This window comes from Dipodomys merriami, unplaced genomic scaffold (genome assembly GCF_024711535.1).
Source record: "Dipodomys merriami isolate MVZ:Mamm:240054 unplaced genomic scaffold, mDipMer1.0.p SCAF_15, whole genome shotgun sequence".
Classification (NCBI taxonomy): Eukaryota; Metazoa; Chordata; class Mammalia; order Rodentia; family Heteromyidae; genus Dipodomys; species Dipodomys merriami.
This window is the reverse complement of record NW_027202826.1, coordinates 3,704,315-3,848,493: the sequence shown is the minus strand read 5'-3', so window position 1 is coordinate 3,848,493 and position 144,179 is coordinate 3,704,315. Positions and strand designations below refer to the sequence as shown.

Sequence of the window (144,179 nt, the reverse complement as noted above, 5' to 3'; positions counted from 1 at the left end):
CTTACATAAAAAAAAATCCAGCTCTCTTCTGTAACTCAGGCTTTCCTTCTGTTCGAGACTCTAACACTTCTCCTTGGTGATGCTTCAAGTTATTGCAAAAGACAATGTGAAAAAGTATTTTAAGAAGTATTTCTAAAGAATAAAACTCATGATCAACTAATCTTATAGAAACATGTATTCAAAACGATTTACTCATCATGCTAATCAGTGTTGACTTGTCGTCAACACCCGTATTGTTAGCTCTGGCTGTTACTGATTGTTGACCTCCCTGATGGAGCCCTGTGCCCCTGGAACTTTGTTAGTGCAGGGAGAAAGAGACCTGGCAGACAAAGGAGACTTAGGGCTTCTTCCTCTCTGTGGCCACATGCATTTTTGAACATTCCATTGGCCCAGGCAAGATGCATAACAGGGCAGAGTTATCGGAATACCTTCCAAGGAGATATTACAGGAAGGGAAATAATAATATTTCATTTTTAGGTAAACAACCCATTATGTATCATCTCCTTCAACATACAGCATCAATAACCTTTATCACTACTGTCTCCCTCCCTTCCCTCCCTCCCTCCCTCCCTCCCTCCCTCCCTTCCTCCCTCCCTCCCTCCCTTCCTTCCTCCCTCCCTTCCTTCCTTCCTTCCTTCCTTCCTTCCTTCCTTCCTTCCTTCCTTCCTTCCTTCCTTCCTTCCTTCCTTCCTTCCTTCCTTCCTTCCTTTGCTTGCTCTCTCTTTCTTTATTTCTCCATACCCTTTTCACATCTTATACTATGATTTGGGTCTCTGAGAGGAGTTCCCATTCTGTTTTCTCTCACAATCTCCCAACCCTTTACTCAAGCTGGCACAGTGTTCATGCATGAGTTCATTGCTCCTTCCTGGAGTAATGAACTGACTGGCAAGCAGTTCACTAGTGTGTGAACTATCAGTAAAAAATGAGAAGAAATTTCCTACTCAACTAATCATTTCCAAAACTTTTAGTCTTTTTTTAATTTTAATTTTTATTTTTTGTGAACATACTGTACAGAGGGGTTACAATTACATGGGCAAGATAATGTGTACATTTCTTATCAAGCATTGCAGCCTCCTCCTTTGTTTAACCTTCACATCCCTTCCCAGCCTCCCCCCCACCCCCAAAAACTTTTAGTCTTAAACATAGAATAGATTATTTCTAAAACAGAATTGGTGATTTATGTGAGTTCACATGTCTTTTATGATACTTGAGTTTTATTTCTCCTATTCTCATACTTTCCTAGATTTTATGTACATTTATTTTTACAGTGATGCTATCACTAGTATTCCAATCATAAAACTACAATGGCATTATTTTCAAAACAATATAATTATAATGACAAGTAAGAGATTAACTAGGCAAGAGTAGCTTTGGGAAAGTTAGGGATAATTCCAAGTCATTTGTGTCTCTGTAGTGATATTTTTATTTTCTCCTAGCCTTCAAATTGAAAGGTATAATCATAGCTTTATGGTGGTCTTCACTTGGGTGATCGACAAATATTGAAAATCAGGTCTTTGTGCAGTGTGCGGTGAGAATGAACAGAGAATGCAGCACAGTAGAAAAGACATTGCAGATGTTTATGAGACTGAGCTTCAGAGGTGAACTCTGTGAGTGACTCTGAGCCGAGAGACGGACAGATGCTGTGGATGAGGCCGTGTGCCCACTGAAGCACAAATACAGCCAAAGATTTTTATTTGGAGCACAACTGCCAATAAACACAGAAACAGGATATTATTTCTCCAGGCTTTGGTTTCCTGGCTTGAACATTTTCTCAAGGTGGTGGAGGAGGGAGGAAGGGAGAGAGAGCCTGAACAGGAAGACATTCACGGTGTGCTCATATGCCTTCTCTAGCCAAGGGGTGGAGGTCTCCTAGAAACTTAGCCTTCATTTTAGCAGCCTTTCTCTTCACTGGAGACAAGAGATTTGCTCTGAGCCAATACTGGATCCAGTTGCTGAAGCTCTTCACTCTGCTTTGAAGAGAAGATCTGGGTATTAGGATGGATGGTTTAACATTTCAAATGGATTGGAGCTGGGTTGGAGTTTTTCTTTCTTACAGAGGGACACTACTTTCTCTGTTCATCATGAGATAATCATTTCTTTAAAGACCTCAGCTAGGCCTTCACCCTGAGTATCAGATTTATGAACAATGTCCAATGTGCGCATTTTGCAATAGAAATAAGTTCCAACATATAACAGACTTTTTCAAAATGTATACATATGCATAATCAAATTATTACTAGTAACACGAACTTTAAATGTGTAATCCTCTGTCACCTTAACATCTTTACTATAATTTGTATTATTTTATATGTGGTTTTTTAGGGGCATTCTAGCTTAATGGATTAATCCATATATATCCTTATGGCTTTTCTGGCTATTACACTGATATTTATTTCTTATTAAAAGTTAGAGGTAGAGTCAAATTATAAAAAGTAAAACAATTCTAAAGTCAAACTTGACCCTGAAAGAAGAGAGTAAAATTCAGTATAAGAAGAAAAGTTAAAGCAATCTCTAAGAGTTTGAAACCAAAAAAATAAAAGCATTGAAGTATAAGAAAAGAATTCCTTAGTGCCTTAATCCATTATTAAAGGTGACCATTCATCCTTGATAATCAGATCACTTTGTGCTGAAAATTTCATTCTATATGTGTGAATTGGAAGTGATCTTATTAGTGTTTTACTGCATCAGGTTTGATAAAATCCCCAATCTATTTCAGTTAAGTTTCTATTGATCCACTTAAGCGATCAATTTGGACTTGCTTGATTCTTTTGTCAAGGGATCTCATCTGGTTTGAGTTTGACATTATAATGTGGATGTGTGAGGAGGGAGTGGAAGAGTCCACAGACCTGAACTCAGGTCTTCATATCGGAGCAGTCACCATCTAGAAAGGGAATGGAGCACAAAAGGGGGGAGATGTCAAGGCGTGCCTTTTGAAATAGTGAGTGGTCGTGTATTCTGTCTTCTACCAGTGGCCATGTTCCTGTGCTATCTATTTGAAATCTACTGAGCTAACAAATGTTTTATTTTTATTCTTAAATATGTTGTATATATGCATGTATCCTCTATGATCTATCTATCTATCTATCTATCTATCTATCTATCTATCTATCTATCTATCTATCTATCTATCTTCATTAGCAAAGTACTTCCTTCACACCAGTTTTCTCTTTCCTTCTGCATTTCGTGCAAATTTTTTGAAATTCAAGATGTGGGCAGATGTCAAGAGCAGTTACTGAAGCTTTATGTGTTAACCATTCCTTCTTCTTCATCAGGGAAAGTCTGAGAAGTGAGAAATATGTCTCCTCCTTGCTTAATACTGTTTTTTTTGTTTGTAGAATAAAGAAATCCTTGTAGGAAGAGGCAATCTTAATGACTCTGTGTTCTTCCTGGTAAAGAATAGACACATAGGATTGCAGCAATTCTGCATTTACTCAGTGAGAAGCCAATGGAGGAGAGGCTGAGGCACTAAAGGCGGAGATTAAGCCACATGCAAAACAATAAGTTAGGCAGTAATTGATGGTTTGTATGTTACTTCATGTCATTATATCCACACGTTTTCAGAAAAAAGAATAGAACCAATATAAATTCTCTGGGGATGAGGGACTTAGAACAATTTGTGAAAGAAATTACACCATGGATAAATGTAGCATCTTCCTAAGGAAGTCCATTTCTGGAAAGGAGAGCTGGAAAGATCAGAGGGATAAATCATTGCTAAGAAATCATGAAACTACTGGTACAAACAAAAAATTGGGTTTAGAGGAAAAAACCCAAGAGGTCAAGCTTGCCTGAGAGCCGGGTTTGGGATGCATTCATGCATGTACACACAAGTACACACAGTCATTTTTTTATAAACCAAAAAAGAAATGGAAGAGGAAGATATGGCTTTCGTCAAAGGGTCAAATAAGTTGTCCCGTTTCACCATGACTTTATTTCTATTTCCATTATTATTGTTATTTATTCATCATTAGAGGTTATTTGTTGTAGATTACTTATTACTTATCATAGGTTAATTATTAGAGATTGATTATTTAACATTCTTACGGTATTTCTCATGTTTATTGACTAGAAATATCCAAATAATAAAAGGCTGTTTAGAAGACTTTGGTTCAACTTGTTCCATTTTACCTGTTGGTAAATGGACACGTAGTGAACTACTTAGTACTCATCCAAGGCAGGCCGGGGACTGTCTACACAGTGGAATGGAAGATAGAATTCTACCAGCTAACTCTTTTCAGTGGTCTTTCTGCTGTGTTTTTTATATCCTGAGAAATCTTCTGACTTAAAGCGTCTAGGCAGCTGTCACATTTTAAAATGCTTTGCTTCTGCCTCTGGCCTTTTATTGATATTTATCTTAGCAAAGCTACTTTTCACTCCTTTGTCTCAAGAGGGTAGATAGCATTTTGCTTCCCTAGAGACCATGCTGTAAGTGGGAGAAGACAAAATGTAATCTCTTGTAGGTCAGTCTACTCGCTTCATCTTGTGAAAGAGATGACTTCTCTGGTCTCTACTTTTTGGGGTGTGTGCTGGTCCTAGAGCTCAAATTCAGGCCTGGGGCCATGCCTTTGCTATTTTGCTCAAAGCAGGCACTCTACTCCTTAACCCACAGCTTCACTTCAGGGCTTTGCTGGTTAACTGGATGCCATAAACTTGTAAAGAAATGCATTCGGTGGTATGCAAGCGAGTTCAAATGGATGAACTGAAATAAGGTAGATTCAAGTCTGAAAGTCAAAGACAGCTTAACAAAATAAAGACCAGGAGGTAATTACTTGAGAGAGGTAGAGTGGGCTCAAGTTGGAAAGGGGCAGACAAAGGAAGAGGAGAAGAGGGGCAGAGTGCAGTCAAAAAGTCCAATATATGTCCTACAGAATTAAGAAGACTGAGGGAAGGGTGGGCAGGGAGGATGGGTGAGAATGTTGAAGGAGGTGACATTGGTCACTATGATCGACGTTTTTCATAAACTGCTTTGTTAAATGACAACCCCTGTTTTTTATAACTACTTAAAGATTTTTTTAAAGAAAAAGAAGGGTGTCATGGAATTTCCTGCCTGTGGGGACTTCAAACTGTGAACCTCAGATCACAGCCTCCTGAGTAGCTAGCATCACAGATGTGAGCTACAGTTCCCAGCTACCTTTCTGTTTTAGACGGGCATTGCTTTTAGGTTTTTTTCCTCATTCGGTGTTGTCCTATCACATTGGCTGTCTCCACATCTGCTGGGTGTGAAAATGCCTGCTGAAGTAGGGGAGCAGGAATCCACCCAAGTTTATTCCAGCAGGAAAAAAAGGGAAAGGGTATAAAACAGGTGAAATGAAGGGCTATTTTTTTCCCTCACAGATACATAAAGATAGGGGGAAAGTTATAGGGTTGCTGTTTATGTTTTCTCATTAAAAAAATCTTTTAAGTCTTTTAAAACTGGAACACATGATAAGCCAAAGTCTATTGTAAAATTTTACAACTTCAAATCAAAGTCTGCTGGTGTAGTCATGAAAAAAATGACAATGTATAGATTTCTGTACTATCGGATATCTGTTTTGCTTTCCATTTTCGTGGAATTTCCAAGACTGCCTGCACAAATGACCACCAAATTTAGTGTGGCCATTGACTTTCAGCTCACTTTGTTTACAACAGGGAGAGTAGGAAGTTGCTAATATCATTGATTAACGGTCAGAGCGGCACTTGGGAATGAAATTAATCTTCCAAAGTACTTAGTGTTTGTCTACTGCCAATGCTGCAATAAAGATTTTTCTTTTCATCTACTTAAAATCGTGGGGAAATTGCCTTGCTTTCTCCCGGATGGCCGGAGGCTGTTCCTGCTCTGACGTTTCAGAAGAGCTGGGTAGGGATGAAGCATCGCCAGTCTTCTACTCTACCCTCCACAATAGGGCGGGGATCCAAAATGCATCTGAGCAAATGAAAACATAATGAATGCAGGTGACAGAGCATCTGCTCCTGGGTACAGGTGCAGAGGCACAGGTAGCTGGGGTGACGGACAGAGACGGAGCGTCCAGCGATGTGTCTAATTCCAGATGTCACATCTGAGCTCTGCTTGATTTCTTCTGCTTCCTCATGCTGAAATGTTCACATCAGAGCTCTTTTGTCCACTCTGAAACTATGAATCCTTGTCTCCTCATGGCAACTAGATCTGCCTCGTGTTCTACCTGAAAGAAGAACATGAGCGGTGCATGGAAGAAACTCGAATCCAAGATGCTGCCGAGTGTCTGACTGCCTCCTAGGCATGGGATGCACAGTAGACTGTGCTCCAGAAAAACACCTTTTTCTTGATAGCAGAGATCCCTAAAGCTGAAAGAAACAGGGCGTTCAGTCTCTGTAAGTTTGGAGGCACGTGTGAGATCTACTTGTTTGGTTACTTGGCAGATAGATTTTCTTTCTTTCTTTTGTTAGTCCTGGGGCTTTGACTCTGGGCCTGGGCACTGTCCCTGGACTCCTTTTGCTCAAGAGTAGCACTCTATCACTTGAGCCACAATGCCATCTCCAGCTTTTTCTGTGATTATTTGGAGTTAAGAGTCTCATGGATTTTCCTGCCCAGTCTACCTTTGAGCCATATCTTCGGATCTCAGGCTCCTGAGTAGCTAGGATTACAGATGTGAATCACTAGCTCCCACCTAATAGATTTCCTTAATGCTCATTTCTACCCAATGCCATGGAGGAAAAATGGAAACCAATTCGATTTGCCCCAGGTGTGATCCCTTCCCCTGTTATGAGCATCCATTCTACTGAACTCAGAGAATTTAAAGATGGTACTGGAGAGACTAAAGGCAATAAAAGAATAAGGAGAAATGCAGTCAGTAGTCATAAGGAAATTAAAGACGAGCAGGAGTGATCGATGCCTGGTGATGGAGATTGTAACTACAGGGTTCATCATGAAGAGCACGAACCAGCTGAAAACACATAAGGTGGAATGTGAGCCCTGATATTATGATGATGCCCTCTGTGGGTGAGGCAAAGATTGGATCTCAGGTGTCAAAACCTGTAGCTTTACAATTACAGAGTTTTAAAAATATTTTCAGTCGACAGTAATAGCTACACATTTTTATGGGCTATAATATAATGTTTGTTTTTTGAATACATTACAGAAAGATTAAATAAGAGTTGCTTGCCTAGCATGTATAAGGACCTGGGTTCAATCCCAAGTACCATCAAGTAAAAGAAACATATCAGGGGGGCTGGGAAGGTGGCTCAGTGGTAGAGCTTTGCATGTATGAGGCCCTGGGTTCAATTCCCCAGCACCACATAAGCAAAAAGAAAAAAGCCAGAAGTGGTGCTGTGGCTCAAGTGGTAGAGTGCTAGCCTTGAGCTAAAGAGTTGAGGGACAGCGCCCAGGCCCAGAGTTCAGGCTCCATGACCGGACCTCCCCACCCCCCCAAAAAATTTCAGCAATATATTGATCATCTAGACAACTACCACTTATTTTTTTTGTAGTGTAGTATATATTAAAAATATCTATGCCTTTCGAAAACTTTAAATATACATTATTATTAACTGTGGTTAAAACATACTACATTTACTTATTTAAATTTATTCTACCACTGTAACAGAAACTGTGTGTCCTTTGATCAAATCTTTCCTGCACACATTCTTATCCGAAGTCTGGGCCCTGACAACCTCATACTCTATTTCTATGAGACGGACAGATCAGACACTGTAAGACCTGTTTCTCTCTGCCTGTCTTCTTCCCTTTGCATAATGTTCTACCTATGTTAATACAAGCAGCTCAATTTCTTTCTTTTTGAAGCATGAATCAAATACATAGAATTCCTTTGAGGACCTATGGCAGATTTCTATATCCACCCATCCATCCATTCAAGTCATTTAGGTCCTTTTCATTTCTTGACTATTGTGATTATTAAACATGAAAGTATCATTTTAGTATATCCACATCAATCCCTCCGGACATATGCTCAGAAGTTGGGGGCAGTCACAAATTTTAATGTCTATCTCCAATGCCATCTCTTTCATTAATTCTTTTCTGATTTTTCTTTTTCTGCTAGTGGGCCCTTCAGACCATGACTTCTTAGAAACACATATCTTTTATAACCCATCACTGGTTTTAATTCAATATACCAACAGCTACAAATCTCTACAGTATGTTAGAGTACTAAACACTATGGGAGATAGCACAGTGGTGAGTATTCATCTGCCTTGACGTATCTGAGCTTAGAAAAGGGTATCGCACAAGTGCAGTGTAAGAGGTGACAAGCGGCACTTGGCATAATAGAACCTTGGGGATAGGAGTGGCTGTGTGATTCGGTGAGTGATTTCTGTGTGAGTGGGAAGGTATGGGACCGCAGTGCACTGACACACACCCGACACACACTAGGAAGAGGCTACTCAGAACTTAGAAATGTTTTTCATCCCTAATCAAACAAACTTAGATTATTATCATTGTCCATAGCATTTACAGATGTTTTTAAATCTTTTGTCAAGAGCACAGTTTGGAATACACATTATGCAGTTGCACAGGATTCTTTATGTCCTCTGTTTATAAGCTTTAGTTCTGTTTCTTTTCTCACTGTGTGTGTTGGTAGTGGGGTTTGAAATCAGATGGCCTCGCCTGCTCACTTAGGATTTTGCTTACAGCTGGCAGTGTACCACTTGAGCCATGATTCAGCTTCCTGCTTTTTGCTTAGTTAGTTGGAGAGAAAGTCACTGGGATTTTTCTACCCAGGCTGGCTTTGAATCGAGATCTTCAGATCTCACTCTCTTGAGCGGCTAGGATTATACCTGTGAGCCATTTGTGCTCAGCATCTACTTAGAAAATGGTGGTCATTTTTAACGTATGACTACAAAGAAGACACAAACTCACGAGCTTAGTGGCTCACGGGGCTGGAATCATTGTGGACTCCAGGGTCACACCCTGTCCCAGGAGAAGGCCTGGGGATAGCGACACAAGGAGTTGCTCTATTCAGCGCCAACCGATGTTCCTTCTGGATCATCTCCTGCACTGTGTGAACAGTACAGTGTCCTACTGCATAACACAGAATCACAGACATTTAGTATCATTATCAAGTATTATGAGCTGTGCGTGGTGTGGCTGTCAGTGGGCTGGTTTGCTGATATCAGCATCATCACACAGGAGAATAACATGGACTGAGGTGATGCTTTGCGGGCTAGGTGTCCATGAGGAGACAGGTGCTGGTGGCGCTCTTAGAATCCTACAGGACGTGTATCGTTGGTCGCAGTGCTGTGCAGGACAATGAAAATGAGCTCAAATCATAACAGAGGGTGGGGGGGAGGGGCACTGGCAGGGTCCACTGCTCTTCACCACGTGACTTGTTATACCCAGGCAATGAATGAGCTAATAGCCTCGGCAGGAAGATCAGGCCCCAGCTCTGCAGTTAGAGGAACACAGTACCCCAAGGCTGTCTCTCTTTGTGGAAATTGTCCTGAAGGACCAGAAGAGTCTGTTCAATATTCATTTTCTTTGCAGGGCCAGTCATAATGAATCAATCTAAAGTTCAATTTCTAATCTAAATATTCAGAAGTTGCTCTTCCATCTTACTGTAGACATGTGATGCTGTTAAGTTTAGCAGAAGGTGACTCAAATGCAAAGCTGGACACTCGAAGCTTGTTTTCAATGCTACCTCCTCGTGTCTTCCTCATTTTCTCTTAATGGTAAGCAGAAGAAGGTTGTGTTGAAGGATTCTGGGGGAACTCAGGCCTTTGATGAATACCCGAGGAAGGAAATAGTTTATGATGTTGGAATGAAGAGCTGAAATCTTGGGTCTAGGTGACTAACCCACTTGTATACAAGCTGAGTTCAAGGCATTCAGCACTAGGACAGGAAGCTGGACTTTGAACTATTTCTTCAAGTTTAATCACAGATTCATTGCCGTCACTGGTTTCTTAAGGAAGATTTTATTCTGCGTCTTACTGTTTCCTGCCTGTATGATGGACTAAGGCCCCTTCATACCATGGATAAATGGGCTCTGTATGTTCTAAATGAGCAGAGTATTGACCTCTCCTCTTTCCAGCAGGGTGATACGGCAGATTGGTGCGGATGACTTATGGGGCAAGTCTGCCACATTAATTTAGGTGACAAACTCCTCCCTTCACCGGTGCTTCAGCATTCTCTGCCCACACCACAGTGCCTTCCTCTGGATCAGCAGTAGCTTGCTCGCCTTCACACATGTAAATGACTGGCTTTTAAAATCCCTCACAGGGAGGCCTGCACATATTAGAAATGAGGACACACTGCATGTGTGTGAAACTTCATATGTAGTAGGAGCCTCTCAGTACCTTTTCTCTAAAAAAATGATTTGGGTAAACTCTAACTTAAAACAAAAATATGCAAATTAAAGCGAAAGAAAACACACATACACGCTGGTGTTGTATAATAGTAGAACAAAACATTTGGACACAATTTCATCGCCTTCAGAAGTTCTGCTGCTAATTAGTTTCAAACATTCTGAGTCCTCACTTTATTTTGGTAACGAAGCTGTATGTTTTTGAAATGTAATTCTCCAGGACATTCTTCTGAGCACTGGATGGTTTAAATTGATCATGTTTACAGTTCGTATTCTTGATGCAGCCAGGTGGGTCACTGGAGGACTATCAGAAAGAGTATGTGTGCTCTGTAAATATTAACGAGGTGTTTTGAATGCCGAGCTTTCTCACCTTTATACTTTACCATAGAATTATGGAAGTAAAGCAGATGGCTGGATGAGTTTTATTTATCTTACCTTCTAGAAGAGAAAGCAAGAGACGAAGGTGAACGGCTGGCTTGTCTTCCTTTGTGTTGGATACAAATCAAAGCACTGATGGATTTTTCTTGAATCTCCCACATAGGTTTTAAATCATTTTATTTTCAAGGAAATATGCCAAAAGCGATCATTTCTTTATTACTGACAAATATTACAGTCTTATACAATATATTTGGTTTTATAATATTGAAATAGAGATAAAGGTAGATCGCTTTAGCTGTATATGCATCTTATTTATATTTAGCATTGACAAAAATAATTAAAGGAGACTATTAGATGCCATTCTTTTTTAAGTAAGAAATTAGAAAAATGAGAAATTAACTATGGAAAATAAGACAGACTCATGGGAAATAGTGAATCACAATACATGCATTCCCTACATTTGGCTAAAAATCTCAATGGTTCTAGTTGCTAACACTGAGACATTCAAGAAGTGTTTTTACCCCTAACCTTTAGCATTTTTCCTGTGCAGTCTTGTTCGAGTTAACATGATGTATCTGTTTCCAGTATATACTTCCAGAATGATATACTTAACCAAAGGATAAAACAACGAGAAAGGATTATGAAATCTACATGGAAAGAAACTAAATTTTGATGACAATGTAGGCTAACCTAGTTTTTATATCCAAATTCTTAGGTGGGATGAGATGAGACAGTCCCTTAAATTTGTTCAGAGAACAACTGAAAAGACGTTTGAGTTCAAATTTGTGCATTTCTGTAGTAGTTACTCAATAACTCCATAGGCCTGATAATGTGGGTGGGAAATTTTATTATAACAAATAGTTAGAATTTACTGACAGAGTCCATAAGGAATTGTAAGTATTAAATATAAGCCAAACAAATACGGTTATCTCTGCAGAGCATGCTGGAAGAAGCCAACAGTCCTGGCCAACTGGGAGAGGGTCCAGAGTTATATTTGGACCGCGATACCTCTTTTCCATGTCATAGAGCCTGGAAATATTTGCTCTCCCTCCAGGTGTTAGTTAACAGAATATTAGCAGAAGTTATATGTCACCATCTGCAGGAGCGGCAGTGATGTGTAGAAAGAGCAAACCCATCACACAACACGTGCGTGCTGTACATGCATTTACTGTGCACACAGTCACAGAGCGAGGCTGTGCTGCCGCACTGTGTGGAAAGCAAGGCCAGCAGCCATGTCTGGTGGTGGTGGGAAGAATACGTAGCCTTTTGCTGATGGGGAAGGAAAGCTTCACAGAGGAAGTTACATTTGGGTAAGGATCTATTTGATCTGGAAGAACAGATGCGATTTGAACTAGAAGAGGAAGGCATTCCTTGCAGAATGACATGGAGGTGACATTCACTTCTGTTCATCTCCTTGTCTCTGTGCTCACCTATCAGAAAAGCAATCATTATAGGAAGAGACATTTCTCCTCTTCCCCCCTTTATTCAGCTTCAGATTGTGAAGACTTACCCCCTGCCCTATGCAATGTGTCACCTTAATGTCTTCGTTTCATGAAAGGATTCTTATTTTTGCCTCACTTATTCAAATGGGTGTTTGGCTTGTCAGTGACTCTGAGAGAGGCTCCTTCAGCCCGTACGCCTTCCATGCATGCAGTGATCAGAAACACCTGTCCTCATCCATGTCCCGAGTCCCTGCCTCCCTTCCCCACCCAACCCGGGGCCTGGCCCTTAACACCAGACCAGTAGATTCTAGGACCCTGAGTCTCCCCTTACCCAGGAGCATAATCCAAAAGTAGGAAAGTACCGGAGACAGCACAGGGGAACTGCGCCAACTTTTATTGGGAATATGAGCTACACATAGGAGATTGGTAAAATAAAGATTAATTACAAAGGTGACCTAGGCTCATATCATAGAAGGTTCTGATAGACTGAGGAAATCATTTGATTTGGTAAGAAGTTTGGTGTTAGCTATAAAAATTCGAGCTGGGTGGACTGTTTGCATTCACTTCTCTGTCGCTATGCATGTTTCTGTAAGTTTGTGTTTTCTGAGATACATTGATATAGCAAGAAGCTTGAAGTTGGGTGGATATTCTCCACACAGGGCCATTCACAACTCTGGGCGTCTGAGAAAGGTTTGTGGAGATGAGAACAGTGATGGTGGTTGGGAAAATTTTTCTCCATCTAGTGCTTTATGCAATTCCGTGTTCAGAGAGTGTAAGCATCTCTTATCAAAAAGCAAGCCGACGATGGTCTTGAGGCTGGAGACGCAGCTTCACCCTCCTGGAAGTCGTTTAGCTCCCTGGCAGAGGCTCTCAGTGGGCACCAAAACAAATCTCAGGGCTTCACGGTCTGCTGACAACAGAGAGGAGCGTCCGTTAGTGTCTAGCTGAGTGTTTAAGGGATGTTGAGATTCCTCCAGTTTACAGTACATTTGGCAGCTCTCTGCTGGATAATCTGTTTTTATGTGTATTCGGTGTGGAAGTGAATTCTACATCCGTTATTGTAAGTAGTACTTTAAAAAAATCTGTTGCAATGTTAATTATAGCAGGGACAATGGCAACGCGATCGCGGCCGATGGGAACTTTTGTTCAATGAAGCAAGGAAAAGTCCACCAGAGCTGTATAGACATTTCACTCGGCCGAAAATAATCAAATATGAATGGGTTTCAGTAGCCAATGGCGCTCACAGCTCATGAAGCTGAACACCAGATTTTTTCCCCCTTTCCTACTGCAGTTTTATGTGAGTCATTGAAGAAAGAAACCTCTGGCACAATAATATTTTCTCATGGAATGTAACTAATTTCACAGTGGAATAATTTTGATAAGTATTCTTAGTTTTCTTCCATATGTTTGATTTCATTTTCTTGAGGAATAGCCTTTGCCCTGGCACATTTGACTGCTATTGAGCACTGTAGGAAAAATGTTCACTTTTTGTGGAATCAACAGTAACAGCAAAATAAATAAATAAAAAGAGGTGTGTTTCAGTGAATGGCTCCCTCTTGTGCTATTGCTGACTGGCAGAGAGACTTCAACACCCAAAACAAAGCAAGAGGCCATCTTGGCTTCTTAGCAAGCTCTGAACCAAACAGAACCCTGAAAATTACAAAGGGATGTGTCATGCGGGATTGCACAGTGAACCTGCCAACCTGCTGAGCAGGTACGCATAGCAATCTTCCCTTTAGAGACCAGCTGGGCATTCTCCTGTGCTGTCTTCCAAAAATGGAAACACTTGAGAAGAAATAGCATGGGAGTAAGTGGCTAATATTCCAGAAAACGAACCTTTCAGTTATTTCCTACGAAAAGATATTGGAAAATGTAGATGTACAGCACGTAAAAAGGAAGATAAAGAACACTTGGAAGCTACACTGACTGCCTTGTTAAGTTTGTTGAAGGGAAAGTCTCTTATTTCTTTGAATTGGCCATTGAGTTACGTTAAAGCTATTATCGCTAAATAGCTTTCAGGTATTAGAAATCTTGGCAAAAAGAAATCTTCAGGAAGTTTTAGGAGGCTTTCTCTTGTGCTTGTTTTGTAGATTAAAATGAAACTTTGACCCTTCGATATTTGTGAGAGATTACTCTTCCACTCTCTCCTGTACCTACAGAGGCACAAATGCACACATAGACATTCACACAGCATGAATAGACACACAAGCACACACATAGATATATGCACACATACATACATGTGCATGCATTCATACATGGACACATACATTACATAGACACACATGCCCACATACATACTTTTTCTTGCAAACATTTAAAAAATTATACTCCAAATACAACCCAATCTGTTAAATAATGTCTGCTTGTTATCATAGAGAAGAAAAATAAGATTTTTCTATGGTTTTGGAGTCCTAATCCAGAATGCTGTACAGTAAAAGATGAATCAGAGAAAAAACACGTTAATAAACACATTTTCCTCGTGTATCGTGGGGATGTATCGCCACAGAAATGAGCGTGTCTCATGGAGGAGGTCCGTCTTCAGCACGCACACCACACTTCATTGAAACAGAGAAAGGATGGAGAGCCTGGAGAGGACCGCCGATGGGAGGTGAGCGAGGGGAATCGTGCGTGGTAGAGAAGGGTTATTCTGAATATTCTGGTCACCATCTTGCTTACGATATGGAGTCCTCCTCCTTTGTCCAGGAGCTCTCCCTGAGAAGAATGGCCCCATTTTCAGAACTTCACACCCTTTACTATTTCCCCAAAGAACCGAGCTCACAGGCGTGCGCTTCACAGCACCGCATTCTGGTCTCCACCAGTCATGTTTAGAGGTGGATACTCTGGAGTCCTGTACCCCTCGGTGAGACAATGGTAGATCAGCAAGCAGGTGCTATGGAGCGCTTTTCCTCTATGTGATACTTTGAGTGTGGTAGACAAAAAATAAATGTACATTAACACAATTTAAAAGAAACAGATGACTTCAAAAGTCTCAAGACAAACATTAAAATGAAAGAAAAATTAGGAGAAGCCATCAGGTGGATCGATGATAGGAATGGCACACTACCTCACTGTGTGGATGGTCCGGGAGTCTGGCACCATGAGAGCTGGTGGTTGGGGTTTACACAGTGACAAGAGTTGCAAAGAGTACTGGCGTTGGGGATCTGTGGGTGGTGACAATGAGGCAAACGAGAGTGCGAACAAGGGAGATTCAGAGGCAAACACTGTCTTCAGGAGGAGCTTCATTCAAAGCACACGGACTCTGTTTTGGCTTTGAGCCTTATACCCACTAATATTTGGTGAAAAGACAAAAGAGCAGATCTCTTCCTCTGCTCCTGCTCATTTGCCCAGGGAATCAGTGTGATTTAGAAATGGAGAAAAGGATTCCTTAAAGAAAGACACTCATCCTGGGAAAGAGGACGGGGGAAATGGCTCCTCTGGGCACAAAAGGTGTTTGTAAAGGAAGATACCTGTCTTCGAGATGGAGGAAGCACCATCCTTTGTTCAAGGATGCTGACTCACAGCAACTCAGTTCACACAGTTCTCTGGGCCCAGCTGATTAAACCACATCACATGACCGATGGTGAAACACGCCAGGTGTCAGAGCAAAGAGAGCCAGAGCCACATCTTCGACGTACTTTTGTACCCTAAGTACCCGCCATGCAGAGGACGCACTGCATCTGGGGTCAAACGTGCTGGCTTCCGCGTCTGCTCATCTCCCTTTCCTTTGCTTTGATCCACTCATGAGCGTCCTCAGCGCCTACGTGTTCTTCCATCTCTTGGGAACGTGACCTCGGTGCCCAAGGGCCAGACTGAGGCCTCTTTCCTTTGCAGGTCCCTTCCCGGGAGCACCACCTGCCCTGCCACACTGCTCCCAGGACAGCAGAGGGTGAGGGAGGAGTCCCATGGCTTTTACTCAGAGAAGGGAAACTTAAAGACATCTCACCCTGCCTTTTGGAGGGGAGAGGGGCGGGAGAGGCAGGAGGGTGGGAGCAGGTCCTCTTCTCCTGCAGCTCAGAGCACTCCACGCCCCAACCCCACACTTCAGGGCATTATTCTCTGAGCCAACAACACAGCCCTTGGAGCATAACAAAAGAAAGGCTGTGAGAGGTGGCTAACACCCACTTCATCATTCCCATGCAGCACAGCAGAAAAAAATGAAATATACAAACACCAGTGATTCGTCCAGGGGATAGTTTATCATCCACGTTTAGGTACCTGGCATTGTGCTAATGTACGCGAGGTATGGAAAGCTGAGTCATACACAGGTGGGCCTGTGAGCCTCCACGTGTAATAGCAACTTTGGAAATTATGGTGACAGAATACGGCAAGTTCAATTAAAAAAGTGAGCAGGTTCCAGGCAGTGCTGGGAATCACCACACCTCACCCACGGACATGCCAGCCTGGCATTTGTCTCTGCGGCAGCGTGGATATCTTGAAGTGGTTATTGTGCACATCCACTCTGAACAGTTACCATGTGTACAGAAAGTGGCACCTATTAGAAACGCTCACTGCCAGACTTCCGCAGGGAGGGGCATGCGCACAGATCTTATCTCGAACTTGCCTCGCACATCTCACCCTACGCCAGCCTCGCCTTCTGTCTCCTCCTCATCACCAGGCCTTTCTCTCCATCTTTCTTTCTTTGCCTCAGAAAGCAGTTGAATCCTGAATTCTAAATACTTTGAGATCTAATCTAGGGACTAGACCCATATCCTCTATGTCTCTCATGTATAGACGGAACAATGTGTGTGTGTGTGTGTGTGTGTGTGTGTGTGTGTGTGTGTGTGTGTGTGTGTGTGTGTGTGTGTGTGTGTGTGTGTGTGAATTTACTTCAGCTTGCTTTTCTCCTGGTCATCTGTTATGGGGAGTCCCCATTTAGAACAATAAAGGAAGGACAGAGAAGCACAGCTATAGTTGCAGAATGATTTAGAGCAAAACCATACACAATGGAGAAAAAAGCGAGAAGCTTTTCTCTTGTTTTTGGTTAATTCATAGGTCCAAGTAAGAAGCCAGTGATTTCCAGGAAAAGCAGGTTAAGAACCCATTGCAGAGGTTGATTGCCAGAAGAGAATAAGAAAGATAGCAGCTGGGTGATGAGGGTCCTGTTGAGAACGCAGCCTTCCCCCCGCCCCCAGCGTCCCTCCTCTTCCTTCTCTATAAAACTTCCTACACCCCGTTCCTCAGCATGCTCTGCCTGGCTGCAGGGGTGGGGTGGGGGCGAGGGTAAAGCACTGGAGCCCAATCCCATCCTTGTGCATGTGCGGGACGTTGAGTACATCTGTTTTCTAGGCTACCAACTCTCCTCTCCTGAGAACTGGCTTTGGAGCAATGGAGAGAAAGGCTTGTGTTGGTAGAGAGACTGGACCTACCAAGGACAACTGAAAACGTATCAGACTTCCAACACAGGTGTAGGATTATTAAGTCCACAGTTACATGATCGTGTAAGGCTGAAGCTACTTAAGTTGTACCAATAGAAGTGTGATTGAATTCAGCATAAGATAACCCCGCAGTAAAAGAAATTACATAGCTTTAAGAGAACGATACCATACTCTGTATACTTAGATGAAAACACCTCTTTCCAACACATGTAATTAAGTAAGAAGCAGCGTCAGACCGCATGGTACCCTATCATTTGTGTAAAAGCAGAAGAAAATATGCTTGCCTTTGCTTGTTTGTGCATAAAGGTCTTTAGAAACACAATAATCACTTGATGATAAGAAAAATGGGGAACATTAAAAAATAGTGTGAAAGAGACATTTTACCGCATGCCTAATTACATCTTTGGATTTTTAAACTGTGCTTGTGTGGTATCTAATATATATATATATATATATATATGATATATATGTGTATATATATATATATATATATACATATACATATATATAGATAGATTAGATGGAAACAACTAAGTCCAACCTGGAAGATCAGGGAGATTTTAGAAAGGAAGTGGTATTTATTTGAGCTAAATCCCAGAAGATAAGTTCAAATGGAGAGGAGAATGGCAAAAGCACAGAAATATGTGGAGCTAAGCAAAAGCATCAGCTAGTGTGTAGAAGGAAGGTTCAAAATGCTCAGAAGAGTGGTGATATATAAAACAAAGGAACAAGAAGTTGCGGGAAGAAGGCGGGAGATGCATGATCATTAGTGTCCCGCGCTGCGGGAGGCTGAGCAAGGCCACCGTCTCCTGCAGTGGGGCTGCTGCTTTCTGCTCTTAACTCTTTGCCGTGGGGTCCTGCGGTTAAGGGGGTTCATTTTATTTCTGGCTCCACTAACCTTTGATTTTTTGTTTGCCATAAATGCGTCCCTTGTTAGATATAAGGCAGAATGGATGGAAAAGGAGCCTGGGAAATGAAATAATTTCTAAATTATGGGTTTCAAAAATAGATTCCGATTAAGACAGAACCAAGAGCTAAAGCTGAAAATGACCGAGAGCAGCAAAGCGTTCCACCTGTCCTCTTCCTTCCTTGTGGTGTTACGTGGTGGTCCACGAATGGGAAGCATTCAAAGCAGAATAAAAGGAGAATAAAAGGCCTGCCTGATGAGGGGCTTCTCGGACAATGCAGAGGTTCCTTGAATGTTCTCCCCACGGTCTCCAGGCATGCAGATATCGGGAGACCTACCCTAGACCCTGATCAGGTAGCAGCAAATATGGGAACTTAGCAAAATGCTTGGGCAGGGGGCGTGGCTAGGGAAGCGATCACACGTCCAGGTAGGAGCTAAAGCTGGGGGTCCCAGCTCGGTGTGTGCACAGGATGGTGACCGACCCCTCACTTTCCCCCTAGTACCAGGCAAGAGCGTCTCCTCTTCTCCCTTTCTGATTCTCCCTACTTTGTCCTGCTGTACCAACTAAATCTAGGAGCCATTCCTTCTGTCATGGGCCTGGGGAGAGAGAGAGAGAGGGCAGTGTGGTCCGCACGTGGTTTGACAGGGAGCCCACCAGTGACGTGAGGCCACTCATAAGACCCCACCTCTGCAGGGCCCTGGCACCTCTCACTCCTGCCACCCGGAAGGTCATGCCTTCCTGCCCGCACCGTCGTTTTCCAAACCATGAATTTGTTCTGGCCGTTGTGCAGTTTGAACTTAGTGCTATAGACAGGACAGCCACCACTTGGGCCACACTTGAAGCTCTTCTCGCCTTCATAGTTTTGGAACAGAATCTCATGTTCTGCCGGGGCTGACCTGACTGCAAGCCTCCTATTTAAGCTTCTCACAGGGCTGGGCTGGCTGACACATGCCTGACTTTTCTTGGTTGAGATGGGAATCTTAAGAATTATTTTTGGCCAGACCGGCCTTCCAGTGTGATCCTCCCAACTTCTATCCTCCAAGTAGGCAGGATTACAAGTGGGAACCCCATGCCTGGCCCTTTCATGATTTTTCATTTGAAGATGGCAAGTAAGCCAGGTTCTTGCTTTCCAAAAAATGTACTGATGGTTGCCTAACTGAAAATGTCCAATTTTCTCAGACAGCACTGTGCCCCAGTGGCCTGGTTATGGGAGCTCTGCCCGTGCCCAGCCCTTCCCCCGTTCAGTCACCTTGTCAGGAAGGAGTTGGGGAGGAGTGAGGGCCTGAGTGGCTGTGGCTGCCTGGGATTGTCTGGGCAGATGTGTGTCAGCGGCTCTTCTTGTGCAGGGGAATGAAGAAAGCACCTCCGTGTGCCAGGGCTGGCTCCCGTTGCTGGCCTGAACACTGGCATGTGGTGCATTTCTTTCTGTTCCCAGCGAGTGCTGGGCTTGATTGGCAGGTTCTTTAGGAAGCAGCCAGGCTGGCCAGGAGACAGAGGGATAGCGAGAATGGTATCAATAGCCTTCCATAGCAGGGGATTTATTTTAAAGCCTGCCATCTTGTCAACATGGTTTCAATACGACAGCTCTGGCTTTTGCCAAGTATTGAGCATCTGACCCTGCCTGGCTGCCACTTTAAGCCGGGTCTTATTCTAAATGGAAGGGCTGACCCTCTGAGAAGCCATTGTGTGAAGCCGAGTTTGGTGCATCACCAAGTTCAAGATGATTATCTGAGGTTTGTTTGGACCTCCAGGGAGAGCAAAATTGGACTGAGGAATCTCACCCGAGCAAATTTCTCCAGTGAGTTTTGGCCTTTCAGCTTTTGCTTAGAAATGACATAAAAGCAGTTTTTTGGTCTTCTGGCTATGTGGGGCTGGACAGCAGATTCTAGACGCATCTATATCATTCTGGTGCTAATCTAGCAAAGAAGGACATGTATCGAATCATTTCTGAAATGAAAAAATAGGATACAGAACCAACTCTCAAGTTTAAGCATTGTTTCAGTGGCTTCTTTATTGAAACACAATTAAGCATTGTCTCCATATACGACAGGGTATATATTTCAATACCTAGAAACTAAAATTTTTATTACTAAAACTTCTATAGTGAGGATAAAATTTAAACCTTCAGAAATATTCAATAGGAATGTAAACTTTGGGGTTAGACTTGGATTTTTCCCATTACTTAGAGAAAATCATTAATCCCTGTAGATTTGCCTCTGTATCTTAGAAGTAAGTATTGCAATGTCTCCTTCACAGCTGTAAAATGATTATGTAACTGGCTAAGAACAATGTCTAGATGACATTGTCTATAAATGGTAACAATCTCATGCTATTAATAAACTACAAGGTAATCACAAATTATTTTCAGTTAGCCTGCAAATGAAATTGGCTATAGTCCCCCCAAGCCACAGGTGTAAAACCAGTCATTGTAGCCATGCAATGATACCTTTGGGAGGGAGGGGTCTATTATTTTAGACCTTGGCATTTTCCTTCAGAAGTGTTTATAAGATGGCTGTGTGTCCTTAATCTTCACTGAATATTGTAAGCACTGCTATTTTTTTCCTTTAAAAAAACTTACCATGTCATTTCATCAACTAGGATGTTAATGTTTTAGAAAACATTTTTATTAGCATCAATTATTAGTACAAGGGGGTTTTATTTTGACATGTCCAAATACACATACAACACATCTTCCTTCTGACTCCCTTCCTTCTCCTTTTGCAAAGTGATGTTCAACAAGATTCTGTGCTTTATTTCACACCTGTACATGAAGTGTGCTGACCATATCCGCCTTCTTTCCTCTTCTCCATTCCCCTTCCTCTTCTATTAGTGTCCATACCCAGACAGAACCCATTTTCCATTCCTGTCATTCATTGTAGTTCATATGTCATTGTTCATAGGGGTTCACGCCTGCACATGTAGAATTTTGAGCAGGTTGGCTCCTTTTTTTGTCCTTTCTACTGCTCCCTCCTAACTTCCCGTTCAGCAGGCTTTAGGGAGTTTCATTCATTTTGTCATCCTGGTAAGAAATAAGAGTAAACTTTAGCTTGGGAGATTATCCAAGCTGTGGAGTCCCGGGGCCTCAGATTCTTGCCTTCTAAATGAGGGGATGCTTCTCTTCTCTGTGCCAACGTGAGTCCTGTCAGGGGTGGAGGCTAGCAAGAGGGGACTGTGCAGTGGAAGTCTGAATCCAGTTGGGCTGTAGACTTTATATGGGCAGTGGGCTAGAGGAATATGGAAATTGAGGACAAAAATATCTTCCCTCGCGATGCCATTTCAGTTGGACTGGGTAGGCAGCTTCTCTCCCCAAACATTTATCCTCCGATGTCCCAGGGCCTCGTGCCACCAAATCAGTACCACATAGACACTGATGTGCGGGAAGGCTTGTGATCCCCTGTACAGTCTATTTACCATGTCAACGATGGAGAGTCTTCCTGCCTCTGTATTTTACTCTCTGGTTGTAATCATGGCTCTCTTTTTATTTCTCAGTTCTTCCATTTAATTATATGGTTCTGTCAGAGAAATGAGGGCAGCAGCGAATATCTTTAGGAAAGAAAATTAATCTAACTACCATGAGGGAAGCAGTAAGAACTGAACCATTTAATGGGATACGGCAACACTCATGTTCCTGGGCTTCCTGAATGACTGGAAATGTGTATAAAGTTGCATGTTCAAAATACCAGGATTTCAATGTTATCATTAGAATGAGAGATTTCTGGAGAAACTAAACTGAAAGAAGCCCTGCCTTCATGAGAGGTGGCGCTTACTGTGGGGCCCAATTCATTCATCATTTCTACCATATTGCTTTTATTTAAGAATTTGGGCTTCTGAAATCTAGCCCTGTGATGCCCACTTAACCATCACTTCTTTAGAGAACTGTAAATTCTAGAATGGGCATTTTTACTTCTTTTTAAAATTTAATTTACTCTTTAATTTTATTTTCAGGTTATGTATAGAGGGATTGCAGCTGCAGACGTAAGGTAGTCAGTACATTTCTTGTTGAACATTGTTACCCGCCTCCCTCGTAGTTCTCCCACTTTCCTTCCCCCCAATTTTCCTCCCAAGTTGTAAAGTTCATTTCCAACATCTTGTCTTGTGAGTATCGCTGTTGCATTGGTTCACCCTTTGTCCTGTGTTCACCATTTTGTTGTTTACTTCCCTCCCCCAACTCAGATAACTGTATATATAAGACATAGGGTATCAAAATCAAATATGGTGGTAACAGAGAATAAACCAAAAGAAAAAAAAAGAAATAAGTTCACACAGTACATTAAAAACCACAACAAAGGAAAGCCTCTATATCTTGGAGCTCATTTCAATTAACATCATCTTATGTGGTCATATGTACATAGCTATTGGACTATTGTGATCCTCTGTTAGGACTGTCCTAGACATGTACTAATTTTTCCAAATGAGGGAAACCCTAGTGCCTATGTTTCTTAGAGTTTGGCTTAATTCATGTAATATAATTTTTACCAAGTCTTTCCATTTCCTTATAAATGGGACAATATCATTCATTCTGAGGGAAGCATAGAATTCCATTGTGTGTGTGTGTGTGTGTGTGTGTGTGTGTGTGTGTGTGTGTATCACATTTTCTTGATCCATTCATCTACTGAGGAACATCGAGGTTGGTTCCATATCTTAGCTATGGGGAATAATGCTGCAAAGAACATGGTTGTGCTGGTAGCTTTAGTGTAGCTTTGTTTGTGGTCATTTGGGTAAATGCCTGGGAGTGGTGGGATTGCTGGGTCATAGGGGAGCTCTATGTTTAGCCTTTTGAGGAACCTCCATTCTGCTTTCCAGAGGGGTTGAACAAGTTTACATTCCCACCAACAGTGTAATAGACTTCCCTTTTGGCCACATTCCTGTCAGCATTTCTTGTTATTAGATTTCTTATAATTCTAACTGGGGTAAGGTTGAATCTTAATGTTTTGATTTGCATTTCTTTTATGGCCAAAAAAGTTGAGCATTTCTTTGTGTGTCTATTGGTCTTTAAGTCTTTAGCCCACTTATTAATGGGGGTGGTTGTTTCTTTGAGGATTTGTTGTTGGGGGATTTGATTTTTTGTGTTTTATGTATATTTTAGATCCAAGGCCCTTGTATGTTGTATTGTTAGTGAAGATCTTGCTAGCTATGTCCTTTGCCATGCAGAAGCTCTGCAGTTTCATGTAATCCCATTTGTCCAACCTTTCTTTGATTTCTTGTGTTTCTGAGTCTTCATTAAGAAAGTTAGAATGTCTTTAGAAACTTCTAAATTCTCTGTCAAAACAAAAATACTTGTAACTAGTAGCTAGAGATTGTATCTTCCCCACCACCCACTGACATCAGTCAACTTTCATAGCAGAGTGACATGTGTCCCTAGCAATTCCAAACACACAGAGCCATCATCTCCTGCTGATGTCTGTTATATGTATGGCAGGCAGTACTCTTAGTTCTATGAATTCTACTGTCTTTCTCCCTTCTCTCCTTCCCTCCCTCCCTCTCCTCTTTCCTCTTTACATCAATCTTTAGTCTATTGTCTTCTCCATCCTCTATCCATATGTCTATCTCCTAGATGACCTGATAAGAATAAATGGTTTTGTCAAATGTCTAATAATTTCAGTTCACTGAAGTTTCTTTAAGTTTATTAAAGTTCTCCAAAGATGGATGTCTGTGGTCAATACAAAAAAATGAGACTGTTGGCTGTAGTTAGCACAGAGAGGCCAGTACTGGTCTTACTAGTTTCAACAATGACATTGTTTTGTTGGTGATTATTTATTTTAATCTTGCTGAAAAGCATTGGAAGCCATGTGCTGCTTTGCAGCTTGTCTCTCTATCACCATGCTCTCTACCTTACCATTTCTCTATTCAAAGCAGTGCTGTTTTCAAGTTTTTAATACCATCTCAATATATGTGGCCTGGCCAGATCCATGGAAGGTTTAAAAGAATAAAAGAGACATATATAAAATAATGAAAACCTCTCTGGACATTGAATGCTTTGGTACTATTTACTAATATATGTGTTTTTATATTGAAGGGTTCTTGTCATTTCCCACTGAGAGATGGAGTAATGTTGTAATTCAAATTCTGCTAAAGCTAATCTTCAAAAATCAACATGCTAAATATTGTGCAATTATTTTGGATCTCAAAATGGCCACCACACTTTCTACTTTATTTTCATAGTGTTGGGAACATGATTAAAAAAATAGATTCTTTTATGAATCATTACAAAATGCAGCAAATGGCCACTGAGCACACATTACTCACAGACCGACATTTTTATAAAACCACTGCTTGTAGGGATCCTGTTCTTTGTAGGAAGAGGCTTCAGGCCTATTATTCTTTCTGCATGTTCTAGAAATTCTTTCATTTCACTCTCATTAATGGAGCCTAAGGAGTATCTCCCTCTGAAGGTACTGTATTATTTCTTCTAACTGGAAATCTTGGTATTCCTGTCTTCCCTTTTATCCTCCTTCTCCACAGGACTTCTGCAGCTCACTGGTCTCCCACACAGATGAAGCAATGGCTGCCTCCTTGTGCTCTTAAGAGTTTCCTAATGCTTCTCACATCTCTCAAAGGCCTTTAGAACCCATCCTTCATTCCCTGTGTGTGTTTCAAGCTCATAGATGTTGCTTGGAACGGTAAAAATCCCTAGTTAAAAAAAAATCTTCCAAAGTAGCCACTTAACCATAAGTGTCACAATCACTTTTTCCTGGGAAATATAACATTACTCCGGAGAATAATTAACTCATCCAGGAAACAGAGTCAAATTTAGCCAAAGACTTTTGAGTCCGGGAAACAGAAGAAATATGGCAAACTGAAGTCAAAGAATGTTTCCCACTTTAGGAAAAGAGGTTTGTAATCTCAGCCTATGGAAATTCCACTTAAAGCTGGATGGAGGTCATAAAATGTTCAATTATTTCTCTGCTCTAAGAACAATTTATGATTGGAACAACAGAGTAATTCTGAGGGGGGGTAAGCCATAAATTCTTCTAGTTATGTGCATGCTTTGTTCTCATAGCAATTTTCCTCAGCCACAGCCAAAGGGCTGTTACTCTGGACTTTAAAATGTTCAAGTGCCCTAAATGCTATCTCTTGTGAACAACTAAAACTCTCCCATATACTACACACAAAATGAAATTTCAACCACAGAACCATCTCTGGCCCTTCTTCTGCAGGGATGATAATCAACAGCATTAATGAGAGGATTCAATTTTGTGCGGCAATTTTCATCCAAGTAGAGCCCCGCACTCCACTCCACGCACGGCATTGTGATCCGGCTCCGCTCGCAGGCAGTGCAGGCCCTTAATTTATCGAAACTAATTTTGAAGTCATGGTACCATACAGGCGGTCTACTGTAGAAATTATTTATAAACATTAATTGCAGGAAAGAGAGGAGCCATTTGCTTCAAAGAGCCCATCAGCAAGCTGTCCTTCCTGTTTTATCAGTAAGCAAAGCTGAGAGCAAATAACAGATGGAACTGTCCCTTGGTGGCAGCAGGGAGCGCTTGTGAAATATAGCACAATCTTCCCCCAGCGCGTTATGTTTTTAACAGAGGAAGATCAGAAGCAGGCGTGCGTGAGTGAGGATGGATGGCTGTGTCTGATGAGGCCTTCCTTTCTTCTGGGGAGATTCCTGGAGCAGATTGAGCTCCGGCAATTGATCTCAGTGTCTTGATGGAGTGCCATTATGAAAGTGCATCTGGAAGATTCTGTGTATGAGGGCCAAACCTCAGAAGACCAAGGTGAATCTATGGCCCGATCTGGACGCTTAACAGGCACTTAAGTTCTAGGTCCTCAAGTTAGCATCAAAGCCACAGATAAAGCCACTGCGCAAGACCTGGTGCTCACTGGCCATCTGTCAGAATCACTTCATCCTCTCACACTCTTTCAGTCTTATTGTAATGACAAAAGGTATTTGGGCATCGTGTGTGTGTGTGTGTGTGTGTGTGTGTGTGTGTGTGTGTGTATGACTGGCAAATTCTCCTTCATCTGTTGTTTTTATAATCACACAGAAGAGATTGTTACCCACCCTGTAGAAGCTAGATGCAGCATATATGTCTTTCCTAATGGAAACATCGATCAGCCCGGCTTCAGTGGTGGTTACTAGGCAGCCATTTTAGACAGTCAGATAGGAAGTAGTCCTTGGTTCCATGGCAAATCTTTTATTCATGCCTGGTTCATGGTTAGCACTTTCCCCAGTATCTGTTCTAAACACTGCCCACTCCTCCCAGGTTCCCTTCTTTGAAACTCTGCTCCGTTCCTTCCACATGAGGCCTCCTGCTCTGTTGAAGGGAGAGGTCACAGCTGCCTGATCTTAGTGAACAGTGATCACCGTCCCCTAGCTGACCATGAGCTTGTCTTCAGGAGTTCGCTCCCTCCTCCATGTGGTACCATCCTCCTTTAAAGTATATCCAAATACATGTGCACTCACAATCTCATATCTGCTCATTCAGTTACATGCTTCATTATTGAAATACTAACTCCTTTCTTCTAAGTGAAATGGCCAGCATTTCTCTCCTACAATGGAAAACAAATGAAGCATCCTTTCCAAATCTGTCTTGTCCTTTGGGCTACTATCTCTTCTATATCTACCATCCCTGAAAGATGAGTCCTACCATCGATCAGAGATAAGAGGCCATGTCCTTCTCTCTTTATGACAGTCTTGCTTCCTTCTCTCTACTCCTTGGAACAAAAGCTGGTGGCTCTCCTCTGTTGACTCCATTTGTGATCACATGAAACCATTGGCATCTGCACACTGCACACTAAGTCTCCAGGCCCTGGAGGGATGGATTTGATCCTCTGCCTCTCTAACGTGGGCAGTGAGGTCACGCAGGCCTCTCAGGTCATCTCTGAGACACTATTCAGAGAAATACGACTGCTGCCTGCAGCAGGTGCTAGGATGAAGCCAGGATGTTCAGACATGATTTGTGCTGCCGGAGGCTGGACTTTTCTATGCCGTGTTCCCTTGGCTCCTATTCCTGGCTGTATAACTCCCATGTGATTGTGTTAGTGAACTCTCATGTTTGCCAGAAATTACTTTCTTCCCTTCATTAAAGCATATTTCCTTTTTTTCCTTTATCTTAAAAAAATATCTCACTTATAGGTATAGAAAATCCCAGATACCTGGGAATACAGGGGCTTGTTAAAGAATTAATGTAATGTCTTTGGGAGAAGGTGGGGCCGGAAGTGGGTGTCCTCAGAGTTTCCCTTTGCCCTCAGGGAGTGGATGTGTCACATGTTGGTCACATACCAGCCACATGTGCTGTGACGGGCTGTTAAACATGGACTCTGATCTCTGGAATCATCATCTTATATACAACGAAATCCTTTCATGGGAAGGCTTTGGGAAAACCAAATGCCACTGTCATTAAAAGAAGAGATGATGGGGATGTGGAGGAATTCTGAGTGTGCCGAGCAGCTGAAACCGTGCAAAAAGTTTATCTCCTGAAATTCCTCAGATTTCAGAAATGCTATCGATGGGCACTAAAAGAGGCTCAATTCTCTCATGCCTCTCTAAATGTTTACATAGTTAAAAATCATGGTAGTCACAGTATAATTTCAGTTAATTCAGCAGTATGGCTGCTCCTTTGATTTAACAGAGAGAGTAATGTGAGATCATAAGCCTCAAGTTTAGACCATGTGAATAATTCTTTTTTTAAAAATCTTTATTGTAAAGGTGATGAACATGGTGGGGGGGCGGGTTACAGTTACATAAGTAAGGTAATGAGTACATTTCTTTTAAAACACTACTGCTCCCTCCCTTGTTTTCTCCCATTTACCCCTCCCTATCCCCTCCAATTGTATAGTTAATTTCCAACATAGTGTCTAGTGTGTATCATTGTTGCATTAGTTCATCCTGTGTCCTGCTATTACTGTGATTCCCTTTCCTTTCCATCAATCAGATAAACTTATATACAAGACAAAAGGTATAGAAAACCTAAACAGAATCAAAATAGAAATGACTGCATACAGGACATAATAAAACCTCGTTTCCAACTCTTGGAGTTCATTTTGGTTTGCTTCATTATATATGGTCCTATGCATTTAGTGATTGGTCTATTGTGATCCCCTGCTAAGAATATAATAGACATATTCTAGTTATTACAAATGAGGAAAAATTGTTTAGTCACTCTGGAAAGCAGAATGGACATTCCTCAAAAGACTAAACATAGAGCTCCCCTATGACTGAACAATCCCACTCCTGGGCATTTACCCAAATGACCACAAACAAGGCCATACTAAAGCTACCAGCACAATGAACATTCATTGCAGCATTGTTTATCATAGCTAAGATACAGAACCAAATCAAATGACCCTCAATAAATGAGTGGATCAAGAAGATGTGGTATATATATGTATATGTATATATATGTACATATATGTATATGTATATACATACACACACACACATATATATATATATATGGATACACACAATGGAATTCTATGCTTCTATCAGAAAGAATAATGATATAGCCCCATTCATAAGGAAGTGGAAGGACTTGGAATAAATTATATTAAGTGAAGCAAGCCAGACCCAAAGGAAAGTATGTTGTATGAACAATTAATTCTTAAGGCTTTGAATAACCCAGTCCACACAGCCTTCCTCCCCTGGGCAAACATGATTTTGGGGCTTGCTGTCCCTCTCTTGATGGGCTAGGTGACCATCAAGCTTTTGCCAGATCATTACTGCTTGGTGGGATGTCTTAGGTCTTCCTTCCTTCTTGGTCAAAATTTCTTTCTTGGAACCTGTTTTCCTCAAGGGCGAATCACCGCATCCCATGGAATGCCAACCCTACTGCACCTTCTCCCTCATCTCCTGACCAAGAGGCCTGCTCTGTGAGAGCCATTGAAGACCCAGGAGCAAAGGTTTTTCTTTTATAACTACATATAGGAATGTTAATGACTTCTAGAAAGAGTGATTGACCTGGCACAGATAAAGCAACGTCATCCAAACATGTGGAGCATAGGCTAAGCTTTTTGTATTGGAAATATAACCCAGAGTGTCTGGGTTGAGTCGGGTCCTTGGATTATTTAGTGACAATAATCCAGATTTAGTGGAGACTTGAGATCATCCAGTTGACATCCTAAAAGTCCTGAACAGATTGAAGGGAAGGTCAGTGGATACTTTTGGGTGAAATAGCCCAAGTATCCTCAGCCTACTTTGACCCCAAGAGGTCTAGAAGCTTTGTTATTATTATTTTTTAGACCAAAGTCCGGAAAGCTCCTTGATGAGGGACTCACACGGGTTTTTGCAGGGCAGGGCCTAGGAGGTGTGCACGTGGTTGAAGTGGTTCCCTGGATTGCAGTGAAGTGGGGACTAGCACCATGCAGCCATCACTGCATGCCATTGTTTAAAGTGAAGAGGCAAACCATTGTGATCAGATACAGGAGGAGGTGAGCTCTGCACCCAGAGGGCTGTGCTTGTGAGAGGAGTACATGAGTCCCTGCTGGCCTGGGTTATGTAAACACTCCTCACGGAGGTGCGTCAGGCTGGCATAGGCCGCTGGGCCAGGGGCGCGCTCCTTCCCTCCCGATCCTCAGGACTACAGAGTAGCCCTGATGAAGAATTCTTCAGTGATGGTTTCAACCAGAACAGCACTGGTATTTACAATGAATCTTTTCCTTAGACTTCAGCAAAAGGTCTTTGGCTATTGACTGATATGACCAGTGCATAGTCCTGCAATCGGTTTTGTGTTCTGAATTTATTCACAAAGGGCTGTGGCATGCTGTTCTTTCCAGAGAAAGAATCCCAAAGCGCTGCTGTGCTTTTACGTTCATGACCTAGCAAGCATCAGGGGCAGCCATGGTACCTTCTGAGGGCAATGTGTTGTAGGGGTCAGTGTTCACAGACACATGCCCAAGTACTCAATGTGATTGTTTGACTTTGTGATAAAAATAGACTCCTTGCATTTCAGGTCATGCTGCTAGCATACATCCTAGAGTCTGAGACACAGACGTTTCATTGCAGGGATCTTTATGTGTGAATCGACTGTAGTAGAATGCAAAGCATTATAAAATCTGTGTAGTGAAAGCACGTAGAGTCAACAGGAGCTGGGAAAGGACACAGTCAGAGCCTCAGGCTGTTGCTCATGACTAACTCGGAGTGACCAGGATTTCTGCAGGCTGAGAATACCACTGTCTCCGCTGATCAGAACAACAAATTGTACTTCAGGTTATAAATTGAATTTTGATCTAGGTTGGCCTCTAGGTAGTTCTGTCTTGTGATTATTTTTCTGAGAACATAACTGAAATAGGTCTCTCAGGCAACTGACCAAATCCCCGCGTGGGTCAGTCCTTGTACATGGAGTAGAGCTATTCTGATAGGAAATGCTAAGCTCCTGGAATTTTCCACACCTGCTAAAAAATCCTCAGCAGATTGAAACTCTAGGTAAATCATGAAAATTAAATGTATCATTCAAAGGCTGAGAAATCCTGAGTAATGATACTTTTTATAACCCTAGTTTAGCTATGAAAAACATAGCTAGCACTAGCAATCAGCCAGTAGCCTAGCCTGTGCAAAACTGAGTTCAATTCCCAGTGCTGCACATAAGTAAATAAGTAAATAAATCAAGCAGTACGAAAAAGTGATGTACAAGCTGTGTGTGCTAGTGGCTCACTCCTATAATCCTAGCTACTCAGGAGGCTGAAATCTGAGGATCATGGCTTAAAGCCAGACTGACAGGAAAGTCAGTGAGACTCTTATCTCTAATAAACCACAGAAAACTGTAAGTGGCGCTGTGGCTCAAATGGTAGAGCGCTTGCCTTGAGCTAAAATGCTGAGGGACAGTGCCCAGGCCCAGAGTTCAAGTCCAACAAATGACAAAAAAAATGATGTACAGATATCTCCAGATGTCTATATAACAGATATTTTATTTGGTACCCATCCAAGATTCATGCTTGGTGCTGGATGTCAGAGTTCAAAGTTGAGCAAATCTTGTCATGGTATTTGCTGTGAGAACTTTGGCACCAAGCCTGTGTTAGAGTGGGACTCTGTTGTGTGTGTGTGTGTGTGTGTGTGTGTGTGTGTGTGTGTGTGTGTGTGTGTCTGTGTGTCTGTGTGTCTGTGTGTCTGTGTGTGTGAGTAGGGGTCTGGGAGGAGGGAATGAGGCAGGAAGGAAAAGCTTCTGATCAGCAAGTGATACTTTGGATGAGATCTGTTGGAGAGGAAGGTGCTAACCAGGCAGATGTGGAGGGAGGATGTCACATAGGGAAGAGCACCCCAGAGGAATGCAATGGAAGACAGTGCTCCCTCAGGGAGCAGCTTAGTAGCCCAGTGGTTAGGGAAGATGCACTTCCTCTCGTTGAACCTCAGGGTTCACTCCTATCTTAAGAGCAATGAGAAGTCAAGTTCATGGCTTCAAACAGGGAGATAGGATCAGAAGATGTTATATAGGATCAGATAGGATGTTATATGGATGTAGGAGTGTGTGTGTGTGTGTGTGTGTGTGTGTGTGTGTGTGTGTGTGTGTGTGTGTTAGGCTTCTTGGAAATTATATCAATGTATTATTGATGACTTGTTGGTGAGATACATTGAAGGTGGGCATGAAGCTACAGAAAATGTAAATCAATATTCATATATTTCTGGACTCCCATAACAAGATAAATTTATTATCTTAGACCAACCAATCAATCTATCATCTATATCATCTTTTCATCATCATCATCATCATCATCATCATCATCATCATCATCATCATCACCTTTTTATGTTCCTATGGGATGAAAATAAACGTAGGGCCAATGATCTCTGGTCTGTGTTTGAGGGACTGGGTTCGCTTATCTGATGATGATGATGAGTGAGAAATTAGACTAAAGGGTAAGAGTGTTTGGTGATTAACAGGCACAGAGCTTCATACCTGTAATCCCTCTTCAAATAGCTATCAGTCCTGAAGTAAAGAAGAAAAAGAGTAGACCACACTGTTTTTGCCTGAAGGCAAATCTGAAAACAAAATCACCTGCATAGAAACTTGTTTTCATCAGCTGGCTTACAGGTATGCTAATGAGCTAACCATGTTGGTGTGTATCTTCCCAGTACATATGAATCCGTGTCTGAAACTGACCACTGGAGGGCAGCATAGTGCAAAGCTAGCATTGAACTCACTTTTATTTTGTTTCCCTGATGTAGGATTTTCTCCTTCTTTTAGCAGAAAAACTGTGCTGTGAACATAAGCAGAGCCCTCGTCTGTCTGTCCATCCGTCATTCTTTCTCTTAGTCCTTCCTGCTCCCTCACGTTCCAGGGTTCTCTGTGGGTTAGTTTTGAAACTGGCAAGGGCTTGATGAATAAGCAGGAAACGCAGGTGGAGCTGGCCGAGCCCTTCCTGGCCTGGGGATTGTCTTTAATTGTCCTTACCAACATTTGGCTTTCACCCCACTCAGCCAGCAGCCTTGCCTTCTTTGCCCCTCTGGGTACTGAGGCTACCAAATTAAACAGGTTAACGCGGCCACAGCATTCACACCCTCCACTCCCCAAAGCTAGAGTAAATCTGCCGCCTGTTTATTTCCATAAAAATTCAATTATACCATCACCCGGTTACTCTTCTTCCATGAGGAATTAACTTCAGGCAGCTTCTGTCCAGAGAGAAGGCCAGGCTGCTGCCCCCTCTGTCTCTGTCTTCTCTTTGTGTTCCTTTGTAAGCGGCTGCTGGTTTGTTTCGTAAGCGACTGCACGCCTGCACCCGCAGAGCAGCGGAGAGATTCCATGAGACTGCGGGACCAAGCACAAAGCAAGGCCCTCTCAGCAGCAGCCCGCCCGTCCAGGAGAGTGAGGGGAGGGGAGGGCCGCGCCCAGCTTGTCCCGTGACCGCTGACACACCCCCACGAGAACGGAGCCTTTAAACACGCTTCATTTCCTTCTTTCTTCCTCTCTGTAGAAATCAGGATTAAAGCCCTGAGCAGCCCGGTGGAGGCAGGGATGGCGTGAGAGAGAAAGGCACGGTCACCCGAGCTGGGGGTTGACAAGCCACGCGCGGCTTCTGCCTCTTGTGGCCACAGGCACCAGAGGCTGACTTCTACCGCCTTCCTTTCAAATGGTCGCTTCGATGTGTGTGTGTGTTTACGTGTGCATGCGTGCACATGTATGTGTTTATGTGCGTGTGTGCGTGCACATGTATGTGTTTGTGTGTGTGCACATGTATGTGTTTATGTGTGTGCGTGCACATGTATGTGTTTATGTGTGCATGCGTGCGTGTGTGTGTCCACCAGTACTGGGGCTTGAACATGAGACCTCACGTTCTTGCGTGGCTTTTTTTTCTCCCTACTCAAGTCTGGTGCTCTACAACTGGAGCTACAGCTCTGCTTCCTGTCTTTTTGCTGCTTAATTAGAAGATATGAATCTTATGGATTTTTCTACCCAGTGTGGCATTGAAACCGAGATCGTCAGGCCTTAGCCTCCTGAGTGGCCAGGATTAGAGATGTGAACCACCAGATCCAGGTTTCTGTTCAATCTCCCTTCCTCCCCCTTCCCCTTCCCCTTCCCCTTCCCCTTCCCCTTCCCCTTCCCCTTTCCCTCTCTCCCTCCCTCCCTCCCTCCCTCCCTCCCTTCCTTCCTTCCTTCCTTCCTTCCTTCCTTCCTTCCTTCCTTCCTTCCTTCCTTCCTTTCTTCCTTTTTTCCTTCCTTCCTTCTCACAATAATAGTGAAAACGTCTGAATCACACACGTGCGTGCCCCAGGATGGATGTGGACATTGGACAGCTTCCCACCATTCCCACCACTGATGTGGTTTTGCTTGAACAAATGCTATTTGTATGAGTAAACAGGGACATCACATTTACATGCAAATAAGCAAAAAGATCCTTTAAGCAGGTTGATGCACATGATCTTGAATGGAGTCATACCCATGTTTCTGGTTCAAACAAGTGGTTGGGTACTCCCTTCTGTCAGTTTATTACCAACAAATTCAGAGAAGAGGAGAAGCAGTGGAAGTAGGTGACAGGGACTGGGGGCCTCAGCCAGGGCGGGGCCCAGGGTCTGGTGTCTTCTCCAAACTCCTAGCATGCAGATGGGACCCTGCCCTGTGTTCTCTCCCTCCCACTCCTGAAGGGGCCTGGCGGTGGCCAGCAGTGTTCAGGAGCTGCTGGGGAGGAAAAGTATTACAAAGTAGATTTTAAAGGCAATGTCATAGGGACAAGATGCAATCTAATTAAATTTAATCTTCTTTTAAATGGTTTCTCCAACGAGAGACTCTGTGAGAAGCTGCAGAGGGCAGGAATAAATCCTCCTCAGGCCGGTCTATACCTGGGGCGAGGCTATGGCGAGCAGAATTTAGGATTTCTGTTTCATCTTGATCGATGGAGCAGGGGAGACTTTAAGGAAGAAAGACTGGTACTCCAGGGCTCTGGGACCCCATTCTCTGTTGGCTGTGAGTTCAGGCTCATGGTCTTGAAAACTCTTTCTTGTCTTCAAATGTTCTCCCAAGTCCTTTCTCTTGGCAGTTCAAAGTGAATGTTGAAATGGGGTTTAAGTGTTTATTCTTCGTCCTACAGTTTGGGCAGATGCCTAATTTCCATAACTCTCTTACCTCCTGAAGAGTTTCAGGCTTTTTTTTTTCTTTTTGCATCTGCCAAAATGAAGCAAAAGCAACAGCTTCAGTCTTTGAAGTCTGAGTTAAAGCAAAACTAAATGGACCATGTTTATCTGATCAATTAAAGGCATTGCCTCCATCCTTGGTCCTGATGCTTCCCATTTAGGCAGCATTCTATACACTCCTCAGGAAATCAACAACAGAGACTGAGTTCCAGGCATGGGGTTCCAGGCACGGAGAATGCAGGAAGTGTGCAGGAATTTGACTGGGCTCCAAGACAAGCTCCATAAATAAGTTGACTGGACTCTAATACCAACTGGAGAATGTCTTGTAGAAATTTGAAAGCAGATGGAAAAAAAACCACATTAATATAAATTTCCAAAATAGAAACTCCTGTTATGTAAAGGGGTCCACCACCTCTCCCAGTCTTTAGCATGCGTGGTGGTTTTCATTTTCTAAAAACACACTCATCTTTCAGAATTCAGCGAGCGTGCAGTCCAGCTTGACCGTGAAACATCGAGGCACTCGAGAAAAAGAACATGCCGAGAAGAGTGGCACACTGGGAAGTATCTGAAAGCGCACACATTGGAACTTTCCTGGGAGTGTACAATTGTTTTCAGACAAAACGGATCAGCGAGAATCAACTAGAATGCATAGCCAGGGAACCAATTAAGTCAGTGAAAAAAACAACAACCCAAAAAGACAGTGAAATATCAATGTATAGAATCGAAAACAGTTCCTACAAACTATTAATGGGAGAAATGATTAATATCAAGACTACATAATACACATCCAAAAACTCGAGTAACGGAAAAACCACCTAATTAAAAATGAGGAAAAAGATATGAATCGAGATTTCTACAAGGACGACCTTGAAATGACCAATACATTTATGAAATGATGTGCCACTTTTTCGGCCAGTAGAGAGTCAAACCAGCATGAAGTATCTTCCAGGTCATCAACAAATCAGACAAGGACTCAGGCTGGTGAGGAGGGAGCAGAGCCCGCACACTCGCCAGCACCGCTGCCGTGAGGACCGGTGATGGAGGCCCTCCGACACCATGGAGGACCGGTGATGGAGGCCCTCCGACACCACGGAGGACCGGTGATGGAGGCCCTCCGACACCACGGAGGACCGGTGATGGAGGCCCTCCGACACCACGGAGGACCGGTGATGGAGGCCCTCCGACACCATGGAGGACCGGTGATGGAGGCCCTCCGACACCACGGACAGAGCGAGACGCTGCGACTCTTCCTCCTCTAGGTATTGACCAAGGGAACTCTGTCCTAGGATGGCACATTTCTTCACAAAGAGCGCTGTCCATTTCATAGAAAACTTACTTCCTAATGCCCTGATCGGTAACATTTTCCACCATCTCATGGCAGCTTATGGGACCAATCGGAAAAAGTAATTTTCTGTGTATTCTTAGGGAGAATCATTTGTGGTTTAATCTTTGAGGTGATGTGTTGGTCATGTTGCCATTCATTTTTTTTTAAATTTGCTTTGATTCAGACTTGGTCTAACTTTCTTGAGAAGACATTATACATTTCATGTAACTGGCCCTTTCTTTTCCTATTTCTTTCCTTCTGGTTTTTCCCATTGTTTTCTTGTATTGATCTTGGTCAACATTGGTCAATCAACAGATTCCTGATACCTCACCTGTCCAAGGATGGCACACGGCTTCCTTTCCTCCATCATTCGGACTATGGGAACGCAGGCACTGCACAGCTCGTTTCTACTCGGAAGTTAAGGTAACCATCGCTTCCCAAATCTCCTCCATTTCTAAAACATCACATTCTCTTCTTATTTGTCCTCTTGCATGAAATTAACCCGTGGTAGCAAAGATAACCAACTGTGTGGCCCTCTTGTCATGATTATACTCATTTTTGGTTTTTCTTTGTCCGAGAGGACAACTCCTCATGCTGCGTCGCTACTGTGGACTTTGCTTCCTTCCATCTGATAATGCTCTAGTGCAGGCCCATGCTCTAGTGTCTCTGCCCTGGGAGACACATGCACACAACTGGTTCTCACTGATGCTCTCTCTAGTAGAGCTCCGGTTCAAAGCCGTTGTTCTGTGTGAGATCGCGGATGAGATGTTTCTGTTCTTATTAAAACGTATCAGTACATCTTTGAAAAAAATTCAAGCCAAACCATGTACATCAAAGTGTCCTTTATATAAAGTGTCCTTTATATCATTCCTTTATCGTAGATAAAGGAATTATTGTACTGTGCTGTGGTGGTCATTGTTTAATTTTCTCATGGCCATCGCCCACTGCCTTTACAGAATGCGCTGGCAAAGCACTCTGGAGGTGACGATGCTGTTCTGGGAGCGACGATGCTTTTTCCCACCTCGCCGTGGACTTGTTGCAGTGGACAGCCCTCCAGTCCAGGTGTTCTTATTAACAGCAAGATCCACTGGAGGAATGAATCAGAATGCGTTTGCTGTGGTGCACTTAGGATACACATTGAGGAAAGGTCTGTTTCTCCCTGGAGGCCATCTTTGAGATCTGCTCTAGGGAAGTGAAATACACATCTATTCAGGGTGGGATTTTGCTGAAGCTGAGGTTTTTGTTTTTTGTTTTTTTTAATGTGAATTGTTCATGAACTAGTTATCTTCCACTCCTTCTATTACAGATAATCCATTGCTTTGCCACCAAATATAATCTCTGGGCCCAATGACCATCTAGATTTTGTATGGTAAAAATTATGGTATCCTTAGGGCTTGGTGTAGGTTTTGTCTTTGGTTTGGTTTTGTCTTGGCTTGGATGGCATTTGACCACCCAGTGTCAGGATTTGTAAATCAGTATGTCTTGACTTCTGGGGTTTAATTGAGATAATATAAGCTGTTCTCCTATCTTATATGTAATGTAGGAGGAGTGGAGAGGATCATAGCCAAGGGGGATTCAATGCAGAGGGAGGGGGCAGGGGGCGCCCTGAGACCCTCCCACAGCCCACACATGGACGTGCCCAGGGAGGCGATACGGAGGCTCAGATGCCCTGGGGCTCCTTCAAGCTCCATGCGAGAGCAAATGGCAGAACAGCTCACCTCTGTAGAAATAAAATTCATAGATTTTAAGAAGCTTTAGCACCTGCCTGGTTAAAATGAAAATATATGCTGTCATGGGTAATGATAAAAATATTAAGGGGAATGACCAGCCAGTGTGTCAGAGAACAGCTTCAGGAAGGCTCTGCTCAGACCCTGTCGGCGATTTCTCTCGGGGGTTCGTGGTGTTGGAGAGGCAGCCCCCTTCGCCCTCAGCTGTGGGCGGTGTGCATCTCTCCCCCTCTCCCAGAAAACGAAACTTTATCTATGAGCCATGATTGCAAGACTTATAAAAGGCACGTGACAAGAAGCTCCCGTTGGTCACAAATTTTAGGCTGTCTATGTCATTCTGCATTTGATTTTTTTCCCTCTAAGTCTGTGAGAGGCAAAACATACACGAGAGCCTGCCGGCTTGACCTTCATTTAACCCAGCAGGATGGCAACCACACGGCTTCCCAGCCGCTCAGAAGAAGCTCCTCAGGCTCTGGGTTTCCTGTCATTCCTTTATTTTTCTAAAAGCCATGTCATAAAATAATCAAGATGACCCATGGTGGAGATGAAATGTTTCTCAGAATGTCCACTCTCCCGTCCTTCTCCGTGACAGAATCTAGCTGTATTCAACGCAGCAATGTGCCGAGGCCGGAGATGTCTGTGTCTTCACGGGCACTGATCTACAAACTCTTGTACAAGTACAGATGAATATGTAGGCTATATTGATCTATGTAGTTATATATTCTATCACTTATGTCATATAAATATAGTTACATAATATACAGACAACCCCCTGCTACGCTTTGTTTCGGGTTTTGGAGCATGCGAGGGTGACAGGGATTCAGTGGACATTGGAGTTCAAAGATTGGACTTGCTCACGTCCCCTGGGCATGTAGGAATGATGCGGGAAGATGGCGGCTCACCGGTTCACTGTGGAGAATGTTTGGTGCTAATCCCGACCGTGTGTGAGACTTGTGTTGCTGTCGGCCTACTTGGCTGTTTATTGGCAGATAAAGCATCTCTGCTTTTCTTCCTGCATCCTTCCTGTCCAGTTCTCCTTCCAGGTGATGGAAGAGGTTGACTCTCCTTCCCGACCCAGGGCTGTGGTAGTGCTGAGCTGAGCTGAGGACAGTCAGGAAGTCCCCGCTGGGCTACATGGTGAGGTCCTGTGAAAGCCCTTGGCTTGGTTCCTTACAACGCACAACTCACACACAGATACACACACACACACACACACACACACACACACACACACACACACACACACACACACAGCTCATCCGGCGTCCTCACACAACTCACACACAGCTCACCTGGACTTCTCCTCCTGACTGTCTGAAACTTGTAGCTGGGCATTCCTTCAAAATATGGAGAAAATGTCATCTGGAGTTTGAGATTTTAAATTTAAATCTATTCATTCTAAGTGTGTTCAGAGTTAAGGTTTGATGTCTGTCCTGACCTATTTTCAGAGATGTAGAGGGCAAAAACTTAATTTTCCAATTCACTAGACCTTAGAAGGCCACAACATGAACTCCTCTCCTACCAGAGACAGCAATGTTGAACTTTGATGTGCAGATTATTGGATATAGATTTAAATAAAATAAAAATCGAGAGCTTACTGGGATAACTATGAGGTTCTCCACAGATCTTCTTATGCTCACATCTTGTGACAATACAATTACAAAGCCAGGACCTATCAAATGCATTTTAAATATTTATGTTTACGCTTCCCACTCATTTTATTTTAATCCACTCACATGAAGATCATAAAGAATGCAGACAATCAATACATTTGACCTCACTGGAACCCATGGAAAACGTTAACAAATCACATCTCCCCGGTGCTCACAGGTACATGCAAGAATGGGAAGTAAAACAATAAGATAAACCTCAAGAAGTAAGAAAAATATACTCTATGGGGCAAGGGATGAAGGTTCTAAGAGGGACGTCAACAAGTTGCTTTTTCAGACAGAAAGGTTGAAGCACACTTCACATGAAGATGGCTAAATTGTGGAATGTCTCACATTGGTAAATAATTAAGTGAGCAATCAGTTGAAACATTTCACCGGTGCTGTTACTCTGATCAACACTGTGCAGATTAGTTTTCAAAGATGCTCAGAAGTCCTAGGCACACATTATGTGTACAGAAGATGCTGCTGAGTCTATTTCATCTGAAATTTTAGTTGCTACTTTAATGTTGCTTGCCAGTCCTTTTGTGTGGATAAGACTAAATTGAAATAAATGGGAAGGTAATGACAGAGGCCGTGCTGCCGACTGGGAAAATATAACATGAGAAATGTTATTACACGCCTTATTCAATAAGCTTTAGTCAAAAAAGGATGGAGGAACCATGCCTCGAGCTTGGAGGAGTTTAATAAATAGTGATTGCAAATACCAGTCATGATAAACTAATAACAACAATGAACATAAAAGGGTCAAGCTATAAAATGAAGTTTTTCTTGAGAAAGACACAGAGCTTAGAGCATTATAGCAATGATGAAATTTGAGATAGATCCACTTAGGAGTAACAGATATAAAAATGAGGCCTTTCAGATTATGCATTGAAAGTACATGATGGGAACGTGGAATTTCGAATGGCCAAAACAATACTGAAAAAAGGAGCCAAAAATCAGAGAATTCATACTTCTTAGTTTCAAGGTTTGCAACAAGCTACAGAAATGAATGTTTTAGAATAATTGTAGACATATACATGGATGGAATTATTCTAGAGTCCAGAGCTATGGCTAATTGAGTCTTTCAAAAGGTGCATAAGCCATTCAATGAGAAGAAATGAAAGTTTGTTCCACTAATGGTCACAAAAGCACAATCTCTATCTTCTGCTTCATTCATGAATAAGCTCAAAACATCAGGGACTCACATGTAATCATGAAATCTTCACTACTTAAAAGAAAATACTGGGATAAATTTGATACTGGCTTTGTGTATGAGTTCTCAAATATGACACTAGAAGCACCAGCAGCAACAAGAAAAGGAAATTGGGCTTCATCCTCATTTTAAAATGTTTACAAATAAGAATAAAGCAACTGACTGAATGAAAGCATTTGATAAGCATATACCCGAGAAGAGTTTATATCCCAGAATATATATAAAAAAATCTGTAGCAATAATAAAATGGAGTCAACTTCAAAAATTGACAAAGGACTTGAATAGTTAATTTTCCAAAGAAAAGAAATGCTCACAAAGCATCTTCACATGATCCTGTGGAGATGCTCAGGGCCCTGGCCATCGGGAGATGTAAACCACAACCCCAGCCCCATTTGTCACTGCATGCTGATTGGCCTAACACCCTTGTTACCAACAGCCAAGGGGGAGGCAGCCCAGATGCCCACTGGGTAAACTGCAAACAAGGTGCCGAGAAGCATGTTCAGACACACAAAAATCGATCGCTCCATTCTGATACATGTGGCCAAATGGTAAATCTCAAAAGTGTTTTGTGCAATGAAATGGACAGTAGAAGACAAACACTGTGTGGGAAATGTGAAGATTCACACACACACACACACACACACACACACACACACACACACACACACACACACACAGAAAAACTTAGATATTACCTGGGGCTGGGCATAGGCAAACTAAGGAGTCCTTGCTTACTGGGCATAAGTTTCTGCTTCCAGTGAAGCAAAGTTTTAGCAGCTGATGGCGGTGATGCATGGACGTCGTTGTGAATAGATTTTGCCTCAGAAATGGTAAAAGTGGCCAATCGTATTTTATGTACAAAATGAAAGAGTATAGTAAAAGTGAAGCTGAAGATGTTCAGGGTAATGGTTACCAGGAAGATGTAGAACCGAGTAGCTGGAGGAGCAGTGAACACGCGCTTGCTCCCTTACCCGGGGTCGCAGAGCACGCACCAGTGTTGCCATGGACAGAGAAGAGCGAGTGGAGAGGCTGCCCAGGGCTGATGTGGAGGGAGGCTGTGCAAGAGGAATTAAGGATTTCGGGGCTTAGTACATTTGCTCCCTGCTCCGCCTCTGATCTTCTAGCAGGCTGCTTTGTATGGCAGGGGACTGGATGCCTGAAAGTATTTTTATCTTCTAGATATTTCTTTGCCAGTTGTCTCTTGCGTGGAAGTCCTGGGGGGTGTTGAGAAGGTGGAGGAAGCGTGGGCTTTGAGGGTCATTGCCACCAGCGGCTGCCAGTCTCTCCAGCATCCCTGACACCTGCAGGGAAGGAGGCTGTGGGTTTCTGCGGCAGCTGCAGGAAGAGGGACTCCTGTAGCTCATCGCCTGCACTGGCTCAACAGGAGGTACAGCTTCTCGGGCCCAGCGGCTCCTGTGTTTCCCAGAGCTGAGATCCCACCATGATCTGGGATCCCCCCCCGCCCCCCGACAAGGCCTACTACCTGCAGGAAGAGACTCCCAGGAGGCGGGAGACGGGCCCCCTTCCTCTGCCTTAGCACATTTGCTTAAATTGAACTTAATTTTACCGAGGTTTCTATTCTAAAAACGACATCTATGGCATAGATTTGCGTTGATGTAACGTGGGCGTAAAAAGCACAGCGATTGCACCATAAAGCGTGTTAAAATCAAAATAAGAATATTAAATCAAGAGAGAAAGCACAGATTTTGTATTTATAGTTTGATATATTCAAATGCGCTCTCTTCCTACAGTTTAATTCTAGTGTAAATAATGAAATGGCTTCACTGTAAGCAGCCCCTGCTTCACTTCATACATGTGCCTATCTCTAAAAATCCTTTTCTGCTACCTGTACATAAAATATTATGATGATACTTTTAGGCCGGGAAGTCTTCCCTAATAAAGTTCACTAGATTCCCCGTTAAATACTTTAATTTTTTATGACCTAGAACAATGAACCCATTCACGGGTGTTGTATTTCCTGATTGCACTTGAACTTCGACAGTTCATTTCTCCATTGAGTTACAGGCTTTATGATATGATCCATTAGCCATACTTACAAGTTGTTCACAGAATTCTGGAGAGAAATAATGTAGATGGAAAATGAAATATCAGAGGAAAGCTCAGGATTTATGAACATGAGCTCCAGTCAAACGTGGCAGAAAAGAAGGGAGAAGCACCAAGTGAAGGCTGCATTTTGTGAGAGGACCCACTTTCCGGGTTTTGGCATTCTCGTACACCTCTATACCCAGGACCGTTCCTCACCTCCCAAATTGAGGAGTTGTCCAAAGATGATGGAAAGATTTGTTGAGAATGCAGACAGAGTTATGATGCATATGACATATTACATTATGCCGGAATCACTGTGTCTGTTGATAGATAATGTTTTGAAACAAGTTTTCTGTCTTAAACTTCCTATGTATGACCTTTCTCCTGTGGGATCAGAACAAATCTTTTTCCACAGGTGGAGGGTGGATTCTCCACGGGAGCTGCGGGCAGCTGTGCCGTGACTCATCCAACCTCCCAGGTCCTCAGCGTTCCGTGCTAATCCACGCACATCTAAGGTAAAATCTGCTACAGTGCCCGGCCCCTTTCAGGGCCATGTTAGATACTCATCGTTGGACGGCAAAGAGACCAAAGCAGTCCCAGCTAACCTTTGACTTGAGTTCTGGAAGTCCATTCCATGGGTCCTTGGTTGAAATCCTGGCTTTCCATTCCACATAACAGACCACCCTTCCATTGAAGTGCCTGCATGAGGGACTTCAGAAGGTTGAGGGTCAGCTTGGGCTGACCTAGGAAGCAGGAAGGATGGACACAGTTCCCTGCTGGACGGGGATCACTGCAAGTGCTCATGGGAGGAAAGGGTGGAGAGTGGAGAGCCCAGGCATTCAGCTTCAGGGAGGGGGCTGTGCCGCGTCATGCCTCTCTCCAGAGAGCAGCAGCCCTTCTCCGTTCTCTTCATCAAGCTCTCGAAATAGGATGCCTGGAAGGTCTGCCTTTAGGGGAAGAAAGAAGTCCTAAGATAGTTTGGCATTCCACCCCAGAGTTCTGAAATACTAAGTGTAGAGAAGAGTCCAGGAATAAATAATAATAATAAATAACAACAACAAAACAACTTCCTGCTCTAACGGAGCATTGCAATGCGGCATTGTAAAGAGGGCTGGTGTATCGCAGGCATTGTGGCGTTGAGACGAGGATCAAATGATGTGTGGACATCAAGGACGGCATGAGGGCCTCTGAGGGCTGGCCAGACGTTTTGGAGGCAAAGGCCCAGCTTTGTGCAGCCATGACAAAAGAGATGGGCATTGGCTCATCGAGGAGCTGTGGTGCAGCGGTTGCAGGTAGCGGCATCAGGGAGATGCCGCAAGGAATCCATTGACCCCCAATGCCATCTTTAGGCACTGACCTGACCTCCAGGTGTAAGTGGAGGAAGAGTCCAGGTGGGGACAGTAGTAGGCATAAGTAGGCGGGCCCAGCCAAAGATACAACCGGGTTGATTATGATCCCAGGGAGTATCGCGTGGGTCACAGTAAGAAAAAGTCATTGTTGTCTCAGAGGCAAGTTCTGTGTCTTTTGTCACAGCTGTCTACCCATCGATTCTGGCTTTTCCTGGAGTCCCAAGGCTTTGATGACTGTTGAGAACAGGCTCAGGAGAAAAAAAAATAAGTTGAAGATACAAGAAGGACAAAATGGAGGTAGGCCAATGACAGCCTTCAGGTCATCAGAGAGCACCATAACCGGGCACCAGCCAAGGGGGCCACGTCCGTCACACGGGGGAGGGGGGCAGAGAGGACCCCCGGGCCATGGAAAGCACACAGGGAGGACAGAGCCACGGGACCTGGGAGAAGCCTGGGGAAATTCGTTCCCTGCCCCTCTGTTGGGTTGTTCTGCTGGCAAATTCTTCCTCTCCAATTCTGCACTCCCACGGGGGACCTGGCAATTCAACAGGGAGAGTGGCTACGTCCCCCCAAAAGATAGCTAGGAAAAGCGTGATCATCTGAGTCTGTATTAACTAGATATTTATCCCCCTCCAAATGATCTTTTCAGGCACGTGTGGCTGAGTCCCCTGGAGAAAACCTTTATTTCATTTTCATAGGGAGGCTCAGATGGGGCAGGAGGTGTAGCTCAGGGATAGAGCTTGAGTCCAACATAAAGAAGCATACTAAAGAATAAATGAATGAACAGACAGGAGGACAAACGGAACACAGGAGACACAATGCATAGTTCTGTTTCAGCACTTGTGAATTATCACAGATGGCCTGCGCAGCACCGTCTTCTAGGCTGAACACACCGTGGCATGCACCATGAGCATGGGACAGGAAGCAGAGGGCTCTCTTCCAGTGCTCCTACCCTCTATCTGCTTGGCCTGTCTTGCACACCCTCTTTGCATTCTTATAGTGTCTCTGTTTGTGTAAGAATGAGATGCAACTTCATTCCAAAGACTGACCAGATCCCACCTTTGCGCCCATCTCATGTTTCCCTGAATGCTGCGTGGTGTTTACGTGTGTGTGTGTGTGTGTGTGTGTGTGTGTGTGTGTGTGTGTGTGTGTGTGTGCGTGTGTGCTGGTCCTGGGGCTTGAACTCATGGCTGGGTGCTCTCCTTGAGCTTCTTTGGCTCAAGGCTAGTACTCTACCACTTTAGCCACAGCTCCATGTCCAGCTTTTTGGTATTTAATTGGAAATAAGAGTCTCATGGACTTTCCCACCCAGGGGGCCTTTGCACCCCAATCCTCAGATCTCAGTTTCCTGAGTAGATAGGATTACAGGTGTGAGCCACTGGTGCCTGGTAGGTGTTTGCTGTTATTGCTTCTCTGATGTAGTTCCCTTCTTGAGGCTTTCGTCCGGCGGATGGCAGGCCTGCGTCGGCCTCTTTGCTGAGGGCATCCGTGCTTCTGCGCCTCCCGCTAGGCAGCAAGCAGCCTGGTGCTGCTTCAGTAGTGGGGCACTGAATTTCACCTTTTACAGAAGGAATCACTGTGTTCTGACCTGAACTGAATTGCGATTCCACCTCCCAGAGCAAGCTAGCATTCCCTTCCTTTACTATGAAGCATCCCCGTGGCAGCCACAGCAAGATATTATCCTCTGAACCTCCCCTTCCCACATCACACAGACCATAGGAATGAGGTCTCCAGCTACAAACCTGGAAACCTCTCAGTGACTCTTCTTCTCTGAAGGGGGGAGATGAGGTTTTTGTGCTGTTTATCCTTTAATTCAAGATGAACTATTGTTCTACAACCCCAAGTGTATTACTTGCTATGACTGGATTCCGTTTCTGGTACTTTTGAGTGGAAATGTCTGTGCTGTAAGTCATGGAGGAAGTTAATTTTCCTTGTGGAGGAACGATAACCACAAAAGAATCAAACCGAAGTTTCCCACACCAATTTTGATTACCTTTCTAGAAGCAGTTAGAATGTTACTTTCTAAACTGCAGAGCAATTAATAACTAGAACTGCAGGAAGTATTTAATGGAGTATTGATTTAAGGCCACGCTGGTGTTTGGCTGAGGTACGGCATTATAATTAATGGACCTTAACCAGACTTTACTTTTTCTGTGCTACACCCAATTTTCAAGCATTGTAAGAGCAGCCCTCAGACAATCCACAGAGAGGCCTTCAGAATTGTCCTACTTTTTCTTTTGAAAGGTTGACTGATCCCATTTCTGCTTTCTGAGGGTAACTTCCAGGTTGGCTGCATAGTGAACATATGGAGGAATGTGATTCTCCCCTTGCCATGGTGGAGTGGTGGATGAATTCATGCCCCAGACAAAGGATTCTGGTGAGACGGAGGCTGAGGAGGCTCCTGTCTCCTCCCGGCTGCAGTTGCGTGGGAACAGAGCGCGTTCTCATCTGTGTGCCGAGTGCAGCCCAGAGCTCACTGGGAGGGCAGAGGCTGGGGAAATGTTCCTCCCACAACAACGTCTAGTGACTGGTGTGTCTCTCAGAAGGACAGAAATAGATGAGTTTGTCATTTTGGAACTAGCCATCTGGTTTCTCTCTGGATTGGCTTATTACCTCAACCCAGAGCCTTGCTCTACGATAGATGTTGATTTAATTTTTTTATCAGTTTAGAGGATCCAATTAAGTATGTCCCAGACGCCCAGCGTTGTCGGGATCTGTAGGGAGAGAAGCCGAACCAGACACGGTTTGCATTGTCAGCCTCCATTTTGAACAAGGATATCAAGGGATAAGTAAGTCTCCCAGCCACATGTAATAGCGGTTATAATACAGGGTGGCTGGCTAATTGAATCTGTTTACAAAACACTTTCCTCACCCTGCGTCCAGGTCCTTACCCTTCCCCCAGCCACTCTTGGAGCAGAATCTCCCCCAGTTTCAAGTCTCTCAACGTTAGCAAACAGTTGCAGAGAAAGACGCCAGGGAGTAAAACTTTGACTCTTCACAGTTCCATTTTGCTGCTTTAACACGGGGGACTGGCTGTTTGTTCCTGCTGTGGTGTGGTTTGGGGGTTTCTTGTAATCCCAGCAGCAATTTCAAGTCTGGCAGTGGGTTCCCTCTTTCTGGAATGTGCAGCAGCTTCTGTGTCAGCTCCCCGGAGACCATCCACACTGGGGAACAAGCCAGGGAACGCTTGCCGTGCAGCTTACCCTGGCTGAATTTTAAAACACTTCCAGGCCTTCAGGACTCAAGTACATTTTAACGATCTGGAGCTGAGAGTATAATTGGGCGAATCTCTTAGGAAGTAGATGTTCAGGATTAACCGTGCGGCGTTCAGATATGAGCCACGGAGTGACCTTTAATTTACTCTGCATTTGCAGAAGCAGGTGGTCTAAAGAAAATGGAGGAGGGAGAGCGGAGATTAATTTCTATTTCAAGGCAGCCAAGCCACCTGCTTGCTAAAATAGCCTCCACCTTTCATACGCTTTTAACTGTATTCATGTTGCTCACGGAGCAGTGAAGTCCGAGATGGATTTGTGTGGGAATATTATGTACTGATGAAAAGCATATTTTGATTCTCTTTGTAAAGCCGTTTCATATTAACCACCCCCGATGGCACACTTGGCAGTGGAAGAGTCATGGCTTTGCTGAGAGAATTGTGTTTCTCTACTCACTTCTATTTGTTCACTCAGACTGTTGGAAAGAAGAGAAGCCAAGTCCTTTCTGAGAATGTATGTCTGGGTTGGTTTTCCCTAATATTACAGGAGCATCATTTTGTTAAATATGAATTATCAACATATTCGTTCCGCTAGGAAGGAGCCTTTATTTTTCCTTTAAATATTTTCCATGATGGATACAAAATACTACTGAGAATATTTCAGTATGATGGCAACACCAGGGATTCTGAGCGTCATTTTGCCTCTCTGAGCTTGGTTCTGAAGCTAAGTGCTTGGCAGGCCAGCAATAGCATGCCTTCTCTGGAGGGGACGGAGGCGGGCAGGTGGGGCTGGCTGCACTGGGGGGTGGGAGGAGGCATCTGATCAGGACGCAGGCGGCAGCCAGGGCTAGTGGAATTCCTTTTTCAAGGCATGCATAAACGACAGCATGAGAACATAGCCTCTAGTATTTTTGTCCAGGGCGATTATGTGATCACCTGCGTCTTCCATTGTCAGAGCCGCCTGCTACCCAGCCTGGGCTGGTGGACAGCGGGAAGGTGCTTCAGCCACCACGCCTCCATTTTCTCATCTGGGATAAACGATTATGACTGTCACTATTTCCTAGGCTTGACTATGGGATAGAATGATACATGCAGAATACTTCACATAGCTTTTAATAAAATTAAGGACAGTCTAAGTATCAGTTGTTCTTGTTCTTGTTCTTCTTCTTCTTCTTCCATTTTCTTTTTCTTTCTTTCTTTCTTTCTTTCTTTCTTTCTTTCTTTCTTTCTTTCTTTCTTTCTTTCTTTCTTTCTCTCTCTCTCTCTCTCTTTCTTTCTTTCTTTCTTTCTTTCTTTCTTTCTTTCTTTCTTTCTTTCTTTCTTTCTTTCTGTCTCCCTTCCTTCCTTCCTTCCTTCCTTCCTTCCTTCCTCCCTCCCTCCCTCCCTCCCTCCCTCCTTCTCTCCTTCCTTCCCCTCCCTCCCTCCCTTCTTCCTTCCTTCCTTCTGCCCAATCTCAAGTGTTTTGTACATCTTTTTCAGGCCTTCACATTTGCCTTCCATAAATGCAGGCCCACGTGTTCTCACCCATGGTTTGTGTCCACTGACAGTCCCACTGATGTCCTGCCTCTGTGCATTGCTAGATGTAAGGCTGCTCTGTCTTCCTTACAGTACTGATGTTTAGACGGTTCTTGCTGGTCTTTCCTTTTCTTTTGTGAATATCTCTGCAAGATCCCCCCCCCAAATAGCTTGAAAATAATTAAGGTGGGTGCCCAGAAGGTTGAGGCCACCATTTCCCTCATTCCACTGGCCATCAGAGAGAGGCCGGCTACTGCTCAACTCCTTACTAGCTTGGACTTTAAGTGTGTTTGCTGAACATATCTTAAGGCCCGTCTTTCTCAAACCTCTCACTGGAGATTAATAAACCTAATGCTGTTCACATCAGCTAGGCTTCAATAGAGCTCTGTCATTTTTTTTTAAGCTACCACTGCAGTGGAAACGCAGGCAGCTAGATTCAAAGCCAGAGCTGTGACCAGAGTGATGGTGTCTCCGAGTAGGGAAGTCCGAAGTCAAAGCTGACCACTTCCGCCCTGCTGTGCCGTAAACAGGTACAAGAAGGCAAAGGGAGACGTCAGGGCACAGGCTGCGTCATTAGCCCTGAAGATGGGAAGAGGCCTGAAGACATTTCCTTCATGCCTGCATTAGTTTGTGTATGGAAGGCGTGTGGTTTGGATTATTCATGAGTCCTTTAGAACAGGCAGTCTAAGGCTAGCTGCTGACCAAACAAGGGAAAATGCTGCTTGTTTTTTTTAAATGATGAAAACCCAATGGAGCGGATTAAGAGGCCAATTAATTATTGTTATGAGAGATTTCGGTACCCAGTGGCTACCATTCAGCAGAATTGATCTGAGCATTCTCAAGGGAGCTGGGTCCACAAAACAGTGAAACTTGCAGAAGCAGAAGTGATTTTTTTAAAAAATGAAAGCATGTTTTTAAAACTACAATACTTCTTGTTCTTAAAAGGGATATGAGAATAGGAAACGAAGTGAAGACTTTCAAAGCAGATGTACAGCCCTGTGTGTGCCGTTCTGTGGGCATAAATCACACAAACGCCGCACAGTGTAAATGTTTAGGATACTTTTATTGAATTACTGCAACAATAATAGTGCACCATGAAAGAAAGGCATCCATATATATGCTAATTAAAAACCAGCCACACACTGCGACTGTTGCACAAACCATAAAACATTCAGTTCGTGTTTGTGGAGACTCCAAAGAGGTTCTGCTTTAGCTTTATAGGTGCAATTTGGCTGGAAATGTGCTACACCCGTAGCAGATTGTGAAATGTTCCTGTACCGTTAACTCGGTTTAACAAGGTGCTTCAGGGTGATGAGAGGAAAAACCACTCTGGGCTCTATCCCCTCCCTTAAATCATTTCAATGGTTTTGAAGAAGGGTATTGACCCTTCCCCTCTCCCGAACAGTCTTCGTTTTGCAAATCACTTTGAGGAGTGGAAGCCCTGTGTCTGTTGACTGAGGCCCTAAATCTGGGCTGGGATGTGTGACTCCACGTTTGGTGGCACCTATTTTACATCTGTGTGCGAAATTCAAAATCTAAGGCCCTCACGAGACCCCTGATTCACTCCTGAGCTAGCTGCAAAAGCATTCCATCCAAATTTCATTGTTCCTTCCAGGTCTCGACGTGAGGTTATGTAAGAACCGAAACGTGCCGGGTCTCTTATCAAATATTAGGGATTTGTGAAACAATCTGACAAAGCATACTGTACATTTTCTTATTCTTCTTTATTTTTTGTTGTTCCCCTAGCGTGCCAGATTTGCTTTATTTCTTCTTCGGAACGTCAGGGCTTTGCTGTTTCTAAGCTGTGGGCCTGAATTGCATTTGTGTCTGTAACTATGTAGAGGACTTCAGTTTCCAGGCTGACCAAATAGACAAGCTCTCTGGCTGCCAAGGAGGCGAGGAGACAGGGAGATGGGTCAAAGCATTATGCTCAGAAATGCTATTTGGTGAACCGCACCTCTGTTTAGCTACCGGTGAGTCTCCTATGTTCTGCATCCTCTGATGGCTGGGGCAGTTTTAAATCTACTGATGAGGACTCTAAGGACCGTGCCTTTAGCCATTTTCTTGCAACTTCAGGAATCCTTATGCTAGTAAGTCACTCATAGGAGGTAACTTTGTTTGACATGGTTGATGATTTTGCATCCAGATAATGCCCTGACTAGAAAAATTATGTATATATAGGCATTCTATAGAAGAGAAGGGCATCTTGCGCTTTCATGGTCAATTTCCTAATCAAACCTATCAACAGCGGAAATGCCATTCCATTTCAGCTTTGTAACTGAACCCTCTGGTCTTCTTGTCTTTGCTGGAAAAGGAGTCAGGAATCTCACCTTGCTCAAACCAGTACACCCTTCACAGTGGAGTCTTAATGGCACAGGGGTCATTCTGTACTCTGCCAATTTGGCTAGTAAAACTGGATTCCCAAAGATTTTCCTTCCAGGTTATTCCTGGATCTGCTAAGATCAGGAGAGTTACCGGAGGGAGATTTAGAGATGGGAGGTGATGCAGCAGGCATTCTGTAGCTCAGCCGTGTTCTGGAATTCCTCTCTCTCCTGTTGCCTTCATAATGCACTTAGTGGACCAGCACCAGCTCCACTTTATGCCAGTTCCCTCATTGGTTTCCTGGGCAGGTGCCTTTTCCAACAACAAGATGGAGAGTCCTGGCTTCAACAGGACAATGTTTCCTCCAAGGTCCCACACAGAGAGAGAACCAAGCGGGTTTTAATCTGTCCTTCTGTGATCCGGCCTATGGCGAGTTCTAGTTTGGTGTTTCTGCTACCTTTGGTCCATATTTCCTTCCCACCTCTTTACATCAAGTACACCTTGTGATCAAATGCAAAAAGATAACGTAATCTTCTCTTCAAATTCATTAAGGTCGAGTCCCTGTAAGAAATCTCTCCATCGTTATCTGTATCTTTATCATCTATCTGCCTCTACAATGTCTTCCTTCCTTATGAGCTCCATCTCTATCATCTCTATCTCTAGAGCCTGCTGTTGGTGGTAATAAAATATGGATTCTAATTTGGTACCAGAATGACATCTGAAGAACAGTAAGCTTGAGCTGGTTCTAGGTTTTTATGGAATTATGTCCTGATTTGATGTGTTAGTAAGAGTCTTATTTCTAGATGTGAACAGGAACAGTCTATGTCATGGAATGGGAAAAACTGCCCACACATCATATTTACCAACCTGTATGTACCTATGAAGGAGCAACTGAGGGGAGGGGCAAGGGCTCGGCCAGGGAGAGGGAAACACCACCGCCTCCACCACAAATCTTAAACAAACCTATGTTCTCAGACAGCCTTGGATGGTGGCAGTTATTTCTGCAGAATCCTAAGGACCTGTACTTGATCACTTTTCTTATGAGAACTGGGCAAGCTACTGAGTGACTCTATTTCCTTGCCACTCAAAACTGTCCTAGGGATTAGGAAGTTTATGATATTACCACCATCCTTCCACCATGATTGTCACATTCCCTTTGTCCCTTTTATGAGCTGGACCTTTGGGGCCCTTAAGAATCCTACTTTTATAGAGATTTTCCTCCCTGGGCTGGACACATTTCTAATACTAGCAATGCCAAGGCCTGGGATCTCGGGGTACAGGAGATTTCTGTACACATTACCTCCTCCCACACTCTACTTCTCCATTAGTCTTGTCTTGTAGAGGAAACTGAGGCTCAGCCAGACATCTGAAGAGCCGGCATTGCAACCCAGGAGCTATGGTTCCAGCCATGATAGATTCTATCACTATTTTAGAGGAACGTCTGCTCTGGGCTCCAAAGGATTGGAAAAGAAAACTTTCCTACCCAATAATAAAGTTATATGTTCCACGGATGGCATTCTCTAGATAAAAATGTCTACCTTCCTGGATTTCTGTGAGTAGTTTAAGGCCCATTTTAATTATCTAGTAGAATATCTATTCTAAATACATACCACTATACATTTTTCCCTGTAACACCTTTCCATTTCTGCCAACTGTCCTTACAGTATCATTCTGAGGAGATCCCGGCTCCCTTTCTTTACATAGCTTCATGATCTGAGGCCTGGTCCTCCGTTCACAAATCTCTGTCTCAGTTTCCCCTGTCAGAGGACCCGAAGACCTTAACACAAACAAGAGCTGCCACCCATGACTTGCTTTGATTTCAGAGCTGAGGAAGACATGTTTGCTCTTCAGGCCCAGCTTACCATCTAGTTTACCCAACAGTACGGACACCTGCTCTTGACGCACATCTCTTTTTAAGTCCATTTGGGTCCCCAGGCAAGCCTGTGCCTTGGTTTGTTGGCTTGTCAGTGAGAAATGCAAATCGGAAGACTGGCTACGAGATCACACTGACTTGCGGAATGGGTTCTTTGTCAGAGGAGAGTGCAGATTTGTCTTGTTTCCAAAGCTGGCTCTGCTAAAATGCCTGCGGTTCACACACCCTGTGACTTTACCAGTGTAAACTTCCCGGGTCTGTGGACCGCGAAGGCTCAGTTGTTTCCATTCCTGTGGCCTCCTCATTCTTGTTTTCTAGAGAATGACACTGGCTCTCTGAGAAGTGTCCATCCTGATGGTTCAAACAAATAGGCACTGGGGTTATTTTTTATTTTTTCTAGCTTGAAAGCTGTGATGAGTAACATACAAGTGAAATCTATTACAGTTGTGGTGAAATTTCCCCCCTGATTTTCATCACCAGGGAGTTATTCTCTTATATGCTGGAGTGTCCGTGTTTATTTAAAAAGCAACTCAGAGCAAATATAAAAAGCTCCTTGATTGCTTTTAATAAGGATGTGAGTGAACCTGTTCTGATACAGCCTAATTTAAATATTTTGTATTTAGGCACAAAAGCTGGAGTAGTTGACATGAGGAATTTAAGACCCCAATCCAGGATCTTCTTTGTAAGTAAAGAAGTGTGAAAGATATAGGGGTAATTTTATCCAATGGATTAAAAGATATACCAGTAGCATTATGATTTGTCTGCAACTAAATGGCTCTTTACAGTGATTACTGCACCTGAATATATTATGACTCACTGATTACTGCTTACTGCTTATCTGGATTTGATTCTACAATTTCTAGAATGATCTTTGGGTATGTTATACCCTTGGCTCTTTGTATTTGTGCTTGTTGGCATGTGGCATTGTAATTAATCTGCTTGAATCTATTGCATGAGCCTATATATCCACTCTACTCTCTTTCAGCAGATTATTTACAGAACAATACAAAATACTTTGCTTTTTTTTCAGTCCTAATCAGTCATATTGGTAATATGGCTCCACTCTGTGAACCAATGAATTATTCTGCATCCTAAAACAAGCAGTAGAGAAGACAGGGAGTTTTCTAGATCAAGGATGCAGGGTGATGACAGACAGGTTTGTATGTTGTGGAATGAATGGATTCTTATCTGTAGTGCTTCCTAGTTGACTTGTGCATTTAACAAATCACAAAATTAAACAAATGGAAATTGTGTGTTTTGGGGAAAGCCAGGTAAACCTCACTTGTACTGGGAAGTTAAACACAAGTAGACAAAGCCTTCTACATATTTTCATTTGCTGTAGACTAGAAGAACATGGTACCCTTCAAAGGCTATTTATTTCCCTCCCAGGACACAGGATCTAATGTTCTGTGGCACATTTATCATGCAGCTGCATGATTTATAGGCCTACATATTAGAATTCCCTTGCTTCTCAGATGAAACAGCAACAGAATACAAAGTTAATGTCTGGGGTTGGAAGTGAAGATAGACATAAGCAGTAAAATGCATACTATTAATGATTAGGCAACTTAAAAATGGATAGCGAAGAGCAGAGTACAGTTAAAAAATAGAGAAAATAAAATAAAGCCTCCAAGTCATTTTACTTATCTGAATTTCCTATTCGAACTATAATTCTTGTTATAAACCAGAGCTTTCTAATCTCACTCTGGATACAATGCTAAAGCTAACTGTGCTGAATAATAATTCCCCTCCTCAGGTACAGGGGAATGGAGAAGGGATAAATAGACCTTCTAGATAATTGCATTGGCCTTCCCTACCATTCCAAGACCATGCTAGCATTCAAGTAATGTCCCTTTGTCTCATGGAGAAAAATCACTTCAAGATTTATGACACTGATATAAGGGGGTGTTCACTCTGGGAGTTAGCACACAACTGAAGGACAATCAGGCCAAGGGGATGCCAGAACAGTGGGGATTCTTAACTAGTTTCTGCATTCCTTTATCTTCTACTTCCCCAAGAAGCAATCAGAAGAGAAAACAGACAGATGTTAGATCAACTATAAATGATTGCTCTTTATCTCCATATCCTACAATGAAAGTAACTGATCCACCTGATTACCATTTGTCAAATGGGTTCCATGAGGTGGGACTTCCTTCCTTTTCTTGTTTTAGTTATGCCAGGCCTGGGGTTTGAACACAGGGTCTCACATCCTATCTAGCTTGACTCTAGGCTAATGCTCTACCACTTGAGCAAAAACTCAGCTGCCAACTTCTTTCAGTATTTTAATTATCCTTGAGGTTGGTGGTCTCAGGTTTAACCAAGAGTTACTACAAAGGCACAGAGAAAGTTCACCAAAATGAGCCTATGACTTTCTTCCGAGTATTGCTTAAAAGATGTATAAAATTGATGTCTGTTGTCATTTCCTATTCTCTGCATCCCTGAAATAAGTGAGGTACTTCAGTCAGCAGCAGACATGAAACTTGATGTCTTATTTTGTACTATGGCTCCTTTCCACACAAGCAAGCTACTCATTTTGTCAACTTTTTCTTCACTTGATGATGTTGTTGGTTAAATAAAAGGAAGATGATAAAATTTTTCCTTAATGTGAACATTACATTACAATAATTACAAACAACATTTTAAAAAAGCATATGGTTTTAGTGCCTCACATGGAGACTTGAACTTTTCAGTATTCCTCCCAATAAAGAGACTGTTAAAACAGTTAATAGTGTACTGGAAGGTTCCAACCCATTCTGCTCTCGTCCTTGTAAGGCCTATCAGCAGTTTTCACTTGGGGAGTTTCGTAACACTTTGCAAAGAGAAAGGGAAAGCATGTTCGGCTAGTCAGTTATCTGTTTCATTAAGTCAGGATGTGTGTCACTGAAGTTATAGCGTTGTCTTCATCTCCCATTCCTTCATTCATAAGCTTTATTAAAACACAATGTCAAGTGAAAAGTACCATTCTAATATTCCACCATCATTATCAGCAATGAATTGATGTTGACAGCCGAATTCTTCCTTTTTCCAAATCACAATCTCATCTCAAAATATGATTTTCAGAACCATTAAAAGGTGAGTGGACATAAGTAAAAACATGTAGTGAAGTCTTTAATGAAAAAATTAATAGGAACATATAAAAACATTTCCAAATGCACGGGGAAGATAGGCACAAGGAAATCTCAAAGGCTGTACCTGAAACAAATGTCTTACTTTCAATTTAGGGACAAAGAGAGTGGAAGGTCACAGTTATCCATGAAGCAAAGCGGAAGTGAAGTAGGGTACCAAGAGAAATTTCCAGAAAGTCTCCCCTCAGCACACAGAAGGGTGAAGTGACCGCACACAGACCAGGATCCCAGCAGGTAAGATGCATGCTGTGGCAGAGGGAGAAACTGAAAAGAGGGTGGGCATTTGAAACCTGATGGTGCTAATGATGTCCCTGGAAGGCGGCCGGCCACTTCCTGCTCCTGGTGAGTGCACAGCCTGCCTGCCCGGGCTGCTGCTGTGGGACCACGAGCCCTCTGTAGACCAGAGACTGCTCTCAGCCACTTCCCCCCAACCCCCTTCTCTCTCACACTTTACATGAAGACCTATATTGCATGAGAAATTATGTAGTCCCCTGAGGATTAACTGAAAAACCATCATGGATATCTGATGTCCATAGCTGTCAGACTTAACTAACAGCAGACACAAGACATTCTTCTACATTATCAGTTCAGATAAACAACACGACTTTTTCAATTCCTATTGTCTATGTCATATTCGGACAGACTTATACTAAAAATTTTCTTTTAGGATGAAATGGATATATATATATATATCTCAGATGTAACTTTCTGAAAACATGATTTATGAATTACAAAGGTTTTCTCATAGCGAATACCATTTACATTTGAAAAATTTCCAAAGAGCCACCAAACAGCTAACTTTCAAGGCATTTTAGAACATGAGCATTCTATCGCTGACGGAATATTATTTTCCTTGGGTAAATGTATGTTTCAAAATTTCTAAAAATAATAGCAGTCTTGACTTATATTAAAATCAAGAACCATAAAATAAACTATCGCTGAAAATATATATCCTATAATTTCATTGATCACCTAAAATTAGTTAGCATATGTTCTTCAAAATAAAAGAAACTAGTAAACATGGAAGTGTACAATTTACCTTGATTTTTCTGCTTCTCATGAACCACAGATACAGCACAAAATACAGAAAACAAACAAAATACAGAAAATCTGCATTTCTTTTTACAGAATTATGTCCCCCCCCAAAATGCCTTATCATAGCAATTAGAGCCTACATACACACATCAAGCTTGAACCAGATATGTTCCCCTTCCCCTACAAATTTGTCTCTTTGGAGTTAAAAGTAGACTGCTCCACCATCTTACCACAGACTGTAAATACGTAAAGCTTGAAGCACGTTTTTGCAGCTGACTTTTAAGTCCCTGTGAAATGGGGCTTCTAATGGAAATTCTAACAGACTGCTCACTACCGAGACACCAGGAGGCACCATTATAATAAATGGGTCTGAGGGAGACGTGATCCAGACCCTCAGGTAATTAATAGCAGGAGTAAAATAAAATATAGGCATGCTGTCCCACTGAGAGTATGATGCAATGGAAGAAACTTGTAATAAAACACAAAGAATGTCTATTTAGCAAGGAACTATGAGGCAAGACATGTAAAATAAATCAGCAGCAGGGCTGTAACTTCGAGCAACCATTGCATAGTCCCTTATAATGAGGATTTTTACAAAAACAGACTAAAATCATTTTTGGCTAAGCAAAATTACTCTGCAGAATACATTGGAAAGGCAATGAAATATAAACTCAACTATTTGAACAAGCTAATGACATCCAGAGCTTCCTAGTTGGAAAGTCTAGCCATAAACAGTCCAAGAATATGACTCTGTATTGCAGATAATTGAGCGTAAAATGCATTCTTGAGAGGCAGCACAGTATGGCTGTATTATCTTGTCTAGATTTGGTTGTGCAGCTGTAATTTTTGTTCATTTCTGCAGAACAAGAAAACCTTTAGCACTTTTGATCATACTTTTTCTTGACCTTTGAATTCTGTGGCAAGTGTTGGTTCAGGTTTCCTCCTCCTCCTCCTCCTCCTCCTCCTCCTCCTCTTCTTGTGCTTTGATGACTGACATTGACTTAATTGACTGAAATCCACTTCAATATCCATCTTCTTGGAGGTCTTCAACTCAGCCATTATTTCCCTGGGAAAGTCAGGGTTGTTGAGTGTGTGATTACCTCTTTGCCCCAGCTGACCTTACATGCAGATTAAAGCACTACTGTGTAGCTGCAAGGGAGGTGGGTAGGGGATAGTGTAGAGAGGGTGGAGTAAAACAACAAAAAAAATAGAGGGAAAACAAAGCAAAGAAAAATGACAATGATACATTATTGGCTTATATTTTGAAAAGATTTCCATCAATCCTTTCTCTTGCTTCCTGGTCTCCGGGTGACAATGTATTAATATCCTATATATAAGATGAGATGACTAGATGTCTGACACAAGAGGCCAACATGTCTGAATAGCATGCCAAGGTCTCATGTAAAAATGTTGGAGAAATAATGATAAATAACAGCTTGTTTGAAGCCTTTCTAACAATAATGAACTGCTACTGAAATTTCAGAACAGTAAGATTTTTTTCTTTTGCCTGCATTACAGTGTTCTCAAGGGCTTTGTAGTGTAGATTTGGGCTCAATAATTCTAGCTTTTATTAAAAATATCCATAAAGATACTGACTTAAAAGTTTCATGAAAGACATCTTCAATAAAAATCAGTGACCATTTTCTCAGTAATTTACTTATCAGAAAAGATATTTAACCTAAAAATGAAGCTATATCTTTTATTCCCAATTAAGTTTACAAAAAAATCCAGTCTTCCAGTCTATTGCATTTATAAAATTAGTAATTCCTTTCTTTTTCTGTCATTCTTGCTTGACTTATCAAAGCTGCCTATGTTGATAATGTTTATGAGTAAGATTGCCTATGATGAAGAAGAAAAATTAAACTAAAAAAAATCTCATTAAGTTTTTAGTTTCTGGTTCTAAACTTTTTTTTTTTGTTTTTGTTTTTGTTTTTGGGTCCGGTCGTGGGGCCTGAACTCTGGGCCTGGGTGCTGTCCCTCAGCTCTTCAGCTCAAGGCTAGCGCTCTACCACTTGAGCCACAGTGCCACTTCCGGCTTTTTTCTTTTTGCGTATGTGGTGCTGAGGAATCGAACCCAGGGCCTCTGGCATGCAAGGCAAGCGCTCTACCACTGAGCCACCTTCCCAGCCCTCTAAACTTTTTTGTGTGTGAAAGCCATGAAGATGTATTTCATTTATATTTGTTGGAAGAGTGACTACTATTATTTGCTTTCCATTTCTCTGTTAGTAAAATTATAATTTTATAAAGGAATGTAGTGATGATGTTTTCTCAAATTGTTTATCTTAAAAAATAAAGTGGAGGTCTGGAAGTCCAGTATTTTTATACTCTATTTTAATAGCCTTTCTAGCCTTGTGTACAAGTCAGACAATGTCTTTAATATTGAAAATAAGCGACCTAAGGAGCGACCTAGCAACCTCAGGAGATGAGCATATAAAATGAATAATCAATCCTGGTCACCTTGAGTTTCTGCTCTGTTAACTGCTTGGGTTATTGGAGGTGAGAGGCCCCAAAGAACAGTCAGCTAGGAGACACACAGTAAGGTCCAAAGTGTTTCACTCTTAATGACAGAATGAATTAGACAGGTGGTAGGTAGCCAGGCCTCTCCAGAAGCTGAATAAACCAGCTTCTACTTTGTAGGATCAAATCTTATAACCTAGTAATTTGCCTTCAAATGATCCATATACTTATGATCTGTTATTTACCCATCTACCTGTCTTCTATCTGTCATCAGTTATCTATCTTTTCTTTTTGGTAGTTGGTATTGAATTTGGGCCTCAAACGTGCGAGGCAGGCACTTCATCACTTTAAGGAATACCTCACCTTGTTTGCCTTACTTATTTTTCTAATAGGGCCTCCCAGTTTTCTTTCTTCAGGTCTGGCGCAGACTGAGATGCTCCTACCTATGCCTCTCACAGAGATGGGATTACAGGCATGCACCACCACACCCACCTTCAAAGTCTTTATAACATTCCCTTTTATATTTTATTGATACATACTGATGCTGAGGAAATTGTTTGAAATCAATCTAGTGTCTGAGTCAAAAATTTTAATGTAAAATGAGTATTTGAATCACCCATTTATAATTTAATAGTTTACTTACTAATAGCAGATTTTAATGAGTTTATAAATTTGAAATATCTTATTTCTTTTTTTTGGGTCCGGTCGTGGGGCCTGCACTCTGGGCCTGGGCGCTGTCCCTCAGCTCTTCAGCTCAAGGCTAGCACTCTACCACTTTAGCCACAGCACCACTTCCAGCTTTTTTTCTTATGTGGTGCTGAGGAATCGAACCCAGGGCCTCATGCATGCAAGGCAAGCACTCTACCACTGAGCCACCTTCCCAGCCCTGAAATATCTTATTTTGAATTGCTCAAATCTGTGAACTTTGAGAAGTATTAAGAATTGCCTTCATTTATTCATTGATCATTATTACAATTGTTTCTATGTATTAATGTGTTCTGAAATGTCCTTAAATCAATATTTCGATTTGTAAGTTCATTTTGAACTGTGCTCATAGATTTTATTTCTCAATCTCTTAAGAAGTTAAATAGCAGAAGATAGATTTATGTGACTAAAAATTAAACGCACCTACTCACTTAAACTCAAAATAGAAAAATCTAAAGTTTTAGATACAATAGCTCATATATGTTAAAGTATATTTTGAAAACTGAGCGTAACTGTCTACTATATGAAGTCAGAGGGTAATACTGAATCTTTAAGGTTCTTTTAGGCTCACATTTAAAATATTTACAACCAACAGAGGGAAATGGTGATCCACGGGTTGGATGTTTGTTGCTAAGCCTAATATGGAAAGATTAATGCAGTGACTCTGATATGCTTCATATTTTTGTATCTACTTTTTGCGGGTAAGCCATATAACACAATTAAAATGGGAATTAAACACATTCTAGCTATCACAAATGAGGGAAGCCATACAACTTGTGTTTCTTTGGGTTTGGCTTACTTCACTTAGCATAATTTTTTTCCAAGTCTTTCCATTTTCTTTTTTTTTTTTCTCCAAATTCCTGGTTTAATAAGGTCCATTTTCTTCTGAATAGTTCAATATCATTTTTCTGATGGAGGAGTGCATGTATACCACATTGTCTCAAGCCATTGGTTCACTGAGGGGCATCTAAATAAGATTTCAGACTGAATGAAGTTTCTTAGTCTCAGACTTAGCTCCAAGAATCTGATACTGTATTCATAAACTGCTTTGTTTAATAGCAACTCCTTTGTACACCTTCTTAAAGATAAAAAATTTTAAAAAAGATTCTGAGCAGACAGGAGAAGCATACCAGAACTGTCGGGTAACATGGAGAGTGGTGGGGATATTCTGGAAGAATCCAGTGGAATAAGTGGAAACATAAAGTCATGCTTTTCAGCTAAGATTCTATAGCCAAGAATTCCAGTTCTGCTCGTGAAATTTTCCTTGAGGAATGTCAATGACTCATCCTCCTCAGATTTGATTTTAAACTATTTTGATTTTTTTATCCTTGTGCAGAGTGGAATATTCTGCATCCCACATGAAGTTCCAACCAAACTGCGGTTATATTGAAATCAATAAGCTTTGTCCCCCTGAGGCTGTGTGACTACGTGAAAGAAAATCTGTGCTTTCCCGCCCCATCATTTTCTAAGGCTCTCTCTTCAGTTTCTTGTATTGCTTTTTTATTAAAAAAATACATTTTAACTTTTATAAGGAAGTGCAAACTTTTGTTGTGGGGAGGGCATGGTTGGAAGGAGGAAAGGCAAATAAATGTAGTTACTATCTTCCATGTACCTTATATAAAAATTAAACTATGCAACGTGAGGGTAGAGATAGGTTGGGGAAAGATAAGGGAGAAAGAGGGAGGAGTGACATTGATCAGTGTGCGTGGTACTTAAATCCTAACAGGGAATTGCACCTTTTGTGCAACTACTCAATATAAAAATTTGAAAAGAAATGTTATTTTTTGAGGTTCCACATCCACGTGCAGTTTTAAGAAGTAATTAAGAGCCCTCTCTCTTCCCTCAGCTAGGACATCTGACAATACTACATGGAAGACCATAACCGTTGGCCTCTGTTTGAAAATCTGACTTTCATTAGATTTATTTATTCAGCCTCGTTTAACAGAAGTGACTTTGATTCCTTTATTCTTCGTCTGGAGCTAACTTTTTTAAATGCCTAATGTAGCAGAAAAATACATAAACAAGCAGGAAGAACAGCTCACTTCTCTAAAATTTTTGTATTTTCTGAAACTTATTCTCAAATGCCCTGAATAAATAATCCATTCTATGATTAAAACATTCTCCACAAAACATTCTTCCCATAACCATTAAACACCAGCAAGTTATTCAAGATCAGTTTCTACATTATCTCATAGGGCAAAGTGTAACCTTTAAGATGGTCAGCCTTTAAAAACAATTATTGTTATTCTACAAAGCATGTTGTCCTTTTTGGCAGGCATTCCTGAGCTTCTTCTGATGGAAGAAGGACTAGTTGTGTTAATTTAAGTCAGGCCAGTCCTTTGAATCTTAGTATCTGCTCAGACATCTTTTCTTGCCATGAGAAATTACACATGAAAACTAAATAGAGTCTGAAGATTAGGAACTTTTCCCTAAAACTTCTGTGTTTACTTTCATTAGTTCATCTTTTCCATTGCTTCTTATAATGTCTCACCTTTGTCAAAGTTTGGTTTGTCTCCACTGGTTTAAAATGTTCCACATGTCATCTATCAGATATGACTATTATACATGTTATTTTTATTCTCAGAGTTACCACAACTTAAAAATTGTTCAGAAGAAAAGAATTCTCTTTTAATTTACTTTTGGTGAATTATGAACAGGCAGTGCATACCATAAATTTTGTTAGTGTTGTGGGAAGAATATAAACTCTCAGTTTCTGGGAGTTTTAGAATGGTGATCATAATAAAAATTAATAGTTTTACTTTTGTGGTTGTACAAGGCTTTGAATTAGAGCCTTAGTAAATGTCAAGTGGAAGGATCTCTTGTCTATTTGCTTTCTCTCCACTTGGTGGTTTCAATTGTAGACAGACTAGTAATAAAACCACTCTATAAACTATTCTCCATATCTAAGCTTTGAGTTTTCTTCTTCCTATGTAACTAGAAAACATATGTTAAGAATACTTGGATGGCATTGGTGGTATTTTAAGAATAATATCCTCGTCTCGATTATTATTATTTTTTCACCTTTTTATGGTACTCTCTTGTACTTTCTAGGCTGGTGCTCTGACATTGAACTGCAGCTTCAGGCCTTTGGGTTTGCTTATTCTGTAGATAGGCCCTCTCTGTCTTTTTTTTTTTTTTTCTTCCTGGACTGGTGTCAAACTCAAGACCCTGTCCCTCTCTCCTTGGTAGCTAGGATTACAGGCGTGCAAACCAGGCCCAGCTTTGCTGGCTGGATTTTGAGGATGGCATTACCTGACTTGGAGACTGGGTGTGTCTATCTGTGTATCTCTGTTCGCTGAGGAGAGAGGTTCAGTGTTCCACAGAACAGCAGGTAGTGAAGGTGAGCATCCCAATGGATGGAAATCCCGCGTTTCCTGGGATGGCAGCAGGCCGGTGCGTCCACTCCCTGCTGGGCCCTGGCGTCGGGAGCCGCTCCCACGGAAGAGCTGCTACCACGTGGAGGGCGCCATGGCACAGCGGGGGCTGGCTGGGCCGGAGGCCGGGCTGAGGCCGGCGCTGGCTGGGCCGGAGGCTGGGGCTGAGGCCGGCGCTGGCTGGGCCAGAGGCCGGGGCTGAGGCCGGCGCTGGCTGGGCCGGAGGTCGGGGCTGAGGCTGGTGCTGAGGCTGGCGCTGGCTGGGCCGGAGGCCCGGGCTGAGGCCGGGGCTGGCTGGGCAGGGGCTGGCCGGGCCGGGGCTGGCTGGGCCGGAGGCCAGGGCTCAGGCTGGCGCTGCCTGGGCTGGAGGCCGGGGGCTGGCCGGTCCGGGGCTGGCTGGGCCGGGGCGCTGGCTGGGCCGGAGGCCGGGGGGCTGAGGCCGGGGCTGGCCGGGCCGGAGGCCGGGGCGGAGGTCTGCCCTGCGCGGCCCCCACCCCCGAGGCTCCTGGAGCGCCCCGCCAGGCTTTTCCATGGTTACTGTCTTGGCGCGGTTAAAATGCAATGCCACTTTTTCCTTTGGTCTCTTGGCAAACACGAATTAACCCTAATGCTCCCATGAATGGACCCTGTGCTGTTGGACCTTTCTGTCGTATTTTCGTGTCTGTGTAGACAAAGAAGGCATAACGCAATTCAGTAGCTCCAGCATGGCACAGCTTTTGAGATTAAAATAAATACTGAAGTTAAATTTGAGACCCAAAACTGCATGGGCTTAAAACTGCTCTGCTTGGAAACCCTTATTAAGGATGCATGAAATTGTCAGTGAGAGAGATAAAATGATTTCTGACCTGGGGAAATTTGTAATTTGATGGATCTTCTAACATTTTGAAGTCTATGCAGACCAAATAATTCAGCATATATCTTCCTAAAAAAAGAGCCATAAACACAGAAGCTCCTTGAAATGCTGATTTTCTTCCAATGCAGATCAAAGGAACAATAAACACAGAGAAAGGAAATGGCAAGTTTTCTTATAAACATTATGAATGACTCACAAGTTTAATCAAATCGGTATTTTAGATGATCTTACTTTGTGTATAAAATTTTGCTTTCATTAGAGCCTGTTATCCATGATGAATTTTCAGAGGGCAGGGGTAAAAAATACACAACGTGTAGAAGATTTATGGTAAATGGTTGTGGGGTGACAAAGGAGCAAAGACAGACTGTTGTTGATTTAGTAGAAGAAATTATGATTTACACACATACTAAATATATATATGTATATTTATATACATATATATGTATATATGTATAATCCATTGTGGGTCTAGAACTCTGGGCCTGGGCTCTCTCCCTCAGCTCTTCAGCTCAAGGCTAGTCCTCTACTATCTGAGCCACAGTGCCACTTCTGGTTTTCTGGTGGTTTATTGGAGATAAGATTCTCACAGACTTTCCTGCCGGGTCTGTCTTTGAATCACAATCCTCAGATCTCAGCCTCCTGAGTAGCTAAGATTACAAGCATGAGCCACTGGTGCCCAGCTACATAGTCTATTTTTAATAACAGATACTTTCAAAGAATCTGCCTAAAATTTTGTCTAACTCGAAGAAATACACAAGGAATCTGACTCTCTGTTTTAATAACTTGTTTGGAAAATAGGTGAGTGATAACTGGATTAGGGTCATACATTGGTTAATTATTCATTTCATTCATCCTCTCCTCTCCCTCTATCAACACTAACTATATATAATATTTAATGTATTCTATATTAACATAATATATGATATGTTATATAAATATACACTATATTTATTATCATATATATAGCACATATGTGGTATATAATATAGTGTATACAATACATATCCTATGCAGAACTCAGCTGAGGTGTGGTTCATCTACGTTAGGCTTCCTGTCCTTTCTGAGATCACAGGCTCCTGTCATACCCATGGAGATGCGCTCTCACAGACTCTTTGTGTCTAGTTTTGTCTGCAGTAGGATGCCATACTGGGTCTCACAGCTGACGTAAGATAGTCCTGGTTCCTACCTTTGCACTCTCCTGAAGCATCAAATCAGAATTGTTCTGTTTCTCAGAACAATTCCAACAGGATGTGATTCTTTAGGGAAATCGCACAAATGCATTTTTTTCTATTTTTAATCACCATAAAGCATTTTCTTTTTCAAATGGAATCATGGAAAGACAAAATAATTTCTCGTTTTCTTTTCTAAAGTGAATTTATGCAAAAGAATATGGGGGTCGCCTCTTACAGGACAGAATCTTCCAGGTGAAAGGCTCTCCGACACCCAGGGAGGAGCCAAGTCTGTTGGTTTCAAAATGCTAAACTCATTGGGGTTTTCAGGAAAATAAAATCAGGTCGATTGGGTAAACATTAAAACAACAAATGGCAGTAGATTATGTTGCAGCACTGGTATTTGGAAGCCCATTTTCACAGTGTGGTGAAGGCTGGTAACGTGTAAACAAAGCTCTTTGCAGGGCTGCTGTTCCCTTATGTTTTCTTTCTGAGGATGTTATCTGTCCTTGGGTTTGGGCTGAATAAATCAACTTATACTTGTGATCTTGAAGTAAATGCAGAGCACATTTATCTTTTGGTTAGCAGATACTTTCTTACTGTCTATGCAAAAGGCTCCATACATCACAGGCACTTGCTTACTGCTGCCTTGGACCTCTTGGAATGTCGTTTCCTACAAGAAAAACTTCATCTCCAAATCAGGACCATAAGTGTCTGTGGTGTGTGAATTATGTCACATACATCTTTAGGTTTCCCCAAAGCTGTACTACAGAGTTTCACACACACAATTTATGCTTGCTGATCAATTGTAGTGATTGAAAACCATTCTGTAGCATATACCTAACTGTCTGATTATAGTAGCTTCTGGAAGATAAGCAAAGTTATTTAGAACAAACTTCAGAAGTATGGAATTTTAGTCCTGAAAAAGAGCTGAATTATATTTATCTCTACGTACCAGTATGCTAGCAAATGATAAATAGCATGACAATAGTCTTCCAGAAACCCAGCGAAATCCTGAAAGTGACAGCATTCAACTCTATATGTAAATTGTATGTCTGTGCATATCCACACACATACCTACCTACCTACATATATATGTAACACATACATACATACATACATGCATACATACATACATACAAATGCACATATGTACATAATGCCTGTGGTAACATTTAACTTCCTTATCATGTGGCTGTGAATTAGAAGCTGAAAAACCAATTTCTCATTCAATGTTTCTGAGGAGGAAAACTCTACAATTGAAGTATCTGTGACAAGTTGCCAAATTGATTCATGGGAGTATGAGAAAAATTGAGTATGCCTAAGGCACATTTTATTTTTCAGAATTTCAGAACTGTGGACTTTATAAGAAAGAATTCTTTTAGGGTAATTCCTTGTAAATTTTGATTCTACACCAACTAAAATTTTAAATAAATGTCTTGTTAAAACTCACCTGCTGTATTTCAGATCCCTTGTTTCCCTGTTAAATTGTGGGACATTCTCAAACATATATGATGACAAAAATGGTGCCTCAAAAATGTAGCTCACAATAATTTTTACTTCTCAATTTAAAACTGGGAGTATTACCCCTCACCCCTGAATATAAAACTGCTTCTGACTTCACATTTAACATATGTCTTTTTGCAGAACCTCTATGTAATGATACCATTGACTGCATTGCATGGTTTTAATGTTGGAAACTCATGAATGACATATGGCGACATGATAACTAAACCTCTTGACATGGAAGTTTCATTCTTGTGTTTACAAGTGTCTGAACACAATAAAGTGAGAAAATCACATGAAATTTGCCTACATTGCAGGTTTTCTGTAGGATCCTAGACCCTAAGGAATATAAAATTGTAAGTGGATTGTAAACTGCTATCAGTAAAAGTGATTTTGTTAAGTTTCGCCAAGGATGCTCAGTAGAAATGGTACAGAAAATTGATCATTCAACAGTCGATTACATTCTATTTTGAAAAGCTTACATAGACGATCACAGTATCATTGAGCATAGATTTTCAGAGACAGAAGGAACCACACACATGTTCAGACCAGGTTTATCTTGTGATTCATGTGTGTCCTGTCCTTGAACAAAACCTCCACAGAGGGGCTCCTTTGTGCATGAGTAGCCCCCAGGATGCACAGCAACAGTTTAGGCCTCAGCCTGAAACCCTTCCATAAACCCAGAAGAGAACATTTGAATGACCTAGCTCTCCTTCAGAGTTGTCCACAAGATACCTGAACATCAAGGTTATTATTTCAGAGTGTTAAAGGAACTGATCTGATTTTCTTATATTCTTCTTAAGACTGATAAACAGTAGAAAGTCTGTTGTATGTTCTTTGATGTGTTTAAATAATCTATCAGATTTGGCATTTTAATTACAAGCACTGTGATGTAGTGACTTTCAATGATTGAAATACAGTGACAAATATGGAGAGGCAGTGACTGTAGTTAACTATTGATTATCTTAATGGTTATCATTCTCCCCAATTGACACAACAATACTTCTGGTTTGCTGTACTGTGTGTCTTGTATTAAAAACATGTCTGCTACTTCTTAGTAGATTTGGGAAGTGACTAAATAAGTGCTTCAGAGTCCAATAAACAAGGGATTAAAAACTGTCATGAGATAGATAAACATTTAACTGCATGAGAAATGAATATGTGAATATAAGTCCAGAATTGAAACTGTCTGGTACTTTTGTCTGAAAGTCATGCAATTTTTTTAATTTTATGATTTAAAAAAAATTATGATTTAATTTTTTTTAAATTATGATCTATAGGATTTCTTTTCAGTGTAAGTGGTCAATGATATTTTCAGAAGAATGCAATTTTCTACACCCTTTGCCTCTTCTGTAATGAAGAGAAACACACTCACAGTCGGAGTCACATTCATTCTTGTGTACATATTTTTTCCCCAAAGTAGCACGCTGAGGCTTAAAACAAAAATAAATATTTTAATCCACTCTTCGCTGGTTTCTCTGCATTACTATTTCATCAAAGGGACTGCTTCCCTGTGCAATGGCAAATGTCATCAATAATGGAGTATCTGCTTTTCCACAGAGGAGAATAGCCCGACACCCTCGCTCCAGAGTCTACCCGCTCATGCTTGGTATTTGCCTACTCGACAGCTTCCCACTATTGCTGGATAATTTTTCTAGCATACACACTTACATTGAGTATTATGCAAATCATAGAAATGCAGAAGACTGCTTAAACACATGAAATATTTAAGTGATATTTACTGTTTATAATTATTAAGACAGATTGCGTATAGGTATTACATTTTCTTGATCTACTCATCTACTCTAGGGCATCAGGGCCATTTCTATATCTTGGCTCTTGTGAATAGTACAGCAATGAACATGGTTGTGCAAGTATCTTTACCATATCCTGACTTGTATTATTTTGGTTAGATTCCCAGGAGTGAGTTGGCTGGTGGTGGAAAGTTTTATGTTGAGTTTTCTGAGGAATCTTCAAGCTGCTTTCCAGAGTTGTTGTGCTATTTTACATTCCCACCAAGACTGTAATCGTTTTTCCATTTTTCTCCATGACATGTCACATGATTTTGTGATATGTCAGAATCAATAGAATTACAGGTAAGTCAAACTTCTTTGTAAACATACATGCGTTGTTAAAATTAACATTTGCCATGAGTTCACACTTTTAGGAATGATCTGGACAAGTAATTTTAGGGAGGAAGCTAGTCCTGTGTGTGTATCTTCAAATTTTCTGAAATAAAAGTGATTATCTGCAGGACAAAGGGTGAGTGGAGCATATTCTGCGGCATGTCTCATTCTGTTATTACTAGCCATGTCACAGCAAAATAAACTATGGAAGGCCTTTCTTTAAACGAGAAGGTTGAATTATACATGATACACTTGAAGTATTAAATTGTTATTTCTCATTGATTGAGAGGATTATCAAAAGCCTGAGCTTTATCTTGACCAGAGGTGCAAGCCCTTCTTCTAAGCTCAGTGCCACCTTACAGAGCAAGGATTTGGAAATGACACGGCATGTCGAAGACCCTCTGGTTAGGGTGACTGCTTTGGTTTGAAACAATAAAGAGCTCTCCATAAAGCAGACTAGAGTGGTGTATCTATCATTCTGACATGTTAGAGGAAGTCTACTGGAAACATTGGTGGCAAGAACGTGAAATGGACTTGCTGAGATGTATGATATCCAAAAGGAGATACATTTAAAGACACCCCATTAATCAAACTGACAGTGAAAAGCCAGACAGAGGAAACAGTGCACAGGTCTTCCTAAAGCACGGCTCGTTTGTTTTCTTTATTCCTCTTTCCTTCTCTGCGTTCCCTATTGGGATGTTTCTTGGGTCTGAATAGAGCAGATTTCTTGGGATGATTTTCATCTTGACAGTTCCAAAGCATACATAGCACCTCATTTCAGAAATGTAAATGTTTTTAGACATTTTGACCTTATCCTGGACATCCAGTTTTTTTAAATTATGAAAATACAGTACAGAGGGGTTACAATTACATGGGCAAGGTAATGAGTACATTTCCTATCAAGCATTGTTGCCTCCTCCTTTGTTTCCTCTTCCCATCCCTTCCCATCTCCTCCCCACGCCCCTACCCTCCACCCCCCTCAATGTTTTTAACCCTCATCTACAACTAAGCAAAGCATGCATTGAAATGGTAGGGAGAGATCTGCAGGAGTTTCCATAGCAAGTAGAATCTAAGTTGGCTGGACTCACATGCTTTGAAAAGGGCCAGGGAGCAAGTGTTTAGAAAAGTGCTAACTCTAACAGTTGCAATGACTAAAGTTCAAACAAGTGTGATTCTTAACAAATCCTTTAAAACTTCTTTATATCTATTATATGTTGTGCTTGAATCCTAGACTATAAATGTTCCTACATAGTGCCAACTTATCCCAAGATCACCTCAAATTGGGCATCCTCTTGTGGCCACAGCTAAGATTACAGGTGTGCTCTCCTGTACCAGGCTCACAAATGCTCTCTCTCTTTCTCTAGCCAGACCCAACATGAGAATTTATAAAGGAACACGTAAGGATTTGGGGCATTTTGGATGTAGTGTTCAGTAGAGGCGCAGCAGGACGGATCTATTGAACTTCCATTCTTGAACTCGCCCAAAGAAATTCATCTAAATCTTGCTCTCGGTTTTGGCTACTGAGAAATGTCTTAAAAACTTGAGGGTGTGGCTTGTGATATAGGGATGGACAGTGCTTCCAAAAGTGAGAACACCTCTAAGAAATGATGAGAATGTGCTCACAGAGAGACGCGTGGACCGAGTGCCGTGATGGATGGCTCTAACCAGACCGCATACACAATACCCGACAGCAGTTCCTCTGAATAACAGTTTTACAATAGAACTGGGAGGGCAGGTTTAAATATCCTCAGTGTAGCGTTATTTGCAGGGGTGGGGGCCTAGAGGCAACCAGAAAGGAATCAGTGAAATAGATAAAGGGTTTCTGTACTGATATGTTATATTTTCTATCATCCAGGAGTGACCAAATGTGAGGATGCACCATGAAAATTGGTTTCCAAAGATGTGGTGTGGCCAAGGGAGAAAAAGGCTGAACGATACAGTTAGTACTCTATTATGAACAATTAATTCGGTAGAGTATAATTACTTATGTGGGGCTTTGGATGTAGCTCAGGGGTAGAATACTCGCCCGGCACAAGCAATGCCCTGGGCTTGTCCCCCAGGACTGTTTAAAAGAACTCCCCCCCCCAACTAAAACAGTAATATATAAAATAAAATATCAAGTATGTGGCTCTTCAGCATTCAAGTAAGGGAATGAGCCCTGACTTTGTCAAAAGTGCACAAGATGTCATCAGCAGGTTCTGGTGGGAACCATGGTAAGGTGGACCGTGGAGTGGGCTTTGGAAAGAGAGGGAGTGGAGGTGGGACCACTGGATAAAATAAGTGAGGGCTGCCGGGCTGGGGAAGAAGGAGGAGGGCTGGCCAGAGACAAGCGGATGAGCGGCGTCTTCAGGTTATTGATATTTGGACCCAGACCTGACTCTTAAAGGGAAGGAAAGACACATGTCTCTTCAAACTCAACTGAAAAGTGTCCCATGTCGTGGTCAGCCTTTCTCTGTCTTCATATTCACCAACATGGAATTCCATCCATTTCCACCATTGTCAGACACAGCCTACTCTCCATAGCCATCCACTTCCATGTAAGTGGCTTCTTTTGGTCATTTGTACAACCCCTGAGCAGCTGAGTCAAACACCACACAGTTCAGATTGGAAGGGCCTTCAGAACTTTTCATTAAAAAGTCACCAGAGTCATTGGATTTGGAATGTATGAATTTGAAGCCCCACTCCTATAGCCTCTTTTTTAAACGGTATCAAAATAATCAAGTTAGAAACTTGTCATTTTCAGGGCATGGTTGTCAAAATGTATGAAAGTCAGTTACACTTCTGATCCTGCTTCATGTGAAGAGAATAACTGAGAATAACTTCACACTTAATTTCTTTAATTGTCAGCAAGTGTGATGAAGTTTTTCAGAGCATTGAAAATGTAATAATTAGGAATGTTGACTGTTGTGCACTAAGTTTTGATCTACATATTTGGTGCCTTTCCAGTCTATATTCTTACCCCAGTAATTGTCTGGGTTGCAACTGGGGAAAGTCAGAGCATGTACTCTCCATTTCCCCAGGGGACAGCATAGTACATTTATGTAGCACTTGAGCTAAATATACCTGCAACATGAAATATAATTTAATAGCACTGGGAATGGTGAAAATGCAAACCAATTCTCTTTCCCATTGAGATGGAACTTGTGATTCTCTTTATAGTTAGAATTACATTGATTACACTTAGAACTTCAAAATGGGGATAAACCAAGATGTAAAATTCAAGTCAAATCATACTTTTGCTCTCAAATCAAATCCTACTTCAGCAAGTTTGTCCTCTATATTAAATGCTATGTAAGTTTTTAGCAAAATATAAAAGCAGAAATAAAAATAGCACTTAAAAAGCACCCAAGAAAGTGCAAGCCAAAGCTAAAAGAAGCAAGAATAGAAGTACTGAATGGCTGAGGGTTAGTTTTGGTGGGTATTTTGTTTTGACCTTGAAGGAGTGAAGAAGCAATAGCTGAAAATTGCAAATCAAGTGTAGAAAGGTTTTATTGCAATTTCTAATGAACTTCTTTTGTCCACTTGGGACATTTACATATATGTATACATTTGGCACAAACCTTTGTGTCCATGTTCTATTTATTAGCTTTCCATGTAAGTTGCAAGCTTGGAGGCCTGTAGGGGCAACATAGGTGATCATGCTAGAACTGTAAAGTCCCAGGAATTTTTTTAAATTAGATGCTGTAGGTGTTAGAAACATGGATGCCTGAAGTCTGGTCTTATTTATATTTCCTGGTGTTTAGAAATCACTGGAAAACCACCAGGGTGCTTCTGTCTCCCAACATGTAAATACACAGTGTTTGAAGTGTTGTGTTTGCATATTGCATCCTTCATACCAACCCACCCTGCCAGGACTTTTATAGTCACTGATCAATTCCTTTTCCTCTGGTTTCTGAATTCCTTCATATCATTTGAAATAAGTTTCCTGGTCCTGGAACTCAGTCTCTTCTTCGATAAGAAATTGTCAAAGTAGATCTGCAAGCTCAGTTTTCCTTCATTGTTTTTCCAGTTCACTTTTATGTAAGTGCTTTAAGAAATTCTTGTTTCTGTTTTAAGCAAATCAACCCTTGATTTTAAAGCTGTAAACATTCACGTATTCCACCTTATGAGTCGAATGCTTGGTTTGTGTTTGGGGGAGCTAAATATAGCACTCATTTTCTTTCCCTGAGCTTCAAATTACTTTGCCAGTAGGACAAAAGAACGAGCAAGTTGAAAAGCCAAATGCAGCCTTTGTAATAGCAAAGATGTTTTGGAAAATGTGGCTTATCCCCAATAGCAAAGCTCTCTCCTGTAGAAGCACGCTCGGTGGCTTCCTGCAGGGTGGGCTGGCCTGAGCAGGGGCCTCACCCAGGGCTCACTGCTCCAGATTTGAGAACTAAGGGCTTGGGCATGGGAAGAACCAGAGCTGACCCTAAAGGAAAAGGGAGGAAGAGGGAGGAAAGGAAGAGCAAGGACATCAGACAGAGACATCCTTTAAGTCCTTTCTCCGTCTTTTGAGAGGCATAAGTTAGAGTAGGGAGGAGACAAAAATACCCACTCTGGCCCTCCCTCCACATGTTCAGAAACCTAAGAAGGGAGGGAAGGAGAGAAACTCCCCTGACAGATCCCGCGGGAGGGGTGATGACTAGCTCTTCCCGCCAGCCTTTTTGTTCACTTGATAGGCGTCTTGCTTTGTTATCTGCTGAAGAAACGGTGTGTCTTAGCTTCACATTTTCACAGATTTTCATTTATTTTGAAATCTCACTCAGCATTGTTTTGACCAGCTAGCCTATTCCTTTCTTTCATTTCCACTACAATCTATACTTCGCAACTTCTGTCCAGCCACTGTCATGTTTTACTCCTCTCTTATGTCTTCCTTCAATCTATGTTTCAGGCTAAAAACAAAGTCATCTTCTAAATACACGAGTTTCACTGTTTTATCTATTTAATATTTCCTCCCTGGTTCACGTGTGGCAGGTGTCTCACAATGAGATATGGGTATAAAATAGTTATTGTAGTGGTTAAGACTCGAAGCAATGGACTCAACGAGAGACCTGAACGAAATTTTCTTTCTTCTGCCAGTAAATGGCCCCAGAAAATTGGGTAAGTTACTTTTCTCTCTGAGAATAAGAAAAAAAAAGACCTCGAACAGATCAATAAGCACTAAAGGAGCTAAGATAGTGGTTGAAGTTTTCCTCCCTGAGAAGCCTACATAGTCTGAGAAGTTTTATGTGTGAGGAGTTCTACACCACTTTGAAAAACAGTTCTCTTCTATATTAATGGAGTTTGGAGCAAAAATTTAAATACCTCATTGGCTAAAAGAATTTCACAGTATATTAATAATAGATGGTGAAAATTTGGGTTTTATGAAATTTTAAGACATTTTCAATATTGTAAAATTAGTGTAATTAATGATCTTGAGAGACAAAATGAGAAAAGTCATAATGATTTCAATGTGAAAAACATTTAATGATAGTAAGCACTTTTATTAAAAATAAACTTAGTAGGGGCTGGGAAGGTGGCTCAGTGGTAGAGCACTTGCCTTGCATGCATGAGGCCCTGGGTTCGATTCCTCAGCACCATATAAGCAGAAAAAGCCAGAAGTGGTGCTGTGGCTCAAGTGGTAGAGCACTAGCCTTAAGCTGAAGAGCTGAGGGACAGCGCCCCTGCCCAGAATTGAGCCCCACGATCAAAAAAACAAAACAAAACAAACAAACAAAAAAATAAACTTAGTGTCTTAGGAAAAGAAAGAAATGTTCCTAATTTATAAAGATCTAATATTCAAATTCCAAAACATATTACACTTATTTAAAATATGGAATATGGCCTGAAATGGCCACAATTTGATAAACATGAAGAATTTTGAGACTTCTATTGGTGACACAGGATAGTAAGAATTTTAGTGAAGATAGTAGGGAGAGTAATGGTAGTAGGAATGATTGTATAGAGATAGTATCATGATCTACTCGAAAACCTCAAGAAAATCAGCTATAATCGGCATTATCCATTTGCTTAGGAAAGAAGAGACCACCTTATCCTGATGACACTGGACACCAGCAGTTTGAGGTGCACAGGAAGACACCGGGGTGAACTGGCACTGGAGAATCCTTCTTCGCAAGGAGGTGAGTTAATAGCCGTGAAGTCACACTAATTGTGACCTAATTACCACCAATTCACAGCCATTGTCAGGCCTACCATGACAAGGTCCTTCCAGACCTGGGCCTGCATGGAGATACCTGCCCGCTCTGATAGAGCAAGAATGGTAACTGGAGGAACACCAACTGGAGAAACCAGAAGGTGCCACTAGGACTTCATCATCCATGTGACACAGCATTCCCGACCAGAGGATCCCAGCGTGGAAACCAGTGTGCACAGCGGTGAGGGTGAGTGCCTCCGTGCTGGTGTAAGGGATTTTTATCCTAGTGTGAGTCATGTGGACCACATTTATTCATTTCCTTTTTAACTTTAGCAGTGAGGCCAAGGAGGCATCTGCATTTTCACTTACTAGTTTTCCTCCAGGGAGAAGTTACATTTAGATAAATGTTTTCATGTAAAGGAATACTCATCGCAGGAACAGATTGGGGTAATAGAAAGATAAAAAGTACCTTGAAGTAACCCAAATTAATAAATGCAATGAAATGAAAGAGTTCAGTGATTAAATCAAGCAAATATATAGACTTACATAAATGTATGTAAATCGCAGAAACTTTGAGAGTGGGGGAAAAAAAGCAAGTTACAGAAAGTCACGAACTGAGTTATGTGAGTTAGATAAATGTCATAAATATTCGGATATACAAGCATATGGAGTAAAATGCACGTGCATACAAAGTACACATTTCCCAGGGTGTTGGACCCTGGGATTTGTGGGGACGTAACACGATCAGGGGGTCTAACTTAGGTTGAGTTTTCCAGAAGCAGAAGCTGGAAAGAGAGCTTTTGTGAAAGTGGAATTTTACGGAAGGAATGCTCTTGGCAGAAGGCAGGGGTGAGGAGGGGCTGGAAGGGCTGAGGTACTATGGGGAGCCCTGAGCCTCAATACGGTCGTTGCTGGAATGTAGATTTATCCTTGGGAACATCTAAGCATAACTCATATACCACGGGACGTCAGTAAGTTGGTCCTAGGTGGAGGCTTCATAGCTCCTATGTTATTCTGTCACTGACCTGGTAGTGTAGATGGTAGCTCCTGAGAGATAGGGTGGTAGCAGGACGGTTCTCTAGGTGTGGGGTCATTGCGGCAATGACCATGGCCACGATCGTGCCACCCGAGTGGGAGACCATGCATGCCTCCTGTGGTTCTCCACTTAGGCGTTTTCTCTCCTTTTGCTCAGTTGACTCATGGTCATTGGCAGTGGCCTTTGTGGGGCCGAACACAGCTCTGATGCTGCATTTGGTGCTGAGGAACTCATGACTTTTCTCTTTGTTTCCTGCCTCCGTTCTGTATTCCCTTGCTCCATGGGTGGTGTTTTTACTTATCTTTGTGGCTTGTCTGCCGGTGGCTCTGCGGGGTCATTGTCTACAAGGCTTCTCTCAGTCCCTGGTTGCTAGATGTGTGTATTTACAATGAAAACAAGGCACAGAATAACCTAGTAGCCTGAGGGCCCGAAATGTGTGTTCAATGCCTGGTGACAGTGGGAATCTCATATCCTGATGAAGACCAGGGTCAACGGACTCCTCCGAGCGGGTAGCTCCTCTCCATGCTATCCACCCACATGGTAACTCCTCTATGCCCACTTATCTGTGGCTCACGACGCCCAAAGGGGCCAGTCACCAGATCTAGTTGTGCTTTGAATAGGATGTCTCTTGTCTCCATTGGGAAATGCACTCCCTCCCTCCAGGACTCAGATCCTTCAGGAAGCCAGAGCTCAACACTAGAGGAAGGCAAAGCACACACATTCTGAACGTGTGTCACTAGCAATTACATTGAACATCAGCCTCCTTACACTGAACAGTGTCTAGTAGTTGAGGGATTAAACCTGATCCTGAAGGATGCCTTCCATACTCAGGTGCCTTCTCCAAATGAGTGGCCTGTCATCTCAGGAGATGAAACTGGGTCAAGTTGTCACCTGGATGGAACTGTGTACAGTTCATGTTCACACTGACTCAGTCCCTCTGCTGCAGAGTGGTCAACGCCAAGGTGATGTGGAATCTCATTATTTTTGCCAGCGGTGATGGAGTCTGAAACCCTGGGAGCTGGACAGACAAACTCACGCCTGGTGTACTTGCCAGTTCTTGTAAGATGAACTGCTGCCAGACCTGAGCTGAAAGGAGCTCGGTATTCACCTGTGAATGGTGGCTTGTGTCCCAAAGAGCATCTGTCAGACCTCTCATACCCAATAATTGAACATTCCTCAGGAACAGCATGCGGGTGAGCCTTGTGGAGAGTCACGCTGTGTAGTTCTCGCCACGTCTGCACCTCTGTCCTGCTCTATCTGTCCCTCTGTACTGCATCACCTTGTCTGTGAGTCCACTCTGTGCACAGGTTGAGGGTGAGCGCTGACTCACCTCTGCTGCTCTTCACCAAATAGATAAACCCCTCGCACCAGAGAGCACTCTGGGACCGCGGTGATGGGCAGTGCGCATCCTAGCTAGGCATGTGACAGTCTTCTTTTTTCCACTGCAATCTATATGGCTTTCCAGGGGCCAAACTGCAAGCTGACAGCTGTCCCTGAGTTCCTAGACTCCCTGTGACTGCAGAAGTAGCTCAGGCTCTCCGGTTTGAGGACAAAGACCCACATTACCTAGAGATCATGCAGAGACATGCTCTCAAAGCCTCAGAGTGCCTACTTCTGGCCCGTCAGGAAATGACGTTGGCACGGAATGCCTGCTAGGCCAGGGACTCGACCTCCTTTAGACTTCTGCCTCTGTTACTCTTAAGACCTGTGTGTGGATTTTCACTCTGAGTTCCTTTCAGCAGCAATTGAATGGCTGGTTTTCAGATGCTGCCAAGAAGCCTGGCTAACTCATACTTTGCCTGTCCTGTCTCACGTGATTAAATATGAGCATCTCACCTCTTCTCAGTACCACAGCTCTCTTTGTAATAGCCAAAGCACTTGCTGTGTATACCCATGGGGAACTAGCCCTGCCTCTCCTGCGTCTGTCCTGCTCCATGAGGAGGGATGAAGGCGGTAGAGAGGGCACCGATGGCCGTGGTGCTGCCGTGAGTTAGACAGGATCGGTCAGTCCTTTGCCTTCCACCATGGATGGGCTCTCCCTGCAGCAGGCTGGTGAGCGAGGGAGTCAGAGTCTCTGGTGATAGAACAGACTTCCTTTCATCATTCCTACTTCCCACTCCACGGAGTGGAGGCCCCTCGGGGTAGAAAGAGCCACCGCAGAGCCATCTAAAGGCCTGCGTTCACGAGTTGAGGGTGTGCTGTCAGGAGAAAGGGCGTATCCAGAGAAACAGTCAGGGAGAGAACCTGAGCATGGAAATGGTCTGTGCTGCAGACCGTAGAGCTCTGGTTTGAACTATAACTCCAGATGGAGTCAGCTCGGGTTAGTCGGTCCCCAGCTCGGGCACGCCCCATCTTCTGTGAAGCTATACAACTCTTTGGTTAAGGTGGGTCCCACTTAGAGACAGATGGTTTGCCACAAAAGAAGGCCTGTGGGATCCCAGGAAGACGTTCATGGCCACTGGGGGCAAGCTGAGCTGGTCAGGGCCAGACGACTCTGACGATGTTACTGTACTGCACTTGTCTGATGGACAGTTCAGGGGTTTGACCTCACGGTGTGGCATTCTATCATTTAGCAATGGCCCACATCCTTTTTAGCTTTAGTCACTTTTCAGGTGGATCTCGTGATTTTGCCCAGGGCTACTCATGCAGCTGGGATACAGATAGACTGGCATATTATTTAATATTCCTGGCATATTAATTGAGGCAGAATTCTCACTGATTTCACTTTTTGCCTCAGCTCACTTTGAACCATAATCCTTCTGATTCTTGTCTACAGAGTGGCTGGAATTATAGCAGTGAGCCACTACACCCAGCATTATTTTTTTTAATGAGATTGATAAGTGGCTTGACTTAAATTCAATTTTTATATCATATTATGTGCTGCCGCATTTTAAGACAGCCATACTCTATGAGCTTTAGTTTATTAAACTTGAAGCAATGAAAATGAAGGTATGTAATATTGTCTACTCTCATTAACATAACATTGCATATCTGTAGCTATGATAAATAACTGTTTTGTATAACTAAAAATAAAATATTATTGTTTATTCCTTATAAACAATAAAAGTTGCACATTCTCTATCAGTTGAGACTAAAGAGCACTTTTACAGATAAAATTATGGAATAAAAGGCACTAACTCTGAAGATCCTTTGAAGAGCATACGCTGCGTGATGTCACTAGCACAGGTCAGAGCACAGGCGGTGTTGTTTTTGTTGGGCTCAGGAGTTCATTTCCCACCTGGCCTCTGTCTGGTTCAGTGGGCTGTGTACCAACATTGTGCAGCCTGTGGCTAACATCGCAGGTTTTCTTGCATTGTTGTAGAGTTCAGAAGTCCAAGGCTGATGTCAGTGGTCTGGCTTAGTCTCGAGGCCTCTCCTTTCCTATAATGCCCAACCTCACCTGGTCTCTTTTAATCTTGCATCTTGGTAAAAGTTTTCTCTCCTTACCATGTTGGCAGTCAAGAGTTCGAATCTGCCCTAAAGACCTTGTTGTAATTTGCCTCCTTACAACACTGTCTCCTCCCTGTATAGGTGAGGATCTCCGCATGAAGAGTGTATGAGAAGCTTGTCACTGCCTCCCTCTCTTATTATCTAACAATTTCCTAGCATTAAAAATTGGTTTGCTCTAAAACGTGTATCCTTTCAAGGACATTTTTTACTTTGGAGTTGGAAAAAGGACAAGAACGATTTTAATTTAGTTCTTATTTTTCTTTCTACAATATAAAGGAACTGCCTTTGAGCATTAAAATTACAATATTGAAATAAGTAAATGGTACAATCTTGTCTTTCCTTGACACAATTAAGTGGGAGAACAAGGCCAGGGACAGACTTGTGTCTCTGAAAAGCCAGTACAGGGATTATTTTTGCAGGAATTTAAGCAGCCAGAACCAAACATGGCTGATCCTTATTCAAATGTGAGTTTCTATTTAATTAGAAATTGGAGGAGAAGGAAATACATTTCCTACATATTAATAAAATATTACTCAGTTCAAGTTTGAATAGCATTTTCCTAAATTGCATATTTTCAAAGCTTAGATTAACTGAGATCAGTAAGTCTAAAACTCCAGGGGCCTGTCTTTGAAGAGAAGGGAGTGGTAGGTTTTGATTAGAAGGACATAGCTTCCTCAAGGGACACACTTTTATTGGCAAATGAAAACTCTATTTTTTTCAATGTTAACTTTAATTTCTGGATTTGCAGATGAACTTGTGTAGGAACATGGGAGAGGAAAGAAGTCACATGATGGGCAAAAGAAAATCAAAGTGAATTCCTACCAAAGCAGAAGAATAGGAACTAGTGAAATATTTAACCAAGGACCTCATGGTAACAGAATAATGAGAACTTGCGCCGTTTGCAAAGCTTTCACAAATAAGCAGAACCTATGGCGAGCTTGTTCCTTTACACTGTCATTTAAGTACCAGTGTTATTTTGGTCCTCATTTTATAAATTAGGAAACTAGAGCTTGTGCTAATCAGCTGTTTGATTCCAGATTCTTTGTGAACTGGTCACAGCTGCCCACATTTTGATAAGGATGAAGAACCAGTTCACAGGGATAGTTGTCCCTTTCTATATAATGGGAATACAGAAATGAACAACAATAACCACTATCCCAACTTCTCTGGAGTTAGGTTTCTTGGTGAGTGCAGGAGCTCATCTACCTTCTCCCAGGAACTGGTTGAAGTGTACCAGAGGCAAAAGTAGTGAGAAATAAGAGCATCAGGGTTCAGATGGTGGGGGAATGGAACCCAGCACACAGAGGATATCTGGGAACACAACACAAGCAATGACCCATAAAACACTAGTAATCCCTCACAAGACACTGTGATGAGGCTCAGTGCCATGACAACTGACAGTGAGGGTGTCTCTGAGGTCCAGGAAGAGGAAAGCAGGTAGCTAGCTGAACAGAGAAGATTGTCAGAAAACAAGAGTATACTCCATAGCTGTGGTATTGAGTAATTTGGGGTGGAGAACTCATCCACATAATTAAGCAGTATAATAAATTGTAAGTATTTAAGAGTAGGTAGTAAAGTAATATTTCTTTGAAAATATAATTGTTTACCAGAAAAGCAGAGAATGGATCAATGGAAAAGCTATTAGGAATATTACAATATTTCACTAAATTGATTCATTATAAAATAAACAGTAGTAGCTCAAATCTCACCAATGGGTAATAGAAGGCAAGGAGGAAGGGGTAAAAAAAAAAGGGAAGGGGATGAAACAAAGAAAACTACTCAAAATTCAACTAATAATGGGTATGTGGATATGCAATTCTCAAAGAAAAATTATATAGGATGGCATAAAAGACATAAAAAGATCCACTCTCTACTAGGATGCTGGTTTTGAAAGGAAACATTTATCTTTAAATCTGTAACTTCAATCAGGGAGAGTCTCAGGCAAGGGAGATTCACAATCAAAGAACTTTCTGTTTAGACACGGTCTACACTCCTTAGAGAAAGCGTCTGATTAAAAGTAAGGAAGGGCTAGAGGCACGCCTGAGTGTTACAGGCATTTGTCTAGCCAGCCCAAGGGCCTGAATTCAAAGCCCTGGACTGATAAGAAGCTAGAACAGTCAAATGATCTACAAATTATGAATGGATCACAGAAATATGGAACATAAACACAATGGAGTATTATTATTCATCCATAAAGACAAATGAAATTATGCTGCTCACAGGGAAATGGATGTATCTGGAGAACATTATATCACGTAAAGTAAGCCAGGTTCAGAAGGAAAAAAAGTTGCAGGTTTTCTATTATATGTAGATGTGAGAGCTCAAAGATGAGCATACACATAGACACAGGATCTAGGAAAATATCACATTTAAAATGGCGAGGATGTTTGAAGGAATTAGAAGGAGAGGAGGAAAAGAGAATCTTAGAGGGTGGACAATACTGAAATTCAGTGTGCCTGTGAACTGAGATAGCTCACCAAAAGCTGTTGAATTACCAGGATGGGGAGTGAGAAGAATGAGAGTAGGAGGAATCTAACTAAAGTATTGCATATGCATTGTGAAATGCCATGGTACAGCCTTTGAAAAACTGACACATCCTTCAACAAAAACAAACACTAGGACGTTGAAACATATCCTCTGGGACAGGGCTGTACTAGTTGGAGGGAACAAATATGAAGAAGGTTGGATATGGTGCAAGGATCTTATGGACATGTGTGATGATGGAACGGTGAAGCTTGTTGAGAGGGATGGGCGGGGTTCGGGTGGATCCAGGTACATCGTATGCATCTACAAATAACCTCAAATTGAAACCCCGTTGCACATCTAATTGATGCTAATAAAAGAATGGAAAGGAAAGCCATGGTGCTTAGGTGAGTTAATCAGCCTGACTGGAAACTGGTGCAGTCTGTGTATATGTTACAAGCTGTATGTCCACATTCATGCATGGTACAGGTTATATGTCTATTTACTTAAATATTGGCTCTCTGTTTACTTAAATATTGGTTTCATTAATGTTTTATTTAAAGTCTTTAAAGTGTTCTCTGCAGTAATTGCTTTGGAATACATTCTGAACTTTTTCTTGTAAGGCCAACAAGTATTTCTGTGTCCTTTGAAGAGATGTTTTAATGGGATATTGTTATTCTGTGAATAATCTGACTACCAGTTAAATGAAGTTTTAAAATCTATGTGTTAAAATCTTTAGGAGGGCTGTTGCTTTTGTAGTTAGTATGCTCTTAGAGATGACAAATGGTTATTTAACACAGTAGAGATCAGCCTTGTCAATTTCTGTATGAGTGTTCAATAGTTTTTCCAACTTAAGTTTTGAGCAGTTATTCTGTTTTAAGATGGTTTATTATACCTTCTCAAAAGGGCCCAGATAAAAGTGTTTGTATTCTTTAAGTGTTCCTAGTGTCTGAGAAGAAAAGACCAGGGATTACTCTGACTTTCTGTTGACATTTAAGAGAAGAGCACCTATTCATCCCAGCAAGGTTGAAGGATGGATGTTTGATGTGTTAAATACAGACCCTGGCGCTCACACTCCACAGAACGTGAAGGCCTGAGGATTACATGGGGTCAGAGTGCAGCACGGGGCACAAGGCCAGCAGTGCTTTCATTTCTAGTGGCGCCATGTGCAAAGGAACCAGCCACATGGATAATAAACCAGCACAGGTGGGGAAACGATTTGAGGCCTCTCATTTGGAACTTACAGAAAATATAAAAGAACCTGAGACCCCTGAGCAGGAGCCTGGCTGACTTCACCTCCCTCTTTCCAGAGCTGTGATTATCCAGAGCACCAGCATCATGGGTAGGTCAGTTAATCTCTGGCTGTTCTCAGTGCATCATGGAATAATATGGCTGCTATAAAGTTGTGGTGAAATTAAATAAGATATCGTGTGGCAGACAAGACTTGGAAAGCATATCAGTCCTTGGAAAGAGTAGTTTTAGCATTTAAATCTAATGTTTATTTCATCAGACACTGCATCTATTCCAGGTAGACCTAGTACATCCGGAGGTATAAATAGACCTGCAGTTTTACTTGGATAAAGGCTGCATAAAGTGCTAAGCAGCAAAGGCATTTATTAAAAAGGAATGGGTAATCATAGAGTAGAAGGGCCCCAAAGATCCAGCTCAGGACTCAGCCTCCAGAATTGTTATCCAACCCCATACCGTGGGACTGACTTGTGTCCACTGCCTCCCTCCACAGCCCCGGGCAGCATCAGCTCTGCTGGAGAGTTCCTGAGCCAGGCAAGTGACCTAGCAAGCCCTGCCTCGGAGAAAGCCAGGGGCCTCTCCTGCTACCCATGCCCGACTAGAGATTTGGTGTGGACACTCCCCGTTGCTCGGTTCTAAGCTAGAGTTCTTGCCTTCCTGCTGTCAGAATCGAAGGGGTCAAGTTTTGTGGAATCTGTCTTGAAGATGCTCAGATAATCAGGATGGAGATTCTCTAGGACATTAGCAAGGTGCTGGATGACCACAGAAAGAGCACGCTGTCTTCCCAAGATCATGGCCCAAAAGACCTTTGTCTACTCCAACCAACCAACATTAGTAGTTGCTCCATCGAGTGCTGTGGTGAGGGGGCTGTCACAGGGCGGATGGTCTACTTGGCTTGTGATTTAGTCCAGATGCGGCTCAGGTACTTGGGTGAATTGTCTCAGAGGAAGTTAGAGTAGACATTCCCCTGGGCATCAGGCAGGAAACATGGAGACCTTGACCAAAGGGGCAGAGCTGGGAACATGGGCTTGTGAACACTTGTTAGTACCTGCTGAGATCAGCTTGGCTGATAAGGAGTTATATTAGGGTTTAATGCTTAGAATAGTGATTCTACTCATGTGGAGTGAAGAAAAATGACTTAGACACAATGGCAAGATAAGATTGGCGATGATATTGAGCTGGTGTTTGTGAATGATTTGTTGTGCCAGCATGCTGAAGTATCTGGGAAATGAGAGCAGATGAGAGCCCTAGCCCTTTAAATACCACAAATTAGAGTGATACTGAAGTTTCACAACCCCAGGGGGAAAATAATAAAAACAATTAAAAATGTAATCTTTGTTATTAGACTTAATATAAAACCAAGGCATATTGGAAAGAATATACCTGAGGAAACACTCTATAAAGTTTTCTATGGAGCCTTAACTTTCAACAGTCCTGGTTGAAACCTGAGCATAGGAAAAATGAATATTTTTCTTTGACTACTTGCTTCAAAAAATACATTTTTTCCAGGTTGAGATAGTTCACAGAAAATCCTGTATATTGAAGTCACTATGAATTTTAATTTCTTGAACTTAGTGCTTGTGTGGACATTTATACCTATTATACATTCCAAGGTCATCTATTTTTAATGATAGTAATAAACAATTTCAATTGAGCTCAAATTTGCTAAAGTTATGGTTTTAAATGAGCACAACTGCACCATCAGTAAAGAACTTTTCGCCCAATTCAGCTGTCAAACACAGTTGGCCACTAATACTGCTTGGGGTGTTTCTACTGAGAACTTTCTGCTCCCCCCATTATTTTATGGACAATAGAAGTGTTTGTCTTTATATACTGAGCCAGTTGACCGCAGCTGGGGGGCCTCATAGCAAGATGGAGAACTGAGGCGAGTCCTTTAAACAGCAGCGTTTCTGTGTGCCTGGCACCGCTGTAGTCAGGGTATGTGATCTGTCATCTCTCCTTCTCACAGAGTGTGAGGCAGGCAGGAATACTGCTTCCGGGTCACACATGAGGTCACGTAGGCACATCTGGGTTACATCTGGTCATGTGCCCAATGCTGTACAACTCATGTCGAAGAATTCTAGGTTTGAAATGAATGACTTTGCTTCAAAGCCCAGACTTGAAATATTCCTTGAGGCTAAATTTTAGTCTACTTTGTTAAAAAAATTCTTTAGATTCTGGTGCATTCTATGTGAAGACTGAATGTCACGTTTGAAGATGGGGTTGTGATGTTTCTATTTAAAATGGTAGCTGTGAGTAAGGTGGAGAGACCAGAGACCTACACACACACACACACACACACACACACACACACACACACACACACACACACACACACACACACACACACACACACACACACACACACACACACACACACACACACACACACACACACACACACACACCCCAGACGCTCAGGAGAAGACTAGGAGAACAGGTTCATAGGAGGGGATGGGCGGGCCCTGAGAGTGCAGGCAGGGGAGACGGTCCTGATTCTGTCATTCTGAGCAGCTAGATGATTGATGGGCAGGTGTTGTCCAGGGACTTACAGGGATGGCTTTCAGGCAGAGGATGGTAAATATTGCTAAGCCACCAGAGGAACGGAGCATTAGCACCATGTCTAAGCAGGAATGGTGAGCACTCCAGCAGCCGAGGCTGGAGAGCAGTGGTGGGAAGAACTCACCTAGGAACTTTAATCTTGTGGACATGGAGAAATCACTGAGGAAATTGTAGGCCAGCCTTGGCTGACAGATCCCTGCCGTAGCAAGAGGGCCTGAGCGTCCACACGGGAGACGTGGTGAAGTGCACGCAGGAGAGGGGGTTTAGAAGGATGCAGGGGAAATATTTGCAGGTGGACTTTAAGATGGTTGGCCCGGTGACCGCGGAGAGGGCAGGGCAGACGGAATCTCTTGCTTTCCTGAGTCTAGGAAGGGGGAAAGGGCAGCGTGAAAGGGGAAGTCATGGAGCCTGGCAGGCTGGGTGATGGGTTTGAGTGTGGGGTACGGAGGTTGGACTGCCTTCAGGCACTGAATGGATGTGACAGTAATAACTCAGGCTTAAGCAGTGAATGGTCATTTGGAAGTCACCAGATTTGACTAATGGTGGTGGCTGGTGATGTCGGCTTACTTTTGTTTACATCGCAGCTTTTGTGTTTGTGTTCATTTTCAGATAGGATCTCCTGCATTTGCCCAAGCTGGTCTTGGACTTCCAGCGTCTCACCCATACCCTCTCCTGTAGCTAGGGTTACCCTTCACCGTACCTTCAGTTTTGCTTGTGTGTTTTTGGCTGATAGCTGAGAAGTCTTCGATACTTAAAAACACTTAGAATGTGGATCTTTGGTGTTTTTAGCCAACTTAAAAAATGCCTCTGAAATTGTAAATGGTGCAACAGCATGCTTTATATGATTTTTATAAAGATAGCAATGCAAATTTATTATTTAGCGTGTCTGCTGCAGCTCTGGGTGAGGGATAGCTTGGTACTGAGCTCAGCATCAAGAATTGTGAAACCAGGCTGGAAGGCAGCAGCTGCCTCTCTGCCTGGCGTGGAATGAGTAAGGATGCTGCTCTCCTTGCGCTGACTTTGCTGGCTTGCCGCAGCGAGGGAGCGACTTTGAATTATACGAAGGTTAATTAACTGGTCATTCTTGATGCGAGTGTAACTCTGCCGTGGTCAATTGCGGGACGTGGTAAATGCACGGCAGATTGAACCTGACATTCCCGTTTCGGGCCATCCTTTGTTGTGCCTGCAATTCTAGAGATGCAATTTCTGCTACCTCTGACTGCTGCCGTAACTATGAATGAGTGAAGTCTAACTGCAGAGTGAATATGCACAGGAGATGGGTTAGATTTGTCTGAAAGCACAAGTTTCCAGAAAGGGGAGGGTTTGAAATGTGTCTTATGAAAACAATCTGTAAGGAGGTCATGTCGTGGCAGCCATTGCAATCCAAATGGAGAAACAAGACGTTGCACGGAGGGAAACCATGGGGCAGAATGCACTGGGATTCCCAGAAGGACTTTTGAGTGGGATGAGAGAGACAAGTAAGAACTGGGCTTGCAGGCTTGCAGCTGTGAGCAGGAGGCTTGCATCCTGAGGACTGTAGACCACAGCCAGTCCTGGTAGAAATGTGCCTCTCCCATAGAACCGTCTCCAATAGAACCATCAAAGAGCCAGGCTGGAGTGGTCCAAGTGATGGGTGTCAGCCAAACCAAGAAGCTGAGACAGCTCAAGGCCCTGGGTTTTGAACCCTGGTACTGTCAAGAAACCGAACCAAACCAAACCAAACATAGAAGAAAGGATAACGGTTGAAAACTTAGAGGTGGTTTGGACCCTCGGCATGGTTCAGCCGACGCGCCACAGCTGGCTGTTTGGACCATTAACTGCCCTCGCAGGGGCGAGCTCAGGGCGTCTCCTGTTCCTTCACTGACCTAGGAGAATTCTGCTGCCGGCCAACATTTGCTTCAGCCTAACATTTAACCTTGACACAACACACAAGAGAAGCCAATCCAAGCAGGGTGTGGTGGCCTGGTCTTCCTTCCCCCCTACACTGGAGGCTGAGGAGGGAGTAGGGTGGGAGATAGCAGTTCAAGGCCAGCCTGGGCAACTAGCTCAAAAGAAAGTAAACTATTTTCATAAAGCAGTGCAAGGTCTATTATAAACACAGAAGGCATCGTTTAATGAATTGTAATTTTTATGGTTCAATGCCTAAGTCCCTAATAAATAATTTTGAATAGCCAAAGTATAGTATAGCCATTTGTGATATATTACATGAAGTTTTGAAATGTTTATCTAAGAATTTTAATATTCCACCTGACCCATTATACCTAGCTGAAGTTGTTCTAGATTTACTAAGATTATCAATCTGATTTAAGGTTAAAAAATGATCCTTGACTGGAATTTATTATATCAGGAATTGCGGACCTCTTTTGATTTATTTTCAGTGCTGAATGCAAATAACATTTATTTTAATATTTCTTTTCTCTGGCAGTGTAATCAGAGGCTAGTAAGCCAAGTCTGATAAATAAAGCATTGCTGTTTCATTAATATTTTCATGATTAGCTGTTTGGGGATGTACGAATGTGTTGTTGGGAACTAAGACTGAGCTAGAGTTAAAGTCCCTCTAGATTGAGCCAGATGCCATGTACTTTTGTAGTTCTGAAGAAGTTGCCAAAGTTTTTATGATAACCACATGCATTCAAATTCTCTTGTTTTATTCGTTTAAGGATAACAAAATAAAACAAAATGTGATTGATTTATTTAAAGGTGTCTCACAATTGCTGTGTGAAGACAAAGCATTTCATGCTATGAATGTTTGTGCATTCCTGTACATAAAACATGAGGAAAGAAATCGAGTTACTCTAAGTTCCCGTCGAATGCTTTGATATTACTTTGTATTATCAGGTGAGTGCGCGCGCGCGCGCACACACACACACACACACACACACACAGTCTTTCTCTCTTTCTGTCTCTTTCTCTCTCTTAACTCAAAACTATTATGTTACCATTTACAGAGCTTATTTCCATCTGAGTTTAGTCTGTGCTGTTGGTCGTGTGGGTGATGATGAAGGATGAGAGTGTGTACAGTTACAACAGGGAAATACTCTGCCTCTCCTAGCCCTTGGGTTTCACATTTTGACAGTTAACCATGCATTTAAATTTTTCAATTAAAATATCTTACTTGTTCACAAGCATGTGTTTCCTTGTGACACTTTCATATCTGCTTATAAAACATGACCATAATTACTCCCACATCATGTCGTGTAAAGTGAAATAAGCCAAAGTCAGAAGAAAAATATCCCAGTGTTTTTTCTCATATGTTGAATCTAGATTACAAACTACAAAGGCACAAAAATTGAATGGGAACCATTTGGAGTGTGGGATGAGAGAGGGGAGAAAGAGCAAGATACAGTAAACATGCTTTTGAAATTCTCTAAAGGGTGGCTGGAGGGTCAAAATAAGTATTTGAATTAATACAGATTGCAATTTATTTTAGAACTATTTTTCACAGCATGGGATAAAATTTATATTCCCTGGGTTTTGACCTATGTCTCTCCGAAATGTGAATTTATTAGGGATGATCTCTGCTAGAAAATTAGCCAGAGATGGTCAGTATTTCACATGTTTCGTGACTTGGGAAGAGCTGGTCCAGGCACTAAGAAAGCTGTCCATTGAATGACATAGAGAAGCCCCAGGATCAGCCCCTGTGACTTGTAAGATGATGAGCACAGTGACGTAAGCACTCGTGTACTGAGAGGTGTGTGCCTGACAGATCAAGGCCACGCTAGCCGTGCAAGCTCAGGGCTTCATTTTCTCATTTGGTTTTTTCAACAGGAATTAACAGACCAGGTGAGCAAGAGAGTGTGATATTTAGCAATGCTTATTGAATTAAAGACTGATAAAACGGGTGGAAAAAGATTAGATCTTGTTTAAACCCTGCCAAAGGCAAGGGAAATATTGCACTAAAAATGTTCTATATTGTGCTGAAATGTATAAGGCAAATTCGGTGATAAATGGAGGACACCGGAATCAATAAATTTCCCGCTTCGTAATGACCTCTCCTGGTGCTTATTTGCAATCCCCGAATTGCTAACATAAACCTTGATAAGTTAGCACCTATGCAAGAAAGCACATTCTAATCTCCCAGAAATCCCATTGTGATTAGCACAGCAGCCTCAGGCTTAAATCCATCCTGAGACACTAGAAGGTGGATTTCCAACGCCTGGTATTAAAAATATGAGACCCACAATGTCTCTCAAAACCGCTGACTGGATCCATTTCCTCTGGGATGTTCCACTTAGATAGTAATCATAAGACAACTCATTAGACCTTCCAAAAGAGCAAAGAGCCAGAATGACACAGGTGCATGCATTTTCTAGCTTCCAGAGTCACAATCCTACAAAGCAGTTTATAATCTTTAATGGCTTCTTATACCCTTAGTTTCTCCGCACGTAGAGCTTCCTTTTTAAATAATGTATCATTGGTGAATATAAAGTGAGAATTAAAAGCATTTCTATTAATGTTTCCTGATAATCAGCAAAATGCTGAAGACAGCATTTGGACCCCCGGCAATTCACTTTTAAGTTTATTTATTGGCTGGTGTTCACTGATGATTGTATTTGCACACAGTGATGCAAGAGTTAAATGCAAAATACTCATGGGATACTGGTTATGTCTGGATTGTTCAAGGGATGCTATTTTCTCTGTGTGTAAATCATGAGAAATGGAGCACAAGGGGGGTGTTTATCATCTTTCCTCATCCATCTCTCGGTCTCAGAGCATGTTCACAGCTCTCTGCAGTGTCTGGGGCCACATGGCTAAGTTATTGCAGATAGAACATGGGTGAACTCAAGGGTGGCTCTTTCTAAGGCCATAAGAGTTTTGCTTTTCTTTCACAATCACTTTATAACCCATTCTGAAGTGAGTAAGACGTCTATAGTTCTGGCACACCACAGCTTTCAGCTGGTGGGACTTCAGAGAGCTTGGATGCTGGAGTGAAAGTTTCCAGAAGAATCTGCACCCAAAGACATTTGCAAGGTTGTTGACATGATTCAGAGTCCCACTAGAAAGTAATGGATGTTTTGTATACACCTCCTATGTCGAAGGTCATGCTAGGAAATGAACAAAAATGTTATTTTAGTTTTGTTTTGATCCTGGTATCTTTAAGTGGTTGTACAAAGAAGTTGAACAGCCATAGAACAGCAGTGTATGAATCCAGTGCGGTGTGATCAATGTCACACCTTTCAACATTCTCACCTATAGCTTCCCTCATTTTTCTTGATTTTGTGGATATGCATTGAACTCCCGACTGCATAAAAATTTTATTAACGCCTCCTAAGCTCATCAAGGTATGTGGATTTGATATTTTATATTTTTCGCTATTTAAAGTTCTATGTATCCTCTGAGTGCTTACCATGTAGTCTATTGTTCTTATCTATTGCTTGGTAATAAACCATCCAAACAAAGCATAATGGTTTAAAGCAACAGTGTCTCCTTGTGGTGTAAAATTCTGCATGTGGCCAGGACTCCTGGTACTGGTCTTTGTCCTGTAGCGTGGTTGAAGTCAGCTGTGGGCAGGGCTGGCTGTCCAGAGTGGCTGATGGCAGAGGTGTTGCATCAGGAAGTGTGGACACCCGGCACTCACGCACCAGCCCCACAACATGCTGGCTGGGCCTGAAGGACTTCCAGGAGCTGGGGTTCCAGGATAGCAGAAGTAGCAGGCAGTCTTGTCAGGTTCTGGCCTGGATGCTGAATTGCTTTGGTCTGTTGCTCAAGACAGCCCAACAGACAAGCCCCATCCCATGCAAGGGGAATGCTGTAGAGATGGCCCAAGCCAAGATGAGAAAATCAGAGCTCCCGTGATGGGGCCTCCTGCCACCTTGTACCTGTGTTCCTGCAATTTCATGCGTGTTTATAGCAACATAATAAACAAGCCCATGGCTATTATAAAGTTTCAAATATGAACAATTCTCATGTCCAGTAATATTATTGGTTGGTCTTTATTTGAAATGGAGTCCCAAGCTTGGTCTGCTTTTAGTTTTTGGAGGGACCTCTATACTGATTTCCATAACAATTGCTAGTTTCCATTCTCACTAAAGGTTTTGTTTGCTCTGCATCTTCTCCAGCATCTGTTATGGTTGGTTTCCTCCATGCAAAGGGCCATTCTGACTGTGGGAAGATGGAGTCTTAGTGTAGTTCTGAGCTGCATGTTCTTTATGCTGAAGGATGTTGAACATTGCTTCATTTACTAGCCCCTTGTGTTTATTCTTCTGAGAACTATTTGTTCAATAAATTTGCCCACTTTAAATTAGGTTGTTTATTCTTTCCTTGTGTAATTTTTTAGCTCTTTGCATATTCTGGATATTAATCTTCCTGTTGAATAGCTAGTGAGGATTTTCTCTCATTCTGAGGGTTGTTTCTTGGTTCTGGTAATTGTTTTCTTATATTTTTATGTGCAATATCTTTTAAATCTGATGAAGTTCTGTTTGCCAGTTCTTGCTCTTATTCCCAGGTAACTGGCATCCTATTCAGACAATGTTCACTGGTCCCTGTGTCTTCCAGAGTTGTCTCTATCTTTTCCTATGATTTCAGAATTCCAGATCCTATGTTGAGGTCTTAGAGCCATTTGGGGTTAGCTTTTTAAAAATTTTTTATTATGAAAATACCATACAGAGGAGTTAAAATTACATGGGCAAGATAATGAGTACATTTCTTATCAAGCATTGGGTTCTAGTTTCTGTCTGTAAATAACCAGCTTTTTCAGCATTGCATTTTGAGGAAGCTATCTTTTTTCTCCAGTGTCAGTATTTGGCTCCTTTGTGAAAGATTAAATGGCTATATCTATGTGGCTTTATTTCTGGGCACTCTGTTCTGCCCTGTTTGTCTCTATGTCTACTTTGGGGCCAGTACCATGCTGTTTTTGTTAGTATGGCTCTGAAGTGCAATCTGAAGCCTGGTATATGACACCTCCTGGGTTGCTATTTTCATTCAGGATTACTTTTTCTACTTATGGTCTCTGTGTCTCCATCTGGATTTTTGCACTGCCTTTTTTAAAACCTACTTTTGTGAGGCATGCCAGTAGGACTTCAACAGGTATTGCTCTGAATATGTAGATTGCTTTTGGAAGTATAGCCATTTCATGATATTGATTCTGCCAGTCCATAAAGATGCCAGACATACCCATCCTCTCTGTCTCCTTCCATTGTTTTCTTCAGCATTTTATAGTTTTCATTGCAGAAACCTTTGCTACCCTGGTGAAGTTTATCCTCAGTATTTTTATGTTTTGAGGCTGGTGTGAATGGAATTATTTCTCTGATTTCTTTCTCAGCCTGTTCATTTTTATATATAGAAAAGGCATGGATTTTTTTAATGTTGATTTTACATTCTGTTATGCAGCAAAATGTGTTTGTCAGATTGAGGAGGTTTTCGGTGAGATGTTTAGAGTCTTACAAATGCAGATGATTTGATCTGCAAATGAGGGTATTTTGACTGTAATTTTAGTTTCCTAAAATCTAAAAAATTGGCCAAATTTGGAACAGAGTTTGCTTGATGCATGTTTGTTTTTAAGTTATCACCTTATGGCTCTGAGTGTATTCTGCTGTCCATAGTCCCAGATGCATTCAGAGTCATTCTATCATCTTCCTTTGGCTTTGTTCAAGCTCTCCATCTAAAGCACCATGTGGAAGTCTCTCCTGGTCCCTGTGGTCGCAGGCGCCAGATGTGAGGTGTGGATATTACCCTCCCAGAATACCTAAAGTGGTTGAGAATTACAAAGAAACCATTTGACATGGGATCAGTAAAGTATTTTCTATGACCACAGGTGTACTTAGTAAACCATTAGGTACTTAACAAGTGAAAGGCTGTTGGTGAAAAAACAATTTCTGGGATAGCATGATTAAGTGATTGGAGATACTGAGCTTGGGCATATTTTTATGGAAGAGTTTGGCTTACCATTTGTATGTGCAAGACTTGGCTAAGAACCATTATTTGTGCTGAAATTTTCTCAGAATCTCTGGGTAGTAGCAGTGCTGCTGGATGGTGGTGCTGGCGCTCAGTCCTCCACCACGCTTGATCACACTGCTGCTACTTGGCCCAATTTTAGATCCATCCTGGTACGCACTGCCATCTCTGTCAGCTGTGTGTTTTCTTTCTTCCTTCTGTGCCAAAACCTACAGCTGCTGCCTTGGATTGCTTGATTTTCCAGGGTGTTTTTTTTTCCATTTAGTGTGACAACAGTATTAAGAAAAAGTTCTGGTGATTTCAGAATGTTGATCAATACATGAGCAAACGCTAGGTCTTCTTAGAGGGTGACAATAGTGCTCCACCATTTCTTCGTGCCCCTGGGGATGGTTCCTGTCCCGTTTTCCCCACAGAAATCTGTTCTTCCATTCACGGTGTGCACAGCTCCTTTACATGTTTTGGTTAAATGCAATCCTGAAACTCTATTGTAGCAGACTATTAATATTACTTTCCCTCAGTTTCTCCTTTTAAACACAATGCACAAGAGAAGAAACAACAAAACTTGTTTACCTATGCCTTATAGGTAAATACTTCCTAGCAAATGTATGGACTTCAGACCTACGTGAGGAGGTGTATGGTCTAGGAACTATGGAATTTTAAAGGCAAAGGTAAGAATGAAGCATTAATATATAGCTGCATTTAGAGAATGTATTTGTACCAAACCCTGTCAAATTTTCTCTACCCCTAAAATTTCATAGTTAATGGAAGTTGACACTGATTTTTAAAATTAAACATTTAAACAGATAACTTACTCCAAGAAATCTTATAAGAACTTAGCAAATATATAAGGATTTGATTTATTCTGCCAAGAAATCTTTAATTTCATGCATTGATAAATTCTTATATTAAGCTAATTTAACTACATTGGAAGAACACTTTTGCTATTATTAATGTATTAAATTGGTAATATATTTATATAGAAGAAGTATGAAATATCATCTATCTTTTTGTGTTCTAGCATCTGGAGAACATTATCTTTTTAGAGTAGATTTTTAAAGGCTAAATCAAGTGGATTGAGGAAGACAGTCTACATACACTCATCGTTTATGCAAGGTAGTTCCTCATTCACTCTATAAAAAGTACTGTTTGTTTTTCTATAAAATATTCTTTCTAGGAAATATTCTTAGAAGCAAGAAATACATCTACCACCTCCCCAACCCTTTATTAGGATTTGATAAAAATTTATAAATTTATATTATTAGATTGCTGTGCATGAATTTTGAGGATTCCTTCCCAAAGGTAATTTTGAGTATCTCTTAACACTTATGCTTAGTAATCTCACATAGTATAAATGAAGTAAACATAGGAAAATGTTCCTCATTCTCCTGTATATTGTAAGAGTATGATTATCAGTGGAGAACTGATGTACACAAATGATATGGAATTTCCCAGTCACAGATGATCAGCAGAGGAGTGAAGACCCCAGACTGTGCTCTTCATAGCCATACACTCTTAAATAGCAGCTAGATTTGGGAAACTCTGATCAATACAGCACTTCCCCCGTAAAATAGTAGATATTTTAGTCTACATGAAACTTCGGGTCTCTCTAACGCACGTTTTCCACACTGCTATTGAAGCATGGGAGAAAATCAGAGACTCTATGGACATGAATGGGCATGGTGGTGCTCCATTTAGGTAAAGGGTATTTAGGGAATGCCACTGACATTTGATCAGTCCTGGGGCTTTAACTTGGAGCCTAGGCACTGTCCCTGAGCAACTTTTACTCAAGGTTAGCACTCCATTCTACCTCTTTGAGCCACAGCACCACTTCTGGCTTTTTGGTGGTTGATTAGAGATAAGAGACTCACACACTTTTCTGCTCTGGCTGGCTTGAACCATGATCCTCAGATCTCAGCCTCCTGAGTAGGTAGGATTACAGGTGTGAGCCACTGGTGGCTGACTCATGTTCGAATTTTATATAGACGTACATGACAGAATGATATTTATATTTCATTTGCCCCAACCATTTGCAAACATATAAACAGCTCTTGTTCTCATGGGTCATGCAAATGGGCCATTTGGGCCATTTGTCCTGCAGATGCTACTTTACCAACTGCTGGCATGGTGTATTCTAGTGATAACAAGAATCCAGCCTGCTAAAGGAAAGAAAACACCAAGACGACAAACTTAGAAGCAGTTGCTAAGTCTCAGCTGAGGTTGGCTTCTGCTAGGACACGGCAATGATCACTTTATATTCAAAATATTTGCTAATTCAACATTCTCATTTCTCCAGCTACTACTGTTGGCACAGAACAGACAATTCTAAAATACAAGTAGATACACATGTTTTATATGAGGACATACGGTTTTACAAAATTAAATTATGCCTCTATGTAAAAATAGAAAACACCTCATGTTACCTGGGGTTTTGAGGGGATTTCAAAGCTTTTCAAATTGCCGACAGAATTTCTTAAGCCCAGCAGACAAAACTTAATATCATCACACTTGGATGAAACCACACTCAACATTTAAAGGCATATTACTGTGAGTTTACAATTGAAAGGCAGATGTACTCATGAAAAAAAAAATCGAAGAAAATGACTTGGTAAGCCAAGGAAGAAAAACATTACTTCAGCAAGGCTGAAAAATTAAACATTGATTAGTGGAAATCAGACACAGAGAGACAATTTGTGCACCTTTCACTTCTTCCAAATGATGGAAGTCTTTTTGCAGGGAGAAGACTAGGGTAAATTTGGCATCAGTGGTTAAAATGATATTTGGGAATCATTGTATGGTTCAATTTTACCATGTTTCCCTTTATCTATGAAAGACATAAAATAGTAAATTGCTACTGATACATTTCATTTCAGATTGGCTCAGTAAAAGCCTATACACATTGTTCTTACTGTGCCCACAAATGATTTTTTTCCCCTCTCTTTAAACATCTCGATATTATTGTGGGCGGACCTCATACAAGGAAGGCTGCATGGGGCCTTGAACTCGTAGAGGAACCAAGAAGGGCTGAGTGGGAACCCACGCATGCCGGGGTCCCCGGGTCCTGGGGGATAGGTGGCTCATCGCTGCTTCACAGAAAAGCGTGAAGACAAAGCACACATTCACCCCTGGAGAAAAGCCGCTTTCCACAGAGAAGGGAGCGATCGAGCTTCAGCTGATGGAGTGAAGTCAGGAGAGAGGCAGCAGGCGGCCAAAAGGATGGAGAAAGAAAGAAGAGCAAAGCGATGACTGGTCTGTTACCACGTCCCATGGGAAGCCCAGGACAGGGGTGGAAGGCCCGAACCTGCTCTCGTGAGCATCCCTGAGCTCTCCTGTCTGCAACCCACACAGGAAGCGCATGCTGGGGAGGACAGAGCATCCATTGTATCCGGGCTTTCAGCGGGGATGGACCTGTCTTCCCAGAGACCGACCATCACACAGATATACATTGTATCCAGGTTTTCTGCCAGGATGGAGCTGCCTTCGCAGACTGACTGTCACACAAGGACCAGCACAGCGGTCCCGAGAGGGGACCCACCCCCCCACAGAAGCTGGGTTGTCAGCATTTCCAAGCTGAAGTTGTGGTCCCGGATCAATACTCATCTGCCGCAGCAGACAGCCCTGCCTCATCTGAAAAGGTGAACTGGAAGTGAAGGCGTTCTATGCACAGACGCCAGGGAGGAGGAAGGGTGATAAACACCATAACCAAAACTCTGTGGAGGAGGCAATACCGAGAGCAGAGTCCCGCTCACTAACAGGAAAATGCAGACGTACCTCTCCATCGTATCAGACAAAACCAAGAAAAGATTTTCTAATCTCAAAAGCAAGTTGAGGGAAAGATCAAAGTGACTACTGCAGTGATTATGAAAAGAAAGGAAACATAGCCAATAATCACAAATCTTCAAATCTAAGAAAAGTACAGAGTGGAAATAATCTAACAGAAAAATGGCCAGGCCTTTGGAAGCAGGTAAATACTACTGGACACAAGGACAGAAACAGACAGACATGAGGAATAGTGAAAGATAAAAGTGATAAATGTGGCTATAATAGACAAGAATAAAAGGTTAACATAAATGTGGCAAGATTTCTAGAAAAAAGGCATAAAACAACAATGAACAACACACACACACACACACACACACACACACACACACAAGCACACACACACAATGAAGAAGAGGCCTCCTTACTAGCAGGAGAATGGAATCTCTAGATCTCTAGATCAAAATCACAAATATGTTTAAGACAAATATTAAGATAAATAGTGAAAAAATGTGTTAGAAACACGATTGAGCAATCAAGAAAGAATCCTGGGTTCTAGAGGCGGGAAGAAGGAAGGCATTCAGCTTCTCACTTGTGAAGTAACCGCCGTCGACAGTCCAATGAGCTTCACCGTCCTGGAGAAGAAGCGTGTTCCATGTCCCTAGCAGGCCTGGCATGGATGCAGAACCAAGTGAAAGGCTCCAGGATTTCCAAGTTCAAGGTTACTCCACTGTGGAGTTTTCACAATGATTCTGGGTGAATTCATGGTGAGTGTGTAAATCAAGGCGAAAGCAAAATCACTTGAGAAAATAGCAACCAATGCACACTTATTTCTTTCATATCTAGCGCCTTGTGTACACATTTAGGTGTAACAGTGGTCCAGGCATGGCGAATCTCCAGCTTTAATTTTCTTCCTCCCAGTGTGTTGCCAACTAAGGCACTGAACAGAGAGTGTATCTCGCTGAGTTCCCAGGCACCAGCTCACCAGCCCCTCCCTGTCTATCACTTCCCAACTACTAGTCTTTCATTTGGACTACTTTAAAAGTAAGATAAAAAATAGCATCATTAAAATAAAACAGATGTCAACCGATGCAGCGTTGTTCAGCTGAAATGGTGCAGTGAGAAGCCATTCGCCTTGTGTCTGGAAATAGCAAATCCTTGATGACTACTGAGGTTTCTTCTTCTTGAGAACTGGCCCACAAAACGCACTCACCTAAAACGACCACACCTGAGACAAAGTGTAAAGCAAAGCGAGCAGCATTGATCGTTGCTGCTCCCCAGGGAGGATGACGTAAGCCAGAAACCAACCACGAGAAGACAGAACTGCACCTCACGTCTGAGGAGTCCAGAATGGATTTGCCAGCTGGTGGAGATCTGGGCCTTTGTCCTGCCTTCGCACCTATCTGAATCTGATCCAAGGCTTACTTGGTTCCAGCCACCATCACGGCCAATTCTCCGTCCTTACTGCTGCCCAGCGTGACATGAGAAACTCCTGCATGCTGAGCCCGACTTAACACTGGTGCCATCCCGTCTCGCAGGTGGCTGAAGAGCGGCTGAGATGGATACTAGCCCTTCCTCCTCCACGCACCGCCACGCCTGCAGGCTGACTGCCACCAGACCACCGTTAGGGAGCAAAAATTATTTCTCAGGTACTGTAAGTTTCAGGAGTGCAAAGCTATCGAAACATCTCCCCCTGCCTTCAACATACTCAGGTAGTAAGATAATTCATAGGATGTTTTTTTCTGGCTGTTTCTGTTGTTCATAACTTGGAGAGAAGAGAATGGTCTACACTCAGCTCCAGTTGCTGTACCAGGCAATGCTAACCAAGAATGCTTATCAGGAATGTTCCAAGAAAAGGTGTTGAAACAAAGTAATAACAAAAGAGGCCAGGTATTTCTGGAAAACAGCATATAAATACTCATGCATGTATGTTCTGTGTGCATGTCTATTTCACATATACCCAGGTGGTGAGACATGAAAATACAAACAAAGACATGGAATGTGGCTAGATTATTATTAAGATGTAAGAACTCTGTTCTACTGGACTTCGGCTTTGTTATCCTCAGAATAGCAAAGTGCTTTGAATTGAATCACATAGTACAACCGCTGTAATAAAGTCCTGTGATGTAAACATCCCTTTGACACACGTAAGCCGTAACAGGTGAAGGACAGCATAACACATGTGTGCTACGTGTTCTCCAAGTCATTTCTCTAAGTTTATTCTTGTGCCGTGGCCTCCTTATCTTTTTATTTACAGCTAGATATTTTCAAGTGGAATAGCAGAATTCACTAATGTCTGTGAATTTCCTGAAAATGCTTGATGATGGATCAACTCGAGAGTGATGTTAATGCTGTGACAAGAAAATTTGCTCGTGGAAATGTTCCATTTTCAGATACATGTTATCTCCCTTAACAAACTGGGACGGGAGCAATTCGAGAGTGCCCCAAGAAGAGAACCATTTCAGAAGAGAAGTGTTGGTGTTTTAGTTTTTTTTTTTTAACCAAGGATTAATGTTTGTTAGGTTATTAGTTATTGATTATTTATTTATTAGTTGTTTATTATTAATTGTTTATCACTAGTTGTTTAGCACTAGTATCACATTGTCTAAATAGTTAAATAGTTGAACAGAAATTATTTAAAAATACCAGAGGCAGATATTTAGAGATTACTGCAATGGAAAAGGAGATTTGTAAGTGTTCTTTCCTGCTGTTCTCACGGCAAACTTCTTAACACATTTACATGGCACAGGCATTCAAAGCTGTCATCACCACCCTCCCTGTCATTCCAGTGCTGAGGATGGAGTCCCGGCCTCCTGCGTGCTTGGCCAACATTCACCCAGTGCACTACATCTTCGGCCCTCACACAGCACCTCTTTTGTAGCTGTTCAAGGTTGACCAAATTAGCCTGAAGGCTATGGTCAGATGCTGCCCGTTTCTTAGCATGACGGCGTTGTGCGTTCCTATGAATCCTAGCTAAATTAGAAGTGTCGAATTCCTGACTTCTAGAAAAAAAATCTAAGATACTTAATTTCATTTTTCATACTTACTTGAAAATTCACAGCGGCTGATTACCTTCGGTGACTTTTTTTTCCCTCAGAAAAACATTCCTTCAGTTCATCTTCTCCCAATCTCACTTAATGAGCTTGCTATGCCTGGCTGGTTTCCAAGAACTTAGAAACCTTATCGAGTAGAAAGACGCTCAGGCCCCTTGAACTTTTCTCCTTGTCATGTAGAAGTGGGAGTGCGGCACTTCAAACGTGAAAAGTGCCTATGAATAGAAATTTAAAGCTGGGAAAATAAGGCCTCTAAAATATTAACATGAATCAGTGAGATAAATTAATCTCACCGTCACTTATATATTGATGTGAATAGCAATGAATGTTCCAGCAGTAACTGCCAGACTGCCTCTCTGTAACAACCATTCAGGCTGTGCAGAAATCCTTTCTCATTGACATGGTGTGAGAGCCTTCATTTTAGGACGTAGTTGATTACAAGATTGTGATATCTAGCAGGAGAAAGTCCTAAAAATCTAAGACAGTGTGGAAAATGTTAGCAATCTGGAAACCTTTATGACCTCTGTCATAATGAACAGCTCTGTGCTAGGTGGCCATTCTGGCCATAACCTCTGTGATCTCCAGTATGTCTGAGATTAGCCAAGCTACGTTGTTCTAAGCCTTTCACACTTAAAACTGTTGCCTCCGGATGGAAATTTTCCAGGTGATCTGATTTGCAATTTATGGCTTCGTAGGGAGCCTGACTTCTTCCCGTGGACTCATTCTGAACAATGCAGTTCAGTTCAACACAGACATTAGCTCCGGCTCCTGTCATGGAATCACCATGTTGATGTTGTGGTACTGTGGACGTAGTGGAATGGTTCACTTACTAAACTTTATGAGGAGGGACTGAGCAGCCAGGAGACAGTGCATGCATCTCAAAATTAGTATTTTTTAGCTTATTGTTGCTATTAGTGTCTTCCCAGAGTCAGGATGGACAGTTTTATAACTTTTCCAGAAACTCATGTACTTCACATTGATTTCTAATCTGTCGGCGTCAATTGGTTCAAATATTTTCTTCACATTCACTTGAATCTGTGGGTTCATCTCTATTGTTGCCACTTGGAGAGAATCCTGTCATTCAGATGTTTTTCCTTCACCAGATTTGCTGTTGGTTGCCAATTACCTCACTTTTTATAAAGTATGAAGAGTTTTAATTGGGTAGGTATCTTGTATTGTTGATTTGTATTACAAGCCACTGTTTTTTTATTTTTATTTTTATTGTCGGTCGTGGGGCTTGAACTCTGGGCCTGGGCACTGTCCCTAAGCTCTTCAGCTCAAGGCAAGCGCTCTACCACTTGAGCCATAGTGCCACTTCCGGCTTTTTCTACTTATTTGGTACTGAGGAATTGAACCCAGGGCTTCATGCATGCAAGGCAAGCACTCTACCTCTGAGCCACCTTCCCAGCCCCACCTTCCACTGTTTAATAGTCCAGTATTAATCACTTTTTATTACCTCTTGTACACACATCTAATGTTATTTATTTTTTAATGTACTTGAGGCTATAAATTACCTTGCAATTATTTTTTATGACATCCTGCAAGTTTATTTTTTTAACAAAATGTTATGTCTTTGTTATTCTACCTTGATTAATCCAGATAAAAGAGCAGATAAATTAAGTTGGCAAGGGAAACAGGAGGGAGCAAGGGCACAAAGGCATGATGTATGCCAGGAATATTTTGGGCTCAAAGTAAGACACTAGCCACGTAAAACTGACAGGGACCACATGGTTATTTATTGTTCTCTTTAATGAAATGTCTAAAAGTGAGTGTTCCCAGAGTTTTCTGAAGTTCTATGTGTTTTATCAAGGATCATTACCTTTCTTCTTTGTTTCCTTTTGTGTGCCAATTATTTTACTTCTATGAAGTTGGCTGAATTGCTAAGAATTGCCCTAACATGAGATAATCCCAAACGGCACCACTGTGGAAAGATACATTCTTGGTGCAGTCTCTCTTTAGCAGTGAATAACAGATGCAACCCTCCTTCCAAAATATACCTCTCATAAGGTTATTTACCAAATATGGTCATATATCTGCTCTTCAATCAATTATTGGACAATGACTCCCCTGTGTGTCCTATGCGTTTTGACTCTTCCTTTATGACTTGAAGAAGGAACTGTAACAATACCTATTGTCTCAATAATAATAATTATAACTTAGCGTTTATGTTAGCAGGCATTCTGTTAGGCCCTCCACAGGAATGCCCACATCATCTAATCTCCAGTGTGACTGTTGAGTTTGCTGTAGCATTGCCTTTACTTTTCAGATAAGGACAAAATAAGAATTCTGTAAACTAAACAAAAAGAAGGGCAAACGGTTGCTACACAATGACAGCCAGTGTTGTCTGTCATGATTGTCTGCATTCTTGGTGGAGTAAGTAAAAACTGTTCAAGTCCACTATTCGTACTTACCAAATAACTTTCCTAAAAGGCCTTCAAGAGAGGAGTTATCAACAGTGGCAATATTATTGGATGGAAGAGAAGCTAAGAGAGTTTGTGCTTCAAAGAATGTCCTTATTTTCAGAGTTTAAAAAGGTGGCTCAGTGGTAGAGCGCTTGCCTCACATGCATGATGCCCTGGGTTCGATTCCTCAGCACCTCATAAGCAGAACAAGCTGGAAGTTGGAAGTGGCGCTGTGGCTCAAGTGGTAGAGCATTAGCCAACCAGGGTTCAGGCCCCATGACAAAAAAGTGTATATTTAATGGTTTAAATCATTTAGGAAATACCTGTAAGAGGACTTATTGTTAGATAAAAATTAAATTTCAGCAAAAATGATTTCAAAGAGTTCCAATTTTTTGTTTCCTGCAGAAAGGGGCAAACTATGAAGATGAATAAGGAAGTGCAGTTGTGTTGAAGTCAGGCAAAAATGCCCCTTTTAAAGAAACCAAGCACTTATTTTATTTGATGACAACTTGGCCTCTTCCATCCTTTCTGCACAAGGCGTTTTCTCAGAGGGGAGGCTAACGGCTATCCTAAGGGTTCTCTTATTTCCCATGTGAGTGTATTACAAACGTGACCTATCCATCTTAGAATCCTTCCCTTCCTGGTTTAGTTTCTTTGGAACATGCAGAAATATCTTAGAAATAGACACGCCACATCTTTAATTTACATTCTGATTCCACAAGAACACCACTGTCGCTTGGCTGTGAAATAGACTCGATTGAGTTTCCTAAGCGCTGATTCTCAAGTGCATTGAGATGCTGGTGGTGAACATTGTTCTCCGCCTTGGTCATTTTCTGACTTTTTGCCTCTCTGTTTCTCTTGCTGTCGCTCTCTCTCCACCTCTCTCCACACACAAACCTCTGTATCTGCATGTGCATGCGCACACACACACACACGTTTGCTAAGGGATATAGTTCTTTCACTCATTTTTTTTTAATGTGCATCAGCCTAGATGGTGGATCCAGAGGTGGGAGCCATGCCGCCGGGGTTGGGGGGGTCCTGGCTGTAGACCATCTGCCTTGCCTGCCGTGAACTGGAGTCGGCACAGCATTAGGAAGCCCCGTCGGAGTGGCTGAGCCCACAGGAGAGCAATCACATCAGTCGTGTGCTGCTAGTGTTCCTCTAGATGGCTAATTCAACACGGAGAAAGAGAAGGGCTCAACTGGTTTCCCTAAATGGAGATGCCAAAATAATCGCCAAGCTGTCTTCAGGAAGAGTCAGGGGAACGCTGAGAAAATCAGCAAGGCCTTTTATCCCAATTCCCTGCCCCCTAAGCCCTTTATAAAAGGGTTTTTCTTTTGTGTGTGTGTGTGTGTGAAGATACAGTAAATACCCAACAATGAAACCTGAGAAACAGCAGGTTAGTTTGTACTAGAACAGAAAGAATCAAGATATTGAGAGGAGACAGAAAAAAAAAGGAAGAAAAGAAAAGAAAAAAAAGTGGAGGGAGTTGTAGGATGGCCAACAAAAAATAAATAAAGGGTAATTTCATGGATTTTGGATCATACAAAAAAGAATCAGAGATTCCGAATGGTCTGTCTATTTATTCATTTTGGGTTGTTTATGAGGAATGTGAGGTACACAGTACCTCTGCGATCACCATAGTCGCCTTTTGCTATTACTGGGGTTGTGAATCTGAACCCTTAAGTTCCTTTCCAGTCTCATTAGTAATACTTCCCTTACCATCTTCCAAATAGCAGAGTGATTGTTTCTGCTGGCAAGTTATTTTGTGCTGGATGATACAAGCATATCTCATATACACTGATTATGATTGAGTAATTGTAGAGCGAGAGTCTATTTGTTCCAAAACCAAAATGGGTTTTTACAATATTGAGTCCAGCTATGCATATGGTAAAAGTCCAAAGGGGCTAAAACTTTTTAAAGACAAATTCGTTATTGGTTAGACAGGCATTATACAAACCGGCTGTTTGTGTTTTATGAAACATTTCCTTTCTACCAATGCTGTGTTCTTCATTCAGCTCATCTGTAGATTTCAGCAGTGCCTGAAGACTTATTTCATCAGTATTTCAGACTCTTCATTAAATGTTTCAATATTCATAATGTACTTATAAAAAAACACTTTTAAGAATAAATGTTTATGGCCATTGAGTGTTTCCCCCTGAATCAATACTTCGATGAAACAGGAAATATCATGGCAAAGTTGATTTTCCAGGCCATTTAAAGTAATAAAAAAGAGCTTTGGTGAGTTTTCCTTCAAAGTAGCACTTATTACCCGTCTTGCAAAACAATGCATTCCCCATATAAATGAGAGATTTCCATGTCTCACTTCACTCAACTGCTCTACTCCCTAGTTAGGCATCTGTTAGACAGTGAGACTGTTTTGCACGGAATATTGGCTGCATCACTGATGTAGCTTGAATAACAACACTTCTTTCTCAGGAGAGATTGATTCGATGCTTCACATGTCAAGAAGGAAGACTGAACATTCACATTACACTAATTGTCAGGGTGTGACTATGGCATTGCCACGTCTACATACTTCACAGCAGTGGAAACCGAAGCCCAATCATTGTGAACACAGGAAGGCCTGACCCAGCGTCCTCTGTGTGGCACACACATAGTTTCACATGTGGGGTTTGGATTTGTGTCTTTCAAAGTAATGGTGTAGAATCCAACAACTGTTTCTGTAGTTCTGAGGATATGGACCTCCCTCCCACGATTAGCAGAAGTTGGGATTGCCATTTTTTATCATTATTCAAGCAAGATTTCAATTCTTCCTTCCAACTTTATGTTTTAATTTAAAAGTTCATATTTACAATTGTTGAATCTGTTATAGGTAGATGAGAACTGTGTAAAATGTTTTAAAATGTTTTTATTGTAAAAATAGTGTACAGAGTGGTTACAGTTACATGAGTAAGGTAATGAGTACATTTCCTCCTCTTTGTTTTTCCCCTACCATCCCTTCCCTCCCCACCTTCCCAACTCCCCCCTCTCCTCCCCTAAGTTGCAAATATTGTTTTCTGTCTTGTACATGTCTGTTACAGTGGGTCAACCTGTATCCTTGTTTCAGTATTTTGTTATTTCCCTTCCCCTCCCCAAATTAGAAAAATGTATATACAAGATGCAAGGCACCGATGTCAAATACAGTGAAAACAGGGTTATACCATGGGGGAGGAACATATAAGAGAAACAAAAAAAAATCACATAGTACACTTTAGATACATTAAAAACAACAGAAAGAAGGATAAAACCTCTTGTGTCCCTATCTTAGGGTTCATTTTGCTTAACATCATCTTATCTGGTCAAATGTACATAGCTTTTGACCTTTTCTGCTTGTCTTCAACATATACTAGTTATTGCAAATAAGGGAAACCATGGAATCTGTTTCTTTTGGCCTAGCTTGCTTCACTTATATTAAGTGTGTAAAACTTTTATTTCAGTGATCATAAATTCCTGGACCTTAGCTGCCATAGCACGTGACATTGACTGTGTGGAGAAAATACTGTCTCTGCCTATGAGTGACTGCTTTCTTGGGTTGAAATTTATTGTAGCAATTGTACAAGTATGAATCATCCTGAGGCCAAAGGTTGTGGCTACAATGATGCACTGGATTAATGAGGGGAGCGGAATTGTTGAGCTGAAAGACTTTGAAACAACAGTTACATAATCAAGATAAAATTTTGAGTGACATTATTTTCTTTTCATTAGAGAAGTGCTTCAGACATTACTGGATAGCAATTCAAATGAGAAAGTGGTCTCCTTTATCTTGAAATAATTGTTTGGAAAATAATGGACAGAGTTTTACTGGCTGAAAATCTGAACATCTACTTCCTCATGAAGAATCAATGTTTTTGATCAAACACAGTGCCCATTTCAATTTGAGGTCTTTTTTTGTCTTTTAGTCAAGAAGAGACGTTTGTTTTATAGAACAATGGGAATGGAATCTATACAAGGAAGTTGATATTATGATATTTATAAATATTCCCCATATATATGACCTAGTCCTTGAAAATATCTCTTATTAAATTCAATTGGTTAATGTTTTTGCTGCCAATTAAAAAAAACTCTTTTAAATCAAATTTTCCTTAGACTTATCAAACGATATGGGCAGAACCTGAAGATAGTACAGAAGGTATCACAAAACTTCACACATGTAAACAAACACATGTGACACAGCAGAGTATATATTAGCTATATTCCATTTACAAAACCAGAGCATTTGGTGAGCTGATATTTAATTGCTATTTCCCTGCTTCTGCTGGTTTTTATCTATCTTGTCAAGGGGTAAAGGGCCCCAATTCATAATTTTGACAGTTAACCTCATTTATCTAATGGGATTATTGTTAATAACACAAAAATGATAAATAAAAATAATTTGAGAACTACATCATAATGTATTTTGTAGAAAACTGAGGCTAGAAACAATGAATTTTCTTCATTAGAGATGGGAAAATGTTAACATTTCATTGAACAGCAAGCAAGAGAATTTAAATTCCCTGGGATCATCACTGGCTGCTTTCCTTCACCTTTTGTCCTCAAAGTGATTTGGTGGTTGCTCTAAAACGTGCAACAATTCTTTCCTTAATTCTTTCATATCTTTATTCACTAAGGAAGATTTTTACTTATGGCCTTTCAATTTCAAGAAATGTAAATATCCAAACAAGTATACCAATAACGTAGTGTCATACCGCTTCGAAAGTCTAGGATCAGGACTCCTACATTGTACTGCAAAATACTTTCAATGACATCGAATGCATGGATACAGTTGGTGGTGTGGCTTCGGAACAGAGCCAATCTTCTTAGGACTCTTCTTACCAATGCAGGTGGATACTTGGAGAAGAGACTTCAGTAGGGCCAGCATATTACATTTTCTCCCCAACTCCTGAATGTATTAGTCTGAAACATTAGCCAGGCTAAAACGAAGTTCTGTTGCTGGTCTACAAGCACATCTCTTGTTTTCCTAAACAGGCAAATGGCGTTGGGATGTCATGGATCTTCTTAATACTAAGTTGAAGACAATTTCTTGTTGGAATGAAATTATCTTTGATATTTGAATTGAAAACTCCATATAAGCAAGCATAGAGTTCTACGAATGATTGATAAAGTGAAATTCAATTAGAGTTTTGTCAGCTCTTTCTTCTCTACAGCTTAGTGAAATCTGCAAAACTTAGTGTTATAATATGTCACAAACTCCTTTAAAAGAAATGACCAAGACGGAGGTAGAAGTATAACTGGGAAATGACTCCTCTAACTCTTTTGCCCAGAACGTACTGCTTCCCTTTTACCTGCCTGTGACCTCTATGCGTAATGAAAAGCAGGGGGAGGGGAGGGAGGAGACACAGAAGTGCCTGTTTGCAAGGACAGGATGAAAGATTCGAGAGTCAACTGGTTACACCACCATATTTTCATAAATTTTGGCTTTCCTAGTGATTTGCACCTTGACCTGTAACCATAGAGAAACAGAAGGTTGAATTTTAATATGTTGATTAGAATAATGTGCATTTGTACATTGCCTTCAATGCAGCCATAACTGGTTCTGTGACTTACTCTTGACGTAAGATCCTGGGCATGAAAGTGTATGCAGAGTATTTCTGGCTTTTCTAATACGATGAAATGGACACTGCTACGCTATGTGGCAACACTTCCCTCCACAGACATCCTGACTACACTACAAAGGGGGGAGAGATGTCAGAGCAGGGAGAAGAACTACTCCTCAGCCGAAAGCACTAGACTGCAAATGCAGAATCTGGGAGAATGAGCTAGCATTGGGCTGTGTGTGTCTATCTTAGTCATGTTTTTTTCTTGTGGACTAACCAAGGCCTTGGTGGTGGGAATCCCTCAAAGAATGCATTCGGGGGGGGGGGGGCGGGTTCCCAGTGTGAAAAAGGGCACAAGCCAGTTCCTCCTGGTGAATTTGAAGGGAAAGAAAATACCTTGAGATTTCAAAACAATATGCCTGTGTTTACAGGATCTGTTGGCTCCACTTATTCGAACCAAATCATTCAGGAAATCCTACACATGTATGGAAGGTAGCATCGATGGGGCATGCCAGGAGACCGGAGGAGATGGGGTTCTGCCTGGCAAGGAACGCCTGCTCAGACTGCCGGAAGGGAACAACCCGTGGGCACGGTGTTTCTGAACCGTGAAGTGTCAGCCCCTCGGTTTTCCATCCCTGAATCTGTAGAATGTTGCTTTAGTTTTGGCAAACGTATACACTATTGCTTCATTCCCCGTAAGTCTCAATAATATCAAATAATAAAGTACGGATGGCGCATAGATGTACACGGGCAACCTTCAGTCCTTACGTGAGTAAGCATGGACGGTAATTCCTGAAATGATCCCCATTTCAGAGATGAGGAGGAACTCAGACATGAGGAAATTAAGCATCATAATTAAATACCAAAATGCCAACAAATACAAACCGGAGGAATCTGGATCCAAGTCCTGTGCTTGCTGCTGTGTTCCATTCAAATGCATTTGAATGTCTTGGTAAATTGTGAAGACTTCCTTTATGTAAGTAACACTTATATGATAACCATTAGTTTTCTTTTCATTTATGGCAGGTAACAATGTCCCCAAGTGAGTATAAAGCAGTTCTGTTCTCGAGGTTGAGACTTGGTGGGACTTGGTACCTCATCAACAGAAGGTGGTGAGCAGGATGCTCCCTGAACATCATGGCTAGCAACATCCGGAACATCTTGGAAGGCTACGGGCTTTCACCCAGCCATGAACCTTCACGGCACATGCTAGTCCTGGACCCAGGATGGGGGCCATAATTTATGAGGCTCAGTGAAAACGACTGCATCATAGACAATGCGATAAGTGAAAGGGAAAGGGAACTCACAGAACAACGATGATCCACAGCAACAATGAAACTCACTTAACACTATAATATTACAACTTGGGAGGCTCAGGGAGGGGTAGGTGGGAGGTCCAGAAGGATGGGGTAATCATGATAATTAAAAATAAATGTAATCCCCAGCTCATCACCTTTTCAATTAAAAATTTAAAAACATACTGAGAGATTGAAGCTTAATTCAAAGCAAGGTCTTTGAAAGAAGTGTCCAATAAAGTTATAAATGAGGGTTGTACGTCAGTTAGAGGAATCACAGAGAAATGTTAAACAAATGGGAAGGTCTTATTCCCCTTCCATCGCTCTGTGTGTGAAGATGGCGTAGGCAGCCCCGCAGACTGGGAGCTGGGAGCATTTCACGGGTTATACTGGCCCTTGCAAGGTTGTCTTGTAATTTTTAACGTGCTGCTTTCCTCCTTGCCAGTTCTAATTGTGTACATTTATCCTTTGTCTCTTTCTTTTCTAGTTAAATTGTCCCATCTAACTTGTTATTTGAACAAAAATAGGGTGTTGATTTCTTAATTGTTCTAATGTGTTTTTATTTTCCACCACACTAATTTTGGTGTTTATTTTTATTCCTGCTTTTGCTCTGCTTTCTGATGGTTTTCCTTATCTTTCCTTTGCTAGGTTTTTGAACTGACAATTTATTAAAGTATTGTTATCCTTTGGCTAGTCAGTTACATTTTTTCCTATTTATCAAATTGAGTTCCACAAGTTCTGAAATCTTGTTTTGTTAATATTTTAGGAAAGTAAAAATTCTATAATATACTGTTATATTTCCTTCTTTGGTCTAAAGATGGCTTTTATAATTCTATTAAATTTTTCAGAAGGAAGAGTCTTTGAAACACATAAGCATTTTTCTGGTTCTTGCATTGTGATTAGCGAGGATTAGTAGTTAGGTTTATCGCTCATAACCCCAGCACCTCCAGGCAGTAACTTTAAGAAGTCATGTGCATTGTTCCGGAAAATCCTTTCCAACCTACAGGTGGAGGCTGGCAAAGACTTCACCAGGCCATGTGGTTAGACTTAGAGGCAGCGAATAATGGATGTTTAAGAACTGGAACTGCAGGACATGAATGATCACACTCATCCTGGAGAAGGGAGGACCGGACCCACTGGCCAGTTCTGTGGGTCCAGAGGCACAGAGCCTGGCCTACCAGCATGGGTAGGTCCGGGGAGCATGGCTGAGTCTGTCCCCTATCTGCCTGGGTAGGCCAGGGGTGTTGGTGGCTAAGCTTAGAATCCCACACTAAGTTTTCTGTGCTCAAAACTTTGCTCTGTGACTCGGTCAGCACCAAGGCTGCCTTGTTCTTCTTTCTCAAATCCGTAGGGCCTTCGCTGTGTCAGAGATGCTCAAAACAAGAGAAACGAGGGCAAAGAGAGCCAAGCAGAAGCCTGCGCTCCTGCAGCTGAGCATTCTGAAGCCAGTTCAGGGAACTGAAAATGTGCTGTAGCAAAATGAGAGATAATCACGGCTCTGGAGACTCTAAGCGGAATGGGTTATGGAGGTACATAACTGGAGTTACCAGGCGAGGGGAGTCCATGTAACAGGTAATTCATATCTCTGGGAAATGATAAACATTGGTTAGATCACAGGACCAGCTTCTAGTTTGCTTCTGCCTTTAGAACTCTTAATATCTTCCAGTTGTTGCCATGACATTTATTAAATATAGCAACAGTTTCATTTAGTTGATCTTTTTCTTTTCTTACTAAAAAGATGTTTTGTCTAGTTCTTTTTTTAATACACTTTTTGGAAAACTGGTTCTTTCCTGAAGCAATTTAAGCCAATCACATTGATTTATTTCTTTTAACTTCAGGATTCTGGTGGAGAATGTCTTGGACAGAGATCCTAATGATGCACTGTGCCAAGTGAGAATTATTGCAGTGGTCAGCACTAAGATTTTATTTCTTAGATTATGTAAATGTTTTGGTGCTGATCACAATATCTGCTCTTAAAAACATCAACCAACTTCAAAGAATATGGATACTTCTAATAGCATTTGATTTAAAGCATGGAAATTTTTACAAAAAGATACAAGAACTATTGAATGTGGGTTTTCATTCATTTTAGGAAACATCATATTTAGGGGAAAATGAAACATAAAAAAGAACAGGAATCATTGAGACAAACCACCTAATACCCAATTCTTGATTTCTGTTGGTTTTATTGATCTTATTAATAATATAGTTATGTGATTATTTCTCTTCATGACTACATCTAGTATCGTGCTAACTATAGAAATAAATCTGTCTTGAAAATACAGGATCGGGAACACTGATCTCAAATATCAGTGTCTAATTCAGGTCTCAAAATACTAACAAGTCTATGGAAATTGGTGTCTTCGGGATAAGTTAATATGCAATATGCAATATTAATATGCAATATGATTTATGTAGTATGTAATATGATATATAATAAATATATTAAGATAATATTATGTAACATACTTATATAAGTAGTTTAATATGCAAATAAACCATGTAAGACTCAAATGAAACAGCGAGAGAGAGAGAGAGAGAGAGAGAGAGAGAGAGAGAGAGAGAGAGATAAGGGGCCTGAAGAATTCAAAACTGAGCACTCAGTGACCATAAAAGAATCACGTCTTTGTGAGGCTCTAAGGGAAATGGGTTATGGAGGTACATAATTGGAGTTACAAGGCTAGGGGAGTCCATGTAACAGTAATTTGTATCTCTAGGAGATGATAAATATTTGTTAGATCAACTTTAGTGGATTATTCAGTAAGAGAATGAAAATGCTGCACACAGGTATAACAACAAAAACCAAAGTCAGGGAAAATTAAAAACAAATAGGTTAAACCGTCAGGAGCCTGTCCTCTCTCCACCCCCACAAAAAAGAAAATGTACAAAATGTAAAGAATATCAGGTGTTTTTGATAGAAGGACCTCTCCACCTCCAGGGCCCCTCCACCTCCCTTCCCAGTTTAAGTTTTTCTTTCCTTGCCAGGGTGTGTTCTTTGATCTCACTCTGAAGTTTTGTCTGATGACTTCACAGCTGCTGCTATATAAGTGGGTGTAGCTGAGGAGGTGGGAGGGCAGGGATGGTAGGGAAAAACAAAGGAGGAGGCAACAATGCTGGATAGGAAATGGACTCATTACCTTGCTCATGTAACTGTAACCCCTCTGTACAGTATTTTCACAATAAAAAACAATGAAAAAAATAAGTAAACACTAGTAACTTTTGACTCAGGGCGAGGGTTATGTCCGACGTCTAGCTTTGAAAATGGACCACTGGACACAAGTATTTCTTGCACATATAGTAGAGCTGCCTTTCTGTCAGGTGCTGCTTCTCTGTAGCATCTGGGGTGAGCTGCTACAACTGACATTTGCAGCTCTAGGAGTTTGGTCCTGAAGCCTACAAACTCCATATATATATATATATATATATATATACACACTATACATATATATCATATATACATATGATTAGATTGTTGCCCATTTTAAATAACAAAATTAACATCCAACAGACTCCACTTTTGGAGACTGAAGTAGCAATGCTACCGTTGGCTGGTTTTCTTGCAGGATGAGAGTAGCAAAGGTTGCATGACGTCCTGTTTTTCTATTCTGTGTGCTCTCCATCATAAATACACGGTGAAAGAAAGTAAAAAGTAAACCTTGAGTTTTGCATTTGACTTTATATCATAATTCAGGTTTGGCTGTTGGAGTCGAGGTTTTTCTGGCTCACTCAACTGCAATAATGACTTTATTCATCACGGAGCAGTCAATGCAATGCTATCGCAATCACCGCGCGACACAGGGATTGCAGAGTATTGATTTCTTCCCCTCCCTTAACTTCTAATCAAAACCTCAGCAACATGTAGGTGCGGGCTTGGAGGCTATAAAAGTTGAAAGCTGTGCAGTGTGAATGTTTTTCTTTCTCAAGGCCTCGCTTTATTTTTTCCTCACCCAATTCTAGAGGGAGGTTTGGAGGAAGCAGGTAGGCAGTCCAACTGTAGTATTTAGTAACTGTTTCTGGAGCCTGTGGGCAAGGCGGCTGTGGTTGTAATAAAAGACGTTGCCTACAGGCAAATATCCACTGAAGGCATGTTTTTCCTGGCTCACCTGCCAGCTTGCTGCAGGCTAACCTCATGGCTTTCATTTTCGCTTCAAATCTGCATTTTCAACCATTTTATTTGAATAGCCAATTAAATTCCACGCTTTCTTTTTTTGTTGAAGAATGATTACCAACCTGCCTTTGAATCACTGCCCATCTGAAAAATCATAAATAATATTAATTTTTGGCGCAAACTATTTTGATGAAGTAGTTCCACAGCATATAGATCTTACCTAATGTCCATTAATCTTGCTAAGGACCATTTGTTGGAAAAGTCTAAGCAACAGTGAGGAAAAAAAAATGTGTCTTGTAATGTCTACGAAGCTCGCATTTCAGACTGATCCAGAAATCAGGTGTAAGTTTTTGAGACTGACCCAGAAATCAGGTGTAAGGTTAACTAAAGGCCTAAAAATAACTAAAGCACAAAGCTTTTCTGTGTATTCTGTGGCAAGAAATGACCTGACATTTTGACAAATATGAATACAACGATAAGTTGCATCAACATAATTGTACCTGAGGGAGAGGAAGATGGAAAATTCAATGAGAGCAAAAGAACCAGAATGTAAGACAGGCCATTTTTTAGAGTTTGTATTTTTTAATGTAGGATTTCTCATGAAGTTGTCAAAAAATGTCTACTGATATCACTTATTTCCGTAAGACAGTGTGGTCTGGAAAACTCAGGCTGGCCCCTCCCGGGTTGCCGATGTTGCCAGTGAAATCCACCATGAACAAACGCAGGCAGACGGAAGCCTGGACAGACAGCAGGCTCAGGAGATGGTTGCTCACTCCACCCATGCAGGTGTCTTGTATTCTGTCATCTGTGGGATTGAGGAATTGATTGTCGCTTGTTTTGTGTTTTGGTACAAGCCAGATACTTGTGACATAGGCAGGCTGGTTTTGAACTTTGATCAAAATTCTCCTTCAGCCTTCAGAGTGCTGGGATTATGGGAATGTACCTTTGCCCATGAAGCTTCAGGAAATTCATGCAACGTTTTGTGGATGTGTTCACACCTGACCCAATAGCGAATAGTCACGTTGTTCCTCCAGCGGTAAGTTGCAAGGTCTCTATTAGTGTCTTCAGCTCTTTAAAAACACTGTCCTCAATCAGTTTGTTTTTGTTTGTGTTCTCAATTGGCTTGAAGTTCTACTGAGATTCTTATCTTGTTATTGTTATTATCACTATCCAATTTTCTTCCTTCACAGATTCAGAAATGTGGATGTGGAAATTTAACTGCTAAGACTGAAAGAAGGGATTTCATCCTGTTGATGTGAAGGTGAGTCTCTTTGCCCTCACTGGTATACCAGATATTGCAGTTCATTTGCTGTATCTACTTAGCTTTCAGTTTGTAATATTTCTATTACTTTTAGCATTTTATTGTTACCCTGAAATTTTCATATATATATATATATATATATATGTAGACTTCAGCTATATATATATATATATATGAGTTATTTCTAAAAGTTCTTTTCTACATACATATATACATATGAGTTATTTCTAAAAGTTCTACATACATATACACACATATATATGCATAAACACACACATGGATTTTAAATTTTAAGCTTAATTTGACCCATTTTTAAACTTAAATAGTAGTTGCACACAGGGTTGCAATTCTGGATGTGAGGTTATGAATACAATGCCTCTTGTTGGGTCCTATCCCTTCTACCATTCCCCGCCCCCCCTCATCTTTTCTCATCCTTAATTTGACTCTTGGAAGAGGAGATGTGAAGTAAGTACTAATCCTCCTCTTTTCATCTAGCTACAAATTTACTGGTTACATGAGCATGTTAGTTATTCTGTTGTAAGTGGTGTGTGTAAATATTCAACAGTGAAATCACTAATCTGCACACATTTCACCATACACATGGAGGGCATGCATCTGGTTCCCTTCATCTAGGCTGCCTGGTTGCATTATTTCTATGTATTTATAATTTTGAACCTTTTCCCCCCTATAACTACCATTGTTTAGCTCAGGCACAGTGTCTGTGGCTTCATTGGTCATCACTAATTTTACCCCAAAATACTTCCATGCACGTCTTTGGTGATTGACACCTCTTGCATGCATCCATTTCCTGGTGCTTATTTTGTTGGACTTAATTTTGTCTGTCTACTAAATACACTATTTAAGCTCTCCATAGAGTCTACTATACTTCAGTTCATTCATTTGTAATTGCCTACATACCACCCAATGTGTTTACTTACAGATTTCCAGACACATTCTAGGGACCTCAAATGAAGAAAAACATGCAGCCTTTGTTTCTCTAGGCCTGGCTTATTTCACTTAATGTAATTTTTTTTCCAAATCTTTCCTTTCCTTACAAATGGTACAATATAATTCTTTCTGACAATTCCATTCTATCTATCTATCTATCTATCTATCTATCTATCTATCTATCTATCTATCTATCTATCTATCTATCTATCTATCCATCCATCCATCCATCCATCCATCCATCCATCCATCCATCCATCCATCCATCCATCTATCTATCTATCTATCTATCTATCTATCTATCTATCTATCTATCTATCTCTGTCTATCTATCTATCTATCTATCTATCTATCTATCTATCTATCTATCTATATCACATTTTCTTGATCCATTCATCCATTGAGGGGCGTATGGTACATTCTTAATGTCAAATTCTTAATGCCAAAATGTCACAGAGAGAATATGGAGTATGTATATTGTTTATTTTCTGATTCAGCTCTAAGAATATTATAGATATTGCTCCACAGGTTTTTAACTTTGAGAGATGTCACTGATAAATTTAGTACAAAGTCAATTTTTTTAGTCTCTTTTACAGGTGATTTGTTGTTTCAATTAAATTCCTTTAGAAGCTTTCCTTTTTTTGTTAAAGTTCCATAATTGAATCGTTTGACCTAGTATTAATAATCTTTTTCATTCAGTTAGGAAAAAGTAGATTCTTTTAAAGATATTAATATAGATCTTTCTTGTAAAGTGTTTTCCTATGGTTATATATTTGAATTCTCCCACGATTTATTATATTTTCAATAAACACTGATTCATTCATGCTACTTTTTACGTCCCAATTGCCACTGTATTTCTTTATATTCTGTATTCGTTTCTAATTTGGTTTTGTGTACTGTCAAACCTGTGGCCAATGAGCTGTGTTGGTCTAATACTAATTTAATTTCCATTACATCTTTCTTATTTAACTTTCTCATCCAAGTTTGTCTCTGAAAATAGTCGGCTCAGTTACATCACCCATCACTGGTTTATTGACCAACTGTTCAAAGAAATCCTATTTTCTATTGCTCCTTCTTTCCATTGAGGATTCGCAAAGTAGAGGAAGTGTCTGAGAGAAAGCCAGGGTTAATGAGCTGCAACAGCCCAGCTGGAACTTTCTTTCTGTAGTGTCCACATTTCTCTGCCGGTCAGGCATGGCTTCCAGTCTTCCTTCACAGGGTCATGGCACACTTTCCTTGTTTTCCTAGTGTAGCTTGGATCTACAGTTCTCCATGCTCCTTCACCTTGGCCTCCTCGTCTCCTGTGGCGACAGTGCCGGGATTGGTCCTGGTCCACGCCCTTCCACTCTGACTCAGCTCTGTGGTTGTGGCTTACCAGCATCTCCCGGCTTGCTTGTCCAGTACACCTTGCAGATACTATCCAGGACACCTTGAGATGGTTTCTCAGGAAGGGTAACTCATTCTTTTCCTTCCCTTTCTAGTCTAGCTGTACAAGGCTCATTGTCTGTCTTCCCTGTCTTTATTGCTCTGGCCAAATAGTTTCTGCTCTTAGCCAATTCATCATATGATTGATTGATTGATTGATTGATTTTGCCTAGTGTGGGGCCTGGACTCTGGGCCTGGGCGCTGTTCCTCAGCTCTTCAGCTCAAGGCTAGAGCTCTACCACTTGAGCCACAGCACCACATCTGGCTTTTTCTGCTTATGTGGTGCTGAGGAATCGAACTCAGGGCCTCATGCATGCAAGGCAAGCACTCTACCACTGAGCCACCTTCCCAGCCCCTGTTGTTTTATTTTTTAATTAAGTGACTCAAATTTATAAGCAGGGAATTTTCTTTTCTATTTCTTTCTCTCGTCTTGGAGAATTGGATTTCGGAGGGGAAGGAGACAGACTGGCATTTGGTACGTCTAGGTGGAAGCCTACAGAAGATGTTAGAGTAACGAAGGTCTTGTGTGTGCCCTTTCTGATAGTACACACAGACACAGAACTTCTCCAGTTACCTTCCTGTTCCTCTAACGTTTTGATTACTTATAAATGCATTTCTTCTTTTGAACTTGGTGTTTATGTATCCATGCGTGTCTCTAGGTAGTTGTACTCAGGGTTGCCACGTAACACAGTGGTTTATGAACACAATGCTTCTTGGTGCACGTTGCCTTTCGTCATTCTCATGAGCCTTCCCTGCCCACTCTTTCCCTCACTCCTCTTAATTCTGCAGGATATACATTGCATTCTTCACTGCATTGCCTCCCCTCTTCTCCTCTTCACCCCACTCCACCCTTTCCAGTACCCACCCACTGGTATATTATTTGGCTGAACTTTGATTTTGGCATTGTAAGGAATTGGACTATTTGAGATCTCCCTGCATCTACTGCATTTCCGCTCAAACATGCGTATACACTTGCATACCTCCCGACGTATTTTCTTAGAAGTTTATAAGCTAAATCTCGCTCCCACCTATAGAAGGGAACACACGCACTCTTTATCTTCCTGGGCCTGATTCATTCACTTGACATCATTTTTTTCCCAGGTCCTTCCATTTCTTTAACGGTTCCTCCTGACAAAGACTACCTGTTCAGCTGCTGGAGTAGGAGCTTTAAATAGTATTTGAGATATGCGTGTTACAGGAAGATTACTGTGTTGTTTTTTAAAGAAGAGAAGTAACAGGGTGTAACGCTTAGACGTGTTTCATGCTGCTTTATTGTTGGCCTGTTGTTTAGTGCCAAACTACCTCAAAATTTAGCCATTTAAATATAGTAATTACCTCGGACCCCTGTGTGTTGGGATCTGGTTAACCTTTTTCCCCAAACCCTATTCCATGGATCTTTAGATCTCTTAAAGAAGGTTCCCGATACTTCAGAGAACTTGCTACAGTTGATTGTGCTTTGGGAAATAATGGCAGTCTGCATGGTAGAGGTTTCATAGATGATGAGTACTTGACTGCTTCGGTTTGTAAATGCTGTGCTAATTGAAGTAGAAACCATGCATCATTTCACTCTAAATCTTTTCTTTGTGATTGTTTTCCTTGATGACAGGGTTTTGTTTTGTGGGGGTTTATTTTGCATATTTACCCAGTTAGACATAAGCTTGCCAATCTTAGATCCAGTGTGAAAAAAACACAACAGTGTGGTAAATTAATGGTGACCCAAGACAATGCTGAACGTCGATTCTAAATGTCACGGTCACAGATTGTATTACATGAAAGATGCACACATTTTAAGTAGAAGAACCATTTACATAACAAAAATGTCATGGGAGAGTAACCAATTAAAAAGTCAACTCCATTAAGAACAAAACAAGGTGAAGCTTCAACACCAGAGCACTATGCACGTGTGGTGTTTTCTGCAGGTATTTATTCAACACCGGTAGAAATCCATCATATCTGAACCTCACTGCCCTTCATAGCCCCCTGGAGAATATAATGAATCATATTTAAATTATTCTATTCTATTTCCTTTCAATGCATGTCAACTTAAGCTTCACAGCAATTGACTAAAGGTGCTCTCAGTACAGTCCCAGATAAAAGCACTGTAGAAACTTCACTATCATAGTTACATTTCACAATAGAGTCAGCATAGTTAGTAAGGTATTCATTTATTTGCATTTTTAAATTGCCATACTGACTTAATGAAGCTCTTTATAACTGATGGTATTGATTTCAAGCAGCGGGGGAGAATGTTTACCAGAGATGAATATGTATATGATTTGTGTGTGTGTATGTGTGTGTGCATGGTGCGTGTGTGTGTGTGTGTGTGTGTGTGTGTGTGTGTATTACACATGCACACAATAGTCTTTGTTCAGGATGAGTTTCAGAGCAGCAACCACAATGGAAATGTGGTGGGACAGAAATGGTTTTAGTGCACACATTGTGAGTGAGGCTGGCCCTTGGTTTTGCACACTAATTACTCAATGTAATCTTGTTCACTGTGGGTAAGCACTTTGAAACATGCCGTCAACTTTAAATCACAGCTTTTCAGCCCACTTTCGTATGATAAATTTGCTTCTAAGGTTTTGTAAGTCTTCCAACATTGAATTTTGGTGTTAAAAACGTAAGTAGTGGTGCTAATCCTGATGCACTGTACTGATAAACGGATATGTCACATGGTGACACCCTTGACTTTCCCATATTTTGTTTACATCTACCACAGGAAAAACAATTCTTTTTGTTCTTCTAAATCCCCACTGCAAATAATTTCAGAAGTCATCAGAGTTTAGATTTGTTTTACTTCTAAGGGAGAGGCTGTGCCTTATTTATCTTCATATTCCTCATATGCAGAAGTGTGCTAGAAACATTTGATCAAATAGTTAGTGGCCTCTGAAGTTCCAGAGCGCATGGCTGTTGTGCCTAAGAAGTGGAAATATTGACCGTTCCTGGAGATGCTTCAGAGATCCTTTCTTGAAATATCCAGGGAACCAGGTTCCTGGCAGTGATTTGACTCAGGTCACCATCAATTTATCCAAGGTTATTTATTATCTAAAAAAAATAGTGGCTTCCCTAAGACGTATGTTCAAATGGATGCCATCTGTTTTACTATTACCATCAATATCACAATTCACGTTGGTTGACAGTTCATGTTTGGCATTTCCTAGATTGTCATGCTTAACAGTTGGAAAAGTCCTATGGAGAAATTAATGTTGTGGAGTCCAACTTAGATGAGCAAAAACTTGCAATATTTACTTCTCATGTCTCAATATTTATATAACTATATTCATTGGGAAAGAAACTATGGTACATTAATTTTTCTAGACACATTCTCATTCTGAGTACCAAGCGTATCATGTATAACAAACAACATAGAAGTGAATATTTCATTAATACAAGCAATTATGTAAATTGCATTTACAAAGAATCCTATCTTCTGAAGGAGGAACTAACCTGGAAATGCTTGCACTTACATACAGTGATTGAACACTATATCATTTTCTTTTGCACTAATCCACAGGGAGCCTTCCCACCGTCAGTGGATCCAAGGGCTTCCATAAAAATAGGATTCTATGTCAGCATCACTTGTAAAAACGAAAGGTTTTCCTTACGAGAGGAATTAAGAATTCTGCCACCTTTAATCCCTGGCACCTCCCATGACATCTTACACCGATTACATTGCTTAGCCTTGAAACATGCCACCTCCATCACCCTGTGGTGCCAAGCCTCAAAAAATCAGACCCACTCATTTAACCAAAAGAAAGTTATTTAAAGGAGAAGGGGTTAATGAAGAATCCCGGGGAGGGGGTCATTAAATGATTAAATCTCCTAGGAAGATTTAGGAGTTGTACTTTAGATCTGAGGTGCTAGTTTCTTGAAGAGCCATGGCCTGAGAGCAAACTCTGGGGTGAGGGAGCATCGGTGCGCCCCGGGAGCGCACAGGACCGGCCTGGGCCTCCTGGATGGCCGTGGGGCACAGTTTACTGCGGTGAGCAGGGCCAAGCCCGAGACTCCGTGGAGACTAAGCCCTGGCTGGCTGAAGCCTGGTGGAGAGGGGAGGATCGCAGGGGGAGAGGGAGGCCCTTGCCACGCGTGGTACCCTAGCCAGCTCCCTGCCCCAGAGGAGAATTTACCTCCTGAGCAAGTTTCCACGTTTACTTTGCATTCGAACAATCCCTGCCTTGAAAAGCTCTTTCCCGCGTGGGTCAGGACAGGGCTGTGTTCTCGTGTAGGGCTCAGCCCCACCCTAGGGGTCCCGGGTGGGGTTTGGAAGGCCTGCGCGCAGGATTCCCGGGCGGCGCGGCTCCGTCCTCCTCCAGGCTTCCCGCCCGCCGCGCCTTCACACCTCTCCATCATCCTGGCAGGCTGGCACTGCCTCCGATTTTTCACATTTGCTGCCTCGTACATCAAGCTATAGAATTTTCTCCACGAGGCAGAGCTGTCATTCTGTAAAATTGTTAGCAACGCGCTCGTTTTTATCTGACACCTGGAAATACCTAGAGTCATAAAAAATCATTTTCCCCCTCCAGGTTGCTTTGGATTTCATTCTGTCCCGGGCGGTCTGCATCCAGCGAGGGGAAGACCTATCCGGCGCCATCTGGAGTTCTACCATCCAAGAACCTCGCCTTCCTGCTGGCTTCTTCCCGCAGGACTTTGTAGGAAAAAAAAATGTAACGCTTATGCCTAAAATAACATAGCTTCTGTCTTAAAACTCTACTTTTTCGTGCTACAAATGTTTCCTCACTATTCAGTGAAAGTTTTACTACGATGTATAGTATGTGTCTCATCCTTAGGTACATATGATGTTTATATAAAAAATATCCCAGCCCCAGGAAACAAAGACATAATCTTCCGACAAAGTTACCATTTTGAGCAGTTCAGTAGGCACATTAAGGTAACGTGTAAGATCCCCGCCTCCTCAGAAGCAGGGTCCTACAGACTCGCCATCACTGCCAGGTGGACATACTTACTTTAACTCTCCTCAGGTGGTTTAAATTTAAAATGTAGATTCAAAGCCCAGCACGCTGATTCGGTGATACACACCTGAATTCCCGGCCTTTGGGAGGTAGAGGCAGGGAAATCTCCAGTTCCAGATCCCAAATCCCAGGCTCTTTTCTTTCTCCACTGCCTGATGGAGATCTTTTGCTTTTGCTCCGATCCAGTGTCGATTGTTTTGCGTGTGGATCTAGAGGGAGACACAATGTAATTTTAACACCTCGTTTTTTTTACTAAGCCTCTAGCAACCATTCTACTCCAATGCATGAAGGTAACAAGTTATTGTGCTTTCCATACCAGAAATATATTGATTAGCTTCTCTGATAGCGTTGGTTCTTTTAAATTTTGACTTAGCCTGCAATTAGATTTACCTAGCAATAAGCAATTATTTTGTTACTGGTAATGAAAAAAATTTTTCCTAATTTTTTGAGTTAGTTTCAGCCCTTGTTTGGTTTTGTAGCAATATGTATACATTTTACTTCAAAATTAAAGTTAATGTTTATAAGATACACAGACTTTAACTTAAAGAATTGAATTTTGTAAATGTTTATTTTTCCAGACCTGGTTCTGTAATTTAGATAACTGGCCACTAGGTGGCAGTAATGTCTCCATTACCAAAGTGGGAACACTTGTGGCAGCCAATTAACACTACATTTTACTCACAAATGGGAGTTCGTCCATGGCTAGTGCAACAACAATGAATAGAAATTATCATTTAATGTTGGTATAATTTGTGGAGGTGAAGGGCAAAAACAAACCGTTTAAATGGGGATACAGGTGGACCCATTGCAACAATGAGATGTACAAGTTGTTATATCCAAAAACGAACTTTACAACTGGGGGTGTGTGGAGGGGGAGATAGAAAGGGATGGGAAGGGGAAACAAAGGAGGAGGCAACAATGCTTGATAAGAAATGTACTCATTATCTTGCCCATGTCATTGTAACCCCTCTGTATGGTATTTTCACAATAAAAAAGTAAAAAAAAAAAAAAAAAAGAAATTATCTTGAAATATGATAGTCTTAGCCATCTATGTTTAAAGCTCAAGGAAAACAGGACTAATTATTTTGTTGACAGGAACCAATGAATAGAATTTCACGTTTTAGAAGTTTTTAAATTTCAAATTATTTTCCATGGGTAATTTTAATGTTTCCTCATAATTGGAAAAGAAGAGAATATTCCATTTCATTGTTCTACTTCATGGAGGAACTGGGTGTTGGTAACTCCTAAAATAGTGGACTTGGTATATGAGTCTAACAACAACAACATCAAAAGTGTTCCTGCTTTCGTGCTTTGTTGATTTTACCTCAGCAACTCACACAGAGTTAGATTCTGAATCAGCATTTCGAAATGTCACAGTGTTCTGCTAGCCATGGCTGTCTGGGGCCATCATTACCAGAGAGGAGGAAGAATTTTTATAGGGACCTAGGAAAATGAGTTCATCTTTCCATAGTATGTTTTTCTTTACTATCCTAACACCGCTTACTTGAAGGTGCTCCGTGAGCTCTAGTTTGAACCACAACTTGAATTTTCCTAGCCTACTACCCTGATTTTTTTTAACCTTAAATTAAGAGCTAATGAAACATCATGGAAAACCACTGTCACTGGTGAATCAGGGTCTCTTTCCAGACTTTGTCACTCTGTCAAATAATTTTCACTATCAAGGTCTATCTATGTATCTATGTATATATTTATATTATATGTATATAATAAGGCATATATATATGTGGTTCTAGGCTTGGATTGAATCTTAATGTGTTAATATTGTCTGGATGTAGTCATCACTGACTACAGATGTGAAAACCAGACAGGGTTCTCTTACTTTGACAATAAAACCTTTCATAGGAATGATTACAATCATCTGTCTTAATCCAATGGTTTCAGTCACATTTCTTAATCATATGCTTAAAATATGGAATTATTCAAGAATTTCTTCAGACCATGAAGTCTGTAAATACTAAGAAGTGAGTTTCAAGCTCAGTGGATGAGAGGAACAGTAAATGAGAAGAAGCAGGGGTTTTGAGTTGCTGTGGTGTGTTCGTCAGCTTCCTGACACTGTAACAAAACACCTGAGGGAGTCAAATCTTAAGAGCAAGACCTAACTTCGACGCCCACTTGGACCCCTAATGGGGCTGCTGCTCGTGGGGGCAGGGGTGACCCCGGCGAAGGAAGCTGCTGATGTCACGGACATTGGGGTGAAAGTGAGATCAAAAGTCTAGAATCCCCTCACCCTCTTCCAGAACCTTCCCCGTCCCAGTCACCTGACTTCTTCCTGCTGCTCAGAGGCTGTAGACTCCCTTGCAGTGTCTCCGTGCCACTGGCGTTGGGACCATTCCTTTAACAGATCAGTTTGGGGGACATTTATTCAAAGTCCTAACCTTTTGAGGAGGAAGAAGAGAAGACAGCACTTTGCCTCCATCCCTTTGAGCAGCTGGGGTTAATAAAGTTACATCCTGCTAAATGGCAAGAGAGCTGTCCTAACTAAATGTCTTCCTATTCAAACAAAGGAAGCTGAAATTACCATTATTATTATTTAATGGGGGATGATATTGGGGTTTAAAATGTTGCATAACAAAATATTATAATTCCAGTTCCTAAAAAATAGTAACTTCTCCTTGGCATTGGGTAAATGTGTCAAAATAGGTTGAGAAAATATGCCTTGGGAACTTGTGATTTTCATTGGGAGGAAAAACGTTAAATATACTAGTATAGGCATCTACTACTCAGTTATTTTTTATTAATTTCATGCTATTAACATGCATTTCACTAGGGGCAATGTTTTATCTTAGATATCCTGAAATATATAATGATTAACAAATGATTTCCAGGGAGTAACCCTGGAGTTTGAAGTCAGGGACTGAGGGCTGGCTAAGCAAGTACCCTAACACCTCAGCATCATTCAAGCTGAAGAGAGCTGACACTCAAAGAACCCAACGAAGTTATGAATCAATTTATGATTAATCAACAGATATGAAACCATTCATGCACTGATACACATCCATGCATAACAATGACTTGCATTCCATTGTTTATTTTCTTATCTGAATTTCTTTGTGTGCTTTGAAGTCTTATTTTCATATTCTTTACATTAAAATGTGTTCATATCCCAAAATGTATGGTATTTCTCTGTTGAAGTTTTAATGGCCTTCTCCATTTTTGAAAAAGTTTTTAGACAAGAGTTTATGGTCAAAATTCTGTCAAATATTAGAATTGCAAATAAGGCTCTCTTGCTGTGTAGTAAAAAGACCAGGAGCGGCCACGATCTGAAAAGTTAATTAGACAAAACAGACAATTAATTACGTCCTATTAGCATGTAAAAGACCTGTGACAAATTGCACTAATCTCCTGGCTCGTCTGTCTGAAGAGGTCAGACCACTTGAAGAGCATGCTGCTCATAGAAGATAAGTGCACCTCTCTGTGCCTGATGATAATCACGTAAGATGCACTACGTAGGGTTCCCCTGGAAGACGTTGTCATTTTAAACTTTAAATTAAACTGCTCATTAAACCGGATCCTTGCATCGCATTCTTACACTGGGCCATAAGAGCTAGCGCATCCGGGAAGCCCAGCGCCGTGGAATTTCCCCCAATGTCCTGAGACCGATGTCTTTTCAAGCTGACTGCAACCTGGAGATGTGAAACTTCATTGCACCCTACAAAGGAGATTTGCTCCCCAGTTCCACCCTGGAGGAATGCACATTTCACCTCTGTGAGCCCGAGTTGCTTACACTTAGACAGAGTCCGCTGAATGATCCCAGTGTTTCTTGGTCTTGATTTCCAAACCAAAAGAAAAAAAGGAAAGAACATTAAAGTACATTGTTTACGTATTTGCTCTTCGCAAAGCCCCAGTGAAAGAGGACATGCGAGAAAAATGGACGGAGCTCTCACAGAAGCTAGAGAGGAGCGATTCACGTCGGGGACGAGTCGGGTGGCCTGCAGAGGTCACTGACGATGGAGATCTATGCCATTTACACCGACACCTGCCAAGGGGAGGAACAAACGCCAGCCGTTCTTCTAGGGAAGAATCAATCTCAGCAACCAAGCCCGTGCGCCCGGCCCGGGGCTCGCAAGGGCGCCGAAGAGTGCGGGTCCCCTCCTCTGCTCCCCACCGCCCAGCCCCTCTCCGGGTGTGATCTGATCACCGTCCTCCACCCAGCCCCTCTCCGGGTGTGATCTGATCACCGTCCTCCACACAGCCCCTCTCTGGTGTGATCTGATCACCGTCCTCCACCCAGCCCCTCTCTGGTGTGATCTGATCACCGTCCTCCACCCAGCCCCTCTCTGGTGTGATCTGATCACCGTCCTCTGCTCTCACCGCCCAGCCCCTCTCTGGGTGTGATCGGATCCCAGTCCTCTGCTCCTCACCATCCAACTCCTCTCTGGGTGAAGTGCACGTCAGCCCTGTCGTAAATGCCCGTGGCTCACCAAAGCAGGGCAGGGAGGAAATCGCTAGAACCAGGGAACCAAAGGAACTAAGGATGGTGCGCTGTGGATGCGAGCAGCCACGCCAGGCTGTGTGAGCGAACAACAGGGCACAGCAGAAAACCTGGCCTTGGAAGAAAAAGATGAACAAAAACAGAAACAAAAAAACTCGGGCAGTGTGATCCGGACTTCTGCATAGATCCTTATCCACATGCGCACACACTTCAGTTGAAACCTCAGAGAATTCGCGCTCAGGGAATTCATTTTGGTTCTTTGGCATTTCCGTATATTTTCCTATCTGCTGCCATTAGCTTAGTTGGACTGAGGTCAGATGACAAGGATTCATTGAGAATCTACAGGAAGGTACTTTTCAAGCTAATGCATTTAAAAGGCCTAATGTATAATAATCATTAAAATAACAATAATACTTGTAACTAAACTTGAATCATGGGAGGCAAGGCTAATTCAGGAAAATTTAACGCCCAGGTACTGACAGACCACATTGAGATTTATTAGAGAATGTGTGCATAAATGGCCTGCAGGATTAGAAAGGTAAGTCTTAACCGGAGAATAGATCACATTCATGGCCACTGTCGACCCAATATTTCAGCTGAAACATTTTGGATTATCAGAAAATCTGTCATAATAAGAGCATGAACTGAATCACTTGTCCAAAATGGACGGGATTTTTAAAAATTATGAATGATTAAATTCAATTCATGGTATAGATTTTGAACTAAGCATTTAGGAAAAGTGAATTTTTAATGTGATCTTCTATCCTACATGTCACTAATCGTTCACAAACTTTTTGTCATGGCAATGGTCATTATTGTTAATTTCTTTAAAATGTAAAGTATTGATTTCTTGGAGATAAAGCACCACGTTTCAGAAGAATTAGTGGTATCCATGTGGCAGAAACCACACCATGAGTGGAAAAGGTGGAGGGAAATTTTTGAGACATTGAAAATGATGTGGCTTACTTACGGTATGATTATCTCCTTTTCTTGGGGAGGAGAAGCTGTAATCAAGGTCAGATACAGAGCCAAGAACATGGTGAAAGTAATTTAAGTACCTGTCAGTGGCCAGGATGTGGAACCCAAGAGCCAAGTGCTGAGCAGATGGAATGAGGGGAGCCATGAAGTGGACAATGGCTAGCAGGACACGTGGCTGGAAGCCCCAGGCTAGCAGGCCCCACCTCCCACCCTGCTCCCATCAGTGTTTCACGGAAAGATCAATCACATTTCCCAGTGCACTGAGCAGCAGGTGGTGGGGTTTGTCATTGGCAAAGTTCTTTAGTGGTAGATCCATTTGATATGATACAAACGATGGAACCAGATCACAGGGACAGAGAAAATGTCGACCAGTAATGGCGTCCAGCTTGGTTTCTGGAAACATCTGGTGACCTTCTGTGCTGTCACGAGCCTGCCTCTCTCTGCTGGTGTAAATTATCACCCCGGCTCCCTTTCTAACTGATACAGTAACAAATTGCTGCACACTGAGTGGCTTAAAATTGCACACATTTTTATCATACATAGCTGGAGTCCAAAATCTAATAAAAGGTTTAAATGTTTTCTAGAAGCACATGGAAAGGGTCTGTTTCCTGTCTTTCCAGATGTTACAGACTACACACATTCCTAAGCCTGGGATCCCTTCCTCCCTAGAATCTTCTAGTCACTCCGCCCCCGTAGGCCTATTGTCACATCGCTGTTTCTAGATCCCTGGCTCCTAACCCTGCATTGATACTGGCATCACCCATAGAATGATGGATAATTTCCTCATTGCAAAACACATTTGACCACAACTGCAAAACTCTTTTCCATGTAAGGCAACGTATTCACGAGCTTATGGTTACCTTCCATGGCTACTGGTTCTAGAAGAAACCTCATTGCAGAAGGTGGAATAGTGACCCTCCCACACAACCCCGTGCGCATCCTGACCCTCACCTAGGCAAAAATCCTCTGGCAGAAGAATAAAGACAGCATTTGGTTCTGGACAGAACTGATGCTGTTTTATTTCTGAAGTAAACTTTACATAGCATAAACATCACCATGACGAGATTACCATCTAGTGACAGTATATTCACAGTATTACTCACTTGCACAATCTAGTGACATTTAGTATATGCACAATACCACCTATATGGAATCCGCAGCCCCTGGGCCTGTGCTGACCTGCCCAGAGCAGCAGGAGGCTGACAAAGGCTCGGAGTCCGAGTTCTCTCCAGGAGGGAATGGGTCGATCAGCCAAAGACAGGAACCTAATCTACCATGTTTTCCTTTGTGTCAATTGCTATGGAGCAGAAATTATCTAAAAAATTAGTAGGAGCGGGAGTGTAGATCTGTGGTAGAACTCTTGCCTAGCATGTATAAGCCCTTGGGTGCATTCCTCAGACCTTAACATGTAAATAAATAACATAGGACTAAAATTTTAAGAAAAAATAGTGTGGTATACCACACAATGCTAGCATTTAAAGTAGCCAAGTATATAATCCTAAAGAGATGAGAGGGAGGAATCAAAAACACTACCTGTACAATCTTTACACTGTTTACTTTTTTTTAACCCCTCATTTTTCTCCTACTTTCCCTCTCCTCCACACTGGGTTTTCTGTTGTTGTGTGACTTGGTATCCATCTACCTTCAATAAATTAAATATATATGTGTAAATAATACAGGGAAATCTATTTTTAATGAAAAGTAAAAACACAAAAGCCAATAGGAACCTGCAGGATCATAACTCATCAGTCCAAAAGAAGGCAGAGAGAGAAAAACATGAAACAAAGGAACCTGTGGCAGGAGGGCCCTTTCTTTTCTTTCTTTCTTTTTCTTTTTTTTTTTTTTTTTTGGGTCCGGTCCTGCGGCCTGAACTCTGGCCCTGGGCGCTGTCCCTCAGCTCTTCAGCTCAAGGCTAGCGCTCTACCACTTGAGCCACAGTGCCACTTCCGGCTTTTTTCTTTTTGCTTATGTGGTGCTGAGGAACTTAACCCAGGGTCTCATACATGCAAGGCAAGTAGTCTACCAATGAGCCACCTTCCCAGCCCAGGAGGGCCCTTTCTGTACATCTTACTCATTGTTAGCTAGATCAAATACAAATGCTCTCACAAACCAAATAGAAGAGAGGCCCAGCTAGGTACTACCTATAACAACTAATTTAAACCAAACTGAAAGAGAGATTTATAAAAACAAAAACTTCATTGTGCAAAGACTAAGTGAAATCAGTAGTGGCTTTATTATCTGAAAAAGGAGATTTCACAACAGTAAACAATTTGTTTTGCAACTCTACAACATGTTACATAGAACACATTCTAGATCTTAAGACAATGACTAACACTTTTTTTTGGTTGGTTGTGGGGCTTGAACTCTGGGCGCTGTCCCTCAGCTCTTCAGCTCAAGGCGAGCACTCTACCACTGGAGCCACAGTACCACTTCTGGCTTTTTCTGGCTTTTTCTGTTTATGTGGTACTGAGGAATTGGACCCAGGGCCTCATGCATCCAAGGCAAGCACTCTACCACTGATCCACCTTCCCAGCCCCCATGGCTAACACTTTTTAAAGAAGTGAAGTGTAATATTCGGACCATATGGAGCTGCACTAATAGCAAAAAAGGTATCTTGAAAATTCTCAAGTATCTGATCATTGAAAACATATTTTTGCATTTCCCATGGATGATCAAATTTATTTGATTGAATAAAAATGAAATGCAGGTGATAAAAATAGTACACAGCCCAAACTGTGTTTACATTTTAATATATGGAATTAAAAGGCTTAACCCAAAAAAAGAAGAAAAACTTTAATTATCTCAGTTTCTACTTCCAGGAAGTAGAGAAAGAAATACAAATTAGATCAAAGGCACAAAGAAGGAAATAATGAAAGAGGACAAATCAATTCATTTGAGAATACCAAAAATAAATAAATAAACAATAGAAACCACAATTTGTACTTTGGGAAGAAATTAATAACATGGGTTCGGTTTTACTCTGTGCACAGTAGCAAGCTTTTGGAGCGGTGTGATGATTAAATGTACGTTTTCAAGCTGATCTTTGTATGCGCTTCGGGATGGGGGCAGAGCCGAGGCCTGGGGATGGGGGCAGAGCCGAGGCCTGGGCGCTGAGGCCTGGGGATGGGGGCAGAGCCGAGGCCTGGGCGCTGAGGCCTGGGGATGGGGGCAGGACCTAGGTCTGGGCGCTGAGGTCTGGGGAGGGGCGAGGCCGGGCGGTGGCTGGTGTCCGCTCTAGTCTTCGCGGTGGCCGCCAGTGAGCCCAGGAGGCAGCGGTGGGGACACGGGTGGGGGTCACCACCGCGCAGATGGGTTGTCAGAGGCTGGCTTCCCTCTGGTCCGTAGCATCGCAAACTCCAAGCTGCACGGGGACCTGCTGTGCTGGTCAGGTTAGACTTCCTGGATGCTGTGACACCGCCAACTGATTACTTGAAACACTGATTCCTGTGTCATGCAGATACTCCACGTGTGGGCGCACGGGCACAATTAAAGCACACGCGCGCATTGCTGCTCTTACCAGGAAGGAAGGCTTCACGTGTGGACACATCCTCAGGCTCAGAGCGGCGGAGAAAAGCTTTCCAAAACTTCCAACTTCCAGTTGAAGCCTCAGATTTTTATCACTGCACGTGTTATCAGTTACTTCCCTTGCAATGACAGGCTCACTGAATTTATCTTCAAGGAAATATCTGCCAAACCCCAAAGACTGAAGAGCTATTAACCTGGGAGTCGCCTTTCCCATAAAAATGGCACTCCACAAAAAAGTGACAAAAACAAGGTTCTCCCAGAGGTTGGAGGGAAGGTGGCGGGGAGTAGCTGGGAGCTAAACAAGCTCTCACTCACAGACAAAGCAGCTTTCGTGTTTCCGTGAAGAATCCAAGGCTGGAGGGTCTCCCCATGTGTGCCATCAAATACAGAGAGTTTGGCCAGAGAGGAAAAATTCAGGCAGCTTGATGAAGGAGACAAACTCGAGCACTGTGTGGCCAGTGGCAGCGGCACCTGCTCCTGCCGCACCAACAGACAGCGGCTGGGACAAAGGCACCAGAGACTGAGTGGATGCGGCTTCCACTCACGGCCAGCACGAATGGACCAGGAGCGGAAATCTTCATCCTGCTGACCACAGATGGGCTCCAATCAGCAATTTAATGATGCACCTGAAGCTCCTTGAAAAAGAGAAACAGGCCAAACCCCAATCCAGAAACAAATAATTAATATTAAAATTAAATCAGAATTAAATGAATTAGAGTCCAAAAAAATCATAGAAAGAACCAACAAAACAGAGTTGGTTCTTTGAAAAAATTGACAAAACTGGGCTGGGAAGGTGGCTCAGTGGTAGAGTGCTTGCCTTGAATGCATGAGGCCCTGGGTTTGATTCCTCAGCACCACATAAGCAGAAAAAAAAAGCCGGAAGAGGTGCTGTGGCTCAAGTGGTAGAGCACTAGCCTTAAGCTGAAGAGCTGAGGGACAGCGCCAAGGCCCAGAGTTCAGGCCCACGATCAGACCCCCCCCCCAAAAAAAGAAAAAAATCGACAAAATTGACAGACCCTTAGAGAATCTTGCCAGAAAAAGAAGAAAACAAACCCAAATAAACAAACTCAGAGATGAGAATGGAAACATCACCACAGAAACAACCAAGATTCAGAACATTATAAGGGAATACTTCTCAAATCTTTATGCTAAGAAGTTTGAGAATCTGCAAGAAATGGACGAATTTCTACCAAATATTGATATGCCCAAACTAAACCAAGACAATTTTAACCAACTTAACAGACTCATATTAAGCACTGAAATAGAAACAGCAATAAGAGACCTCCGCCCAAGAAAAGCCCAGGACCAGATGGATTTACAGCTGAATTCTACAAGGCCTTCAAAGCAGAACTCACACCAATACTCCTCCAACTCTTCAATGAAATTGAAAAAGAAAGCTCACTATCAAACTCCATGAAGCCACCACAACCCTCACCTAAAACCAGGCAAGGGCTCATCAAAGAGAACTATAGACCCATTTCTTTGATGAACATCGATGCAAAACTTCTCAACAAAATTTTGGCCAATGGTCTTCAACAACTCATCCAAAAAAATCATACACAATGATCAAACAGGATTCATTTCAGGGATGCAAAGCTGGCTCAATATATGCAAATCAATTAATATAATTCATCACATCAAAAAGATCAAGGATAAGAACCACATGGTTATCTCAATCACAGAAAAAGCATTTGACAAGATCCAACACCCCTTTATGATGAATGTTCTGGAAAGATTAGAAATCCAGGGAACATTCCTCAATACAATAAAGGCTGTATATGACAAACCTACAGCCAGCATTATACTTAATGGTGTAAAACTAAAGCCATTTCCTCTTAACTCAGGAACAAGACAACGATTCCCACTCTCTCCACTTCTCTTCAATCTAGTATTAGAATGCCTAGTTACAGCAATAAGACAAGATGCAAACATAAAGGGGATCCCAATAGGGAAAGATGAAGTAAAACTCTCCCTCTTTGCAGATGACATGATCTTATATTTAAAGAATCCCACAGACTCCACTCCCAAATTACTCAAGCTGATTCGAAACCTTGGCAAAGTAGCAGGGCATAAAATGAACCCTCAAAAATTAATGGCTTTTCTGTATGCCAACAATGAGAAGAGCATGGCTGAAATCAGGAAAGCAACTCCTTTTGTAATAGCCCCACAAAAAATAAAATACCTAGGAGTTATCTTACTAAAAAATGGAAGGACCTCTTTGATGAAAACTTAAAAAAAAACCTGAAAAAGGAATTTGAAGCAGAACTAAGGAAATGGAAAAACCTCCCATGCTCCTGGATTGGAAGGATTAACAATATGAAAATGGCAATACTGCCAAAGGCTATCTACAAATTCAATGCAACACCCATTAATATTCCAACCTCATTCTTCAATGAAATAGAAGACGCAACCCAAAAATACAAATGAGACAATTAAAGACCCCAAATAGCAAAAACAATCCTTAGCAGAAAGAACAGCACTGGGGGAAATATCAATATCAAACTTCAAACTCAACTACAAAGCCACAGTAATCAAAATAGCTTGGTGCTGGTACAAGAACAGACCTGAGGACCAATGGAATAGAACTGAAGACCCAGAACTGAACCCACAGACCTATAGCCACGTAATCTTCAAAAAGGGAGCCAAAAAAATAGAATGGAAGAAAGACAGCCTCTTCAGTAAATGGTGCTGGCAAAATTGGTTAAACACCTATAGAAAACTAAAGTTAGATCCTTATATATCACCCTGCACCAGAATCAACTCCAAATGGATCAAAGAACTCGAAGTAAAAGCAGACACCCTGAAAACATTACTAGGAGGAATAGAAGAAACTCTAGGTCTTCTTGGCACAGGCTGAAATATTATTAATAAAGACCCAGAAACACAACAAATCAAAGAATGGTTGGACAAATGGGATTGCATGAAATTGCAGAGCTTCTGCATGGCAAAGGACATAGCTAGCAAGATCAATAGAAAGCCCACAGATTGGGAGAAGATCTTCACTAGCCATACAACGGACAAGGGTCTCATATCTAAAATATACCTGGAACTCAAAAACTAAATCCTTCAACAACAAATCCTCAATGAAACAACTGCCTGATAAATAAGTGGGCTAAAGACTTAAAGAGGGACTTCACTGAAAGGGAAATAAGGATGGCCAATAGACACATGAAGAAATGATCAACTTCTCTGGCCATAAAAGAAATGCAAATTAAAACAACATTGAGATTCCACGTCACCCCATTTAGAATGGCTATAATTAAGAAAACTAATAAGAACAGATGCTGGGGAGGGATTTGGCCAAAAAGGAACCCTACTGCACTGTTGGTGGGAGTGTAAACTTACTCAGCCACTCAGGAAAGCAGTATGGAGGGTCTTCAAAAGTCTACACATAGAACTCTCCTATGACGCAGCAATCCCACTTCTGGGCATTTACCGCAATGATCACAAACAATACTGTACCAAAGCTACCAGCACAACTATGTTTATTGCAGCATTATTTACCATAGCTAAGATATGGAACCAACCCAGATGCCCCTCAGTAGATGAACGGATCAAGAAAATGTGTTTATGTACACACACACACACACACACACACACACACACACACACACATACACACACACACACACACACACACAAACACACACACTGGAATTCTATGCTTCCATCAGAAAGAATGACACCTCTCCATTTGTTACTAAATAGAAAGACTTGGAAAAAATCATATTAACTTAAGTAACCCAGACCCAAAGAATTATAGGTCCCATGGTTTCTCTTATTTGCAATAATTAGTATATGTCTAGGATAATGTTATCAGATGAGCAGAAAAGCTCAAAAGCCATGTACATATGACCATATAAAATGATGCTAAGTGAAATGAACCCCAAGACAGGGACACAAGAGGTTTTTCTTTGTTGCAGTTGTTTTTAATGTAATATGTGATTTTTTCTTTGTTTCCTTTGCATGTTCTTCCCCCTATGGTATAACCCTGTTGTCACTGTACTTGTATTTGATTTTGGTACCCTTCATCTTGTATATACATTTATCTAATTTGGGGAGGGGAAGGGAAATAACAAAATGCTGAAACAAGAACACAGAATGACCCATTGCAACAATGATACTCACAAGACACTATATTGGAAATGAACTTTACAACTTTGCGGGGAGTGTGGAGGAGGTGGGGGATGGAAGGGATAGTGGGAGGAAAACTAAGTAGAGGGTAACAATGCCCGACAAAAAATGTACTCATTACCTTACTGATGTAACTGTAACCCCTCTGTACAGAATCTTTACAAAAAAATAAAATTAAAAAAAAGATTAAAAGGCTAAAAAGATTACAAGGTTTAAAAGACATATTTCTAACTCATAATTAAATTATTTTGAAGCTATATGATTGTATGCTAGTTAGTAATTAAAGATATGAAGTTACAGATATTGTTAAAAAAGGATATTGAGCATTTTTAAATCATTTAGAAAAGCAGGTTACAACATGGAATATTTCACATGATTTCTTAATTTGTGGGAAGAGGTGCATAAATAAAACTATGACCAATAAAACAAAAGTTCTCCCAGCCAGAAAATTGCATGTTTCCCCCTCCATCCCAATGTGTTAGTCCACAGAGTACACTTTGTGCATTGACACATTAATGTACAGAATATTAATATTAATGCTGGAATCTCAACTTTTGAGATTTAATAACTATCACATTTTGGATTACACAGGACAATCTCAGGTGGGACTTTTCATTCATTTTTAATGTGGGAGTATGTGAAGACAACTTCACCATGGTGATTAATGTTAGGACATAGATTACCCAGCACTGTTTTTTTTTAGTTAAAAGAAAACAACATGGAAAATATCAACACAGTGAATAAGTTAACCTTCTTAGAAGTTGTACAAGATAATTTTGATATCATAGATAAATGAAGATTAGCTTGGCTCCCCTAAGAGTCCATTGGAACACACTGAGGGCAGTATTTGTACTTTGTAGATACATTATGAAGCTTAGGGGTACACTTACACATAACTGCTGAGGAGAAGGGACGGTGCTACTACTGTTGTGAGTTAACATTATATTTAGTATTTGTTCCTCGTCAGTGGGCCTAGTCTCTCAATTAAATGCTTTAATAACTAGTCACTTGTTATATTTTCTCTATAAAACAAGAGATAAAGATGAAAATCAAAGGGATGGCATGCATTTAAATTCCAAAGGTGAAATAGGGGAACTGTTTATTCCTGGATCTATCTTTCCTGCTCGTCTAATTTTAATTTGGAATGAAAATTTAGGTGCAGCAGCAGACATTCTTGATGCAAGAGAAGCCTTAAGTTTCAGTGTCCTTGAGATATAACTTCCCGGGGAGTTTGCAGGTGAATTAGGACACTTACAGATAAATTTACTACATTATTATCCATATATACTAGGCATGAGCAGTTAGAAAATGCAGTGGAAAAAAATAACCCTTTGACAATCTAATAAAAATGTAAAATTCCCAGCAATAAACTTAACAAGAATAGCCAAGGCTTCTCTGAAGCGAACATTTATTTACACAAAGATATAAAAGGAGATTTGGGGCAGTAGAAAGAAATGAACCTTCTGGTACTAGGCAGAAAGGAAAATCTGCTGATAAACTTGTGGTAGTTAATTCATGTATTTAACCCAACCCAACCCAATAGAAACCAGAATAGAGTTTCCTTTTGAATTTGAGAATGAGTAAGTTGTTCTTTTAAACAGAAATAGTGTGTAACATCAGAGACAAGACTTTTGTTAGAGAATTTTCAATTATTAAATCTATGCTTGTTAAAGCAACACCCATGGAAACAGTGCAAAATGGGACAAAGTTAAGCAAATTTTCAGTGCCACAGAAGAAAAGGCCAAGAGATGGACTTATGTTCTATAACAAATGTGATTATGATGATGGTTAACAGTGAGGTCCCGCTGACTGATATGTATGACAGAAGCCCCAAATTTCTTTCTAGACTTGTTACAACATATCTTTCAAATGGAATATACTCTGAATAAAACAAAATTAAAACACAAGTTTATTTTTAAACAAAGGTCCTTTATGCAAAAGTAGGGGCAAGCAATGTCACACTGAGAATGATATCAAAGATATAATACAAGATACTGATGCATTACCTACCTTCAGGCAAAGATTTAATAGTGACAGGAACCAGAAACACTACTCCAAAATATGGCCACTTACGAGATCAGTAGAAGGAGGTCACAGAATCTGGGAAAAATTAGCCTTTCTCTGTTTCTGCAGAGGCTAGCTGATGTTCCCTGAAAGTAGGTCAAAAGCCTCTCTTGGGCCTTCCTACACAGATTGGGAAAGAATTTCCTCTGTAAAGACACACACAGCAAGAGGACTCAACAATTAAGCATGCCTACTGACAGTCTGACACCTGACTCTAATGCTGAATTGGTGGGGAAGCTATTGCAGGGAGCACATCCACCCTTGAAAGAGGTCCCAGTAACCGCTTGCAGGACCATACGTTTTAGGTTCCACCGATTTCCCTCTACTTTATGGTCCCCACATTATCATTATCTTCAACTGCCACCAGTGTCTGCTCAGTTTTCTGGGAGAAAGAACACTTAATACTTGTGTCTCTGGTGTGGGGATGGATCTGATTTCTGGGGAGATTTCATTTCCCCTTTGTTTTTAACTGTGTTTGGTAGCAGGAGATAGATTGTGGCTGTTCTTTGCTGTATTCATCCGATGCTCATGACACCATGAAGATGGAAACTGAAATTTTACGCTTCTACAGAGTCTCAAAATCAACTTTTAAAAAAATTTCAGAGGCTTCAATTCCATTTTTGCTTCAGCAATCTTCAGCTACGTCTTACGTATAATCACCATGGACCATTTTCTTGGAATCTTACAAACCTTTTGTGGCCATTAATAAGGTGTTCTTAGAATATTTGGACCTATGAATATATTTTTTCACAGAATTATACAAGGCATAAATTTCTATTCTCTCTTTTTTAAATGCATAAATTTCTATTCTCTCTTTTTTAAATGCATGATGAATAATTTCCAAATGTAAAACTTCCAAGTAATCATCATGCCAATAGTTTCATAATAATCTCTTGGGTAAATGACTTAATAATCTACCTCGGTAGGTGGCAAGCTGTGGTCTAGGGTCCACATCCTGTTTTCATACCTGTGCAACTTCGTTGAAGGCAGACACACCAGCTCATTTGCTTGTCTGTAGATGCTTCTGTGTCCAACACCAGTTTTTGACAGAGACCATATGGCCTGGAAAGCATGAAATATTTCCTTTCTAAATTTTTGTAGAAAAAGTTTGCTACTCTGATCAATGCTAGAGATCTTAAGATTTTCCAAGGTAAAAACTACAAAGACATACAGGAAGAAGAAAGCATGTTCTATATTTGAAAAAAAATAAAGCTACAAGGGTAAGAACTGGGAAGAAGGAAGACTTTTAAACATTTACTATGATTACTGACCCTGCCATGCACAATGTGTGTATTCATGTATAAATCTCTAACAACTCTGCTTTCTTTTTACATTTTCAAAGGCCAAACTTTCTCTAATATATTTTGGAAGGAACAAGAATGATTTATCTCACATTCTCTTCTGAACCCAGATGAACTCAATGTTTCCCCCACATGTGATTTCTGATATCTCAGGGTTTGTTGAAGAATATTGTTACTTCTAAGGTAAAGCTGTGGATCTCTTAGGAGTAGAAAAATAACACACACTAAATATTTTATTTTACTCAGTCAATGAGCAAACTAATAAAAATAGTATTATTTAATCAAAGGATAATTGGAAGAGCCATATATATATATATATATATATATATATATATATATGTACCAAAGAAATGCAAAAGTGAATTTACAGATATGATGGAATTAATGTACCCACAAGAAATAATCAAAAGAATTTCACTGTATTCCTGGGGATAGGAATTATTGGCTTTATTATCAGTTTTCCCTTTTTTATAGAGCTGTGAAACAGCTCAAAGATAATGAAATCAGATCAAAGCTAGTTAAGTGCGTTCCCTAGCTCAAAGCCACAGGTGTCTTAAATATTCACAGTTCCACTTTCTATTTGTTTTCTTCAGTACCAACATGGAGCCTTGCTCTTTACTATTTCTTTTGGCATCATTGTAGTTCTCAGGAAAGGCATACAACACTTTGGGAATTAGCATCCTTGTAGCTACCCAGGCAGAACACAGAAAGGGAAAAGAAACATTTAGAGCAGATATTACAGTCTGATGAGCTAGACTTCTCTTTGGGCAAATATTTCTCAAGTTCTCTACTGTGGTATTTATTCTCAGCTGCAGCTCTACCTCAGTGGTCTGTAAAAATGCACTTTTCTGATTTTCTTATGAGAAGCAATTTAGTGTCCTCTTCACCTTATACTCAGACCTGATTATGGCCAAGAAAATGTAACTGGTTTCAACTGAAAAATTCTATTGAGATGAATCAGTGTGCTTTTCCAAATCAATAAAGCTAAGAACCAGCATATCTGGAGGTGAAAATATTCTAATACCCTGGAGGGCAAAAGTGCTGCCAGTCAGCTCTTATTTTTAATACAGCAACATATTTCTCGGAGATAAGAGGTATTATGAAGGGAAAAACAGGGGAATGGGTATGGAAAATATTAAATGTAGTTTTGAGGTAGGATTGGCACCTGTCTATCACCCATTGGCATATCTACACATCTATCTATCAATCATCTTCAAATACACGTGTCTAAGTCTCTATGTATCTGTCTGTCAATCATCTCTCTGTCTATGTATCTACCTATATATTTGCCTCTCTTAGCGTTCCTAGGGAAGATTTCATTGGCAAAAATTTTAGATAAAGTGAAAGAGTGTCTGAAAACAGCAGTATAGGCAGCAGAGGGCTGGCATGTGACCCCTGATTGATTCTGGGGCTGGCATGTGGCCCCTGATTGATTCTGGGGCTGGCATGTGGCCCCTGGTTCTGGGGCTGGCATGTGGCCCCTGATTGATTCTGGGGCTGGCATGTGGCCCCTGATTCTGGAGGCCTTTGAAGAACTAGGCAGCCAGTGTGCAGCCATTGTGGCTGAGCAGAGCAAGAGGATGCATGGGTTGGAAGATGTCACCCATCTGAGTGAAAGCCAGATCCTGTGGAGACTTCTGAGCATGTGCGCAAGTCACACACGTGTGTTCAGAAGAGCTGTCCTTTCCTCAGGATAGATTATTTCTGCCTTTTTCCATTCTTGTAAGGGATTGGCTTACTGTGAAATTATATGGCTACTCAATGTTTCTTCTGAGGAGAATCACTAGATGAGTCTACCTGTCTGGGCTCAGGGCTGCTCAGGCACCTGGTGAATCCTTAGCACTGGACTTGTGACTTTACCTTTAGTCTCCAGTCTAAAAGAGTAGAGTTGTCAGAAATTGGTTTACATAGATACTTGGCACAGTGGTCTTAATTGAAGGAATGGAATTCTGAAGACCTCTACAGACAGACTGGGTTGCACTGTTGCTCTGATCACAAACTCTGACTTGAACACAGCTATGCAGAGGTTGCAGAAAGAAATGGACTTAATTTTTAAATGTCTTTCTCTTGAAATATACATATTTTCATGTCACCCATCTGCTCCAACTTCTACAATGCCTCCTAATGTTACTTAAAATAAAAGCTGATGATCAACAGAGCTACAAAACCATTTCTCCTTGCAAAAAAATATGGTTTTCTACCTCTAAATCAAACCTTAAGTATGAAAACCAATTTCATCATGAACTGACATAACATCATAACAAATACCCACGGATATAACAGGAATATAAGGAATAATCTTATAAACAGAGAAGAACTGTGAGAATTATGAAAATTAAGCACTTAACATTGTATGTCTGTACACTCTGTATCTCCAAAAGAATTGAAGAAAATAATGGAAACTATACATCAGTGGGCATCAACTTCAACAATTCCTCTATTTCAGACCTTAATAATTGTCATATTTTAATGACCAGCTACAAGATTTCTGGAAATCCTACAGCAATTCGAATCAGTTTGGGAAAAGTGTCATTCCTTTGAAACCATCTCTGCTAAAAACTGATCTATGAAATCTACCATATCAATCTATGTCCAAGCCAGATGGGCTCTCTTATATTCTCTGTGCCCTGTGGCTATTATCTCTGAGAACTGCAGAAAAGGAAATTGTCAGGTATAGAGCAGTAACATTGTCTTTGAGGTATTCTTTAGTAAGAGCCAATGTGTGACAATCACTAACATGCCGAGGCTAGAAGGGAAGCAGCCAGCGTAGAAGCCCACCCCGCGAGCAACACACAGCGACCGGAGGAGAAACTCAGAAAACTGGCCCGGGGAAAATTAAATTCACATGGCTCCATTCATAATAAAATTGGTGGTCGCCCTGAAGCCAGAACCTTCTGCAGGCCTGGAAGGTGGTGATTCACCTTCCTCGTGCTCCTCTCAGGGCCTTGGTTTACACGTTCGCACCCACTCTTCAATGTCTCAGAGATCTGGCGTTTGCACTAGAGCTCTTTAGTCAGTAGGGTCTCTCAGGAAGAGGATGCTTCATTCATTCGCAACAGAATGAAATGAAAAGACTAATGTCTCTAAACACAGACTCAATCCCTTGCTTTTATTTTCTGTGACAGCCCTGTGGACTTGGGCCTCCAGGCTCCTGTCTTTGTTGCAAGGTTTCTGTTACTGGTAAGATCATGTTGTATCTCACAGAAAGCGGAAGGGTCCCTTGAGAAATTCTCCAACTGAGAGGATTCAGTTATTGTGACTTCTTCAAAGAAGTCTATTGAGACACCCAACCAAACTGCTACCAGTGTTCAGTCCTATTGTAATAAAACTTCCACCCAGCACCAGAGGAGGCAAAAAACAAACACTGTTATGTTCAGTGGCAGTAACAGTAACAGTTACATTTGTAAAGTATATGTTTTCTAAAAAGCAATTTTATCTGTTGTATAAAAGCTTTTCTTTTAATAACATGGATAGGAAGTAAGAAGGTAAAACATGATTTTCAAAAGAAATAACTTCCTCCTTCCTCCTTTCCTCCTCTCTCCCTCTTTTCCTCCTCTGTCCCTCCCTTTCCTTCCTTTTCTCCTTCTCTCTTTCCTCCTTTCCTTCTTTGGTTGCTTTCTTCCTTTCTAGTTAGCAACATCACCCTGGTTTACCTGGGTGGTCTCGGGCACTCAATAGAATCCTCAAAAACAGAAAATTGTAGAAAGCTCTGGGAGATTGCATTTTGAGAGGCACAGGCCTGACTTTGTGGTTTAAGACCTGGGGGTGAAGAAGGACTGCGCATATCCACAGTTGGAAGTTGGAAAAGGTATCCTTCCCGTGTGAACAAGTGCCGTTTTCTGAACACATTGGTGTTAGCCCACCAAACTCAACTGTTTGCCCACGAGACACCGAGTTCTGAGAAAATCTACACTCTCCCTCGATCTTTCTTGTGTTCTCATTTCCCCTCTCCCCTGCCTTAGGGACTGGACAACATTTCAGGGCAAACCTAATTGTCCGGTGCAGGCCATTTCCTGTGTTTCTCCTTGACCAGATGCATCTTCTCTGAGTACCATACTTGCTACAGGACAGCTTCCACCATAGATTCCAAGTAACTGGAGGACAGAAGCCACACGGTTCTGTGCCCACTTGTTACAGAATACTGAGTAGAGTGTGGGTGAGCTCTGTGGTGAGCCTCTCAACCTCTCCCTTCGACACACGCTCACATCACGTCCTGCATTTGATTCCTTCTTCTCACCAGCAAACCCTCTGATGACATCTTGCTTTTCTCCCTCCCACAATTCCATCTCCACCTACATGCTCTTTGCCTTCTTGCCGTTTCTGCCAGGTCTTCAAACGTGGGGCCTGCACCTGTGCTTGGCTTCCACTCATTTCCATTTTAATCCTTTGCAAATCTGGCTCCTGAAACCACCTCACTTCTAAAATCATTCTCTTAATATCACCACCTGCCTCCTCGAATTCAATAACCTTTTCTTGATTTCTGCTTTATTAAATCTCTCCAAATCTTTAGACTCTTCCTGATATCTATAAGCCTCTTTATTATTCTTTTTCTTCTGCTCTTTTCTGCTAGTTTATCTTTCTCTGCAGCTGGCATTTTTCCCCTCTTGATTCATAACCAAGGTTTGCACTCAAATATTGACTCCAGTCTCCTGCTTCGCCATTTAAGTGCTCACGAAACGTGACCAGTCTTCCTCTCCTAGCTTCAAGTCCTAGTTTACAGACTCATGACTTCTCGCTTTTGC

The 144,179-nt window shown here is 41.6% G+C and overlaps 1 protein-coding gene and 2 long non-coding RNA genes across 3 annotated transcripts; all 3 read left to right on the top strand.

Annotated features, from left to right (window-relative positions):
- The first annotated feature begins 36,252 nt into the window (after positions 1-36,252).
- Positions 36,253-110,198, top strand: LOC138827050 (uncharacterized). Its single transcript, XM_070022573.1, has 7 exons — positions 36,253-36,281; positions 36,518-36,625; positions 37,159-37,349; positions 43,256-43,355; positions 44,374-44,486; positions 75,456-75,561; positions 110,002-110,198. The coding sequence occupies exons 1-6, from the start codon at positions 36,253-36,255 to the stop codon at positions 75,527-75,529; spliced, it is 615 nt and encodes a 204-aa protein (XP_069878674.1). The 3' UTR covers positions 75,530-75,561; positions 110,002-110,198.
- Positions 56,355-71,398, top strand: LOC138826755 (uncharacterized). The gene is made up of 3 exons (XR_011371836.1): positions 56,355-56,469; positions 69,248-69,430; positions 71,316-71,398. It is a non-coding gene; the product is annotated as an uncharacterized lncRNA (long non-coding RNA).
- A 5,038-nt stretch (positions 110,199-115,236) lies between the features above and the next one.
- LOC138826754 (uncharacterized) lies at positions 115,237-124,208 on the top strand. Its single transcript, XR_011371835.1, has 3 exons — positions 115,237-115,414; positions 115,569-115,639; positions 122,536-124,208. It is a non-coding gene; the product is annotated as an uncharacterized lncRNA (long non-coding RNA).
- Positions 124,209-144,179: the final 19,971 nt, after the last annotated feature.

Excerpts from the sequence above, each read along its gene's own strand:
- LOC138827050 (XM_070022573.1), top strand. The coding sequence starts at position 36,253 with ATGGCAGCTTATGGGACCAATCGGAAAAA. Across the intron at positions 36,626-37,158 it reads GTTTCTACTCGGAAGTTAAG|AATGCGCTGGCAAAGCACTC; the intron begins GTAACCATCGCT and ends CTGCCTTTACAG. Across the intron at positions 37,350-43,255 it reads AGGATACACATTGAGGAAAG|GTGGAGGGTGGATTCTCCAC; the intron begins GTCTGTTTCTCC and ends CTTTTTCCACAG.